Source organism: Echiichthys vipera (genome assembly GCF_963691815.1).
Source record: "Echiichthys vipera genome assembly, chromosome: 7".
Classification (NCBI taxonomy): Eukaryota; Metazoa; Chordata; class Actinopteri; order Perciformes; family Trachinidae; genus Echiichthys; species Echiichthys vipera.
In genome coordinates, this window is record NC_139832.1 from 5,044,175 (window position 1) to 5,162,551 (window position 118,377).

Here is a 118,377-nt window from a genome sequence, read left to right on the forward strand (position 1 = left end):
CTAAACTTCACTGTTGCAGTTCACTTCCTGTTAAATATTATCATCATGCTTCACAAGATCTTACAGGAATCTGTTCCTATCATTTTTATAAGATATGGTATAAATTCTGTGCATAACTTTTCGTAAGATTTAATTCTTCCATAACTAAAAAGCCTTGTTTGTAGCTTGATGTCTATAGATTTATTGGTTAATCAGGTTCGTCCTGAAAAGGTTTCATGTACTGTATTGAAGTTTTTTTTTAATGTAAGTCTTTAAAATACACCTACAACTAGAGATAGAGTGGGTTTCTCCCCCTCAAGTTCCTCTGGATGTAATATACAACATTCAAATCTGTCACATACTGGTAACTTATAATTCATTGGATTTTATGAGTGAATTTCTGTTCGTTTGACTGTCGTGCATGGAAACAGCCTTAGGGGGATGAAACAGAGCATAAAAAGAGCACTTGGCTGACCCAGGTCCTGTGTTAGCACTATGATGTACTCCGTTGGGTCTCATGACTTGTTCTTGGCCTGGTGTCACAGGACAGTTCCTAGTGAGAGAGAGAGAAGCGGCGGCTTTACTGCAGTTAATCCTCTCTTTGAAAAAGCATCTCCACCTCCAGCCAGTGAGGTGGTGAGCCACATTACTGCCATTAAGTTGTTGAAAATGAGCCCAGTGCATGTGTGGTAAATGTGCACTGGGATGGCACTCCTTACTTGGATGGCACTCCTTACTTGGATGGCACTCCTTACTTGGATGGCACTCCTTGGCATATTAAATGCTGGAGTTGCTGGAAGGCTGGGAAACATTTCAAAAACATTGTTTATTGTTCTCTTGTTGTATAATCATGCAAAATACTCATATCAGGATATTGTGGCTCACACTTCTTCTGTATTTAAGCACAGTGGCAAAGTACTTCACACATACTCTAAAATATAATTGAAAAAGAAAACAAAGAAAAGGTTAATCACAATATGCAACACAATGAGCGACAGCCCAAACTAAAACAAACCAAAACACAGGACGCTGATGGAGATCTATAAAAGGTTTGCCTACAAAACTGGGGTTTTTAGGAGTTGCTTAAAAAAGCCCAAAGAGTCAGAAAAGGTTCTGGTTTGGGGATGATGACTCCAGAGAGTTGGGGCTAAAAGAGCAAAATTGTAATTCAGGGCGCACTCACACTGTCCATCGGTACCATGCCCCAGGACGTTTCACGGCTAAAGTCTAGTTCGTTTGACCAGTGTGAGTGCAACTGTACCGTCCACAGCCCGTTTGGGAAAGGTGGGCTTTTGTAAAGCACGCTTGCACATGTACGAGCACGAGCACGAGCACGAGCACGAGGCCTACGGCGGTACTGACGTAATTTTATGTGTGCCTGTTGGGACATAGAAAAAAAAAGACGGACCATTTAAAACAATGGCGGTGAAAGGTTCACGTTGGTGTGATGTGGAGGTGGAGTGTTTACTGCAGATTTGGTCGATGAAAAGATTAAGAAACAGTCGACAAGACGCACAAAAACTCTGAGGTCTAAGGAAAGATTTGGAAACAAAGCGACGCATCGCCATGACGTCAATCAATGTGTGTGACGTGTTATGGCGTGATGACGTATAGGCAGCAAGAAGCATTCGCCGAGGCCCAGGTAGTGTGAGTACAAACGGGCCTGGGCCGCGGGAGGAGAGGGAGGGGGGGACCCTAAAGCACTGGGCACGGTACGGACGGACAGTTAGAGTGCGCCCTAAGTGCTTTATATGTGATCAACAGAGGCGTTTCCAAGGGGGGGCCTCGCCCTGACATTACTGTCTGTAGCAGGCTCTGTTTAAAAGATAGAAGATGAAAATATTAGTAACATATGAAACTAGATATTCTAAGGAATCCATTAGTATCGACCACCTCGGGCTAGCTTGTCGGGGAGCCAAATAATGCTCCAAAAGGTGGCAAGAGAAAACTGACGTGGCCATTTTCAGAGGGGTCCCTTGACCTCTGACCTTGAGATATCTGAATAAAAATGAGAAATGCCCGATCTAGGCCAACCCCATGCAGCCTGGGGCAAAAATCATGCAGTCTCTTGATGTGCATATATAGTGTCTGATTGGAAAGTTGAGATTCTTGTGGATTCAGTGAGCCCATTTATATTCACATGTCCAGTTTCATGAGGCTGTGATTATCCTAGAGGTCAAAACAGATCATTTGAGACAGTGAGGTCAAAAATTGTCGCTACAATAGAATCACAACAGGGCCAAGACTGTTTGGATGCCCCGGTATACAGAAATATTCAAATACGCCATTTTGCCTAACTTTGGAGTGTTCTTTAACTCAGTTCCTGAAAAGACAACATTAAGCTAGAGCCTACGACAGCCTCTTGATCACAATCTTTATTGGTCAATCACATAGGCCACCCTCTGCAAACGCCTCTGACACTACTGAAAGGCAACCAATTTTAATGGACAAAATTTCAGGTCTCTCTGGGTTTGAACATTGTTAGTAATGTTCGGGGTAATTTAAGCACATGACTCAATAAAATATGACATAGGTATAGTTGTTTTTAGACATTTTAACGCAGAAAATTTACATTGGATACATTGGAGTAACAGGCTGATCCGTATAGGGTAATATTGTGATTCAGCCTATATCAAGAAATCTTTGTTTGCTATTGTTTTAAAATTGAAGCGATGCGTTAGGTTATGTGTCCATTTTGTTTGGAATTAAATGGAGAAGCAAGAACAGCAGTAACCACGGATAAGCAGACAAAGATCAACAAAAACTCAAGATAAAACATTGGCACTTTGCTGTGCACAGTGCCTGAACTTGGACTTGTAATCAGAAGCTAATGACGGATCGCAGAATTGCATTAGAGCGTAGTGACATGTAAGTCTTAGCAGCAGTGGAGCCGTCACAAAAGATGAGAGGACCAGAGCACCACCTGTACCAGGACTAGTAACACCTCGTGTATGGTACATGAGGTGGCAGGACATTACAGGGGACAGCTTGGAAGTAAAAGCCACAAAGGTTCCTCTGGGTGAGAGCAAACCCATCCTTGAGCAAGCAACCGTTAAGAACACTTTGACTCAGCGAAGACACAACATGGCGGGCTAGATAACATTTATCACCATGTCGTGTTTCCATTCTTTTTGGCCCATCCAAACTCCAGCCATCAGCACTTCTCATGGCCTCGCAGCCTCGTTCTGAATCTCAAACACAAAACCGAATCAAGGCCGTCAGGGTGAAGGTCACCGTTACCTCACCGCCGACTGTTTGCCTTTGTTTTATCAGAGCAGGTTTGAGCTGAGCACACTGCCTATCATATCACACAGGCTGTTTCTGTTTTTCAAAGCAGCTCCCAGACAGCACATGAAATACACGTTGGGCTCCCAGGGGTGAAAACAGAGCTTTTCAAGACAATAGCACACATTCGAGGTCTGTAAGTTAAAGCATTTACGATGTTATAAATAGTTAATCTAAATATACTTACATCATAGGATTGGATAACAGTTGCAGGATGTTACCTCTGCGTGTGTGGGAATAAATATGGATTTTGGTTGCCAATCTTGAGAGTTCAAAGCTTCTCTTCCACCGTTTACTGCCGTGACCTTTCTTCCACACGTCACTCTTCACTTAATGTCTATATACAGTACATCTATCAAAGTGATGAAACATCCCTACATTACTTATTATTTATCTAGATAGTTGTTTAGTTTGTTGGTAACCTCTGACAATATAGATGATTCTGTTATTGAGCCCACTTTCATTGATATAAAACACAATTCAACAAAAACAACTAAACATTTTAACCTTCAGGAAGGAGTGGCGACACGGTGGGGTGGTGGTTAGCACTGTTGCCTCAAAGCAAGAGGGTTCCTGGTTTGAATCCTGGCTGGGGCCCTTCTGTGTGGAGTTTGCATGTTGTCCCCGTGTCTGCGTGGGTTTTCTCCGGGTTCTCCGGTTTCCTCCCACAGTCCAAAGACGTGCAGGTGTTCGGTTCATTGATGACTCTAAAATTGCCCGTAGGTGTGAATGGTTGTCTGTCTCTGTTCGTCTCTGTGTCCTGTGATAGACTGGCGTCCTGTCCAGGGTGGACCCCGCCTCACGCCCGATGTCAGCTGGGATCGGCTCCAGCGACCCCGATAGAGACAAGCGGTTGAAGATGAATGAATGAAGGAGTGGCAGGAATGTTGTATAAGACTGCATTTGTTTTAGCTAGGTGGACCCAATAAATCAACATATTCTTACTCTCAACTCGGTTGTGACCCCTTGCCATCATGATTTTACCTCTTCAGTGTTATTTTTCAACGTGGGTTGAAGGTTTATGCAACAAAACTGCTTGGTTCAGACCGCTCTCCTCATTCCTGTTTGTACATATAACTATGACATACTAATTTACGTAATCCACATATTTATTACTGGAGAAATTACTTCCAGAGCAAAGAAGGAAATCAAGAGACGCAGTATAGGAACACTAAACTCCACGTCAGGGGGTTGGTTGGGGTGTCCCTGAAGTATTAAGCCAAACCACAACACACACAACACACCCGACCTTTTAACTCATTCTTAAAAAACTGGTTTTGATGCCTTAACTTGACCATCGCGGTCCACTTCCAGTCGCCATTTCACAACGTTTGATAGAAGTTTCATTTGTTTCTGTCACATTTTGTAAGATTTAATACAAATAAGTCATAGCATTAAATAGAAGTGTCATATTTCATAAGATATCAAACCTTTTGAATAGAATACGTTGCTTGTTTAGGTTTAGTAAAAGATCATAGTTTGGGTTAAAATATGTATGTCACGTAACTGACGTATGTGATGTGAGTTAAGTATGTTAGGAACACACTTCACGTAGGTGAGTTAAAATAATCCAGCGTTGACTTTTGGTTTTCACAGGGAAGAGTGTTCTCCTTGGTGAAAGTCCTGTGTCCTACGTGGACTCGTGATCTTTATCCCTGTGGACAGGTGCTCTTTATACCACGTCATCTCACAGCAAAGGTCAAAATAACCAGGGTATTTCGAATAGAGGGGTTTTGTCGCAGGAAGTTCCCTTAAAAGGCATTTCCTGAACAGGAAGTAGGGACGTTTTATGTACATTGCTTCCTTATTTCACAAGCTGGCAACGAGTGACTTCAATAACCATTTATTCAAGGCCAATAATTAGATGACATGAACATATTCTCTCTGTTTGCAGTGAGAAGAATAGGGAGCAGCATCAAATCACTGATTCCCCCATTCATGCCAGCGCCGGGTGATTCCCATTGGCTGACGTGCATCTCTGTCTGTGACGCAGTGAAAACCAGTATGCCTCAACTTTCCATCCGAGGTCTGGCCCGGGTAAACTTGTGACGGCCAGATGGCTTCATGTTACCAAAGTCAGGTGTCACGTCATGAAGAATTCAACAGGTAGGCAAAGTAAGCCGCCATCTGTGACGGGCGCCGTGTTTACCATCGCAAAATCAAAACAGCAGCAGAGAGCGGAGAACACCGGGTGCTCAACAGTGCATATGAATGATTTCATTCAAAATAAACACGTATTTCGCATTTGATGAATAAATGTAGAGAATTAATTCAAGTTCAGGTTAATGTGACACTACAGTTTATAGTGGCTTATGATGCCACAGTACACTATTACGTACATTAGTGCAATACTAACACTATTTCCTCTTTGCCATGCTGTAAATCTTTGAATATTGTATATGCTGTTCCTTCCAATGCTTATATTTTTACAGTATATTGTTCATATCTTGCTATATTTCCTTGTATATATTGCTTGTTATAATTAATTGTTTCTTATTGATGCTTTTCTATGTATTCTATCCACTTGAAATTTGCCATTTGTGGGATTAATAAAGGAATATCTTATCTTACACACTCGCCATCCACGATCTTCCCGACTTTGCACACGTGGCTGAAAGCAGGACACACAGTCTGTCGCATGAGCAAAGTCATCGTATCATCACACTGCACGAAGAAGGGAGGCTTTGTGCCGGCAAGACAGTGACACAGTAGATTCCTTGAAACACGAGCTGATTCCTTTATCGTCATCTATTACTAGAAAGATAAACAGCCTATTACACACACACACACACACACACACACACACACACACACACACCATCATCCATCATCATCACTGTACTCACTCACCAGCAGGAACCTCCCTTACGTAATGCATCCTTGTGGAGTTATGATAAAGGCTCTTATCAATAAGAATTCAACCTTCAGAAAACTAAAACAAGGGACTTTTAAGCTCATCAAGTAAAAGCCCAGCTGTTCAGGAGAGATCAGAAAGTACTGCTGCAAAACAAATCTGTATCCTTCACTCGAGATGATAACGGGATACGATGATTCAACAGAACACGCAGGCACATGTTCTTGTGTTGTCTTATGTTTTCTTGTTGAACAGATTCTCTGAAAATGAGCGTTGAGTACTGCATAAGATGAATACCTACAAGAAGAAGTCCACGAGTGAACTACTGCTCAATCATTTTCGTTCCTTTATGTGTTTCAAGTTACAATATCGACGATTTTTCCCTTCCATTGCCGCTGCGGTCGGATAAATCGTTTGGCTCCATAGCTTGAGCTTTAAACTGTTTTCTGCCTCTGAAGCCGCTCTGCCATCAAGAAATGTTCCTAATCACCTTGAGCTGCTGCTATCCTATTAGCCAAAGCTGCTCTTTTCAGCCGCCGCTTTATGACTTGACAAAATCCCTCCCCACAAAAACCCTGAATCACTCACAATCGCCATAATACATAATGGCATAAATCCACCGCATCCAACTCCCAGTGGGTTAACCCAGGCCTGTCAGCTTTGTTGTTCAGCTTCAGCTGCTCGTTCTGTGTACTCTGTGTGACTCGTCCACTGCGTCTTCAGTGAATATGTCCAGAGGACGGCCTGCCGGGTGTTGAACCAGCAGCAGAGGGACTAGTTATGTTAAGGGCTGGTGCTAACACCGGCTCCAGACCAACATCCTCTTTCATTTCCCATTTCATGAAACCACAATGGTTTGCTTTCACTGAAATGTGTTTTTTTTTCAGACGGAATAGAGTCCTCATGTTTTATCAATTTTCAAGCAAAATGATAATAGATGTGGTCGTTCAGATTCAAGCATATTGACTCTTTTAGCAATCCTAGCTTAGCTGCATGTCTATGCAGGTGGTTAACCTCTTTGACTGTCACGGACATATCTCAACTTTTGAAATGCCTTGAAATTTTGCTCAGACATTCATGCAATTCAGCAGTGAAGGAACACCCCATTGTGATTTCCCAGTTGGGATAATGTGGGCCTGATGTGAGCCACTCTGCACCGTTAATTAACCACTCGAACCCAACCGGACACACAAACTGTGAGAGGGAGAGAGAGGAAGAAAGCGAGAGGTGGAAGAGAAGGTTGACTGGTGCACAATGTTTCTGTAAGTTATCAATAACTTAGACTTCACTAAACTTTGCGTTATCACTATGACCTGCCGGTGGGTTCCACTCGACATCACGACTGTGCCCCCTTCTGCCCTGACTGCTGTCCCCTTCCCACACACTTCGGCTCAGAGGCACCATTACATCTCCATAATAAAGCCTCCACAATGAAACGGCTGTGTCAAAGGGGCTTTTAGAAAACCTGAATGTAAAACGAATGCAGTACAGATATTCTCTCATTCATCTATACGGCTTTCAGATAATAAAACAGCTGTGTTGATGCTGAAAACCTGTCTCGGCTGACTTTTTTGCCCACAGAAAATTGATCAAGGGAATCGATAAGGAATCGGGCCAATAAGCAGAATTGGTAACTGCAAACAAACAAAACAAACAACAATGGTCGAACCTGTGAACCCTTTTACCATCACTTCTATTCATCGAAGGCCGTTCCATCGTAGTTTTTTTTACTCAGATCTGTTCAAACAACAGCTTTAGACACACGTTATCCCTTATAAATCTAATACAGGTTATCCAAACACATCTTTTACCACTGAACACACATATTCCAACCTGGGAGCTGACCCCAGGTGCTTAAACATACTTTGAAAGGACAAAGGAGGAACAACCACAGCTTTTCTGTTGTTCAACAATAATCCACATCCCTACTCTATGAACAGATGGGGATTATGTAATAATATCTCTGTTAGTTGGTGGCATTTACCTAAATAATTAAGTACAGTGTCATCAGCGAAAGAAAACACATGCATGCACTAATAGAAATAACAGGAGCACTGGTTTTGTGTCACTGCTCTCATGGTTTCTGTGCTGATGAGATGGAGGCTATTAGCAGCAATCAATAAGTCCCTTACTTAGGCTGCTCTCGCTGAGAGAGAGAGAGAGAGAGGGAAAAAGTGCAGCGAGCAGGAAATATCCTGGACATTCTGTACAATCGGGATGACGGCCTGTGTTCATGTCAGGAGCAAAGAGATATACAACACAATGTCTGAGATACTCTTCACCCTTCGAGAGGCTTGTAAAAAGCAGTGATAAGGGCTACGAACTGGAAGGAATAGGATTTGTGTGAGATACACACACACAGACACACATACACACATTTTTGGCCTGACAAAGACCTCCTGACGACTACTGTGAGATTTCTGTGATGATGTCCTCGATGCACCTGAAAGTCTGGGGGTAGATATCCTTCCAGACTCTGGGGCAACTCAGGACAAACACAGGGGTGGTGTCAGTGTCTCCTTTCCAACGTCCACCTGCATAAATTCCATCTCAAGGATCCAGCCAGGGGGAAAAACAGTTATATTGTGACTTTAGGTGTGTTGTAAATATTGCACAACAATGAATCAATCCAAGACAATTTGACAATGCAGTGAGATGCATCTGTTTCTCTTTTGACAAGTTAACGCATGGAAACAAAGTGATGTACAGTTTTTATTCCTCTGTCTTTAAATCCACATATTTCACATTGAAGCCTCTCTCCTCACACTGTTAAAAAAAGGACGTAGCATACCCGTCGAGGTCCGTTCTCTCAACTTGATCCAAAGCGTCCTCACCTATGGGAGTCGCCATCTTGTCAGACTTTGACTCCGTCTCATTTCCTCTCACCAAAAAAAGGGCATGTATATGACGTTCGGGGGAGGGAGGTACGTCCATCTGGCTGACGTTTACCTCCTAGGCGAAGTTAGGGTCAGGGGCTAGCTGTCACTCAAGAGGCAGCGCCCCTAATTATTCATAAACTTTAACCTATTAAAAACTAGCCTGGTACAAATAAGTTCACCCCCCTCAGTGTTGTCATGGAGATATGAGCTAAACATACAGACTAGCATGTTTTTTTGTCCCAGGCCTTAAACAGGTTTAATTATGCTGTGAAAACAGCCTGTTTAACATGGGGGTCTATGAGACTCTGCTCTAATGTGCAAACTACTCCTAGTGGACACTCGGAGAACTGCAGTTTTTGGCACTTCCTGATTAGATCAACCAGGAAGTCGCCTTGGGTTGTGTAATGGATGAAGGTGATCAAATTCTCCCATTTCTTGGGAAAGAAACAGAATCAGTTTTACAGATACACAGGTTGCTTCTTATTATTATTACTTCTGTTTTTGAACCAAGATGTAATATGTTAACCTGACTCATCAGAGGCATCATTGGAAACTGTTTGGGAAAGGGCAGGTGCTTTCAAAACATACCTGACAGGTGATTGGGTGAACCATCGGTCAGTCAAACTCTCAAGAGAATTTGTCTGTGTGCAAGGTAAGTAATATGTTGCTGTTTCGATAAATTCAATAAATACATTTTAAAAATGCCAGAAGGGCACAATGACGCACATTAACACTCTAATTTTTTATTTTCAAAAATGGACACAGAGTGATAGCACATGATAGCACAAAAGCGTTATGTGAAAGTAACACAACCTTAATGTGACCTGAAACTGCAAAGTGATGGTGGATGGGTGAACTTACACAGTTCCCTCCAACGAGGCAGTTTCAGCTTGAGTCATAACACCAACACTGTGAGGTTTTTAGCACAAGTTTCCTCGCTTTACCAAACACTGTCTCAGACACTTCCTATACAGTACACTTATGTCTTTTAACTGCATAACAAATAAACTGTTAGGTAGCTTAAAGCGTAATTCCAGTGTAAAATCACCCCAGGGTCCTTTTCAGCAAAGTCGGTCATCAAATAAGCCATCAAGAAAGTTTTTTTTCCACGTAACCGCTATTAACGGAGAAATCCGGGAGAGTCGCTAACAGTCGGACGTGGCTAATGCTGATTAGCCCGGGGCAGTACGGTGAAGGCATTAAAACGTCTTTTTTAACCACTAATACTGCTCAAAATAAAACAAAGCAGCAACAACGTAGTTAGTGAACCTGGAGTTTATTAAAAGTGTGTTTTAAAGACTCACCAACTGGCCCCTGTACCAGCTCCTCTCATAGTAAAGGTCCATTCAAGTTAATTAGCAAAGTTAATCCCAAAGGAAGGAGCCCATTGGTGCTTTGTTTTCTGTGTAGGGACTCTTCTCATGCTGCTGCAGAGGTTTGGTGTTATTTTGAGCAGTTTTAGTGGTTAAAAAAGACGTTTAAATGCCTTCACCGCACTGCCCCGAGCTAATCACTGTTAGCCACATCCGGCTGTTAGCGACTCTACCGGATTTCTCAGTTAATCGTTGCATTGATAGCTTATTTAACGTGTGACTGAACAAGTAGGCTACATGGGAACACACGTAAAGTACAAGTACTGCAAAATGGACTAAGGAAAAATATGTGAGTGACAGTATAGTTACTTTTTGGCTTTGTGATATTCAGGCCTATATCCTTCATAAATCACCCAAAACATCCACAGAAGGATGCTAAACTTCAATATCTGATCGAGAAAATATCTTTATTACAGCCTCATGTGACCTAGCTTTTAACCTTATGCCTTAATTTGTATTTATTAGTTTCAATAAAACCAGTCAGATCAAAAAGTTATGAACAAAGGTTCCATATTGTATTGATGTGCACCTCCTGGGCTCCAGCGTGATCTGATGCTGTTAAAACACTTAAACAGCACTGCGCTCTTTGCTTTATCTAAGTACAGACAGTCTGTGTATAACTTTGAGGCCTATTAGTTTATTTTAGTGCATTTACAGTGTTTTTAATAATGTAGGCTACATTGTTTTATATATGTATGTATGCCAGTTAGTGATATGTGTGTCTTTAAGTAAGTCATTTTATGAAATTGCTCCGGTTGCAAACGCGCCATTTATAAATAATATTCTAATATCATATTATCTGATTGCCCGTTAATGTATGATCATTTTGTTTTTGCACATATTCGAAATAAACTAAACTAAAAACTAAAACTAAACTAATATTCATGAAATTCATTTTTAGACTTTTCATGTACATAATGGACAGGTGCATTACCCAAATAGGTTTGAAATGTACTGTTTTGTCACTGTATTAAGGTGTATTTCTCTGTTTTTTATTTCCTGAATTAGAAAAAAAGAAGATCTCTGTCTCGTCTGGACTGTATGTTAATGTCTTTATCTTTTAAAGGGTGCGCGGCTGAATGACGCGGAAAACACCAACCTCGATCAAAACCTCCGCTTTTTCTGTGTAAAAACCTAAACAAAGTCTGCATTCTGTTATTACAGGACATTATATCAATAAATCCTATATTGTGCGTGTGTATAAATATCCAGTGAAGGAAATGAGCGTTTATAAACAGAGGCACATTGCATTCATCCCGGAGCCAGCCCCTTTCCGTGTAGTATAGTGGAGCGTACCAAGTACAACAACAGGGTGGTTGTAGAAAACAAAAACGCTAATTTCACATTAAATCTGAATTATTCTATAACAACAAATATGCAGTGACACATAGTGAAGGTTTATAACGTGTATGCGGTGGTATTTGTTTTGGATAAAGGGCGTAAAAGTGATCCGTGACAGGTGCGTGGAAGGCGGAGCGCCCCTCTTTACGCGCGCCGTGTTTCTGGCTGAGAGCTAGATGAGTCTCGACATCGGAGTCTGTGGCAGCACACCGGCAGGACTGGTTTATAGAAGCAAGTGATAATGCCTGCGCCGTGCATGTCATCTCACAATTTCATCCCTTGAAACGCATCATTTCAGAAAAGGACGACTGTTATTCCGCACAGGTGAGTACCCGCCGCAGCATCCTCACCGGGCTTTATTACACCGATGATGAAGGCACGGCATGGCATGGTGTGTGTGAGTGCCTGTGTGTGTGTGTGGGAGAGAGTGCGTGTGTGCGTGAGAGGCTGACCGAGGTACCAGTGCGCAGGATGTGGCTGGCTAGTGAATGATGAAACACTTCACATGGGTGTCATGAAGACTGGGCGGGAGGGAGGACATTAATTTATGCGTATTCCTCGGAGAACAAATTGTGCCTGGGGAGAACAACGAGCCACATGGCACCGGTGTGACTTATTGGGCTGATTCATTTGTATTTGCATCCCTTTCTCCATCCGCATTTTTCTTTTTCATTCACTGTAGGAGGCTACCGTCGGCCCGTTTATTGACTCATCAGCCCTGAGTCATGTGCAGAGACAAAAAGCCTTTATGCCTTTGTGCCTTCATTCATCCTCAGCCTAGAGACAGCCTCGTTTCCATGCAATAATTGCGATGCCACTTCCTATTCCAGCCTCCATCATAAAAGAAGTAATAATGATAATAATAATAATAATAATAATAATAATAATAATAATAATGCAGTGAAGGTTATCCAGCATCAGCGCTCCTTTGGGCTGCTATGTTGCGTTCACTGGATTATGAAACGACGGCCTTTGCCTCATAGGCTACAAACCAGGCTAATCTGGAAGCAGTAAAGGAAATCTAGTAATCGGTTAATCCTCTGCTTGGTGAAAGAGGGTGGAGGAGGAGGAGGAGGAGGGGGGGGCATGTTGTGTTTCTGCAACATGGATGCATCGGAATATATCTCCGGGACCGCGCCGGTGATGCGTTTTAATGAAATATAGTGCACGAGTGCGTAAAATTGAAAAGCAAGACGCCCTAGGGTGCTGACATGTAGAAGAGAGGGGATGTTGCGCACCGTTTCCACACCCTTGCATCTCTCCCAGTGTTATTTAGAGTGAAAATCATCATCATGAAATCAAATCATATCAAATAGAAACGTATAATCTTTTTCCTCCACCCTTTTCTTATGGAAAAGGCGCGTGTCTGCTCCCATTCCTGTTTGTATTTTGGAAGTCGATATCATTTCGTGTGTGAGGGCTTTCCCCATGATCCCAGAGAGCCGCGGAGGACAGGAGTGTTTGGGTCCGTATGCAAATAACCTCCTTAGCTTCAATTATTCAGGAGGATGGAAACGTGATCGTCTCCTTACCCCGACCTGTCACTGTCTCATTCACCGTCCACAACCAGGCTCTATTGTTTTTGTTTGTTTTAATAACAGTGGCTTTAAATATAACACGACCCCCATGCATTGATTTTGCTGCCCCAGCCAGTCATGTGATTTCCAGGACAGAAATAACTGCATCTCCCTGATAAAGAAACAGTCCTGTTGGTTCTGTTTCAGCAGCTCCACAACAACAACAATGAAATAGCTTAGAATCAGAGTGCAAGACTATTTGGGTTGCTCAGGTGCTGTCTTCATTCATCCCTCTTAGAGTTTAAAACAGGGTTTACAGAGATCCTTGGCCTTATTTGCAGTTTTCCCTCAGCAGGTTTTGGTTACACAAAGTCAATTTTGAGTAAAAACCAGTCAGACAGCAATTTACGGAGGGGAAGTAGAGGCTGAAAGGAACGACACAAAACTCCAACTCAAGTGAAGACTACTGTAGATTCTTAGCAGCTACTCATCAAATGTGGGTTCTTAGTGACGGAGCAATGAATCGACCTCTTTATTGGCTGTTTACTAACTGTAATATTTTCCTTTTTGTGCACCACAGACATTTGGTAAGGATGACGAAATAAACTCCTTCCTGATCACTCAACCTCCACGAACTGACTCAATCCCCACGGGCCCTTGAACCTTCGAGCTCACAGCTTTTCACAGTCAAAACTCTTTTTTTTTAAAAAGTGACTTTTCCCCAGACGCAAGCCCAGCCCTTCCAGTCTGCCAGCTACAAAGACGTTCCACCCCTCGCCCTTGTTTGCTTTATCAAATGCCCAAAAACAGCAAGGCCGTCAAGAGAGAGCTTGACGACGATGTCACAGAGTCTGTCAAAGACCTGCTTTCCAACGAGGACGCCTGTGACGATTCCTTCAAGAAGACCTCGCTGATCGTCAACAACCATGAAGGAGAAGGGAAAGAGTGCGATGTGGAGGAAGGGGGCTCGGACGGAGAGGAGGAGGAGCGCCCAGCCTGGAACAGCAAGCTCCAGTACATCCTGGCCCAGGTTGGCTTCTCTGTAGGCCTGGGCAACGTCTGGAGGTTCCCCTACCTGTGTCAGAAGAACGGAGGGGGTGAGTAACCATCAGCACTCCTCGCTGCACATTACACAGTAGGACCAGGAACATAGTATAAGTATTCAATACAATGATGGTTACATTATTTACTAACTTTAAAGGGATAGTTTGGATTTTTGGAAGTGTGGTTGTATGAGGTTCTTATCCACAGTCAGTGTGTTACCTGCAGTAGATGACAGTCTGCACGCCCCCAGTTTTAAGCAGCAGACAGAGGGACCAGTACAGAAGCTAAGAAATAAACTGCTGTGGATGGGGGCAGCCGCTAAATGTATTTCAGCCACCTCTAGAATAGTTTCACCACTTTATCTTGCCGTCAGTCAGCCCTGTTTAAGTTTACGCCAGGAGAACAGAAGCCTTTCTATACTCTCGTCAAAGCCTCCAGACTCATTTTACCTCACAGAACACAGGAGTTTGCTGGTCTACCGCTGACTTCGATGGTTAGTTTGTTTGTTATTTAAATTCTTAACCTTTTAAAACACAAAAGTCAAACTATAAGACAAACAATCCAGTCAAGGCAGCAGTAAACAAATAGCTCCCGGGTTCTGTGAGGTAAAATGTGTGTTAATGGAGTCAGGTGACTTTGGAGAGAGTATAGAAAGTCTTCCCCGTTTGTAGACTTAAACATTGCTGTCAGATGACAAGGTAAAGCAATGAAACTTTTCCAAATGTACTGTGCAATTAAACCCCAAAGCAAATTCAGTCAAAAGCAACTGGACTTGGTTATTTGGTTATTTGTATTTCCTAAACAAATAACCGAGTCCAGTTGCTTTTGACTGAAATTGCTTTGCGGATCACGATGACCTGGACAAGTGAGAGCATTCACAGCCGTACAATTAAACATATATTTATTATTTGAGGTGGCTAAACCATGTTTATCGGCTGCTCCCATCCACAACAGTACATTTCTTAGCTTCTGTAACGACCCTTCTGCATGCTTCTCCAAACTTGGGGCGTGCAGACTACTGTAGGTAATACACCGACTATTTAAAGGACCGTTCTGGTTTTTACCACATAGGTCTTATGTTCATAGTTTTGCATTTGTATCAGTTATAACAATTTACTCACCAAAATAGTTGCTGTAATGTGGAAACATTGCTACAACAAATCCCAGCGGTGCAAGAAACACACGCGTTAAGACGACGAGACGGTTTGTAAATAAGTCAACAGAGAACTGAAAGTGAGCACACTCAAAATGTTGGTAGCAATGTCTCGTACAACAGAGTACACACACAGAGTAGGTCAGAGAGAAGAGCGGGTCAAAGTTGCACCAGGCGGTTTATTTATAAACTCTGATGTGAACATTTAAAACTAACAGTTTGAGTAATTATGAGATTTGTCTCAAACTCATGCATTAGTTTTAATAAACCAGCTTCGAAATGAGACTTCAGTTACTAAATCAGCAACATTTGAGTGAACCTGAAGAACAATTCACATGCAGACATACAGACGGTCAGCTGTCAAACGAAGCACAACAGGACACTAGAGCCGGGTGCAAATGTAGATCAAAACAGCATCCGAAAAAGAGTGCCTCATGCGTGGGAGCAGGGCTGAAACTCTTTAAGAAGAAGAAGACGATAAAGTACTGCTATTCTGAGAGTATTAGGGATCTAAGCCTGGGCACGTCTGTGTTGTGTATGCTTTTACAGAGGACAATATGAATAATGGATGTGATTCACTTCTATGGCCATGTCGAGGAATAGAGACGATTTTTTTTGCTTTTTTTTAATTACACAAATGTTCCTGGAAATGGATTTCTATACCCTCAGATACCAGAAGTACAGTCACACTTGTCTGTTGGTCCCAGTTCCAGAAAACTATTTTATTAGCTTTTATTATGATGCTGTTTTAAAATGTGAAAATCACCAGGTTACAAATATTTGATGCAAAAAACTCCTGATTAGTCCTGAGATGCAAATGTAGAATCAACATGCGCCTATGCAATGTGTGTTTGTGTGTGTGTGTGTGTGTGTGTGTTTGTGTGTTTGTCTCTGTGTGTGTGTGTGTGTGTGTGTGTGTGTGTGTGTGTGTGTGTGTGTGTGTGTGTGTGTGTGTGTGTGTGTGTGTGTGTGTGTGTGTGTGTGTGTGTGTGTGTGTGTGTGTGTGTGTGTGTGTGTGTGTGTGTGTGTGTGTGTGTGTGTGTGTGTGTGTGTGTGTGTGTGTGCGCGTGTGCGTGTGCGTGTGCGTGTGTCTGTGAGAGAGAAAGAAAGATGGAGTCCTTTTTATATTCTCGATTGTGAAAACCATGCTGCTCGGTGACCTTCAGGGTCGACATGAGGGTCATCTGTGTCTCTGTCGATGTGCAGTCTGCAACATGTGCCAAACCACGTGTGTGCGTGTGCGTGTGCGTGTGCGTGTGTGTGTGTGTGTGTGTGTGTGTGTGTGTGTATATATATATATATATACTGTATATATAACTCGCAGAGAATTATTCTGTGAGCACTTTATGATTATAATAGTCTTATAACACTGAACCCTTCTGCGATCAAAACCACATTTCCCACAATGGCCTGAAACGAGCCACTTGACTCGTGTTGTTGTTGTGTTCCTCCGTGGACTCTGTTAATACGTTTAATACTCTAATGTGTACATGTGTACGTGTCCCTGTTGGGTAATAAGGTGATGCACTTCCCACCTTGAGATTACGTAAAGCCATTGACTGCCTCAAGAAAGCTGATTAAATCAAACCGTCTCCGACAGGTTTTCCAGACAGGATATAATCTCAATCTAAATCCTGTTTATTTGCACAGCTTGTCATAAAAATAATAATAACAATAACTTATAGCGACTTTGAAGGGTCCCACGGACACTTCACATACATGGAGGCAGAACAAATAACACACAAACAGAAACACAGTGGTAGCATTTACAGTGTGTCTGTGGGCTTTACCGAAACACAACAGTAATGGTTCCTTTAACAATGTAAACTCTCTAAAACGACGAGGAAAAGTCCCGTGAACACCATCAACAAGGAAACAATGGAAGAAACCTCAGTGAAGAAAGGGATTCCCCAACTCTATGAGCAGCCAGGCGCGCAATAAGTTGTTTAAAACATATCTTTCTAATGTGTTTTCTCTTGACTTTTACTTTTACGATCAAAGTATAATCACAAGTCTACGAACATGGACGCGTATGTGATACGCAGTAGTGCTGCACCATAATGATATCATCGTTTATTGACTTTCATTGGTGTTTCGTGATGATACGATCATGTTGTGTCGACATTTCACAAAATTCTTGCAATAACCAGAAGTTTTACATATTTGAACTTGACTTGTGTCTGTTTTAAAGCTTAACAGTGGACAGGATGTGTGTGTGTGCGTGTGTGTGTGTGTGTGTGTGCGCGTGTGTGTGTGTGTGTGTGTGTGCGCGTGTGTGTGTGTGTGTGTGTCTGTGTGTGTGTGTCATGTTTTCAGGCCTGTTTTAAACAGCTCTGGTCACCCCGCTGTGTTCTACTGTAATTAGATTCAAATGGCAGATCTGTGTGTGAGAGATCTGATACGTGTTCGTACGTCATCACCTTTCATCTGCTCACTATACAGTACGTTTCCTTTTATGGCTGCATGGCGAGTACAGCGTTGGAACCAACAACTGCTCTCATTATCGATTCATCTGTCGATAACTTTCTCCAAGTGAAAATCGAACAACTTAAATCTCCCAAAAGCCCAAAGTGGCATCATATTCATACCGTTCCTCCTGAAAAGACTGAAAAAAACACTACCTTCACATTTAAAATCAGCTGCTGAGTATCTTCAAGTAATCAATTAAGTGTCAGGACTAAAAAAGTTGTATTTATATCTATTCAATTTTATTTATAGTGTCAAATCATAACAAAAGTTATCTCAGGACACTTTACAGAGTAGGTATAGACCACACTCTATGACTTATTTATGATTTACATAGACCCAACAATTCCCCCGTAGAGTACGGTGGCAACGAAAACCTTCACTATAACAGACAGGAACGTCGGACAGACCCAGCTCTGTGGAGGACGCACATCTGTCTGCACCGGTTGGGGAGGAAGAAAAGGAGAGAGAAAGAGAGAAAAGACGGACAGATGGACAGAGAGAGACAAAGACAGACACAAATAGAGAGAGACAGACACACTTCCAGAGATGCAAGCAGCCAAAGAATTACAGTAACTATAATAATATCTATAGTAATGTGAATATGACTTATATGTTATGGCTGTTAATACGACAGAATAGTAGAAACAAGCACAGCTAAGGTAGAAGAATATAACAATGATAATAATTATGGCAAACATGATCAACGATGAGTAGCTACAATAGCAGCTATGATACAGCAAGACATACCACTGATGGTGTTTTTATGGCTACAAATGTTATAATTTATAAGACTAGTGAGAGCATATATGACTAATAGTTATAGAAGTAGCAGGAAGCGTCATGCAGGACCACTATTCAAAGCTAGTAGTAGCTAGCATCCCAAGCTTTGTTGTACATTTCAGTGTTAGGACATTTCAAATTATATGTAGTCCTAATCAGGATATCATGTGCCCCTATTTGTCGACTCAATGTCCCTCTGGTTATGTCACATTTTTCTCCGGTGTTACCTCAGGACAACAATAAACTCCCAACTGAAGAAAAGTCCTTCCTTTCATTTTACACCCCTGCCATTTAAAGAGTTTGTTCACACCCGTGGCAGCGTACCCATTATAACCGAATGCCTCGTGCACCTGAGCGTGCATCTGGAATGTCAACACGTTGAAGCCGAAAACCGCTGTCGCAAACATTTTTCAGCAACTCAGATAGTGCAGCTGGATGAGACATCTGGGAGTCAACCTGTGCTTTGTGTCTCCGTTCATTTCTCTTTCTACTCGAGCGTGAAATGAACTTAAGCGATGTTTGAGGTTGTGTCGATGCGGTGAGTCATTCCTCATCGCTCGTGGTACAGGTATGAAAGTCCTCCACGCCTCTTGTCCCTGACATGTGGCACTGCCAACACAGAAATGTCACTCGTCTGGGCAATGCCTCAACAGGATGAACCGGCTATTTACTCTTAGTGATCCATCAGTGTGAAGAGGACTGGGCAACTATTTTAAGAATGAAAGAAAGAAAGATGAAATGCACTCTCATCGGGCTGTTTCTGTAAAGTGCCGTCAGAGTGTTTGAGCGTCCAGGGAGACTGTCAAGGTTTTTTTTTTAAAGACAATGGAAACCAGAGGGGGTTTTAATGCTGATTGATGTTTAAAGCCTCTTCCCGGAACGAACTGTGTACTCAGTGAACCAGAATTAGACATTTTAATATTAGAAACCAACTATACTGTACACACACAAACGCGCACATGCTTAAAACAACACACACACACACACACACACATTTACTTCCCGGTCTGTAACCACTCCTTTCCAAGGCAAACCTGGGAGGGACAGCAGGACTCAGGAAAGGATGTGAATGAACATCCGGCCAGTTGAAACAATAAACGCTGTTAAAACAGGGATTTAACTAATCTTAAACATAATACACCAATGACGGATGTTTTGACTGTGTCATCAGTGACTCACAGCACGTGGCGCATGCTGATGGTAACATCTGATGTTGTGGTTTAGCTTGTGAGAGGGGGGAAAAGGTCACAGAAGGGTATTTTCAGACGATCACTGTAGGTACGACAGAGAGTGGCTGGTGTTTCCATCAGGGGCTACGCAGTTTTGATGAAATGATGCAATAGTTTCTAACAGATTTACTTGGTGTCCGAGTCCCGAAGCCTTCAGCACACACACAGATGAACTTCACGTGCCTCCTCGCTGCATCATGAATACCCTGCTTTGCCGTTTAAAATATAAAGAACACAAAAGGCACATTCTTTTAAAATCCGGTGCCACTGAACATATCTAACCAGCAGGCATTTCTTCCACACAAAGACTTTTAGCTTCTCTTGTCTCTTCCAGGCAGTCCTACGGCTCACAAGTACTCTTGACTGTCACAAGAGATGTGCCCCCTGTATTTGTATGGCACCACGTTATTACAGCCCGTCCTTAATGTTAGTCATTCGCCCTGAAACCTTCCCTCCAGAGAGGAATGCCGTCTTTGAAATGTGCCTCAAAGTAATCCCACTGTAATTTAGGTAATTTTAGACTTGAGTGTATTTCCTGGTTTCCAGAATAATTTGGTTGCACCACACACCACGGGGGATGTATTAGCTGGAGACACACTGATGCAGCTCAGCAGATGTGTGTATAGAAATGTCAGTGTGTGTGTAAATGCTTGTGTGTGTGTGAGGGAGATAATGATAATCAGGCGACATTAGGTGGAAGTGTGTAGTACTGTAGTTAAAGTTGAGATGTGTTTGTGTGTACGAGTCAAAATGTGACAGACACAGAGGTGTGAGAGTGTGTGCGTGCTTGTGTGTGTGCGTGCGTGTCTGTGTGTCTGTGTGTGTGTGTGTGAGTGTTTCAGGAAATGAAACAGTGTCACTTCACTGATATCTGACACAGTTTCCCTTCCTTGCATGTACTTCATTCAACCTGTGCTCTCTGTGTTGTTGTGACTGGCAGGAGCGTACCTGGTGCCCTATCTCATCCTGCTGATATTGATCGGCATCCCGCTGTTCTTCCTGGAGCTCGCCGTGGGACAGAGAATCCGCAGGGGCAGCATCGGGGTTTGGAACTACATCAGCCCTCGGCTGGGCGGCATCGGCTTCGCCAGCTGCGTGGTGAGTCGTACAGGGAAATCAAAAGTTAAAGCAGAAGTACGAAGATTTGACAAGAGCATTGTTGCAACAGGAATAGTAAATAGTCATGCTGTACATTGTGATTAATGAAATATAAGTAACACTGTAAAATAAAAAAAGGTCTCATTTCATAATGTTTTCAGAACATTTGAGACTAAAAACAATGTAATATTTAACAGTAGATGCATAAATACAATTATTCTTCGTGAAAAAAGCAGTAATTAGTCTAAAAAGACTAGTATTTAGATAGATGGATAGATGGATAGATAGATAATTACTTTATATATCCGCGAAGGGAAGTTATTTTGTTGCAGCAATCTGGTAGAACTGAATATGATACAATACAATAGAATAAAAATAAGATAAAATAAAAATATCTTTGTATAAGAAATAAGTAGAAACACAGAAGGGAACATGGGCATTTAGACATAAGCACGAGATAAAGTAAGATAAATAAATAAATAAATAGTAAGGTGCAGTGGCAAGATGATGGTAAACTGAAATACTAATGTATGTGCGTATATACGCATGCAAATATGATATAATACCTATATGATATGGTTATACATACTGATAAAAAATGCTATACTATGAATATGTGGACAGAGAATGTGCAAGAATCTACAGATGTGATTTAGTCCAGGTGGGTGATCGAGGCTCTGACGGAGGTTAATGAATTGAAAAGTCTTATTGCAGTGGGTAGGAACGATTTCCTGTAACGTTCCTTAAAACAGCGGGCTTAGATCAGTCTGTTGCTGAAGCTGCTCTTCAGCTTGTCCAGTGTCTTGTGGAGGGTCTGAGAGGGATTGTCCATGCAAGGAGCATTTTTTGTACCCATGAATGATTTCGACACTTCTATATAAAAACATACATTTACTGTTTTATGTTGCGTGTGTGTTAAGTCCACTCTTCTCACTCTTACCTGCAGGTGTGCTTCTTCGTGGCTCTCTACTACAATGTTATCATCAGCTGGAGTCTCTTCTATTTCTCTCAGTCCTTCCAGCAACCTCTGCCATGGCATGAGTGTCCACTTGTCAAGAACAAGACCAGTACATGTAAGACACCATCAGATGTATTAGGACCAGATACAATGACCAAATCAGTGGTCAACTTTTCACTGTAATAGGAAGACTTTAATAGTGCTTGCTCTGTAAGCTGCAGGCACTAAAGTTAGGTACACGACATACAGACTGTAACTTCTACCCTTTTGTCCATAGATGTGGTGCCGGAGTGTGAGAAGAGCTCGGCCACCACCTACTACTGGTACCGGGAGGCCCTGAACATCTCTGACAGCATCTCTGAGGGTGGAGGACTCAACTGGAAGATGACCCTGTGCCTGTTGGCTGCTTGGTCTATAGTTTGCCTCGCCATGATCAAGGGGATCCAGTCTTCGGGGAAGGTAAGGAGGATTTGGTTCTCTGTAAGCACTGTTTGTTTTGTAGGGAAGATGTTTTAATGCATGCAGATCCCCACAGTGGAAGAAGATGCACTGTTAGGACTGCATTCCTAAAATCTTCATTTTTCAGGTGGATGTTACCGTAACACTGTAACCGGTCTTTTAACCTTATCCTAACCAGTTATAGGGGAGTATAACTATGTTCCCCGGGTCCAATGTTTCCCGCTTTGTATATGACCAGGGAACATAGGACCCTTTATAAGAAAAAAAGCGTCAATGTCCCTGCTTTGTGTATGACCGGGGAACAGTGGACCGTTTTTTAAGAAAAGGATCCGCTGTTCCCCGCATGTCACAGAAAGGGTCCTATGTTCCGGTCTGTTATTTTTGCCACAATCAGCGCCGAATTCCCCAGCAAATACGCCTATGTAGACCCTAACACTACCCCCTAACCCTGACCCTAACCGTAACACCTAACCCTAACAAAATGCTGAATTAAATCAGCAGAGACATAGGCTTATGCGACCGGGGAACATAGGACCCGGGGAACATAGGGATGACCCCAATTATAGCTAGCTAGCAGCTAACGTAAGGGTAGAAATGTGCTCATATGACTGCAGTCCTGAAAATGCAGCTTCCTCTATTGCAGGAACATAGTTATAGAATCCAGACAGCGTGGCCGGTATAACCTCTCAAATCTAACTATTGTACCCTGGAAACTGTGCAACAGTCACACCAAGTGTTTTGGAAAGTCTTCTCACAAAATGAGCTGTGAGGTAAAGACTCGCTGTATTGACACCTGGTGTAAAGACACTGTAATGTGACTTGACAAATGTTTCTAATGATACAGTCTCAGATATGACCCTGAGCACTCATGTGATCTTGTGTGGGATTTCTGGCTTAGCATACTTTAGCTTAGTGAAGCCAAGCTGACAGTGGCGTGACTAGCATCCGGAAGGATTAGCCCACCGGCTAAAGGTTGGCGTTTGCTTGCAAACTCACCCCGCTGCTCCTCTCTTTATACAGGTGATCTTTGTCTTTCCACACTTTCTCATATCATATGACAAGCATTAGCTGGTGCACTTCCAAGGCTACAGTCAAGCTCGCGCTAATTGGAGAAATGGTCACACTTTTTAATCTTCCTAGAATGAGCTTTGATGGGGAAGTCAGTTGATTTTGGTCTTATCCCCACATCTTATGTCGGGTCTGGGTTAAAACAAAGTGTGGGGTCAAAATGAATACAGTATATTTGTCTGCAGTAGAGTAAGGTCTTACAGAAGTTGGATCAACTCAACTCAATGACACGGGTCTTTGTAATCGTGCCAAAATCATGGAGAATTAACACCCTGCACTGCAACTCTACTGGGCTTTTAAGCCTCCTTTAGCTCATTATTTTGGTTTTACAGCACATTTACTGCACAGTTTAGACTCAGCTGCTTTCATCCACTGCTGTATGCAACTATTTCCAATGCAATGGCTCTTACAACCTGCTGTATGCAACCTGCCCAACACCAGACAGTAGAGACATGGAGTTAGCAACTAGCTGGTGAAGAACTTGGAGCAACTAGCAGCTAAATATTTCTCAGTCGGTGGAGACCAACCCAAAGCTGAAAAGAGAATAAATAACCACCAAAATGACTCCAGTGGGATGTTAATACTGCTCTGCGCATTTGCTAATGTAAGCAGTGCCATGCCATTAGTCCGACGTCCCATTATTTCTACAATTTTGGGCATTTTCAAACTATTTGGGTTTTGGAATAATGGGCCTCCGGACCAACGGGCAGTCCCAACATTAGCCAGAACAGCTTTTTTAATCAGTTAAATGTGGCTTAGACTTAGAGAAGTCTAAGTCTAAGTCTAAGTCTGTGTATCTGCCAGGTTGTTTCGATGATTTCTTGTCCCCTACTGGCCGAAATGTGCAGTTTTAAGGATTTGGTCTTCAAGATATTAAACATTTAGCCAAAAAAGTAGTTGAAAAGTATTTCAGCTTTGCAGAAAGTAAGACATTAGACCGTAACTCTATTTTTTGTAATGGTGTGGGGAAACATGGCTGTCACCTGCTAAATGAGTTTTCCCAGACTTTGATCCAGACATTGTCCTTAACTCAGGTCTTATCCCAACAGCTGTCGGCTGTTTGCTCGGCTCCACTGAGCCCTCGTCCTTTTGCGTCACATTCACCACAACAGCCAGAGACAAAACAAGAAAGGTGATTTAATCTTGACCTGTGCCACGATGGTTTGTCGGTACTAGACAGTCTCATTTCCCTTGTCTGCTGCTACTTCCTGCTGCCTTGCAAGAAATGTCACTGATAACCACGATCATTGTCACAGTCACTATCACAACTGCCGCTCTATCGGAGGGGCTGTATTAGCTTAAATGATGTTCAAGTCCTTCCACTGCCATCATCAAAAATAAAGGGAACCACTACTTTTGAAACACCCAGGCCTCTGATTAATTGTACAGTTAGAGACAGATGGTCGTTTTTCGACTACCTGGTGTGTGTGGATGGCCTTTTGAGTTCGCCAGGGAAGGAATGGCCGTGAACTTTCCCTCCGAGGGGCCGGCTCCAAGTGTCTTTGAAGTTTAATCACTGCTGTGTGGTACAAAAGAATATTAATGCCCTCTCTTCGCCCATGTTCACAAAAGCCTTTTCCAAGGAATATCCCTACTGCGTTCTGCATTTCTCTCATTTGTGTGTGTGGGTGGGCGTGAAAGGGATCAGACCGCTCTGGTTGCCATGGTTACACGCGCTCTTTTGGCTTGGCTTGATTGTCAAGAGCATGGCCAAAAAAAGGGGGTTGGGTGTGCGGGCATTATTGGCTTACGATGAGGGAAAGAGGAGGCTTGGCGTAGATTTGGTAAAATAGTGGGGAAGTTTAAAAAGGATTTGAAAGTTGCTGAACGCGGCAGTAAACAATAAATAATGTAATCTCTTTTAGATGTAAAATATTGTATAGATTAGCGACACGTTGTGTATGAAGTATCGCAACAATAGCACTTCTGTCCGTCATCATGGGAAAAGCTATCTTTTAGTATCCGTTTATTCAGATAACGCTGCAGTTCTCAGAACGTGACCTTCGCCAGGAGCACATCCTATCTGCCATGACACATTATCTTTAATAATAAAAGTCTCTTTTTTGATAGAACCTGAGGCCGAGGTTCCAGAGGAGCAGATACCTGCTTATCACACAACATAGCGGCCTTTGTGCTGCTGACCAAGGCCACGGTTGTGTTTTAAAACAAGAGCACGAAGCTGGGAGGTTTTAATCAGTGAAGGGCCGAGAAGAGACGCAGCTGAGAAGAGTAAAGAACTAAGCAAAGAAGTGTATTACTATATTAATATTTAGGGATATATTTCAGCTCTAAGTTACATATGAGGTCCAGTTCAAAAGCATTTCTGCATGTCGACGTGTCCCTGGGCAAGATACTGCTCCTAAAGGCTGTGCCATGGGTGTATGAATGTGCATCTGCGTGATTACATGTATGATGCATGATTTTGTGTGTGAATGTGACAATGGAGATGTAGTTTAACGCACTTTGAGTGGTCAGAAGACTTAAAAAGCACTTTATTAATGCAAGAAACCAAGCTTTAAAAGAGGTCTTTGATAATCAAAAGGAAGAACAACTTTGTTTGATTTCATTTTCTTGTAAGAATCAGTTTAGGTTTCAAAACTGTACACTAACAGGAAACAAAGAGTATTACCAAATACGTCATGTGTAGGAAAATCACAGATTAGAAACCAGTTCAGAGAGAAAATCTAGGGTGTTAGAGAAAAACCATTTAACTTCACAGTCCTCGAATGAACTTTCAAATAACCGAATTAATCCCTCTCCCTTTAAGACGAGACATTACAGTCCCCTTCAGAGCTACACATGGACCACCGTGTAAGAGACGCAATGTCTCCGAATCACTTCAAACTTATGACTCAGCCCTAAAGCATCTCCTAGTCCCTGCACCCACCACACCCCACTGCCAGTCCTGTAAACCCACGTGTCTCAGAGTAGCGGCTGAGTCAGGCCTCTCAGTCTTTAAGTACCCCCTAGTCTAAACAGAGAAGAAGGAAAGAAAGACTACTGTCTTATTAGCACGATAATTGGACGATAGGGTCCAGTACAGGCTCAGCGGGTGCCGGTTGTAGCCTGGGAACCTGCTGGCGTTACAACTTTCTCTGTACTTTAAGTCATCCCTCCTTAAAGATTTGTATCATCAGTGTCACATATGTAAACACATTTAAATAAGCAACAACAGAAAAGAACAAAACCTTACTCTCAGCAGTAATGAAATGCCGTCAGCAGTAGACAGAACGGCTCTTTTCTGCATAGTTTAATATGCAAATTACCACGAACGACACTGCATAGTCAGGCAGTAAGACCAATATACATTTCTACACACACACACACACACACACACATTCTCACGTCTGACAAGTGTTTGTTTTTTAGACAGGAACTGAACAGCAATCATCGTCTCAGAGCCCAGATTTTTGAATGCCACCCTGGGCACTGAACAAGACATAATGCAGATCAAAAGCGGTCTAATTAAGTCAGTGCCAGACTGGGTAAAACATAATCTGACTCATCTCCGAATTAGTTTTCTTTTATGCATTAACAGAAACTGAAATGAAATGCAGCTCGGTATTTTAGCAGCATGTGATCATCGAACATTTTGTCCTTATTGCTAAAAGATTCCCCCCGATTTACTGTTTCAGTTGTGCATCTGTCGCTCCTGACGGCTTCACGACTGACTGCAGACGTTTGATGCCGTTTAACAGGAGGTTTGTGTTTGCTCGCAGGTGATGTACTTCAGCTCCCTGTTCCCGTACGTCGTGTTAATCTGCTTCCTGGTTCGGGCTCTGCTCCTGAAGGGCTCCGTGGACGGGATTCGACACATGTTCACCCCCAAGGTAAAGCATGTTTCCACACAGTTGTTGTTTTTTTGGACGATTTAAGTACAAATTCAGTGCAAAGGGGTGCCGTTTGAGTCAGGAGACATTTTAACCATAGGAGGGATATATCTCGACTGCACAGCTCCAGCTAATTTTCATTATCAGTTAATCAGACAGTTCTTTTGTCTATGAAATGTCAGAGAAGAATGAAAAATGTCAACTGGATTTCGCCAGAGCCCAAGGTGCCTTCAGATATCTTGTTTTGTCCGATCAACAGTCCAAAACTTAAAGATATAAAGTTTACGATCATATATGACACGACCGAAAAAGGATCAGATCAAACATCTGATCGGGGCGGCAGTAGCTCAGTCCATAGGTGACTTGTCTGGGAACCATAGGGTCGCTGGTTCAAGTCCCTGTATGGAGCGTGGACTGGTGGCTGGAGAGGTGCCAGTTCATCTCCTGGGCACTGCAGAGGTGCTGTTGAGCAAGGCACCGAACCCCCAACTGCTCGGGGCGCTGGTCACTGGCAGCCCCCTCGCTCTCACATCTCTCCATTAATTGCATGTATATAGGTCCTGTGTATGCATGTGTGTGTATTTCGGGCCTGTGTGTATGACATGATTATAATAAGAGGGAAATAATTCAATTTCCCAGTTGCAGGATAAATATCTGATCAGGAGTTTGACATTTCTGGTTGAGAAACAACTAGAATTATAACTATTGGTGACACAATAGTGGAGTAACAATGGATCAATCGTCTCAGCTTTACTTAATGAATAATTACTACTGTTATTTCTGGTACTTAATATCCCCACTGATCAGGATTATGCATCAAAGCTTTGCCACGGTTGAACTCAATCCACTCACTGTTTAAAAAAAAAAAGGTGTCTGAACAGAAAAAAAAATGAAATCTGGACGGTAATAGGCCGACTCCTCTGCAGCAACGGGCCAATGGCACCTCAGGCTGTCGGATCAAGTCGCCATGGAAACAGGAGTAACCGAGGCTTTTTTCTGTAACCAACCAGCCACAGACGCTGGTTCACAGCAGAGTCTGTCTGCGCCGTGTCTGCTCAGTGTCCTCGGCTGACTTCAAAACAACGCGTTCTGCCATCTTCCGTGTACCTGCGGACATCAAAGTCCCGCAGTGCGTGCGTTCTGCTCTGTGCTCGGAACAGTTTGAGCTCTTTGTAAGAGAAAACTGCAGCGTGGAAAATGTCAAGATGTCAGCTGTCGTTTGGCAAGATGGTGCATCGAGAGTCTGCAACAATACAAACAGAAAGAAATGTAAATATGGTTATTTACATTTTGATGATGGATATATCTCTTTAAAGCAATCTAGTCGACGTATACTTAACAAACTAACCTTTATTATTCCTTGCAGCCAAGTGACGAACAAAACACACACAGTCTTGGGCATAAAGCATATTAAAATACATGAAGAACATGGTAAAGAATATGATAAGACATACGCTAATCCACCCCTGGCTAGCTCAAATACAACTTACATACAATAACGCTCCATACATGGTCCACACAGGGACTCAAACCGGCTACCCTACGGTTCCCAGCCAAGTCACCTATGGACTGTACTACTGCCGCCCAAAACATCCAGCCGCCATCGCCCGATACAAAAATGAACATAAATTTAATTTATTTAAAATTGTTTGTTTGGTTGTCGTCAATTTAAATTGTTAAATTTCAGAAAATAGCATTAATAATTATTAAGTGAATACGTTTTTGTCCAAGCAAGAGTCTCAGAGCTTAAAGTATTCAATTAAGGATCAATTAAAGGTCCACTTACTTGGTTTTTCTGCACTTGCAGCCACATCTCACGGTCCATCAGTAATTGGAAACTGGCGTACGCGTCATCATACGAGCCTCAAATACAAATGTGTTACCAAACTAAGCCGACTGTGCCCGTGTTGCGTTTTCAGTTGGAGATCATGTTGGAGGCCAAGGTGTGGCGAGAGGCGGCCACACAGGTCTTCTTCGCCCTGGGCCTCGGCTTCGGCGGCGTCATCGCCTTCTCCAGCTACAACAAGCGGGACAACAACTGCCACTTCGACGCCGTCTTGGTGTCGTTTATCAATTTCTTCACCTCAGTGCTGGCCACCCTGGTGGTGTTTGCGGTGCTGGGCTTCAAAGCCAACATAATGAACGGCAAATGTGTCGCACTGTGAGTACAAGCCTCCTCTCCCATTCAGATATTTATTGACACTACACTTCCTGCAGACCGTCAAAGAGCTGATCAAGAAGTTCATGAGTGAATGAAATGGGTGTTTTTTTAAAGGCTAAGAGGCTCCGTTGTATTTTTATTCCTTAGACGTGAAGCAGAGAAGAAAACTGGTCTTGTAGAATCTGATCCTATGATATTTTAGACTGTTAGGCAACTTAAAAGTAGAAGAATGTATAATTTCCATTGTCCAATTTGTTAAAGTCTGTTCTTGTAAACTGCAAATGTGCTGCGCGACTGTGGAATGCTTGACACATGCACAAGCTAACTTTTGTTTTACTATCAATAACTTCTGCCTGTTTGTTTTTTTAGGAACGTCAACAAGATTGTGGGATTGTTGGGGAATGGCATTGAAGAAAGCCTGATCCCCCACCACATCAACCTCACTCAGGTTAGCCAGGTCAGTGCCGAGGACTACCAGCAGATGATCGAGATCATCAGAAAGGTGAAGGAGGACCAGTACGACACGCTGGGACTGGACTCCTGCAGCATCGAGGCCGAGCTCAATAAGGTGTGCAAAATCTCAAGTCTCAACACAAATATTATGTTACCTTTAAACGGAACTTGTGAGCTTGTGGTTATGACACGGAAAGTCATGTACACAATATGCTTTGGCATCAAACCTCCTTATCCAGCGAGGCTAACAATTTAGCGAGCTAGCGAACGGGTAAGATAATGCAGGCTTACGACAGAGGAAAAGGAAATTCAACACTCGTCTCATCTCATCTCATCTTCATTCGCTTTTCCGGGGTCGGGTCGTGGGGGCAGCAGCTTTAGCAGGGGACCCCAAACTTCCCTTTCCCGGGCCACATTAACCAGCTCTAACTGGGGGATCCCGAGGCATTCCCAGGCCAGTGTGGAGATCTAATCTCTCCACCTGGTCCTGGGTCTTCCCCGAGGCCTCCTCCCAGCTGGACGTGCCTGGAACACCTCCCTAGGGAGGCGCCCAGGGTTCATCCTTACCAGATGATCCTGAACCACCTCAACTGGCTCCTTTCAACGCAAAGGAGCAGCAGCTCTACTCTGAGTTCCTCACGGATGGCTGAACTTCTCCCCCTCTCTCTAAGGGAGACTCCAGCCCCCCTCCTGAGGAAACCCATTTCGGCCGCTTGTACCCGCGACCTCGTTCTTTCGGTCATGATCCAGCTTCCATGACCACAGGTGAGGGTAGGAACGAAGATTGACCGGTAGATCGAGAGCTTTGCCTTCCGGCTCAGCTCTCTTTTCGTCACAACGGTGCGGTAGAGCGACTGCAGCTCCGCCCCCGCTGCTCCGATTCTCCGGCCAAACTCACGCTCCATCGTCCCCTCACTCGTGAACATGATCCCAAGGTACTTGAACTCCTTCACTTGGGGTCAGGACTCATTCCCTACCTGGAGTAAGCAATCCACCGGTTTCAACATTCTCCTTAGATATAAAATTATGAAGAAAAACTCTATACAATTAAAATGATATATAAACTTCATTCAGTAACTCTTATTAACTTCCAACAATGTCAGCAAACACAGTAAACACTTCAAGGCAGCAGAAGACTGACCTGGCTCTGCATACAAGCACCTCAATGCCAACTAATGAACATGTTACATCTCATTTGTTGTTCGTACGTGTAAAAACGACATGTTGTGGTTATACAGGGGGGCTTTGTGCTGGACTACATTTTGGCCGGGTGCCATCACTATGTAAGAGTCCCCGTAAACTAAGCTAACTAGCTGCTGCTTCGTATTAGCTGTCCAGACATTCAAGTGACAAAGTCTTGTCATTATCGCTTATCCACTGTTTACATTTTATGATGCTAAGCTGCTATTAAACTCCAACACCTTCGGCTAATGTTTCACAATAAAAGCTTTCCAGGAAAGGGAAGGGATTATGTCGGCTGAACTTCTGAGAGGGTTTTTAACGTGAAACAGATGAGCGGTTGGGTTTGACCTACAAAACAAGGGAATTTGAAATAAAGGTCGATCACTAAAAGTCTCCATCTCAAAAAGAAAAGGCTACATCAGTTAAATAACAGCTTGAGCCACTGATTTTTTTTAACCTCCTCTGTTCTCCCCCCTAACAGGCAGTCCAAGGCACTGGCTTGGCCTTCATTGCCTTCACAGAGGCCATGACCCACTTCCCGGCCTCGCCCTTCTGGTCCGTGATGTTTTTCCTCATGCTGGTCAACCTCGGCCTGGGCAGCATGTTCGGCACCATCGAGGGCATCCTCACTCCGCTGATAGACACTTTCAAAGTCCGCAAGGAATTTCTCACAGGTTAGAGAGACCTCCAAGTACCTTTCCTTTAACTCATGCAAGGATCAGATGACTTCGAAAATGGTGACTGAAGCACTCTATTTTGTCAAACCAGGGTCATTTTACCACTTTTTTATACTTGGATGAAGTCGAACAAAAAGCTTTCTGTGTCCTTGCCTGCCATTGAAGGCATTTTGTAAAAAGGATTTCGATCCTTGTGTCCTAACAAACGTGGTGGGTGCAGGATATATGGAGGTGGCAATGATAGGAAGTCTTGCAAAATTGGGCGGATGCAGGATTGCAGAGAGTGCAGACTTCCTGTATGTTGAATGTTGACGTTAGTTTAGTTTAGCTTCATCCCAGAAGCAACTTAAATAGGACATAGAGTCTTCCCCTTCTTTAAAGATGGAAGGGTTACTATAATAATAATTGGCCCTTCTGTGTGGAGTTTGCATGTTCTCCCCGTGTCTGCGTGGGTTTTCTCCGGGTTCTCCGGTTTCCTCCCACAGTCCAAAGACGTGCAGGTGTTCGGTTCATTGATGACTCTAAAATTGCCCGTAGGTGTGAATGGTTGTCTGTCTCTGTTTGTCGCTATGTGTCCTGTGATAGACTGGCGTCCTGTCCAGGGTGTACCCCGCCTCACGCCCGATGTCAGCTGGGATTGGCACCAGCCCCCCCGCAACCCTGACAGGGACAAGCTTGAAGATGAATGAATGAAGGCTATATTAATTATGATGCCAGTACAAAGTCTCAAACGCTTAGTAATGCCACTTGATTCCACAGCTAAAGTAGAAATAGTTCAGAGAGTCTCTGCACCAGAAGCAACAACATACCAGGTTTGATTAACGCTGCCTCCGTGGCTGCTCCACGCTACAGTGAACAGATGTGGGTCATCACAAATGGATTTAAATGGGTCCTGCTCTACTTAAACGTGCCCCGACATCGCTCAGTTTATGCCATCGCGCCTACTGTAACCAGACATAAAGATGTGTTTATATTGATGTACAGCAATGGCGTTTCCATATGACACTTATATGCATGCATGACGACCTGCTCTTCTCCTACAGTGGGATGCTGCGTGTTGGCCTTCTCCATTGGTCTCCTGTTTGTTCAGCGCTCAGGGAACTACTACGTGACCATGTTCGACGACTACTCGGCCACTCTGCCTCTGCTCATAGTGGTCGTACTGGAGAACGTGGCGGTCGCTTGGGTCTACGGGATTGATAAGTGAGTACAATCTGTCTCAACTATATACTAGGAATACATAAAAGCATCTTCATCGCCCTCTGGCCGGCTGCAGAACAGGCCATAAATCCCGCCCCCTCCATGATAGCGGATGGGAAATGGGTCAAACGAAAAATGTAGACTACACCCCAAGTAAATGTTTTACAAAGATGTTTTTTGCCGATGTAGGTCGTTTTTAATTACGCTGATGTTTGTTTTGGTGCTATAAACACGGAGTGAAACCTCATGATTGACAGCTGTGAAATAAAACTCGGCGGGTGTATGGACAGGACTTTGATGGCGCGTCTCCACCGCCCGATAACTACCGCACAGAGTCTGATTGCGTAATAACAACATGGCAGCGCCCGTGCCCCTGGCTATTTTGGCTTCACTTTTGTACAACGGGAGGAAGTGGAGTTGCTCTCAACTGTTTATGGATAACTCAGATCTTAAAAGTGAATAAGACATTTGCATTTGAAGCCATTTCTGTCCTTTTTCCTTATTACAGTAGCAAAGTGGATAGCAAACATAGAAGCATCAATAAGAAACAATAAATAGAAAGATATGAACAATATAAATAGAGGGAAATATAAAATATAAGAACAACTGGAGCAATATATACAATATTTTAAATGTTATAAATTTACACAAAGGCACAGAGGGGGGAAATTTGTATTGCCCATTGAGATTGAAATTCACCTGAGCTTAGTACTTCACACTGTGAAATGATATCTCCACACTGGCCTGGGAACGCCTCAGGATCCCCCAGTTAGAGCTGGTTAATGTGGCCCGGGAAAGGGAAGTTTGGGGTCCCCTGCTAAAGCTGCTGCCCCCACGACCCGACCCCTGATAAGGGGTTGAAGATGAGATGAAAAAAACAATTATATTACGCATTTTTGGCAGTTTTGGCAACGGTTAAAACTCATATATTTCTATATTTTTTACGAAGTAAGAGCAGTGTTTCCCCCTGGTACTGACCTGCATAGACTTTAAAGGTTACAGTTTGCTCTCGTGAGGTTTTGGCTACTTATTTTTACATGCTGTGAATTCCTGTAAGAAGTGGCTGTTACCGCCAGTCGAGACTTAAAGTGGTTAAGACCCAAACACCGCCACTTCTGCAGAGCGATATTTTTGGAACCGCTGAATGTGTATGTTATGGTTTCAAAAGGAAACATCATATAAACATCATGCAAAGGCCATCAGGTTTATATGGCAGACATATGAAACTATTGTGAATTCTTTACCGCAAACATCTGATCTCACCTCCTGCTGCGCCGCTCTGTTCCCCGCCACTCTCTCAGATTCTTTGAAGACCTGAAGGACATGCTGGGCTTTACGCCGTACCGTTTCTACTACTACATGTGGAAGTACATCACACCCATCCTGCTGCTGGTCCTCCTGTGCGCCAGCTTCATCCAGCTGTCCATGACGCCGCCCAGCTACAGTGCCTGGATACAGGAAGAGGTGAGTCAACGGTCTCCGGCTCGTCTCTCCTGGGACGAGGGATCAAACCTGGAACAAGTAAAAAGCAAATTAAAGGGTTCAAAGTGAATGACGCGGGGGCTAAAAATGCAAAGTTTTCACATGTTCAGGCGTCCTTTTACCCTCAGACAATCAACAGGATGTGTGCTCTACCACAGAGACATTCAAGAAAAAACATTTTAAAAGCTTCGGTAAGTGGAGCAAACGGGACAAAGTGTCCCTGCATGTACGTCCTAATATGTCCAGTGAGACTTACACACCTCAGCTCAACACAGCAGCTAATGAAGTTCACCTGCAGCTGAACTGGGAGATTGGATTTACTTTACCTGAGTGAACAGGGACCGTTTATTTTTCTTCCAGTGCAGACTCTTAATGCATGTTCGGTCCAAGCAACAGTCTTCAATTCAAAAGACATTCAATATATCTAGAGAGCGGCAAAGATTACTCAATACGTTGTCAACTATTAAATGAAACTCCAACTATTTTGATAATCGATTCGTTGGTTTTGAGTCAAAAGGTCAAAATTCCTGATTCCAGCTTCTTAAATGTGAATATCTTTGGGTTTATTTCCTCCTCTGTGACAGGAAACTGAATATATTTGAGTTGTGGACAAAACGATGCGTTCAGGGACTTTATCTTGGGCTTTGGTAAACACGTGCCATTTAATAGACCAAATACAGAAAGTAATTTAATCAACAATGGATGGACTTGTACTTATATAGCGCCTTTCTAATCTTCTGACTACTCAAGGCGCTTACACACTTCTTGTCACCCATTCACACAGACATTCACACTGATGGCAGTGGACATCTACATACGATCTAATTTAACTAGTCACACCACATTTACACACCCATGCGCAGCACGGGAGCAATTCAGGGTTCAGTGTCTTGCCCAAGGACTCTTCGACATTTGGGGGGAGGTGGGGATCGAACCGAACAATCCACTCTTCCACTGAGCCACAGTCGCCCCATGCGCTTACAGCATCTGGTATTCCCAGGCAGTCTCCCATCCAAGTACTAACCAGGCTCGACCCTGCTTAGCTTCCGAGATGGACGAGATTGGGCGTGCTGCGGGTGGAATGACAATCATCATTAGTTGCAGCCTTACAATGATATGAAATGAGAGTAAAGCAACACATCATCATACCTGAGGAGCTGAAACTAGTGAATTTTTGGCATTTCCCCTCCTTAAATTAATTTCCTGTTGACTTATCAGTACCAGCTAATAAAATCATCTTGTGAGCACAATTGTTTCTGACTTATAACGCAATATTTTATAACCAAGCACTGAACTACAGAGCTATTCTGCTAAAATCATTAAAACATTTATAGAAAATAAATCATCACAGATAAAAAAGCAGAGCAGTCATTTGACAGAAAAGGCCAAACAGCTTTCTTCTGAACACATCGCCGTGACACAGACCTGGATTCAAACCAGCAAAATATCTCTGTACCCTAAACTCTACATTTTCATCCAAAAAAAATGACATTTCAACATTTGAAACCAGTTGCCAACTTGCTTGTTTGTTCTCGTGTCTGTCCTCCAGGCCAAAGAGCAGGCCTTGAACTTCCCTCCGTGGGGCATCACAGTGTGCATCTCCCTGGTGGTGATGGCCGTCATGCCCGTGCCCTTGGTCTTTGTCCTGCGCTACTTCAACATCATCGACGAGAACACTAGCGGCCTTTCCAGCGTCTCCTACAAAAAGGGCCGCATCATCAAAGAGACCGCCCGGCCGGGGGAGGATGACGACACCAGCCTGATCCAAGGCAAGTCGCCCAGTGAGGCGCCCTCGCCGATGCCCGGCAACAGCATCTACCGCAAGCAGAGCGGCAGCGGGGCCCCTGATGCAGACACCGCACCCAACGGCCGTTACGGTATTGGTTACTTGATGGCCGACATGCCGGACATGCCCGAGTCGGACTTATAGACTGACTATAGTAAGCCCTGCCCGGCCAAGCCCGGCTGGCCGCTCCTCCCCTCCACCCCTCTGCGTGCGTTTAGTTGGCCGTATCATACATGTATATTTCACTTGTACTGTATATTCTCTGTAGATATCGTAGCTGCTCTTATATTTGTTGTCTCTGAACCTTATATGACTGTCAACAAACAAAAACAAACATACAAACAAACAAAAAAAAGGTGTGGGAATTAATGTCATCTTTGTCTAACCCTTCACACATTTGCTTGGCTGCGTCCCAAGATCCTCTCTAGCTCCTGCGGGGCCTTTGCTCTCGCCTCCTCGTAAATGCTACAGGGGAAGAATTGGTGTGTAAGCAATAAGGTGGACGCTCCACAAGGCCTACTCGAACAAGAATCTGCAAAGAGGAGCTGCAAGGGAGCACGTTAGGGTGTCAGGGGGTCATCTTGGGACTGCACCCGTGTCTGTGGGCAGTGCAAATCGAGCCAGCTTTGAGTCCTGCTGTGAGAAAGGGTTGTGTACATTATGACCCCTAACTGCTGGCCAACAAGTCTCGAGATCAGTAGCAGTTTAGCCGCTCTGGGTGGCGTAACGAAGCAAGACTCAGCCTATTTTTCTTGGTGAAAGTTCAGGTCAATGTAGTTCAAACAGCGACAGGACGGCCTTTGAAAACCACTCCCACGATTGTCTGAGACAGAAAAGTGTGCCTAAGTCATTTATATTTGTTTATAGAATACACGATGGACGTTGTATATTTAAGGTATTCTGTAAATATAATATAAATATTATAAATATATTTATCTCGATAGTTTGGATATCAGAACACCATGTTTTTAAGGTTCAGAAGTGCTTCAAATCCTTAACTCTCGTGTCTTTGTTTTTTACTAATGTGCTGTCGACGTTTGTGAGGACCGAGTCCTCCTTGTACATAATTTTTCCATGAAATGGCTTCAAATGCAAATGTCTTTTTTCCCCCCTGTTAAGATTAAAGATTAAATATGGTCCATACCCTGAAACTAACGCGTTGTTGTGTCTTTTGTCTTTGTGTTAAGGCCTAATTTCAGGTTCAAGTTGGTCACTATTCCTCTGAAATACATAACGTGAATGTTAATGTTCCAATATCCAACCACAAACACAACACGCGTAATGTAGTTTACTCTGAAAAGAAGTAAAAAAATCTGTAAATCAAATAGCAAAACATTTAATTCAAGTACTTGTAAAAGAGTCTCCTGTGTGTGACAAACCAACAGAGAGCAATCACAGTACATAAAATAGCATTTACTGACAGTTCGACACCATCACCGTCAGTGACTTTAGGTAAAAGGACATAAAACTTTGTACAGAGCCTGCAGCATTGGAAAAGTCCTGTTTACTCATGTTGAGTGAACAAGCTCATGGGTAAACACACACACGCACACGTACGCACACACACACACGCGCAAACACACACGGGGATGAGGATAAATAATCAAATATACACTTTTAGAGGCTTTTCTTCCTTTGGCTTTCTGTCCAGTTTCTGTTTCTGTATTAAAACAATACTAGAGTTAAACATCTCTATTGCTAAGGAGCAGGAGGTCTTCCTGCACATCTGCGCTGCTCTGATAACAAACGCACGTTAGCCCTGACCATCTGTGTCCCTTTTAGAAAAAATAAAACGTCTCTCCACAAACGACAAAGATTGTCTCGTAAAACACGGCAAATTATTTCAAAAAGTGTGCAAATTCTCAAGTCAGTTTTGTTGTTGTTGATTGATTCGTTGCAATGTGCCCCCCCCCCCCCTCCTCATTGGTCAGTGCACTGGGAAGTCAGTATGGCCGGTCAGAAAATGAGGTAAAACATCTCCTTCACTGTGCCCTGCTGATGCATCCATCCACCGGAGTGTTGATCCCTTTTCCACGAACATCCTGCAAAAAAATTACAAAAAATAATTGGTACTGTAGTTACTGCCACCACTATTACTACTACTGGTTGGTTATTCATTCATTCATCTTCAGCCGCTTGTCCCTGTCGGGGTCGCGGGGGGCTGGGGCCGATCCCAGCTGACGTCGGGCGTGAGGCGGGGTCCACCCTGGACAGGACGCCAGTCTATCAGGGCAATGTTTGAAATCTTTATCATGACAGAGCTGTACCAAACAACCTGATTTTTTTACATTCTGAGCTTCTGTTGAGGTTTTCCGCTAAAGCTTTAAATGTATGTGGTCATATTTTACATAGGGTAGGAACCAAAAAAGGGCATGTATGTGACGTTGAGGGGAGGGAGATACGTTAATTTGGCTGGAGTATATCTCCGAGGAGAAGTGAGGGCCAGCGACTAGCTGTCACTCAAGAGGCCACGCCCCTAATTATTCATGAACTTTAACCTCCAAAAAAATAAAAACAAGCCTGGTACAAAAATAAAAACACGCCCCGTGCTTTAGGGTACTTGTCCCCCCTCCCTCTCCCCCCGCGCCCCAAACCCGTTTGTACTCACACTACCTGGGCCTCGCGCAAATGCTTCTTGCTGCCTATACGTCATCACGCCGTAACACGTCACACGCATTGATGACAATGTAGAAGTGCGTAGAAATACCAGTTTAAACAAACCGATAAAGTGCAAAAAAATAAAGAAGTTGTCTTGTATTCAAACGTTGATTTAGAACTTATATCAACGTTATTGCTGGGTACAGCTCTATCGTGATAATATAATATAATACAGGCATTTCTTGATGTTGCTTGTGTGAGCCAAATTAAATGAAATATATGCCAATAAAATAAAAACACAGACATGAAAAGAACGGTTACAAAGGTTATAAAATACATACAAACGTGTGGGCTCAGTCATGATGGAGCTGCTCTCTCATTCTGACTGCGATCTGCTCTCTTTTCTCACAGTGTTTTTTCAGGTCCTTGACCTCCATCGGCAGCGTGCTGTTCCACACCATCAGCACCGACTCCTCGGCTGAGAGCAGAGACACAAACTCACACTTCAGGCTGAATGTGCGGAAAGTCACACAGCAGGTCGACTGTTTTTTAGAAAGTGTGGAACAAACAAATGAACCGTCAGACTCACCAAAGTGACTGTTGCCTTGTGGAAGTCTTTGGCCCAAAACCAGGACCACGTTCTTCCAGTTTAGTGTTTCTGTTTGTGAAAAGAATAAGCCGTAATTACTGACGACAAGACACAGCCGCCTCGCAGAAGGATTTGTTCAGATGCTGGGGGCCTCTGAATGTTCTCATGTGTCCAGGTCGTCGTTCTCCTCAAAGCAGTTTCAGTCAAAAGCAACTGGACTTGGTTGTTTGTCTAGGAAGACGTTTCACCTCTCATCCAAGAGGCTTCATCAGTTCATGTACGCATCTGACCAGGCTGGGACTGGACCAGGACCAAGACCAGGGCCAGGACCAGGCTGGGACTGGACCAGGACCAGGACCAGGACCAGGACCAGGCTGGGACTGGACCAACTAACTGGTGTGAGATCCAGGTATTTAACCTCTCACAAGGCGGATGATGTCACTGTGAAAGGTTAAATACCTGGATCTCACACCAGTTAGTTGGACCAGTCCCAGCCTGGTCCTGGTCCTGGTCCTGGTCCTGGTCCTAGTCCAGTCCCAGCCTGGTCAGATGCGTACATGAACTGATGAAGCCTCTTGGATGGGAGGTGAAACGTCTTCCTAGACAAATAACCAAGTCCAGTTGCTTTTTTGAAAGGGAGACATATTGAATTCAATACGCAGGCGAACTGTGAGCGGCATGCTTCACACATTTTCTCACACAACAGACCGTGACTCACTACGAAGACATGAATGAAATTCCTTCCTTCTTATTGTCATTCATGTTGTCAGGTGTTTCTGCTGCAGGGTTATGTATGTCTTTAATGTAATCTAGAGCTCGAACGCTACACAGCTGCTTCTTCATGAACGCACAGAATTACGGCAGAAATCTTGAAGCTGTGGCTGAAGTCTGCAGTTCACTATCTCATACAACACATTAACACTTGTGCTAATTAGGTCAATCATAAGCAAAATCCCTCTATATTAAGATATATTATATAACAGGTGTCAGGATGGACTCCTCACTCGAAGAGGCAGCGGTTATAGTTTCAACAAAATACTTTTTTTCCCTTTTAATATGCAAATTTAAGCAACATGGGGCTCCAACATCCAACGAGATCAAATAGTGTGAGCATGAGGTTTCTCTCACAAAATGGTCGGGTCAAGCACACAGCTGACCGGACTGTCACCCGGGAGACGGGCAGTTTGTGTCCTCTTCGTGTCTGTCCCATTTTAAAGTGAAACTTATTTTGACCCAAACCAGGATCTTTTACTAAACCTAGCCGTGTAGTTTTTTATGCCTAAACCTAAGTTACGTTCGTAGTTTTTGTTTGAATTCTCAACGTTAACCGTGGCTTTAAAACTGCGTCCACTGAGCGTCAATTCAGAGAAGTATGAGAACGATGTGCAGCGTTCAATAAAGTCGGTATTCATCATATCTGTGGTTTGCAGAGACACAATACCAACGTTTTTTTCTGGTGACTGGATTGTAAACGTTTGTGTCTTCTCACAAAAAACACGGACATTATGACAGTACATCGCAAGGAGTTCTGGCACCAAGCTCATAAAAACAACACTAAACACGTAACGAATGCATCAAAGTTAAGCACCCACCTATGAGTGCACAGGCGATGCTGCGGATGGAGTGGCAGCACGGGCCGATGACCTGCAGCACCTGGTGTTTGGAGAGCTCCAGCAGCAGCAGGGAGCCCCCTCTGGTGCCGATCCAGAGCGTTGCGGCGCTCTGCACCAGCAGGGCCTTCACTCTGGCCCAGGAGGGGGCTGCTTCAGTGGGCAGCTCCACCTCGCTGCCCTGCCTGCCTCTGCAGCCGGAGTCATGTCTGCAGGGAGAGGAGATACAGCTGCAGTCGTTAGAACACCTGAATGGATGAAGTCTAACAAGAATACACGTAAATACACTGCTCACTGATGCGCTGGTGTGGTTTCTCTACTATCCAACGACCCCTCATTAGTCAAATGTGCGATGATGTCAACATTTCTCCACATGGTGCTCATTCTCTATTGTTTCTACTCTGCCACAGTGGCCGTTTCTATAACGTTAACTCCTTTAATCTTTTGTTTACTCGGGGCGGGAAACAGCCGTGTCTTATAGCAAAAATGCAAAACAATCACTTCCTTTGGGATATGATGTTATGTGTGCCTGTTTGTTTTTGTAAGAAAAACTAAAAGCAGCAAACAATTAAATACAGCATAAATAGATATGCAACAAACGTCTGTGTGTGTGTGTGTGTGTGTGTGTGTGTGTGTACCTGATGATCTGAGCGCAGTCGATGCAGTCCACCATCCTATCGCTCCTCTTATCCCAAACCTCGACGGTCGGTGTCCCGGCTTTGTTCAGGTAAACATATTTATCCACAACCATTTGAGACACACACGCTTCACCTCCCAACGGCCGCTGCTGCCTGGAGAGCACACGGATACACACAGATTTTGACTAAAAACCAAGGCTTCACTCTTATTTAATCACAACTCTTTTCCTTAATCCTTTATCTTGTCAAACATGCAGAGATCTTTCAGTTCCGTCCAGCTTCACAAACACAAACTGAATTGGATTCAGTCTGAGCCGATTTGAATCCAACACCCTCTTAACTTTTAACTCCGGCTGCCCCCCTCCTACATGACTTGGACTCACTGGAAGATGAGGTTCGGTCTCGTGTCGATGCTCCTGCAGACGTCATAGTCGGCAGTGAAGGAGAGGATCTTGGTCCCGCAGCCGGCCCACACGGCCCTGCTGTCCAGCGAATGCACCGACTGACTCAGACACATGACGGGCGTGCTGACGTTTCCCACAGTGACAGTTTTTACCGGCTGCCCGTTGTCCTGCTGGAGGGACGAGAACAAGAAGAAAATGCGGTACCAAACTGCTGCTGGATACAGTATCGAACATTTCCAGAACGGGAGGAGAAGGTGGGACGAACATAGGGGCAAAATGTCAGAATAGATGAAAGAAGAAACACTGGATCTTTTATTTAATATCTAATATTTACCTTGAGTACAGAGTCCTCATAAACAGTGAGAACTCCATTCGCAGTCCCAACCAGCAAGTAATTCTTTCTTTGGCTGAAAAAAACAACAAAAAACATCAAAAGGAACTCTCCTAAAAAGGTTGTAGACTCAGCGTTATCATCTAAATTGTAAATTTGCACACACTGCAATATGTCATTCAACGGTCTGCTAGAAGATTTATACAAAATGCAAACTTAAGTGGTGACAATTTCATTTCTACACATTCAAATCTGCAAAACTGGAATGCATCGATATGAAAATGCTACAGATTATAAGTTTTATTTAGCAAGAAGCCTGAAACAGACATACACCAGGACGCCACAAATAGTAGCCTGAAAAAAGAAATTAGTTATTTGTTATTTTTGTTTCCATAGCCCTGGATATTCTAGTCAGGCCTTAACTTCTATTATTTGCACAAGAAATCATTGAAATCTTACGTGCGACGAGGGTTTACATGGAAGTACAGTGAGGTGACGGCGTCTGTGACACTCTGCAGGTGGTGCCAAGTCGACATGTCCTGAGTGCTGATGACCACTAAGGAGCCAGATTGGGTGCCCGCCACCAGCCAATCGCAGGCCTCGGTCGGGATTTGGACCGTCACAAGACACAAAACGGGACTGGTGTCGATCTCCTGCAGGAGTGAGAGAGCCAACATGAAGTATGAATGAAGCGTGCTTCATTTATGGAAAAGTCAGAAGACCCACGATAGAAACGTATTCAAAGAGCTGAAGAGCCGGTGATGGTGGCACCTGTGTAGTGACTGTGCTGGTGTCCAGGTCCACGGCTGTGATGGAGCCGTGTCTCTGGGTGCTGCTGCCTCCACCCAGCCAGGCTCTGTGGCTGTTCGAGGGGCCGTCCTCGCTGCCAGAGCTCACTGTGAAGCACTCGGCGTTGAACGCCCGGGGAACCACCAGCTCCCTCATCAGGCACAGCATCTCCCCTGAATTCAGCCTATCAAACACCTGCACACAAATACATAATTGTGTATTGTGTACGCGCTCTTAAATCATCATCATCATCATCATCATGAAACCACTAGGGGGCGTTGCACCACAGCTTCTCTCTACAGTGCTCTGCCTTCTTTGTAGCTCTCTGACTTTTTCAGTAAAATGGCGTTCAGGTCCTAACCTGAGCAGCAGTGGGTCGACCCTGAGGGGTTTCCTTCAAACAGTCCTTCATCAGCGCCTGGAAGCCCGGCCAAGGTGAGCACCCGTAGTGTTTTACTGGATCTGTGTACAAGACAGTGAATGTTGTGACTTACCTTAGGCAGAAATGTATGAAAAATAAGATAGTGAAACAACAATTGTTATTTCCGGCATAAAACAGTGGCGGCGAAAGGTTCACGTTGGTGTGATGCGGAGGTGGAGTGTTTACTGCAGATTTGGTCGATGAAAATATTCAAAAACAGTCGACAAGACGCACAAAAACTCAGAGGTCTATGGAAAGATTTGTAAACAAAGCAAAACATCGCGATGACGTCAATCAATGCGTGTGACGTGTTACGGCGTGATGGCGTAAGACAGGCAAGAAGCATTCGCAGAGGCCCAGGTAGTGTGAGTACAAACGGGCCTGGCCTTCAGGGAGAGAGGGGGCAAGTACCCTAAAGCCCGTAGCAGGGTACGGACGGACAGTGTTAGTGTTAAAATATTTTTGCCTCTTGCCCAGTTGCATCCACAGCAGTAGATTGTTTAACTTCCAAGTCGGGAACTGTCCAAACTACTGTCTCTGTGCCAATCTACAGTAGGTAACACCCTGACTATGGATAAGTACCTCATACAACCGCACTTCAAAACATCAGCACTATCCCTTTAAACAACAAACAACAGAGCTCTTTAATGATTACCTGGCAGTTTCCCCTGCACTGCAACCTCGTCAAACTCACTGGGGAACTTCATGCCGTCCGAGATGCGCTCACCGCAGGTCAGGAGGTCGTAGAGCAGCAGGCCAAACGAGAACACATCAGCCTGCTGGTTGTAGATCACATTACCTCGGGCGACCTCTGGTGCTCGGAAACCTGCCGGATATGCAGCAATCCATTTTAAAAGCTACACAAAATGTATTGCAATGGAAAGGTTTTAATAAATGACGTTAAATATAATAGAGACGTGTAAAGTTTGAGCAGGCGTCTGACCTGGCGTGCCCTCGGAGCTCCTCACTCCCATGCTGCAGCAGTACTGAGCGATGCCGTAGTCGGTAATCTTGGCGATGATCTCAGAGTCGGTCTTCAGGTTGAACAGCAGGACGTTGTGGGGCTTGAGATCCCGATAGATGATCATGGCTGAGTGAAGGTACCTGATCACACGGGTTAAAACAATAACCTGAGGAACTAACTTTCCAACATCTTATTTTATTCTAAAGAAAAACACAACTGCAGGCTGAAGAAGGCGAGGCGTGTTAATGCCATCATCGCTCACTCTGTACCTGAGTCCGTCGGACACCTGCAGGGCGATTCTGTGCTGGAGCTTTCGGTTGAGGCTGCCATTCTCACGTTCAAACAGGGAGTCCAGTGAGCCTCGCAGGGCCAGCTCCATCACCAGGACCTGAGGAGCTGCGCCGGCTGCCAGCAGACCCACCAGACTGGGGTGACGGAGGCGACCCAACACGGCCAACTCCTGGAGAAACCCAGGACAAGGCACTGTGTCAATGTACATGAACACAGCAACCGTAGGGGCCTTTTAGCGTCTCATTTTAATCCTCTGTGGTACCTGTCTGAGGAGTCTGTAGATGTAAATCTCAGATGCATGCTTGTTGAATATTTTCACGGCGACGTCTTCATTTTTGTAGACACTTCGATAGACAGTCCCAAAGCCTCCGTCCCCTGTAGACAAATTATATATATTTAAGTGTTTCAGTTGAAAAATCGCTACTTTTTTTGCCCAAGAAAGACAAAGACAGGTTCACAACTTTGCAAAAGTAAAGCCAAAACATCTCAATCGCCCCCCGGTGGCTGGCTGCAGTATTGCTCATAAACGTCCTCAATGTTAGTAAAACTAAAAAAATCTATGAACACCTGAAATACATTTTTCCCAAAAGTGTTTTCTGCCTTTAACATAAATTGTATCCGGCTGATGTTTCTTTAAGTGTTCATTTTTCTGATAAGTTTGGTTTTAACCAGTTATTTATTTTTATTTTTAGTATTTTTATGATTACTATTGTATTGTTTTGTTGCTATAGCAGTTAGATAATTTACGTTGTGTCACTTACCACTTTACTAATTGTGTCTTGTCCTTGTCTTGTCTAGTCTACGCATGGGAGAGGGAGAAACGTAATTTCGATTCCTTGTACGTCTTGTTCATGTGAAGAATTGACAATAAACCAATAAGACTTTGACTTGAATTTGACTTTGACTATTTGATGCTATAAAAACTCACTTAATATTTTTGTAGGGGAATGGTCCCTAAGAATGGTCTAATGGAGTAATATGTAAAGGGTTGTGAATATGAAAAGTGACTGAATAAGCACAGGAAATATTGAATTGTGCATTGCTACTGCTATTCGTATTTTACTTTATTTATTTTATTTGTATGTGACTGTGTCTGTCTTATGGTTCTTTGTATTGTCTCATATTAAAATAAAATCATTAAAAAAAACAAAAAAAACACGGTGTATGGAGAGGACTTCAATATGGCCTGATTCGCACCGTTACGCTGGTTGCAAAATTACAACATGGCGGCATCCGCATCTGATATTTTGGCTTCACTTTTGTACAGTTTTACGATTTTTGAAGAAAAACAAAACAAAAGAAACAATACAAAGATGCGTTTTTTCATTATAGTAAAAATGTTTTCTGTCTTTTACGTAAATTTTATCCGGCTGATGTTTCTTTAAGTGTTGATTTTCCTGATAAGTTTGGTTTTAACCAGTTATTTGATGCTATAAAAACTTGATATTTTTGCAGGGGTATGGTCCCTAAGAATGGTCTAATGGAGTAATATGTATAGGGGTGTGAATATGAAAAGTGACTGAATAAGCACAGGAAATATTGAATTGTGCATTGCTACTGCTATTCTTATTTTACTTTATTTATTTACTTATTTTATTATTATTTTATCTTTATGTGACTGTCTGTTTGTATCTGTTTTTATGTGTTTATGTCTTGTGGTTCTTTGTACTGTCTCATATTATATAAAATCTTAAAAACAAAAAAAATATGGCCTGATGTGCAGACGCTGGTTGCAAAATTACAACATGGCGGCATCCGTATCTGATATTTTGGCTTCACTTTTGTTCAATGGAAGGAGAAGAAGAAACTTTTTTTTACGGTCTTTGAAGAAAAGATCATAAACAGAAATAGAAATTTTAAGTTTTAATTAAGTGTAAAAGAAGTATTTCAATTATTATGTGTGTAAATGAGATGGGGGTACCCAGTCGGTTCTCTTTAGACATGTCTACATGCAGCTCTTCACTGTCCAGTATTGTTGCTGCAGGCTGGTCACTCAGCACCAAGTCAGGAGCGATCTGAGAGATGGGAAGTGTGCAGCGGCGGTCCTCCGGGTTCGGCATCAGGAAATCTATGAGTGATAAGGTAATCGACGTTATAACATTTAGATGACTGAACCGTGCGCGTGGGATGATGAAGTGAAGTGAGGTTGTTTTAGGTTTTTAGTGTGATTTATGTACCATTGTCAAAATATTGGAAGAGGTCCTCGAGGAGAATCCTGCTCCACTCCTGGCCGTCCTCAAAGCTGTAGAGAGCCCACTTCTTCAGCAGAGCCTCGCCGCTGCCGTGCATGTCCGTGTTCAGCAGGCCAGGAAACCATTCCTCCAGCAGGGAGTCGATGTGATCCACCACCTGACCCAGCAGCACCCGGCCTGAGGTAGATGAGAGACAACGGTTAACTCTTTTCACGTCGTAGGTATTAAGTGTGTTGAATCTTTTTTAAACAGCCGCACCTTTGCGTGAAGAGGGAACGGTTATCCTGACGAAGCTGGAAGGGTTCTCCACTGAGGCAGCCTCCACCAGACAGTAGGCCTCCGGGGACCAGCTCAGGTACACGCCTCTCCTCCAGTAGATCCGGTTGGGTCGCACCGCTTTTCCTGGATACCACACAGCGAGAGTTCCTTTTTATACAACATCTTTCTTTGAATTTGTATCTGCAGAGGAGCACCACTGATGAAAGAGTGTCTTCTTACCTCTTCCACAAAGCAAGTAAGAAGAGACCTCCAGTAGACGGCTGATCTGGCGAGACCAGTAGTCCATGGGGAAGTACGGCATCTCGTACAGACGCACAATCACCTCTGAGTTCTCACAGTGAGGCAGCTCGATCACCGGTCTGTGTTTGGACAAACTGGAACAGAAAAGATGAGTGGTTACAGGCAAAAATATTGTAACGATGATGTATTTGGCCCCTCTACAATGGTTTAATCCAGACACAACACACGAACACTGACAACTGACATCTGTAGCTGCAGATATAAAACACACCTGCTGGGTACCAACAGCTGGTCCTCGCCGAAGGGCAGAGCGATCTGAAACTTCTCCAGCAGTTTGAAGAACTGCGTCAGGTGGCTCTTGGGGAAACATTTGGTCTCAAAGAGAAACTTTTCCACCACCGAGCGCTGGACAACCCCTTTAGGATGCTCCCAGAAGCCACAGCTCTTTAATGTCAGCTTCTACACAGAGAGCAAAAGGAGATTTTAGTCGGTTGCTTTGTTTGTTTGTTTGTTTGTCAGCTTGAAGCATGTGTGATTGCTTCTGGGTGTTTAGATGAAGCTACCTGAGAGATGATGTTGCACAGCCACTGCGGGTCGATGAAGTAGAGCTCTTGGAGCTGAAGTGCAGGGTCATCAAAGTGCAATAAAACCCCTGCAGTGGCAAAGAGGAGGAAAAGAAACAACCAGTTATATTGAGGCAATATTTGAAACATATAATCAGGACATTTCAGTGCGTAGAAAAGCTGCATCTCTGTAAAAACGCTACTATTTCTCCTCCCATCTGTATCTGAGAAAGGAACTGCCAATGTTTGCAAAGGGGAGACACAGTAAGATTTAAATCATACAATCACTCTCTGTTTTCTGCCTGCTACACAATTCACTTGAGTGGAGAGCTGAAGGATGTTAATGAATTAGGACGCTCTATTTGATTAAAGGTATATCAAGGTAATGTGAAGGCCTGTGTGATGTTGAATGCAGCAGCCCTGGATTGACTCACCGGCTTCACTGAGGAAGTGGACAGCGTGAGGCAGCTCAGCTTCTTCCAGCTGCAGCTGACTCTCCTGGATGAGCTGCAGCAGCTCCTGGAGCCTGAGGACGGGAAACTCCGGGGGAACCCTGGTCCTCTCCTGCAGAACCCGGCGCTCCAGCTCCACGTAGCTGTCTGGAACCAGCTGGCCCATCACAGGCTGACCCTGGATCTGTGGAAGGGAGAGGAGGTGAGGACAGGGGAGAGCTAGAGAAGGAATAAGGTTGAGTCTGTTGTTTTTGTCCTTTTACCTTGAAATTGGTGACTTCCCTGGCGATGGCCTTGCGGAGCTTGGCCATGGCGTCGGAGTCTTCGTAGACAGAGACCATGTGGTAGTCCCTGATGGCAGGGAAGCCCTGGTGGCTCAGCAGCTCCTCTTTGGTCTTGGTCAGACAGGCCTGAAGCTGCAGCTCATCACTCACGTCTGTGTGGGTTCCCACCAGGATGACCGGGGACAGAGGGGCCACGGCCTGAAGTGCACAAATATAAACATAATATAATATAATATATATATACACATGATGTACATATAATAATGTACATCATGTGTTAATAAGTGAGTTGTGGTTTTGTATCTTTAAAAATTTCAGGGTTTTTTTTGTTTTAAAATAAGTGAAATCTGTCAATGATGTGACAATGTTTCCAATTTTTAACATTTATTATTATTATATATAATTAGATTTCAATTACATGATGATATTTTCAAATTAAACAGTTCCCACAACTATATTGATTCAGAAAAATGTAAACAATAAATATGATTAGATTTCTCAATTTCTTTTTAAAATAAAATGAAATGCATCTATGAATACATTTAAAATATAATTAAAATATGAATTTCTTTATTTATTTGAATTACTACTCTTAAAATAAATAATGCAAAATATAATTATTATATATTATATAAATGTAACAATTAATAACAAAGATGAATGAATAAATACAAAAACGCAAATGAATAAAGAAGCAAATTATAACATAAATCATTTATGTCACATTTTTTCAGTTTTAATAATATTTTTGGTACATTTAATTGCATATTAATTCATTTATAGAGTCATTTATTTATTTTATTTTTACAGTGGCAGCTTTTGTCCTCTATACCTCCTGTTTCATCTTGGTGTATTCAATGTAAAGTACATTGTTAATAGTAAACAGGCTTTAGGACAGTTAACAAAGCCTCAACACATATGAAGCTGCAGCTGACTTAATACTATAACAAATGCACATCAGGAGTGCACATCCGTTTGTCACGCTCTTTGCCATATCCGATCTTTTGTGCTCTCTGTAGCGTTCATCAGTAACGTACAGGACATATTAGAACAATGGCGTAGTAAATAATCAAAGAGAGAACAAACATGGATCTCTGGTTTGAGACTCACTTTGATGTTGAAGAGCCAGGGCTTGAGGGCGTCCACCTCGCTGGCTCCTTTGCTGAGGTTGTACACCACAAGGTAGAGCGCTCTGGAAGTCAGGAAGTGAGGGTGAGAGCCGCTGAACTCCTCTCCACCTGTGTGATAAAGAAGCAGCTGAAGAAATGACCCATACACCTCTCTAAGGGCGCACACACACTGTCCTTCCGCACCAGGCCAAAACCGTTTTTTCGGGTCAAGCCTAGTGCGTTTGACCAGTGTGAGTGCAACCGCTCGGCGCATAACTACAGCCAGCTCGCTGTCCACGGCTCGTCTTAGAGAGGTGGGCTTTTGTAGCCAAGCACGAGAGTGCGCACGTGTACGAGCACGAGGCCTACGGCGGTTCTGACGTTATTTATGTGCGCCTGTTCGGACATAGAAAATAGAAGAAGGGACCATGCGCGGACATTTAACAACAATGGCGGCGAAAGGTTCACGTTGATGTGATGGAGGTGGAGTGTTTACTGCAGATTTGGTCGATGAAAAGATTCAAAAACAGTCGACAAGACGCACAAAAACTCTGAGGTCTACGAAAAGATTTGTAAACAAAGCGACGCATCGCGATGACGTCAATCAATGCGTGTGACGTGTTACGGCGTGATGATGTATAGGCAGCAAGAAGCTTTTGCGCGAGGCTCAGGTAGTGTGAGTACAAACGGGCCTGGGGCGCGGGGGGAGAGGGAGGGGGGGGCAAGTACCCTAAAGCCCAGGGCGCGGTTCAGAAGGACAGTGTAAGTGCGCCCTAAAATGTGTGATATATTTGAATCGGTGTCTTAAAACAATTTTTCTAGAGGTTCATGGTACCTAACATTTTTCGTACTGTGTGCTTTTAACGTTGGCCAACCTGAGAAGTCCCAGACGTTCAGCTCCATCTTCTTCTTGTCCCGCTCCCTGATGGTCCAGTCCCGGACGTCGATGCCGACAGGGTTCCGCTTCGAGTTCACCTGCGAGCGCTTCAGCTTCATCAGCTGCTGGATCAGGGTGGTCTTTCCGCTGCCGGCGTTCCCCACCACAATTAGCTTCATCCGGTAGTACGGCACTGCCTTCTTCAACCGCTGCTGCAGGAACCTGAGAGAGGAGGACAGGGATTCATTTATTATGAGATTTAGTTCATTCTTTGCACAAATTCAAGACAGAGAATTTTAGATTATAATGAAGTGGTATTCAAAGAGCGTTTAACATTAATATATTAACAGACCTGACAATGTCTTTGGTCTTGCTGCCGATGAGTTTGAAGTCCAGCTGGAGACGAAGGCCGTCCAGCGGGAGGTCCCACAGCCTGCCAAGTTTCCCCATCTCATCAGGGAAGGACCGCAGGTTGGTGTTACGACTCACGTCCAAGGAGGTCAGGGCTTCCAACAGGCCGATCTGTGGGGGGATCTGAACAGAGACCGCACAGTCATCGTTTACACCAGGATGTGCTGGACCTTCCCAACAAATAATGGTGTTAAAACAATGAAATAAAGGCTCGTGGAAGCTAGAAGATCATGTCAATGTTACCTCAGTGAGCTTGTTGTCACTCAGGTGGAGCTTCTCCAGTCTGGTCCATTTGTGGATCGGCCCGCTCAGATCCAGAACTTTGATGCAGTTCTGACTGAACATCAGCTCTCTGAGATTGCTGGACTCCCAGAGTCCTGGACCAGGCAGAGCAGAGATGTTGTTGGTTCTCATGTCCACGGACCGCAAACTGGAAAATTAAGAGAGTGAACTGTTATGGAGGCATTTGGAAAAAGAAAAATGTCACGTCACAACAACATTTTCATTTCTCCTTACATTTGCATCAACTGGTGAAAGGTCTGACTTACTTTGGGAGATTAAGGATAGCCTCGGGGACACACGTGAAGCTGTTGTTTGCTAGTTTGAGAGTTGTGATCTTGTTCGGGAGATGTGTCAGGGAGCCTGGAGAGGACAGGAAAGATGCGTCCGTGTCGTCACATAATATGAATGTAGCGCAACAGTTCATTGCATTTTGGAGACATTTTTGAGTGGAATTATATTCAAAGTTAAAGAAATGTTGATGTTTTGAAGTCAGAGTCATTATGTTAAATATCTGTGCTGTCTCGATTAAGATTTTTGCAATAAGGGAGCAGCCTTAGAGGATTGCACTCACAGATTTTGTTCATGGAGGCACTGAAAGTTTCCAGTTTGGGGCAGCCGGTCAGGAAGTCTGCAGAAATGTTCTCCACGCTGTTCTTGCTCGCATCGAGCAGCTTGATCTCCGGCAGACACACAGGCATCCGCAGCTCAGTTACACTGTTACTGAAAAGAGAAAGAAGACGAATAACAGTTCGTTCTGCAATTACACACACGGATGCATGATGCTGCCATGAAATAACACTGTTGAAGTTCTTTGCTGAGGAATCTGATTTGACATGAAGAATACAGCGAAGAATATAGTGAGTGAGATTATTAACTGTTATTCAGAACGTTAAAAACGGCGAGTATGACTGTGTAGAGCATGGATGTCAAACTCCAATTCATAGTGGACCAAATTTGAAAGCTGGGACAAAGTTTCAGGCCAAACTCAATATTAACTCAAATAAAAAAAGACTGCAAACGTGCATGTGTTCCCTTCTCTCCAGATGTGTAACGTTGAACCTTTTCAGTGCAGGTCCTTGTTCTTGTCGTGGTGTTTCTTATGTTTGATTCTTTGGTTACAGCCACGGTGGCTCTGCAGACGAGACCAACAGCTCTTTACCTTCATAAACACATAATCTGCCTCCCACCGGTGCTGAAGGCTCCTGTTTTACATCTTTCTTTTGTCACGTTTTTGTGGTGTTTTGCGTCAATTTTAGTTATTTCATCACTTTTTTGTGGTGTTTTCATCTTTCTTTACTAAAAAAAAAAGACTGCAAATGTGCATGTTTCCCTTCTCTCCAGATGTGTAACGTTGAACCTTTCCAGTGCAGCTCCTTGTTCTTGTCGTGGTGTTTCTTATGTTTTATTCTTTGGTTACAGCCACGGTGGCTCTGCAGACGAGACCAACAGCTCTTTACCTTCAGACACAGATCATCTGCCTCCCACCGCTGCTGAAAGCTCCTGTTCTCCATCTTTGTTTTGGTCGTTTTTTGGGGAGGGGTGGATTAAGTGTGTCTGCAGAGACTGGTAGCATGGATGCTCATGTGTGCTAACAGAAAAGTAGACTTGTATTTGCTTTATACTCGCGGGCCAGCTCTCAGAGAACCTTGATATGATCTTGCGGGCCAAATAAAATTATATCGCGGACCAGATTTGGCCCACGGGCCTGAGTTTGACACCCCTGGTGTAGAGGGAGATGAGATGCAAATTACTGGTTTTGGAGCATCACAAAAACATGTTTTCTGTCTTCAACAAAAATGTGTTGGAAAGTCCGGCCAGGACTTTGTTCCTGATCCAGGACATTTTTCAGAAATCTGACCCATAAAGAAAATGCAATAGTATTTAATATGATTTGGATCTACAACACTACAACAGGCGATAATCTAATTATACTTCTGTACCGATACAGACGTTTATATCAGAAGGCGCCATTTCAAAACCCTTTTACACACAATAGAAGTCTTTATAAAGCCCATTAATATGCTGGACCATCTCGGGAAATACTATATAATGACTGGAGCAGCGCCCAGCTTCCTGCTACGCAATAAACAGTTTGAATCAAATTTCATAATTTCTAAATGTCCATATTTCCTTTTCTTGGAAAAGGGAAAGTCTAGAGAAACTCATGTGGCGTTGTAGTTGGGAATGCATCAAAACCATAAAAGTGGCATAAATGTGAGTGCATTCACTTGATAACTGCCACACTAACGACACTTTAAGTGCCAGAAATATAAAAAACACTTCACTTGAGTGTCGTATTCTCATGTCGACATGTGAAAAAACACCCGCAGCCTACCCTTCCATAAACAGCTCCTCCAGGCGATCCATGGCGCGGCCCAGCTCGTGAGGGAACGTGGTGATTTTGTTGAAGGACAGATTGAGCTGCCGCAGCGACGGGCAGGTGACGGCGGGGTCGAAGGTCAGCAGGGGACCCACGCAGTTACGAGAGACGTTGAGCATGCTCAGCGACAGCAGAGACAGCAGCTCCACGGGCAGCGACTGCAGCTGGTTGCCCTGCAGGTCCAGTCGAGTCAAACTGTTCAAACTCTGTCAGATCAGAAACAAACAAACCTTCAGCGTGGGTTTCCTTTTTTATCTTTTGATACGTTGATGATTGGGCACAGATTGGACGCTACCTGGCAAAGAGCTGAGGGAAACTCCAGCAGACTGTTGTGGCTGAGGTCCAGGCGGAGGAGATGTCCCAGCTGCTGCTGGACGAAGCCGTCATCCATCAGACAGGACAGAGACGCCAGCTCGTTCCCGGACAGGTCCAGCAGACGGATCCTCTCCCTCTCTTTGGACAGAGCCGAAGAAGGGCTCTCACTAGATCCAAACACTGAGGAGACAACAAATCATCAGCTACGTCAGCATAAATGATGTCTAGAGGATGTTTTGAGCCTCTGTTGAAAGATGCACTAAACTTTCATCAGCCAACTTAAACAGATGTGACTTTATGGAGACCAAAAACAGCAGCGTGTAGACGTAGTTGTAGCTGTTGTTTTATTAATACTGTAAATTTAAAAGACCAAGGAAGAAGTGACATCATTTTGTTTGTTCTTACTACTTTAATTAACTTAAACGTGTGTCCTATCGTTGTCTATCACCATGTGTGTTTCAAGAAGATGCAGCTCCAGATGCGATTAAATAATATCTGAACAAGTGGATTTCTATGTATTAAGTTTCATAATATTCAAGAACACATCGTAAACATGTTTGAGGAAGAAGAGCATTTCATTACTATCTAAAAGTATTGTAATATTAGTAAATAGTTAGCATTTTATCTGTTAATGGACTAAAAATAAGAATAAAGGTAAAAATAAGGTGTATATTGCACCTTTCGAAAACAAAACCACAAAGTGCTTTACAACAAAAAGTCAAAATTGTCAACATTTGTATGTCGTTTCAGAAGCAAACATTTTTCGTGCATTGAAGGAAACAGAGTCTGATGGAAATACCTTTGTGCCGTGAGCCGGTCCTTCCATATCTCCTATGTGCATGCTCGTTGTGCTCGGTTTGAACACTCTGGAAAAGAAGAAGCAACAGTGAGGGAACAGGCGAATATTCACCAAGAGACGGACTGCAGGAAAAGTAAATCTTTCGCTTAGGAGTAATAAAAACTTTGCTTTATTTTTATTTTAACGCAGCTCGAAGGAAAACAATTCAAGATCCAAGATTCAAGAAGCAAATGATTGTGAAACAGTTTCAATACAAAGATGGGAAAGGATCAGAGTGACAATAAGCATAAAAACATAAATCAAATAAAAGTAAAGCTAACATCAAATAAATCAACAATAACTAAATGTGACAGAGTGCAACAGACATTGTGGTTAAACGTAGGTTTATACAATATACAACAATATGCAGCGTGCAGTTTAGCAGCAGATTAAATAAAATAAGTACAAACTAAATAAGTGAGAAGGAGCAATAAGTGATAACAGTGTTTAAAACGTAGCAGCATTTCCTACAGAACTAAGTTACAGTACGACTAAATAAAGTGATGTAGTGATGATATAAAGTGATGTAGTGATGATATAAAGTGAGATAAGTGATATAAAGTGACATTTACTCAGGACACAGTGGGCCTCATTTATCAATCTTGCGTGGGAACGGGTGCAGATCTGAGCGCAGAATTGGTCGTAGGAAAGGACCCACGTGTGATTTATGAAACATTCGTATCTGACTAATCTCAGGGTATGAATGAGCGGACCTTGATAAATGCGGCGGCTGAATTTGATCGTGATTAACATGTTACTTAAATAGTCCTGGTTCGGAGGCCTCGCCCACTGAGGTCAAACTTGGATTTGGATTTGGATTGGAGACTTGGTTTTTCTGCCGTACGTTCGTTTGATAAATGAGGGCCAGTGTCTCCACTGTTCCTTACCTGACTGGGGGGGAGATGAATTACAGAGTTTGATGGCCACCGGAAGAAAAGACTTGCTCGGGCGTTCAGTGTTACACCGGGGGAAAACAATGTTCTGCATCAAACACCAGCTGTTCATGATTAGGTTTTACCTCGGCACTGGCGTGTCTCCGGCGCCCCTGCTTCCGTCTAAAGGACCCTCCGCTCAACTCTTCTGTTGAATTATTATGCGGCTTCGGAGACAGAACCCCTGACAGTGAATCACTCCCTACAAAATAACAAGAACCTGAGTGAGGTGAGGACGTTATTATCACAGGAAAGGAAAACAACGTTTCACTATCAGAAACCAGCCCATATGCTGTACTTTCACTGCCGCAGAGCAGTTTGTGTTTCCTCTCAGTTTGAGGTTGGAACAATATTTGTTACCGCTCGGATCCATGTACCGTATTTTCCGCACTATACGGCGCACCACATTATAAGGCGCACCTTCAATGAACGTCTTATTTTGAAACTTTTGTCATATATAAGGCGCACCACATTATAAGGCGCATAGAACAGACGCTACAGTCGAGGCTGGGGTTACGTTCTGCATCCATTAGATGGAGCTGCGCTAAAGGGAATGTCAACAAAACAGTCAGGGGAGGTCGTCTTGTTGCTTCCTCCACTTCCGCACCATTGATTGGTTCATGTTAAACTCTCTGGCTGCTGCTCTATTCCCGTGTTCTACTGTGTGACTAATGGCCTTGAGTGTAAACTCTGCGTCGTAAGCGTGTCTCTTAACAGGAGCCATTTTGGGCTCTTTACACAAACACACAAATGGAACTGAAATGTCGTATATCTCAACATGCACCGTGCGTTACTTCTTCTACGGGGGAAAATAGAGTCGGCGGCTGCTTACCGTAGTTGCGAGACCTGTTGTGGCTCAATATTGGTCCATATAGCCTTATAGTGCGGAAAATACGGTTGTTTAATTTTCGAAGGGTACTGTTTATTATTTGTAATTAGAAAATTGTTTGTGCCAAGGAGTTGCAGTTTATAATAAACTAGCTGGCTAACTGCCACATTTACAGAAATCCTTATAAACAAATCAATTCAATTAAATATAGGTCAAATAATGCACATCTTAATCTAACTCCTGGTTGTGCGTTGTGGCGTAAATGTCCGATGTCTGAACTTTACCGTCGCTCTCCATGTCGTCGTTTAGAAACAGGCTGTCGTCCATGGAGACAAAGCTGAAGCTTGAGTCGTCGCTCTCGTCAGAGATGTAGCCGGAGGTCAGACAGGGGTCGCCCAGAGATCCACGAGGACCGCTGACACTCTTAGTCTTCTGGAAAGAGTGAATGTACTTCGCCAAACTCATACCTTTACCTTAAACACAGAGCACAGTTTATAGAGATTAAGACGGAGCTATTCAGTCTAGAAAATGTCAGAAACGTTGCCTTCAAATGACTTGTTTAGGCCAGAACTCAAATATAATAAGTTTACAGTGTTGTAAAACAGAGAATCAACTCTTCCTCACTGTTGCTGCAACGAAGACTGTGTGTCCTGCTTCTCTCAGCCAGCAGGGGGCTGAGCCAGGCGGCGTCCAGGCGGCCCAGCCTGAAGCCCCCGAGGCAGAGGGCGCTGTTGTTGAGGTCCAGACCCAGACGGCCAAGCAGCTGAATGACTGTGGGTCCGTCGCCCCGTTTCACACTCACAGCCAGAGCCCTGCGGAGGTGCTGCTCTCGGGCGCCTCGACTGAGCAAGAGCTCCACCAGATCCAGAGGTCCGCCTCTCGCACACACCTGAAACGGACGGCAGAGAGGAGCTGATTGAGATTATTCTAATTGTAATTATTGATTCATCTATCTATGAGTAGGGCAGAGTATTGGAACTGAATATGTTTTTGGTACAGTTTAAAATGTGTCATTAGTGCCGAGTATCGACAAATGTCAAGTACCAAAAGCATGAAGTGTCTGGTCACAGTCATAGTTTTGTTAATTCTGCACAATAGCAACCATTATCAGCTTTACCTGTTAGTGCATACGATATCTAAAAACACTGATATTTGCATGGTACCAGTTCTGAATTAAATGTTAATTAAATCTGCACAAAACACTATTTTGTCTCATGAAGGGCAGAAAAAAACATTAAGCAATTTATATTCTTAAAATCTACAATTCAACCTGTTAAATAACAAGCAACCAAATTCTGCTGATTGACTGAATAATGAACTAATTAATATTTTAACAGTTTCAGAATTGTCCTGAAATTTTTTTTCCAGGTTTTTAGTCCAAAAAGTGTCCAAACAAGAAGTGTCTACAACCGTGCATCCATGTGAGGTTGTGCTTAGGCACAGTGGGGGTTTGAGCTAAATGCTAACATGACAATGCTAACGTTATGGCTTTGAGTTATAGAGCGTCTTTCTCAGAGCTCAAGGCGCTTTACAGAGTCCAGACTCGATTAATTCACACAGACACACACGGTGGTGGTAAATTACATAGTAGTCACAGCTGCCCTGGGGCAGACTGACGGACGCGTGGCAGCTAATCAGCGCCTACGGCCCCTCTCCGACCACCTCCTCAAACATACAGCAGTCATACACATTCACATGGGTATCGAACCCGATCGAACCGCCGACCCTTCGGACATTAGCCGACTCGCTCTACCAACTGAGCCACAGTCGCCATGCTGATGTTTAGCAGGTCTAATGTTAAGCGCGCTAACATTTGCAAGTAATAGACAATCCACCAAATAGTTTCAGAAATTTCTGTCTGAACCGTAGCCGCCCCCAGTGACTGGCTGCGGTAAAGGTCATAGGTCAAATCTAAGTTAACCTGTACGTTTCTGTCCTTTATGGTAGTTACCGATCACATGGATATAAAATAATTTTTTAACAATATGCCTAAAGAACAGACAGTGACAGGAGTGAACAGAAAATCAACATGATGGGATTTGACATATGAACTTGCTTCCATGAGGTTTTGTGACCTCTGACCTGGTAAATGAGAGATTCCGTTTTGGTCTTCTTGTTGATGTCGGCGCCCATTTCTATCAGACACTCGGCCAACGTGGCGTCTTCTTCCTCGCACGCCTTTTCCAGCATGCTGTAGTGTAGCTGCGGGTCGCACCACATCTTAGACAGAGCCAGGCACACCGACCTACGCAGCTGAGAGCAGAGAGGGAGGAGAGAACGTTAAGAGCTCCGGCACAAATCTGGTTATTAAATTACTGTGCAGGCTCACTATTCTTTCTAGGAAAGGCATTTTTTTTCACGAGACAAGTGGTCTACCCGCTTAATCTGAACATTATTCAAGCATGTCTGGAATTTCCTGCACAGCCCTTTTGTAGTGTATGTTCCTGTGTGTGTACAGTACAGCCTGTGTCAACATGGCTGCCTGCTGATACAGTTGTACTTTTCATTTCCATGCAGTAAAATTAATTATAGACAAATATTCATCAAAGGTTATTAAGGGCTTTTTTTCAAACTTGATCACTTTATAAGGGTGCAGTGGATCTCTGGCTACAGTCTGTGATGAGAAGAGAGACAAACAGTGGGAGAAGGAAGGAAATTGTGTTTTTTTTTGCGTGTAACCGTCTAACTCACAGCATTGTTGTTCTGGTCAAGAGTCTCTTCTCTGAGGTGTTGGAAGATCTGCCTGTCAAAGTCTTCTCTCTGCAGTTCAGCAGCTGCTCCTGAACAGGCGTCCAGCATCCTCAAAGCCACCTGAAAAGACTGCAGAACACACACCCACCCACAGAGCATGACTTTACAGGCACAGCAGTATAAACAGAAACGGTCGAGAAAAGTCAAGCCCATTTTACTCACAGTATATAGCCCACAGATTACAATCTGTGCGGCCTACAGAACGGCAGCCTCTATTCTAACACCTCTTCCTAACTTCACCCAATGCTAATGAGCGAGCATCAGATTGTTTCAGGTAAAAGGCTCAATAAAGCTCGGCCTAGCCTTATTTTTGTGAGTTTTTGTGCACTTATTGCACCTGGCAATGCTCTGTTGAGCCATCCCCACACATCTCCCTCCTGCAGCTGAATGCCAACCACACACACACACACCTCCACACCCTCCAGTCAACAGTCAACATGAATGAGCAGAGACTCATCTATGAGGTTGAGAAGAAAGCAGCTTACTGATTACCTCTACAGAGTCATATCGATGCACAATTCACTTAGAAAAGGTCCCATTATCAGAAACAAAATCACTATATTGGCTGCCATATATCCGTTATCAGTGCATTTTTTCCCCTTTGAAATCCACGGTGGAGTAGTGGTTAGCACTGTCACCTCACAGCGAGAATGTTCCCGGTTCGCACCCCAGCTTGGGCCCTTCTGTGTGACGTTTGCATGTTCTCCCCGTGTCTGCCTGGGTTTTCTCCGGGTTCTCCGGTTTCCTCCCACAATCCAAAAGACTGTCTCTATGTGCCCTGTGATAGACTGGCGTTCTGTCTAGGGTCTACCCCGCCTCACGCCCGCAACCCCGACAGGGACAAGCGGTTGAAGATGAATGAATGTGTCGGTCACCTTCAGAAGCATCTCGGAGTCTTCTCTGTACTGGATGAGCGAGGCGACAACAACGGAGGCCAGAACAGGTACAATCATCCTGGACAGCTTCTTCTTGGACACGAGGTAGTTGAGCAGGGTGAGACCCCAGTAGTGTATCTCTGGAAGACGTTGGGAAGGAAGTTAGCGAAAGAGTGAAGTAGCCTTTAATATGGAAATACTTTAAATGTAGAATAGATTTGGGGATGTTTCTAATTCCATTATCCAACAACTGTACATTCAAGCTTTTAGAAAGATGCACCAATCCAGTTTTTAACAATCCAATCTGAGACCTGGGCTGACCTCGGCCGATACCCGATACGATCCTACTGTTGAATGAATGAACCGTACACTTTGCCATGTGAGTGAAGGCATCAGGCTTGACATAAGCATTTAGCCTTTATCACACATATATAATTGTACTTAATATAACTTATTAACAAATAACAAAGTGTCCATTAGCAGCAAAAATAAATAAATTACCCTTCCATGTAAAGTGCACTGCAAACATATTTTTAAACAGTAATAAAAAACCCTAACCGGTGTTGCAAACGCAGAATTGAAGTGACTAAATCGCTGTAACTGTACTGCTGTGTATGATATTAATAAGAAAGACAGTACTGGAGCTAATTAGTCACTATTGGGGCCGATATCCGATCCAGGTATCAGATCAGTGCATCTCTGACATTTTTAGAAACACAGATTTAACTTCTTGAGCTCTTCCCGGATCTCAATATATATCATTATCATTCTCTACATTCACTACAACTAAAGTTCCTCCTAACCTGCTTTTATGGACACAACATCAAGGGGATAATGACGGACATATTACTGTAGTGTCAGTTTGTATTAGTCATCTTTCCTCAGACTATGTCCTTTTGTTAATCCTGTTGACATTTAACTGACTTTTCCTCTCAAATTCAACATTCAAACAGACACAAATCTAATATGGATTCATTCACGCTATGGACTATTAATGACATTTGTTTAGTGTACCTCGCTCCTGTGGGAACATCTGTAGTGTGTGCAGGACTGTATCTATCGCCCCCTGCTGGCAGAGCAGGTCCACTGCACCGGAGCAGTCGGCCAGAGCAGACAGCACCTTCAGACCGCACTTCTGTATGCTCGAGCTGCTGATGAACTGCACACAGACACATACACCGTTCAGTGACGAGCAGTGGAATAAAACTGTATTTTCTGGTTGTTTAATGGTGGTTATGTTCAAAGTACAAATAACTCCGTCTCTGTTTGTGTGTGTGTTGGTCGGTATGTGACACAGGGGGGGAGGGGCAAGACAAAGCCTGGGCTGGGAATGAGAGGTTTGGCCATCCTACATGCTGTTATTGGCTGTGCATCAAAACCCCAATGTGGGATCGCAGACACCCAGAAACGTCCCTGTCCACCTCAAAATAATAAGAAAAGACAAAACCTCGACATGGGGCAGGGGACAGACACCACCACACACTTCTAGTGGGTCATAAGTGATTACTGAGAGTTCTTTTCGGCTAATACTAGTGGTGCAACGGATCATCATGGATCCGTGATACGTTCGGATCAATATCTTCGGTTTGGCACGTATGTGATCCCTGGATTGATTAATGAAAAAAGTTGTGCGCATGATCAGTCCACACACTTGTTAAGAGCAGCGTAGTCATGGCGAGCGGAGGAGCTTGAATACCCTGCGCCATTTGTATCCCCTGTACGGGAGCATTTTGGCTTCCCTGTCAAGTATAATGATGAAGGAAAGAGGTTAGTGGGTAAAACCGTGACGGTGTGTAGGCACTGTGGCACAAGAAAGCCATGTGACAGTGGAAACACATCAAACAGGGCCACGCGTCCAGGGGAACGCAGAGCTGTGTGACGATAACCGCTCACTTCATCACAGCAGACTGGGAGATGAGAAGTCCGGTGCTCCAGACACGCCCCCCTCATGCGCAGGTACTGACACAAGCAGTCGACTGGACTGGACCAACTAACTGGTGTGAGATCCAGGTATTTAACCTCTCATAAGGCCGATGATGACACTGAAACCCTTTGTGCTCCAAGTGCCAACGACCGTTGTTAGAGTGGCAGTCGTTGAGAATATTCACAGGCTTATTAATAATAAACAAAAGACAAACTTGTGTTTAGCCGTCTTGTCTTCTTTTGTTTGTTCTTTTGCTGATCCGATAAAATGATCCGATCCGTGACTCTGATCCGAGAAATGATCCAAACTGTGAAGTTTTTTTTAACCGTTGCACCCCTAGCTAATACTTAAAATTATACCTTTAAGCAACGAAGCAGCTTTGGAAAAACAACCTCAAGTTTAAGATTCAGCCTGTGTCATATTGTTACTTTGTCAACCAATCATATACTGTAAACCACATACACCAGATAAATTGTCTTTATACAGGAACAAAACGCAAACTATGCAACGCTACATAACGACTTGCGGTCTATAATTTACTGTATTGTTCCTGTTGTTACTTGTGACATAAAGAAAAGAGAAAGAAATAAAGAATAAGTATGTAAAAGAGATGTACCTGGTGTACAAAAAAGGCAGTTAAAAGTACATATCAGTTTGTTTTGACTTCCCCACAACCCTTTTATTCAGAAGCTGTTTGTCCCAGTGTTTACCACCCTGCTCACAGGGCTACCAAACAACCACATGGGAACAACAAGACATGCTCAAGCTGGGAAATTCTTTTTGGAAATGTAATTACACCCTCCCAATGTTCTGGTCGGGGGACAAACCTACTGTAAAATGCCTACAATGAATGGGTGAACTGTTGTTTAGTTTATTTAATGATTGAGAACTATATGTGCCGTCTGTGTTTCTGTACAGAACTTCTCTTTATGTGCACAACTGAACAATTTCTGTACCATTTTATTCATTACATCAAGTCAGATTTAAAAAAATAAGCATGCAAGGACAGAAAAGGCGTGGAAAGACTAAGAAAATGTATATATATGCATATCAGAGAGATATGTTGGGGTCGCCAGTGTGTTCGTACCCTGTTGAGAACCTCCAGGTAGAGGGTGTGAGCTCCTTCCACCACGCACTGGTTTTTAAGGACCCTCAGCGACACGTCGGCCATGTCGGGATCTGCGACGGAGACTCCATGCTCCCTTAAACTTCTGTCTGGGGATTCCCCGAGGGAACAAGCGAAGACAAAGAGGGAAACAAAAGTGCTCTGTTATCAATCACTAATCCGATTAGGAGTGTATAAATGCAGGACTGTGGGCAGCAGAAGAGTATGCGCTAGAAGTTCATTTAAAAACAAACAAAACAAGCTGCTCCACTGACACAGCTTTGTACCATTTTGGTCCATTAGCTGGAACAATCTGATCCCAGGACATGCATATCTGACTGCCTGATTTGCAATTTAGTGCCTGTTAATACAGCTGCACCAAACTATGATTTGGCCAGTGGGTTTGAAATACACCAGGGATGTCAAAGTCAAACACATCAGAGGGCCAACAAGCCGAGGGCCGGACTGGTTCAATGTTAATTAAAACATATTAAAATGATTGCATATAACCTATTGAACCAAGAACAAACACAATGTACGTATTTTAGTTAATGATTAAATGAATAATCCAATATTTTTGTATGGCTCTGTCAATAATTTGAAAAACAGTCTCACAGACAAAAACAAACTTCCTTCAAAGAGAAAACACATCTGTATCCTGTACATTAAATGAATAAAGCAAGATTTTCTTATGACTTTAGTTATTTCAAGGAAACATTTTCAACAGGCAAACAGCAAGAAAGAAAATAAAATATGTTCCTTAATATCAAGATAAAGACGCACAGCTTTGTGAACATGTGCTCTGCCTCCCACCGAGCTTCAAACACCCTGTTCTCATCGTCCACCTTTAGTTTAGCCATTATTGGGTGGGGCTGAAAGTTGACATCTGCCCTGAATGCTGATGAATAATGAAGCCGAGGCGGCCCACTTGCGGCGCTGCAGTGAGTTTGCGGGCTACCGTTGCATTGTGGGTAATGTAGTTTTGGTGCGTGAAAAACACCAGCAGGCGGCTGTGGGGTGTGGGCCGGTTCTAATACTAATCACATATCAACCCGGGGGCCGAGATCATTCATTCGCGGGCCGGATCTGGCCCCCGGGCCTTGACTTTGACACCTATGTAATACACTATTAAACAAGTTACAAAGACACATAATCTAACATATACAGTAATTGTAGCATTAGCATTCATTTGGACTTTTCCTTCTTTCCACCTGTTGATTCCAAGTCCAATATTTACTTTCCTTTTGGTTCTGTTTTGGTCTCCACCGAGCCCCAACCACAGCCATTTCCTGGTTGATCCAATCAGAAAGTGCCAAAAACTGCAGTTCTCTGAGTGTAGGTTTCATAATAGAGCAGTTTCTCATTGACCCCCATGTTAAACAGGCAGCTTTCACAGCATAATTAAATCTATTTATTGCCTGGTTCAAAAAAACACTCTAGTCTGTATGTTTAGGTCATATCTCCATGACAACACTGAGGGGGGTGATTTTTTTTGTACCAGGCTAGTTTTTATTTAATAATTAGGGGTGTGGCCTCTTGAGTGACAGCTAGCCGCTGGCCCTAGCTTCTCCTCAGAGGTAAACGTCAGATGGACATATCTCCCTCCCCCTAACGTCACATACATGCCCTTTTTTGGTAAGATGAAATGAGGCGGAGTCAAAGTTTGACAAGATGGCGGCTCCCGTAGGCGAGGACGATTGGATCAAGTTGAGAGAACGGGCCTTGACGTGGAGGTTACCTCCATTTTTTATACAGTCTATGGTCTCCACCAAAATCCAGATAAAAATATCAGTTTCTTTTCCAGGTTTTTCACTTTCTTGCTAGTCACTAATTTTGTCTGTCTGATGTTTGGACCTGCGGTGGACAGCAAGTTTGTCAGAGACGTTTTAATGAAAATAGCTGCATGCTGCTGTTTTCGCATTTTGTTTTATGTTCGAAATAAAAATATGAATTAAAGTCTGTCTGCACTCCTACCAAATAGCATACTAAGGATGGCCAACAACATTTCTATAGACCCCAACCTTATGAACAGTGAGTACAATTTGTTATCATCAAACCAGAGGTATAAGGTTCCATAATGTAATAAGGTCAGACTGAAACACTCTTTTAGTGCACCAGTCAATCCACAAACTAAATACAGTGCGTAATCCCGGATCAATTGCAAGCTCATGGGCCTTAAATGTTGTCTTGTGATATTATAATGTTATGTTTGGGTCCTGTCTCGATGTCTTAATGCTTGCCTTGTCTCGTCTCTTTTGTCTTTTCCTCTGATGCTGTAAATGGAGCTGCTGCGATGTAAAACGAATTGCTCTAACAATAGACTTGCTCTGACAATAAAGTATTGCATGCATCTCATCTCAACTCATCTCATCTTCAACTGCTTATCTGGGGTCGGGTCTCAGGGGCAGCAGCTTTAGCAGGGGACCCCAAACTTTCCTTTCCCGGGCCACATTAACCAGCTCTAACTGGGGGATCCCGAGGCGTTCCCAGACCAGTGTGGAGATCTAATCTCTCCACCTGGTCCTGGGTCTTCAAAATCATCTTGGCCGGCAATAAGCCCCACATGCAGCAGTGTACATGAAAAACAGATAACGGAGATAGTGGAAAGGGAGGAGAATGCGGGCTGAAATAAGCGGCCAATGGCGGGCTTTATCCCAACAGTCTGGTGAGTCAGACTACCTGGGCAGAGGAAGACCAGACTGGCCTGCAGAGCCTCCATCTGAACCTCTGGCTGGAAGTTGTGGACCTTCATGGTGCAGAGGATCTGACTCAAGGCCATGTTCAACTCATCTAGACTGGCTGTCCTAAAGACACACAGAGACAGGAGGCACTCAATTAAAAGACAAGATACTATATGAACGTCTACTTAATCTAATTCTGACTTTTTGTTCGTTATATTTATGTGATTTTATGAAACAAGGACATCATAGAATATAAACTATGTGTTTGTGCTCACCTTCCCTGGAAGAGCAGGTTGAGCAGTTTACAGGCACTGATGGAAACTTCTGCTGAGGTTGAATGTCTCTTCATCATCTCCACTAGGTTGACGTGGAGGCCGCTGGACAGCAGCAGAGAACGCATTTTACCTGCAAACAGAGCGGACGTTCACTGTACGAGCCAACTAAACAATTGCTGAAATTTAGATGTTAAATGTGCAGTCACTCTTTGAAAACAACATCTGTCACCTTTTAAGTTGAAATGGTGACCTTGTTAGCAAACAGAGACTCACCGTTGTGTGTGAGGAGTGTGGCGATGGCGCTGGTAGCAGCTTGAAACACACTGGGAGAGGAGGAGTGGACCAGCATGGCTGCCATTAACTGTCTGTGAACAGGAGTCCTGAAAACAACAAACAGCAAATAACATGGCATTCTCTCATCAGACGTTATTATATATCTACTTTTCGGTTTGAAACATCCTTGGTAGACGTGTCTACCTCTCATTGCGCTCCTCTTCTGAATGGTTCCCTCCAGCTCCGTGCAGTAACAGATTGTGAATGGCCCAGCTTGCAGCTTCCTGAGGCAGTGGAAGTTAAAGACTTACATTTTTTAAAAGATGTTAATCTTTAATATTGTCAGTAGCTCGAGGGCCAGAAGAACTTGGGACTGACCTGAACATCTGGCTCTGCAGCGTGGAGATCCAGCGCCGTACAGCAGACCTCCATCCAGCCCAGGCCCATGTCCTCCACCTCCTCCCTGCCCCTGTTCTCCTCCTCCTCCCCTTCCTCCAGACCCTGCTCGGCCACCGCTTTGTTCTTCACGATGGTCGCAGCTAACAGACGGAGACAGTAATCACTGTACGAGATCGAAGATTTTTATCAAGAGCTGACTTTTGACATTTTCCAATTAGTCACAATCGCATCATAGCTAATAAAGCTTTGGTTAGAAAATGAAAGACTGGTTTGTTTAGTTTGATTAGGGTCAATCTTCAGAATACAAGAGTTTGGGGTTAGACACAATACGCTACAGACTACTTGTTTTTATAATGAGTCGATGAGCTTCCTGGCTTTACTACGGTCTGATGGTGCTGACGGGAACGCCACTAAAAAGGATTAAACAGTCTTCTACACAACCACTCCACTGTATCGAGTCTCACTTGTTTATAGATAACATCCACAGACAGCCCAAAACTACGGACAAGGTATAACTACAGTCTGGGTTAATACACTCATCAAATAAGCCATCTATTTTTTTAGTGTAACAACTATTAACAGGGAGATCCCGGACAGTCGCTCACAGCAGTTATTGTAATGTAGTGTAGCTAACACTGATTAGCTCGGGGCAGTGCGGTGAAGGCATTAAAACAGCTTTTTTAACCACTAATTCTGCTCAAAATAACACCAAACCGCCGCAGTAGCATGAGATGAGTCACTCCACATAAGACAAAGCAACAACAACGTAGTTAGTGTACCAAGAGTTTATTAATAGAGTGGCAGCTGTGGATCAGTGGGGGAGTGGGTTGTCCTCCATTTGAGAGATCGGCGGGTCGATCCCCAGCTCCCCCAGTCCACATGTCGAAGTGTCCTTGGGCAAAACACTGAACCCCATTTAATATGGTGTGAATGGTTGGATTAGATGGTATGTAGATGTCCACTGCCATCAGTGTGAATGGGTGAATGTGACAGATAGTGTGAAAGTGCCTTGAGTAGTCAGAAGACTAGAAAGGCGCTATAGAAGTACAAGTCCATTCACCAAAAGATTGACCTGCCATTCAAGTCAATTACCAAATGCAAAAGGAAGGAGCCCAGTGATGCTTTGTATTGTGATGTATTCTGTGTAGTGACTCTTATCAGGCTACTGCAGAGGTTTGGTGTTATTTTGAGCAGTATAAGTGGTTAAAAACGCTTTAATGCATTCACCATGCTGCCCCGAGCTAATCACTGTTAGCCACATTCGGCTGTTAGCGACTCTACCAGATTTCTCCGTTAATAGTTGATACACGAAAATAATTGTCTCAATGGATTATTTGATGAGTGGATGTTTTTGCCGAAAAAGACCATGGGAAGATTTCACGCCGGAATTTCACTTTAAGTAAAAAACACAAAGAATGCATCGCTTTGACTTTTTGTTGTTTTCATATTTTATCAAATCTTTGGATTGAACAAAATCGTATTCTTGCAAAAGACAGAATGCAGCGAGAACACTGGAAATGGTTGTTCAGAGCTGGTTACACGGCCGGCGACTTGAGGAAATCAATCAGGACACTGTGGTCACAACATATAGAGAACAGGCTGTTCTTGTACCCTACTACGATTTATATTCTTCTGGTGTACGGCAGTGTTTGTGTCGAGGCATTGTTCTGTTGTCTCTGTCTTTAATCCATCTGTGTGGATATAAATAAACGAGTTTAATATAGCATGTGTGCGTGTGCGTGCTCACTGAGGTCGGCCAGGCAGGAGAGAGCGGCAGCTTGCAGAGTGGCGTTGTTGGGGAAAGCCTGACAGGCTCTCACTGCGACCCTCTGGACGCCGTTTAGCACCAGGATGTTGTAGTAACTCTCTGTGAAAAGACACAAAACACACCGGATTAAACTGATGCCTCTACTGACCCCTGCAATCTTAAGTCTGTCAATGAGCAAACACATTCGTTTATCAGGGTAGTAAAATCCAAACACCGCCATACTGATAGTGAGGATTCATTGATTTCTCAAACAGTGTTATCACCGACTGTCAACAAGGTGAAGAGATACTCCAAAGTTATTCACTGAAAGAGCATCTGAGAGCTTACTAATGTTTACTGCGACACGTTTTTTCACTTATTTCTTTTCATTTAACCAGATAAAACCTGTTGAGATCTCTTTTACAAGGGAAACCTGACCAAGAACGCAGCATAAAAAGTTACAGAAAACGAAAATAACCATAAGAAAACAAAGAAGAAACACATTAAAAGGGTCGAAATAATAGAAAACCTACGCACACAAGGACAAGTACCAACCAATTCATTCACTATAGTACTTATAAGAGCTTTAATGTCAGGCAGACCTTTGTTTCAAGTTGGGCTTGGGGATTAATGATGGTTGTGTTGCATTCAGGTGTCCCAGTAAACCAGGATGCAGAGCCCTGAAACTATGACGTATATATATACATTATGCTTGAAGTCATGGTTATTCGAAGTGAGGGGGAGCAGAGCACAGCAGCAGCTTTCTTTCCCAGTTCAGTCTGTGCACTTGGAACAGACGACATGACCATATCTTGTGATCTCAGACATGCCGATGATGATGATGATGACAAGAACTCATTGACAGCCAAGGGGGGCCTTTAACAAGCCATAACCATAACAGGAAGGCCCTCGGACAAATCCACTTAGAAAACAAAATGTTGACACAAATCTTTGGTTCAAGTTAGGTAAGCTACAGAAATCTCATCTCATCTCATCTTCAACCTCTTATCCGGGGTCGGATAGGGGGCAGCAGCTCTAGCAGGGGACCCCAAACTTCCCTTTCCCGGGCCACATTAACCAGCTCTAACTGGGGGATCCTGAGGCACAATTGTATCCATTGTATGTATAGATAATAACTGTGTATGTACCAGTTAATTTCTGACATTTTGAAATAAGAAGCTCTTACACAACTTGGAGTAAAACAACAATAAAACACAATAAATCCATCTTTTCAAGCTCCAAGAAATGCGTTTGCGTGACTGCGTTTGGAACCGGCCAATCGGCGTCCTGTGAAGAGCTACTGGCAGTTGACCGGGGAGCATGGGGTGACATATGACACGCGACTGCTCGTTCCAAACAACAACAAAGCGGTTTGCTGCCTAAATGCTGCAATAACAACAACATAAACAATCAACCCCTGGGTCTGACCTGATGTAAACCTCCTGAACAGGCAGCAGGCCGTCTCCTGCAACTCCTCCACCTCGGGGAAGGCGTCCATGGCGGCAATGATCATGCTGTAGCACCGTGCGCCTCCCGACATCAACATCTCCACGTTACTGCCTGCAAGAGAAAAGATCGTTGCTGTATTTCTGATTATAACCTTCATGTTAGAACGTGCAACTAAAAACGTGTGTGTCTGTGTCACAATATACAGGTGTGTCACTATTTTAGATTCCTAAAACTTCACAATGGACAAGAAAAGAAAAGAAAAACAGGAAATGAATAATGAAAAACAGCCAGAGGTTCAGAAAAAGTCCCTGACAAATGACAGAGTGGTCCCTTTCTGGAATCCCCCCTTGACCGTGATAAATCGTACATCTGTGGGAAAAAAAAATGATTAAAGGGGAAAAAATGTTCACGACTGAAACGTTGTCACGCCCGGCTCCACTTTTCAGGTATTTAGGGCGCACTCACACTGTCCTTCCGTCCCGCCTAGTGCCTTTGAGCAGTGTGAGTGCACCCGCTCCGCGCATAACTGCGGACAGCGGGCCGTGGAGAGGTGGGCTTTTGTAGAGCCCGTTTGCACATGTACGAGCACGAGCGTGTGAACGTGTACGAGCACGAGCCCTACGGCGGTAGCGGTATGTGCGCCTGTTCTGACATAGAAAATAGAAGGAGGGACCATGCACGGACATTTAACAACAACAATGGCGGTGAAAGGTTCATGTTTGTGTGATGCGGAGGTGGAGTGTTTACTGCAGATTTGGTCGAATGAAAATATTCAAAAACAGTCGACAAGACGCACAAAAACTCTGAGGTCTACGGAAAGATTTGGAAACAAAGCCACACACACACGCGATCAATGCGTGTGACGTGTTACGGCGTGATGACGTATGGACGGCAAGAAGCATTTGCGTGAGGTCCAGGCAGTGTGAGTACAAACGGGCCTGGGGCGCGGGGGGAGAGGGAGGGGGGACAAGTACCCTAAAGCATGGGGCGCGGTGTGGAAGGACAGTGTGAGTGCGCCCTTAACCTCTCACAAGGCCGATGATGTCACTGGAACCCTTTGTGCTCCAAGTGACGGCCGTCGTTAGAGTGACAGTCGTTGGTGGGAAGTTGGTTTCGACTTTGTTAGTGCTCTATTGAGTCTGAACGACAGTCGTTGGAGTTGGACCAGTCACAGCCTGGTCCTGGTCCTGGTCCAGTCCCAGCCTGGTCCTGGTCCTGGTCCAGTCCCAGCCTGGTCCTGGTCCTGGTCCTGGTCCAGTCCCAGCCTGGTCAGATGCGTACATGAACTGATGAAGCCTCTTGGATGAGAGGTGAAACGTCTTCCTAGACAAACAACCAAGTCCAGTTGCTTTTGACTGAAATTGCTTTGGGGAGAACGACGACCTGGACGAATGAGAATATTCACAGACCTCTTTTAATGTCTTTAGTTAATGTTTTAGCTTTGGGTTTGTTTTTCATTTTAAATAAAGGGTTAAAAAAGTACACATGTTGATCTTTAATAACCAAATGAAAGGGTTAGGGTTAGCTATCTTTATGAGTTTGATATGGGCTAAAATGCCGTTATTTGATCGATCTCAAATGCTCAAATATTAATTATTAATTAAGTTTAACAGAACAGGAGAAAGTTCAGTGGGAAGAAATCTACAGTAAATCTTCAGCATATGTCCGAGCCTTTTAACTTTTACCACTTCAAATGAAAACTAGTTTGCGCCGTGGGACAAAACGCTTTTATTCTTCTAAAAATATCATAATCAAGGATTCGCAATTACACTCTGATAATTGCATTTGCTGACCCAAAAAACTAAAAATATACTTGTAAACCACCGAACCAATCATCTGTTAAATGATGATTTGTCCGGATAGAATTCAGAGTTTCACTAAATGGACTTCTGTGTTTCTCGCCCGTGGGGGGATTTCCATGATGTTTCAACTGCATTGTATACTTGCTGTGTTTTCAACAAACACAGTCCTCCTGTCCCATAAACAGCTGTAAAACTGTTGTTAAGTGGCATTTCAGATACTATCTAATTAACAGCAAGCCTGTTTAAAAAGCATGGGAGGTTAGAAATAGCCCATGTATAATAAAGAAGGAAAAGGGATGATGTTTGATGTGCTTCATGATTAATAAGTGGTGTAACACATCGTGCACTAGAGCACACATTCCTGAACGTCTCCACATAAAAACAACTACACTGAATCTATCCGTTCACCCTCACCGGGCAGATGTTCACACCACACCTAGATCAACTGATCAATTAATCTGAGATCAATGTATGGTAGGATCCGGGTCTTACCGGGACGAGCCAATGGGAGCAACACCTTCATGGCCTGCAGGAGCAGCTCGGGGCTGTCCGGGAACCTCTGCAGGGCCGCCAGAACCACAACGTGATCCTGGTTCTCCACGAACTCGACCAGGTGTTCATCACTTACTGGAAACACACACACACACAAGAGAGATATTCAGCTATCTGAGAGATACAGACTCGGGTCAGAGAGTGGAGCACTGAGTTCAAACTCGACATGGTGAAGCAGCATTTAGCGGTCATGCTGCACACAACTGGAACAAACGACCGGCAGATCTGAAATCAGCCCCAACTGTGAGCGCTTTTACGTCCGGGTTAAAAACATTTCTCTTCTCATGTGCTTTTAGATCAGGGGTGTCAAAGTGATCCAGTAAAGGGCCGTGTGGCTGCAGGTTTTCATTCCAACCAATCAAAAACACACCTGGTCCAACAAATCAACCGTGTGAAGACAGTTCAGGTGATAGAGTAAGTCGAGTCAGGTGTGTTTTTGCTTGGTTGGAATGAAAACCTGCAGCCACAGCGACTCTTTACTGGATCACTTTGACACATGTGTTTTAGATGAGCCCTTTTTAATAACTTTAACCTTGATCTATTTTATTTATTTATTTTTTATTCATATTTTCTACTGCTTTTAACTGCGTTTTTTGTTTTTAAAAAATGTTTTGTCTTTATGTAAAGCACATTGAGTTGAAATGCGCTATCTGTCTGTTCACCTGTCTGTATAGATGCCTGCCTGTCTCTCAGTCTGAGGGCCTGTCTGGCATTGCTCTGTTGCCTATATGTTCTGAAGGGAAGAGGGGGGTGTAGAAGCAGAAAAAGTTTCGGCCTGTCTGTCTGTCTGTCTGTCTGTCTGTTTATATGTCTGTTTTGTTTGTCATGTATGTCTGTTTGTGTCACTACAATATATTGTATTGTTATATTATGTTATTTTGGGTGGGGTGGTGCTGGGTGAGGGGTTTGAAATGTATAAGTGTTGCTTTTTTCCATCCCCTTTTCAGACTGTATGTGTAAATTGTTAATTTTTCTTTCTTTTTTTTCTTTCTACATCTTTTTAAGTTTCAATTTGTTTTTTTTTTCATCTTTGGATTACAAGTCTGAAATAAATGAATAAATAAAAATAAAAATAATAAATAAATAAAGATGCCTTGCCTATCAACGCAAATGCAAAGCTAGCTAAAATCCTAACTGTTATGTACAGTACAAACTCTAGCTATCTCAATTACAAGTAAGACCTGAGTTCAGAGAATAGATGAATAAATAACAATAATAACAATAATGATGACAGAAATATAACAGTAAAATAGAAAACATTTAAACATACATTGGTGTTGACAGCAGCATGACAGATTATAAATAAATGCTTTCTGATATATCCTTGGTCTAGGTATAAAAAGGATTACAAAAAAATATGTAAAAAAAAATACATTCATACAGAATGTCAACATGCTAACTGCCGAACTGTTAGTTTTAGCATTAGCAGGTTAGTATGCTGATCCCATCTTCAGCCTCTTATCCGGGGTCGGGTCGCGGGGGCAGCAGCTTTAGCAGGGGACCCCAAACTTCCCTTTCCCGGGCCACATTAACCAGCTCTAACTGGGGGATCCTGAGGCGTTCCCAGGCCAGTGTGGAGATCTAATCTCTCCACCTGGTCCTGGGTCTTCCCCGAGGCCTCCTCCCAGCTGGACGTGCCTGGAACACCTCCCTAGGGAGGCGCCCAGGGTTCATCCTTACCAGATGATCCTGAACCACCTCAACTGGCTCCTTTCAACGCAAAGGAGCAGCGGCTCTACTCCGAGTTCCTCACGGATGCTGAACTTCTCCCCCTCTCTCTAAGGGAGACTCCAGCCCCCCTCCTGAGAAAAACCCATTTCGGCCGCTTGTACCCGCGACCTCGTTCTTTGGGTCCTGACCCAGCTTTCATGACCACAGGTGAGGGTAGGAACGAAGATCGACCGGTAGATCGAGAGCTTTGCCTTCCGGCTCAGCTCTCTTTTCGTCACAACGGTGCGGTAGAGCGACTGCAGCACCGCCCCCGCTGCAGGTTAGTATGCTAACAGTTGCAAATGCTAGCCTTAGCATAGCTGCAAATGTGAGAACATAAGGTCGCCTAAGGTAAATGAAGCCAAAGACAAATAAAAGATTATTTAAATCTGATCTGATGGAGCAGAACCTGTCCCTAAATGACCAGCTTACAGATGAATACACTTTTTTATTTAGGCAACAACACCGCTGCCTTTTCTCTGGAACCACCCACAGGCCAAACTTTAGTGGTAAGACACAAATATTAGCAACACTTTACTGCACGCAATGAACATTAAAGCCTCACAGGACTCCAAGCATAGCTTTTACACTGTTAGGTAGTTCTAACACATGACACAGAGCCCGAAACATCTGAAACACACAAGATGGATACCTCTCATATTGGAGGTTAGAGTGTGTGTGTGTGTGTGTGTGTGTGTGTGTGTGTGTGTGTGTGTGTGTGTGTGTGTGTGTGTGTGTGTGTGACTGCTCACCTCTCTCCAGGAGGAACTGCAGAGCTCCACAGCCTTGGAGCTGCACCTCTTCACTGGTAGGGAACGTCTTCATCGCCTGCACCACCAGACCAAACACATCCTCCTCCTCTTCCAGCACCAGCAGAGGAACCATGTCTACAAAATCGTGGATCACACAAGCATAAAGAAAAAGGCCTTAATGAGAGCAGGAGTTTGGGGAAAGATGAAGCAACGAGAGCTAAGAACAAACATTTTGTCACCTGTGGATTAACTATAATGTTATCTCCACAGCTAAGTTACAGAGTCAGAAGCAGGAAGTCTTTGGCTCGCTTGATTATTATCCTTGCCAGTGCAGCCACTGACTTCGCCCTGTCACGGCCGGCTGCAGACCATAGTGATGCATGTCTTAATTTAACCTCTGCCCTTCTCAGAAGCTTTTCATGGCGTCATTGCACAGTAGATTAGAAATTAGCACAACCACATAAAAAATAAACTAGACAACAAGCTTTATCGAAGTAGCTTTTGAAAGGGGAATCTCACACACCGGATGTAGAATCACTATGAAAATCACATCCTGTGAGGTGCGTTTTAGCTATTTTAAGTCACAGAAAAGCCATTACACCGACTTTCAGTCTTCAGGAGTGATGCCCTGATGTGTTGGAGCATATCTCCTGTGTGTCATGTACCTGATCTGAGCAGGAGAGCCAGGGCCCTGAGTCCGACCATGGTCACTCTGCAGTCTGTGCTGTACCGAGAGAGCACCTTCAGGATGTGCCTGGAAAAACACAACAGAACGGGGTAAAAAATAAACCGGGGCTGTAGCCAACGCAAAGGCTAACTAGACGAGATGCTGATTTACAGAAGTGCATATAATGAGGTCAAAAATTGTCTTATTGTCTGAGCACACCCGTGTACTGCATAGTTTTTGAACAGCTTGGTTGAAAACAATGTGAAAAACAAAGGAAATGAAAAAGGTTACTTGGGCAAAAACCTGTCTGATAGTGCGTGATACGGGAATATGAGCTACACCAGTTAGGAATAATGAACAGGAACTGAAAACTCATAATGACGCCTAACTAATAAAGCAGTAAATCTCTGTCTGTCCGTCCGTCTGTCCTTCACATACCTCAAGAGCCATTCATCTGATCTACTTCACACTTAGGCTGGATTGCTCGGGACCCAACGACGTGCATTGTCGAATTTGGTGCAGTGCATCTCAACACCATGCTTATGATTAATGTAACTGCGATACGAAATGTAAGGCTGAACGCTGTTGACTTGCTTTCACTTCTTTAATCATTTTCACTTCTTTGTGGGACAATTACCTTGTGCATCAGGATGTGAAACCAACAGATTACAGCGCTGCTTTAAGCCAGAAAATGTGAATTCACAACTAACAGCAGTGCATCAAAAGCCACATCATCACCCAATAGGTATATACAGGGTTCGAACACCTTGTCCGAGGTCAAAGTCAAGTACTTTCAAGGTTTTCAAGCACCTTAAAGTTATAGTAAGTTACATATTTCTACAAATACATACAATTATTAAAAAATATTATTTCACTTTACCTTAAAATACATGGTATTATGTTACAAACAACTAAAATGATGTGTTCATAATACCAGAAGGAGCTATTATATAGCTGTTTGTTGTGAAATAAATGTGGCTAGCAAGCATTTATCCAATGTTCAAGCATTTTAAGACCTTGAAAACATTAAAATTCAAGCATTTTCAAGGATTTCAAGCACCCGTACGAGTATATCTTTACTTACTGGTGCACTCCCACCACCTCCCAGTCCTTGGCTGCCTGCAGCGGTCTGGTCAGCTGGTCCAGCGTATCGGGGCATATTTCGATCAGCCGACACAACAACGACCAACCCACCTGTAGCAACAAGATCACACCGTCACACACGTTGGCCAAGAGGTGAACAAGCAAGTCAGACGATCGAAATAAGAAGAATGACGACGTGCTTGTGAAAGTGCACCTTAATTATACAGCTGAGGACCTAAAAATACATCAAAACCTGTTTGACTCCACTGCACTGGAGCAGGAGCGTTGTTTTTAGTGCAGCGTGTGGAGCAAACGGCTACACAAAAACATACTCCAGAGACAAACTCGTAGGGCTTTTAGTGATTTACGGTCTCTGACAAGATACGTCACACAATTCCCTACAGCTCCTAAAGAAAACGACCATTTTATCCTTCAAATGAAAGTCCGTACACGACTCTCACAGTCTGACTTTCAGATGCGTAATGCCGCAATCTCACCTCTGATAAGCTGCATTCTCGGGACGCCATATACGCGCTAGCTAAGGCGCAGGCCCAACAGCTGTGGATGACTTTCAGGCTAAGCAGGTGAAGCTGTTTTACACACTTGCTTTAACATCTGTGTGTCTATTTAAAGAGGGCACACATCCTGTTTCGTCTTTAGCACCTTAAAGATTAACGCTTGGACATTTCACATTAAAAAAGTGGTGTTTAAGAGTCAACACATGAAGTTTCTTGTCTCTGTTTAGGCAGAAAAAGTTAAATACAAATGAAATAATCAATGAAAAGACCTGCTGGACTCCTTTGCTGCTGATGTGGGAGGACAGCACCACCATGAGGGGGGCGTGGACATCTTTGTCTTCAAACAGTTCAGCAGCTGCAACAGAGTTTGAGAACACACGATGTGACAACTCAGCTTTGAATGAAAGGACGCGGCGTTTTTTACACTCATTTCTATTTGTTGTCAGTGTTTAGCGCAGAGAACAGACAGGCGATGACAAGGACTCCATTATTAGAGGGTGAGGTCAGTTAAACACTGTTTTATCAGTCTGTTGTCGCGTGCACCATCTTCTTCGCTGTGGTGTCCTGGGGTGCAGGCATCAAAGCAAAAGACGCAAACAGTCTAAACACACTTATAACGAAGGCCGGTGTTGTGCCGTATTCAGCACCCCTGCCGTGAAATGCGCCCCCTCGCATTATAGGTGATATATTGTTACAGGTTAAGCTACACAGCAGCTGATGAAGCAAATAAAATGCACCCCACCTACATCACCTGCGACGTGATATTTATATTAATCTTTCGAAAATTATAATTTCACAATAGAATATTCTGAAATTCTGCATTTTTTATCTTAAGTAAATTTAGATGCTAATACTTTTCTACTTTTACTTAAGTAACATATTAAATTAATGACTTTTACTTGTTACAGAGTATTTTTACAGGTTGATATCACTACTTTCACTTAAGTAACATATTAAATTAATGACTTTTACTTGTTACAGAGTATTTTTACAGTGTGATATTTCTACTTTTACTTAAATAACATTTTAAATATTTGACTTTTACTTGTACTAAAGTAATTTTACAGTGTGATATCACTACTTTTACCTCAGTAACATTATAAATGCATGACTTTTACTTGTAACAGAGTATATTTACACTGTGATATTTCTAATTTTACTTAAATAACATTTTAAATATTTGACTTTTACTTGTACTAAAGGATTTTTACAGTGTGATATCACTAATTTTACTTAAGTAACATATTTAATTATTGACTTTTACTTATAACAGCGGGTTTTTACAGTGTGATAATACTAATTATACTTAAATAACATTTTAAATATATGACTTTTACTTGTTGCAGAGTATTTTTACAGTGTGATATCACTACTTTCACTTAAGTAACATATTTAATTATTGACTTTTACTTATAACAGCATATTTACAGTGTGATAATACAAATTTTACTTAAGTAACATTTTAAATATATGAATTTACTTGTAACAGAGAATTTTTACAGTGTGATATCACTAATTTTACTTAAATAAAATATTAAATATTTGACTTTTACTAGTACTAAAGTATTTCTACAGTGTGATATCACTACTTTTACTTAATTAACATTTTAAATTTATGACTTTTACTTGTTGCAGAGTTTTCTACAGTGTGATATCACTACTCTGACTAAAGTAAAAGCTCTGAGTATTTATTCCTCCACTGCCTTAATGAGGTATTTTACACTGTGATATTACTCATTTTACTTAAGTAACATTATAAACGCATGACTTTTACTTGTTGCAGAGTATATTTACAGTGTGATATCACTAATTTTACCTAAGTAACATTATAAATGCATGACTTTTACTTGTAACAGAGCATATTTACAGTGTGATAATTCTTCTTTTACTTAAGTAACATTATAAATGCATGACTTTTACTTGTAACAGAGTATTTTTACAGTGTGATAATAAAATAAAAGCTCTGAGTATTCCTTCCACCACTGCTTGTAATGGAGTATTTTACACTGTTAAACTACTCCCACCACTAAGTGAAACAACATGGCCAGAGGATATCGTGCATGTTTATGATCAGCAGCATGATGATGACGAAGATGATGGTGATGATGATGCACACGCACACGCACATGCAGGGACAGTGTGTTTCCTACCATTGTCGGCGTGCGCCAGAAAAAGCAGATCCTGGAGGATCTGGATGAGCGTGCACAGCTGTCTGTCCTCCTGAGAGATTTTCAGCCTCACCACAAGTTTCTTCAGCCTTTCTTCCAACTCCTCTTTGTTCACCATGGTCCTTTGATGTCGCCACTCATATCATAACTCTACATTGATACATTTCCTTTACATTGTGTTCACATGAGCTGCGGCTACAGTGGCTGTCCCGACCGGAGTTGGTAGTTTCGGTTCGGGCTTTGACATCACCGTCGTCGGGTCACTCTCCTCGGGCGCAGAGACATGTTCCTCTTTGGACACTTTCTGTTTCTTCTGTGGGGGGAAAAAAGACAGATACAGTCGTGTTCCTCCTTCCTTACAATCACGTCATATGACTGTGACTTCCCGTTTGTTGGAGAGGAAGCTGGAAGTTGACACCGCGCCACAAAGCTTCCTCCCACCCTGTGTTTACTGTCAGACGTAAATCACAGAGGGAGAGTCGGCGCCGTATTACATTTAAAAAACACCGATTTTAATGTTTGTTTGAGAATATGCGAATATGCTAAGCCCTTAGAGCAAGTATTAAAACGTTTTACAACCTTTTAGAAGGTGTTTCTAAGTTCGGCATACATCACTTTGCACAAAACTCTAATTAAAATCTAATAAAATCATTTATTTATGTTTGTTGTCAGTTGGTCACAAGCGGGTTGGTTTTGTAGTGCGCGCCTAGCAGGGTAACTACGGTATTTGCACTTAAAGCACTGAGGGTCGTTTTTTTTGTTGTTATTTGATTTTTTATGTATTTATTCATCATGATAGTTACATGACAACGTGTTAAGTGTGGTAAATATATGCACTTAATCCACAGCAGTACATTAGAGATAAAATAAACAGCAACATTAGAATGATGTTAATGCATCAGAGAAGAAATAATCCTATAATATATAATAATATAGCTGCTCATAATGAGTACTACTTTATTTTAAGTAGCTACATTTTGCTGATCCTTATGACACTTTTATGACACTGTGCTGTGGATTAAACTTTGCTGCGGGACATAAAGTAGTAAATCAAATGTGCTGTACCTGCAACAGCTGCAACATTAAGATGCTGTGTGCATGTTAATTATATCAATATAAGTAAATAGTATTTGTTTATTGTTTATGTTGTTTTTGTACAGGGAGAAATCTTTAATGTAGTAAATATGAGCTCTTCATCCACAGCAGTACATTAGAGATAAAATAAACAGCAACATTAGAATGATGTTAATGCAGCAGAGAAGAAATAATCCTATAATAATAATAATAATAAAATAATATAATAATATAGCTGCATAATGAGTACTACTTTATTTTAAGTAGCTACATTTTGATGATCCTTTTGACTTGTAGTCAGTGGTGGAAAGTAACTTAGTACATTTACTTAAATTCAATTTTGAGGTACTCGAGTAATTACATACTTAGGAAATGTTGCACTTTTTACCCCACTGCATTTATTATTGAACTTTAGTTAATGATCACTTTACAGATTATGATTCTTAATACAAAATATTTAAATTATACTTTAAAAAGTATAATTAACATCATATATTGTTACAGATTAAGCTGATAAAGCAGCTGATAAAGTAAATAAAATGCACCTATAACTAGCAGGTCAACTACGGTATTGACACTTTAAGCATGAACGGTCGTTTTATTATTATTATTATTTGATTATTTTATGTATTTATTTATCATGATAGTTACATGACAACGTGTCCAACTTGATAACTGTGACCTGTTTCTGTATCTGATCATTTCTTTGCAAAAAAAAGAGAAGAAGAAGAAAAATAGGAGCTGTAAACGTTTTAAAATATACTTAAATTTCACTTTATTTAACCCCAGGGGCAATTCAAGGGTACACAGGATAGTATGACCAAGGAACCATTTGTTTTTCTGGATAAATGTCAAAGGCAAAAACCAGAAAAGGGTGGATTTCACCTGTTAAAGACCTTTTTAATGGATTTCCATTGCTAGGCAACGGCCTTCCTTGTTTACTTTTGTTTATGTTTACAACTTTGAAAACCTACGTCACCTAGAATATTATAGGGATTGTGTTATTTGTACTATTACATTGTACTGAAGCACAATAAAAGTCCCATCACACAAATAAAAACATACAATAGACATTTAAGAAGTTGATTAAACTTTCTAAAAGTTCGTGTTTTTTTCGTTTAACAAACTTTTCAGAAGATTATAAAGTATGTGATTCATTTGCATTTGACAGATCTCCTTCTAAATCATTAAATGTATTCATTTGAAAAAATATTTCTTCCTGAAATCCTGTGAAAAATACCTGAAATGTGAATAAATAAGCAACCTGATTAGTCCCCGTAATGTGCTCTACTTTGTGGAAACATAACATAAAAACACGAAATGATTGTCACAGTTTTTAGATCTTGGACTTAACATAGACGGCAACAACACAAACAAGTCCAAAGTGTTATTTTAACTTGTTACAGGTAATATTTTCTCCCACTGAACATGTATCTCCTCTTCCTGTCGTTCTCCTTCCTCCTCCTGCTGAGCCACCGGTGGCGAGCTCGGTCCGTTCGGCTCTGGCTGGCGAATGAAAACGTCCGGTCGGGAAAGATCTCCTTCAGTTTGCTCAAGAAAAACACCTCCAGGCTTCGACCGGCCTGGGCCACCTCCGAGTCTGGCTGCACGGTGAAGGGACATAAAGAAAAATCACAGATACCAGATGCTACACTTATAGTTTAAAGTTGTACTCCGTGAGATTTAAGATGTCTTGTTTCTAGCGGCCTCTATGGCAGTGAGATGTAACTGCATCGCTTGACTGTATCACAGTACATTGACTTTGTATGTAATCCAGTCGTTTTGTCGCATACTGTATGTCGCGGCGCAGTGTGAACGCACCTTTACGGAGTACAACTTTAAGGCTTAATTCATCCAGGAGTAGTTGATTTATGTCACAGGCTGCACACTTGGGTCAAAAAGGACATTTAAAATACTACTAACGTCGTATAGAAGTGATGGAGTTTTAAATCACTCACCAAAGAATGAACTGCATCTGAACTGTTATTTTATAAAATGTGCTTTCTCGATCGCTAAAAAGCCGATCTTGCGTGTGTGGAAAATGGACTCTGTGCCTACCTATAACTTATGGTTGGGAGAATTATCAAACACATTACACCTGGAGACACTGAGATTCTACAATGAAGACAGAGGGGATATGTTTGATAGAACATGGGACCCAGTACTGAACTACCTTAAAAATGTGAGCTCATGGACCCTGGCTATTGTTCAAGGCCTCACGGTGCTAACGAGAATAGGATCTTGTATAAGTCTACCGACCTACAGTGTTTAACTATTGTTTTCTGTGCTCTTACATTCTGTCCTGTTTGAGCCAATTGTATGACCATGACCTATTGCTGTAATGATTGATGTGCTGTGTTCTTTACGTTTTTTTTTTGTTTAGTTTTTTCACCTTTTTTCTCTTCTTTACAGAAAACCAATAAACATATGTTTGTAAGTGCTTTCTCTCATTACAAAATATATCATTTTCATTGCACGGCTGATTGGCAGCTGCTTCATAAAGAAATCAAAAGTGGAAAAGTTGGGGTGACCAGTGGCTCAGTGGTTGGATGTAAAGAGGCTGAAGGTCCTCGAGGCAGCGGCCGCGAGCTTGACTCCGGCCTGCGGCCCTTTACTGCATGTCTCCCCCACTCCCTCTCACCCCATTTCCTGTCTGTCCTCTACAATAAAGGCTTGAAAAACTCCAAAAACAAATAATCTTTAAGAAAATTGTCGTAGTTTTCTGCTACATGTGGAACTTATTCCCACAGGTCCCCACATAGAAATAATTAAAATGACTCTAGACATGAGATGAAAGCGGGGGAGACCACTCACGTAATTGAACGTAGCGCAGTTCTTGAACATCAGCAGGACGTCATCGACAAACTGCTCCGCTGTGAAGTAGTGGAGAGTGTTGCTCTCGTCCAGTTTCCTGCGGATCACTGACAGGTCGATGGGCCTCTTGATGATCTGGTAGTAGTTTCGAGCCTGGAGGACATTCACAGAGAGAGATCATGTAGTGGGAGAGATTGGTTTCAGTTTAACATCGAGGCTTGTTATGCAAACATTTTACATGTAGAGTACGCCAGTGTTTTCTCTGCTTTGGCAGGTCGTTTTAACCGTTACACACTGCCATCACACCGTACCTCAGAGTTTGTTATTGCTAAATGATTCCTTATAGGTTGATTTGTTCGGTTTGATTCATCGTAGTTGGAAAAAGCCTTTATCAAGATAAGAAAGAAAGGCTTAATTTGATGTCTGCAGCTGAATGGTTTAGGTTTATCAAACTAAAATCGAAGGAGCCTGTCATGATTGACGACGGAGAATTCACGGAGGAGACCCAAATGCAGACACAGAACTCAGGAGACGGTATTAACAAATTTCATAAAACTTATTTTACAAAAAGGTGGACTAAACACAAAGGAAAAACACAAAGAACTAGATATAAACTCACACGATGAATGGACACAAGAGGAACAGGTACACAGGGAGACATCAGGGTATGAAGAAGGTATGATCCGGCACTGAGTGAGGCTCAGTACCGGATTATATACAGGAAAACAAACTCAAAACGAGAAAACAGAAAGAAAGCACATACAGAAAAACACCGACAGAGGGAGACAAAAACAACGATTGAAGAGGAGAGCGAGAGACTGTCCAGAATCACAACAGAGTCTCTGTCCTTCGATTTCCTAAACAAATTTTGGATGTAATACTGATGTGTTATTCAAAGTTTTTCATTTGATTTTTAAATTTAAACAATAATAATACCGTGCAGGATGGATAAAACCTTTAGCTTTGCACTGATGCATGCTATTCAGTGGTGTTAGGGTGATTTATTTGATGTGATGTCTATTTACGGTGAATCTGTTGGACTGACCAGGATGCTGACGGGTTCATGGAACGGAGCGCTGAGTGTGTGACAGCACAACAGCAGAGTCAGCTTCTCACACCTCTGCACAGGAAACACACACACATATCAGTCACTAAAAAACATCTGGTCATCACGGGCTGATACCATATCAGAGTCTGAGATGCTGTTACGTGAAACTGATTGCACCCTGCGGCTCACCCTCTGGTCCTGGTTGGACAGTGTGTACGGGGCTTTGACTCCCCCGCAGGAGTGCTTGTTCTCACAGTCGTAGGTCTCCACAGGCTCCTGGTCGGGTCTGCACAGCGTACACAGCCAGTCACCTCTGTAGGACGCACAGGACCTCCATTACTTCACAATTTAGAGATTGAAATGATAACAACACATTAGAAAACAGTCATCCGTTCATTAAAAAATGGCGTTATTTAACCTTTTTTTTCAGTTTTCTTAAAATCCAGTAAAAAGACCCCAGAACTCCACTGTCTCCAAAAAGTAATAAAACTCAAGGAACCATGTGTTGCGGTTTTAGTTGCAAGTCAATTTGATGCCTCACTCTAACTGACACCTTTTGTAGGCTAAGACTGGTCACGTAACCGTAGTTTTAGGGCCTAAACCTAACCAACAAAAGTTACCGTCCCCACTCCACTTACGGTCCGTCGCCATCTCGCAGTCAACTTCCGTTCCCGTTTTTTGTAAGATATCGTACGTATTCTTGTGCATAACTTTTCGTACGATATCCTGCGAACGCGTTGATTAGAATACGATGAGGTGATATGTAAACAAGTACCAGGTACTATCCACAGCTTTTGCTAATGGAAAACCCCAAAAAGAGCAAGTTAAGCTGAGCCGTGCAGTGGAAATGCAGCAATAGTGCGCAAGTACCAAGTGTCTGTACAGCACTTACAGGGGGAAGCTGATGAGCGGAGGTATGTGACAGGCCAAGTGGAAAACTTTAGGGCAGCAGTCGCAGCAGAGCAGATCTCCTCCGTTCAGACAAACGGCACAGAAATCTTCACTCTCCATCTCCTCTGTCCCTGGTCCAGGTCCAGGTCCAGGTCCAGGTTTCTGGATACATGGGTCCGTCTCCTCCTGTGAGCTGCAAAGATCCGGTGTTTGATCTTCACGGCCGTCTATTTGAACCACTTCACATTTAGCTTCAGCTTCATCCTCCGGCTCCAGGGATCGATCGGCTGATCCATCCGGCTCTGGATCCAGTTCGATCACCATGGTCTGCTCCGGATCCGGATCCAAATAAAATGTTTCTGAATCAGTTTTCCCATCCGGGTCCCATTCGTCGGATCCAGAATCGAACAGGATGTACAGCTGATCTGGATTAGAGTCACAGTCAAAGCCGGAGTCCTGCTCTGGTTCTTCGGAGGGGGAGCTGTCGGGACAGTACGGTTCGGTCCAGGAGGTCGGTGTTGTTTCTAGCGACTCTTCTCTTACCTCCAAAATGTTTGCCTCAGGTTGACTGAATGCATCCTGCAGACAGACACAAAAGTGATATACGTGATCATAATATGGAGCTCATGTAAAGTGACAGTTAAAGTGTAATTACGACACTTACAGATAAGCCATAAAGACAGTTTCTTGTAACAATTACTCTGGTCGCTAACAGCCGGACGTGGCTAACTATGATTAGCGCGGGGCATTACAGTGAAGGCATTAAAACGTCTTTTTTAACCCCTTAAACTGCTCAAAATAACACCAAACCTCTGCAGTAGCATGAGAAGAAAACACAGAAAACAAAGCACCAATGGGCTCCTTCCTTTGGGATTGACTTTGCTAATCCCCTTGAATGGACTTTACTATGAGAGGAGCTGGTACAGGGGCCAGTAGGTAAGTCTTTCAAAACACTCTTTTAATAAACTCCGGGTTCACTAACTACGTTGTTGGTGCTTTGTTTTCTGTGTAGGGACTCTTCTCATGCTGCTGCAGAGGTTTGGTGTTATTTTGAGCAGAATTAATGGTTAAAAAAGACGTTGGTTTAATGCCTTTACCGCTCTGCCCCGAGTTAATCAGTGTTAGCCACGTCTGTTAGCGACTGTACTGGATTTCTCCGGTCTCAATGGCTTATTTGATGCATGTAAGTGCCGAAAAAGACCCTGCGATGAGTTTGAATGACACTTTAAGTATGAAGACCTTCATCTCTGTACCTGTTGAGGTAGATCCACACAGGAAGCGTCGTTCTGGAGCTTGGCTTGTGTTTGGCACGGCAGTCGCACCAGAGAAACCACCGGCTGCAGAAACGAGAAAGACACGGACTGGAAGTTCAGACGCTCCAAGCTCACAACGGGTACACAGGAGTTACCCAGAATCCTTTGGGCCTCAGGGTGAATCCTGTGGAAATAAGGGAAGGCTTGTTGAGCGGGGGGAAACAAATGTCATTAGATCCCAGATTTCCAAATCAGGAGTATTATCCAACATGGAATATCAATAAAGGTTTGGACAATTTGTGAAATACACTTAGAGTTAATTGAAAAATGTTAAACGACTCCTTAAATACATCTGTGTCCTTTGTGTTTACCTGATTCTCTTTAATAAAGCTGTTACATCAGGAGACGCTGCTCCGGTCTTTCCGTTGCAGGACCAATTCGACTCTAATTCCATCTCACAGGATCCAGGACTGTAAAGCTATTTAAAAGAATAGAAAGATTAAGTCATCGAACCAAAAATGAAATATCAGTAACCCTTTGACACTTTCCTCCCTCGACCTCGTCCAGCTGTTGCGATAACCCCCTTGCTCACTCATTAAACCCTGTTAGACTTGAACACAGTGTCTGTATTACATGTTCAGCTGGGAGGCTTGGCTTCTCTGCTGCGGCCGTGGGATTTGGACTGGTCTCGGTTGACACGGCCTCCTGTGCCAGCTGCACAGTACGCTTGGCTGCCCGTGGCAACAGGGTGGCTCGCCTTTGGGGGAAGTTGCCATGGCGTCTGTGAGGCCAGTGTGCCATCTCCAGATAGACAGGACCTCTTGGGGTAAAAAAGGAACAGCGAGAGTAAACACAGAAGAAGCTGCTGGTTTGGAAATCTCCCGTGTGCTCGGTGTTTGACGGCAAAATATAGAAATCAAAACAAACAAAAAAGCACCAAAGAAGAAGAAGCAGAAGTATCACTTTAAGATTCATTTAACTGCTCATTTGCAAAAGAAAAACAATTTCTCTACATGTCAAATGAATGACGATAACACATTGAAACAGTTCATAACAGAACATCAGGGATCAGATTTAAGTTGCGTCATAATTGCTCCTTACCTGAGTTTGAATATAAGCAATAAAAAAACAAGATGTCTGCTTCAGAAAGCCGCGTGAATGTGAGCTGATGATGAGACGGATGGCACGGTTGTCCGGCGCCAAGGGGGACATGAATGATGTGATTGGCGGAGAGCTGATCCAGCCTCAGGGCCCCCCTGAGTGACTGCAAACAACTGTTTCCTTATTAACTACTGAACTAATCATGTGATGCTATTATTTGTCCCTCAGCATCACCGGGGGGTTTCAGGTTTAAACTGCAGCAATGAAGCATCAAACATGAAAGGAAGTGCACGTATTGGTGAAAAATTACAGGAAAAAACTATGAACTTGACTAAAGTCGAGGCACAGAAGTGGACAAACAGTTCATTTAACCATTTGAATAACTGACCAATATGTAAATCAACTTTACAGCCTGTCTGGTGTCTGATTTCCTGATAACCTGACGATACAAAAGTAGATTCAACTCATTCATGTTTCTATTTTTATAAGCTTCTAGTTAGACTATTAAGACCTAGGTTTACTCACCATAATCCTAAAGATAGCTTCCAAACATGTTGTTATATATTCTACTATGTGCATTTCCAATGATGGAAGAATGGGATTCAGATACTTAGGTGAAAGTACTAAAATCACTCTGCATTTAAGTCAAATTATGTACACAAAAATGTACTTAAAGTATTAAAAGTAAAAGTAGGCTTCTCAATGCAGACAAATTTCCACTTATCATTAGATAAGTATGACTGATTTTACAGGGGGGGGGGGGGGGGGGGGGTCCAACACCGCCATCCACCCCCCAAGCTTTTTAAAGTCCAAAAATTGTCCAAAAGTGTCGTTTAAACATTGTAAGAAGAGATACATTAGGAAATCTTGAGCTCCATGGGTTTTTTTAGGGTAAGAATTGTATGTTTTATATATAACTTCAAACATATAAGAGATAAAACTGTTTGTTTTTGCATACTTTGTTACATACTTACATGAAAAAAGAAGCATTTTGCTCCTCCTGCACTAACTTTGTTCTCCTGCTCCAAATGCCTGCTGTCAAATGACATTTGCTCTTTATCTCCGTCCTCCGTCTGTGTCAACAGATTAATGATTGATAAATTAATAAATACATTAATAAAAAAGAAATAAATGTAGGTGAACAAAAATGTATAAATAAATGTAAAGCATTTATTTATTCTTTTAAACATTTATTCATGCATTAATTTTTTATTCATTTATTTTGACTTGTTTTTGTTTATTCCTGCCTTTCTTTATTAATTCATGTATTTATTTATATTTTTATTTATTTCAACATTTATTGAGTTATTTCTGCATTTATTTATTCATTAATTTATTTATTTATGATTTTTTACATTTATTCATGCATGTAGGTATTTATTTAAACATGAATTTATTTCTGCATTTATTTATTTATTCATGTATTTATTTATATATTTATACATTTATTAATGCATTTATCTATTCATTTATTTCGAAATGTATATTTATTTATTTCTGCATCTCACTTATTTATTAATGTATTATTTATATATTTATTTAATTCAAAATTTAATGATTTATTTCTGTATTAATTAATGTATTTCTTCATGTATTTATTTATATATTTATACATGTATTTTTTTATTCTTTTATACATTTATTAATGCATTTCTTTATTTCAACATGTATTCATTGATTTCTACATTTATTTATTCATGTATTTATTTATATACTTATTTATTTTAACATGTATTGACTTGTATCTGCATTTATTTATTTATTCATGTATTTATTTACTTATTTATACATGTATTTATTTATTCATTAATTTCAAGATGTATTAATGCATGTTTTAATTCAATTAAAAAAACTTTATTTGTCCCTGGGGGGCAATTTATTTATTCATGTATTGATTTATACATTTACTTATTTATTTATTTATTTATTTATTGAGACTTATGTCATGTTTAGTCCTCTATAGTAAACACATTTTAAATTGTAAAATACCTTCATTTTAATACATACAGGTCAAAATACAGAGGTATTTCTGTCGGCCATCACTGGGCGTCGCTGTGGGTTTCTTTTGCACTCTGTTGCTAGGGAGCCAAGTCTCGCACAAAACCGCGTGGTTTACAAATCCCGTTCCTCTTTCAACGTAGCCTCCAAGATGGTAGGTGTTATTAAGTATCCCTGTGCTTTGAAATGTCGTTAAATCTATGCCCATCCTTGTTCAGTCGTGCACCAAACTATCATCTAATGGCGGCTTATCGTACAGACATCTCTTGCGGTCATTTACTGGGTGTTTTTGTTACGATTTATTTGACATTACTTGTGTTTTGTGAGCGGTTTACCATCCGAGATCTGGGCCCTCGGCTGTAGCCGTCAGACAGCAGCTTCTGTCGGTGCTCACATGTGTTAACCGTGCACACAAAACCTCCGTAGTCTTCTTAAATGTGACCGAGGTAGTCCAGGTTTAAAGTGCAATAGTAACCGAGAGCTATGGGCTAACTGTGTAATCTGCAATAAGTGTGTAAACGTTAATAAATAAACCGGTAAATGTATCTGAGTTAGCATTAGCTTCCTAGCATGCTAACCAGCATGAAAGCAGTCAGAGCTGGGTTCAACTTTTGTAGTACTTCTGTTTTAAAATGAAATAACAGTCTCTAAATATCTGCTTTGGTGTGCAATACTTGCTGTTATTTGTTTAAAAAAAATAACTGACTTCAAATGGATGTTACTTCAGTTCAGTTTTATTTGTAGTGCCAATTCCTAGCAATATATCTTAAGCCACTTAACATATAAAGGTTTTTATTGTAGTGTGGTGTGAGAGAAGTGCTTGGACTTCTGATTAAAGTTCTCGAAATGTATGTTGTATGGGACTGCATATATTATATACACTACAGAAAAGATTTGCATATTCAAGGTGTGGAATACGACTTTTTCTGGCTAAAAATCACTTAAAATTACCTTATTTTGGTGATTTACATGCTCAAAATAGTTGATTACATTTATGTCGCTCTGTTTTCCTTTATTGTTCTGAAGAGAGCTGTTTCAAAACATTGTGTTGGTTGTCTACAAAACAATAACATTTAATTTAATGTGAACAAGTGGAATGATCACTAATGAATATGAGTTTATGTACTGTATACAAATGTCGTTGACCACAGCTGTAAGGTGCTGGAAAATCATGAAATGCACCTTGACATGCATGAAAAGTGCTTGAATTTGACTTGAAAAAAATCTAGGAACCTTTAAAGTTGACAAGCATAAAAGGTTGTTAATGCATCCAAGTAACGTGAGGTTTTTCGGTTAATTAAGCAAGCAAGCCAGCTCCACAGGCTATGATAGTTGAATTTACTTGTTGTTCTAATCAATATTAAATCTTAACTTGACAGCCGACCAAGAAGACCAAGACCAGGAAGCTCCGAGGACACGTCAGTCACGGACATGGTCGCATTGGTGAGTGACCCGGTCTTCAGTAGTTCTGTCACTGCGTGGTCTATACGTGACACGGGTTAACTTTTAACTTGTCCACAGGCAAACACAGAAAGCATCCTGGAGGTCGTGGTAATGCTGGTGGTATGCATCACCACAGAATCAACTTCGACAAATAGTAAGTTCAGCATGCCAGTGAGATTATCACAATGTTTTTTACACTGACACAGCCAGTGCTGAGTTTCTGGTTTACGGGAAATTGCCCTAAGAGCAATACGTGTATTGAAAACTTGCAATGTTTTCTGACATGTTACTCGTGAGTGTTTGTCAGTAGATGATATTAATGTTGTTGTAGAGACTAGAGTCTCATCTTGACATAAATCATTGTCTTGATGTGCTAGAGTCCTCTTAGAGTGAAGACTGGTCCTATTCACCGACTGGCTCTTTGTAAGCCAGTCAGCCACATGGGCAGTTACAAGCTGTTGTACCTTGAATTCACTGGTTACTGATGCTCGGTATTTGGTTTACAGTGTAATTGTAACCATAACATATAGAATATTGGAAATTAAGTTATGCTTGCATATTAGTGTGTCTTGATACCAGTGTGTAATGTACAAAATTCACTCTTGATAGACAGCAGTTGACCTTTTGTCTGTCCTCCATGTCCTCAGCCATCCGGGGTACTTTGGTAAGGTGGGTATGAGACATTACCATCTCAAGAGGAACACAACCCACTGCCCCACTATCAACCTGGACAAGCTGTGGACGCTGGTGAGCGAGCAGACCAGGCTCAACTATGCCAAGAAGCCCGACGGACCCGCACCCATCATCGATGCTGTGCGCTCTGTAAGTATTGATAATTCATGAACTAAGTGTTTTGTCTCCAGCCCTCATCTCTAGTGGAGGGACTTTGGGTCAGTTGGAGCCTGAATGTTTGATATACTTTGCATGTATTTACATAAGAATAACAAGCTAATGTATCAGCCTACTCTAGACTTTTAATGTTTTCTAAAGACTGAAAGTGTGGGCCTAGCTCCCAGTCCCAAAATCAGTCAAAGTAGAGTGAGGTGTAATTGTGAAAAGTGTGGTGGATAAAAGAATTATATGTATTAAGACACATTCGGGGTTATTGAAGCTGTTTTCCCACTTGTATGGATGCAGACATTTCCCTGCTACTAGTCCCTAAGCAGAGCTAAACTACACATCTCACTTCTCTCTGTACTGGATGCACTGTTCTTGTCACCAACATGTGGTGTGTATTTCACAAGTGAGCTTTGTTCAACATGAAGTCTCAATTTCCTTTACACACAGGAAAGCCTGACAAAGCAAAAGTTGTGCTAAATTTAATGTTAAAATTAACCCTGCACAGACTTTTTGCATGGATACTTTTGTGATCAAGCTGTAATTTCCTTTCGCTGTCTGTGATCATTTTTATATTTCAGTCCTTACTGAATCTAACCAATATATTCAGGTGTCTGTAAAGGAAGTTCTGAATTTTGCATTGCAGCATTTAGATAATGAACACAATGTGCTACGCTAAAAAAAAAAAACTACGGGGTCGGAAACCAATGTGTACATACAATTTTAGCAGCCCTGAGCAAAAACGGGCAAGGACCAACTGGATATTCAGATCTCAGTCATCTAAAATGCATGTTTGATGTCAGTTCATGTTAGGTTGAAGTCTGAATTTACCTGTTGAGCCGCAAACAAGACAACTCCCCCAAACGAGTCCAACTGTAGGGTAGTTTTGATTTTATCAGACGCAAATTAACACAATACATGAAATAAACCCAGAAGGTCTGATCACCTTGTTTGACTATATATATTTTTTGAAATGTTTGGTGTGTTGTAAAATTATAAAAGGAATAAACAAGTTTGCAGATCTCCCATGTAAATCAACCATGAACCGGTTGTTGGTGCAACATCAGTGATTAGATCTACAGAATAATGTACATAACTGTGCACGTCCTTTTCATTTTCTAACACCACTGTTAATGTGCTGCTCGACTTAATTTAATGCATTTTGTTGAAGACTGTAGTTGACACTTTGTTTCCAGTTGAGGAAATAGTTTAGCAGAACATTAACAGATAAAAGGGTCTTTGTTCCCGTGGGGGTTATCTGGTTGCACATATAATTGTTTTTAATTTCGCAGGGCTACTACAAAGTTCTGGGCAAAGGCAAACTGCCCAAGCAGCCTGTGATCGTCAAGGCCAAGTTCTTCAGCCGACGGGCCGAGGAGAAGATCAAGGCAGCTGGGGGAGCCTGCGTGCTGATGGCATAATGTTCCTGTCAGTGTGTTTTTGCAAAAATAAACTGTATAAATGGAAACTACATGTTTGTCATGTCGGGTTTTTAAATGCCTTCGTCTATGGCAGTTATGTTGTGTGCTACATTTTAAGCTTGTCCCCTGTCTTGTTGGTTCCACTTGAGCTAAAATATGCACTGCAGCTATTGATTAAGGCATCAAGCTCATTAACGTATTGTCATCATGGGCCGATGAGTTACTCAACAGACTTGACATTTGAGACCTGCTTTGTAGAGATGTGTTCATTCAGCAACAAGTTGAACATCCTCAGGTTGACATTGTAGTGGATACGGGAACACCAATAATGATGGAAATGCATATTTGTTTGAACACATTTCACATTTCTGTCTTTCTTCAGTAAGCAAATGTTTATATGGTGCTGGTCTTCAGTATCCTTTTGGCTTGTCATCTGTTAAAAAAAAAGTTGTCTTCCTGTGACCTCATCAGGTTGTCTTTGTGAGCAGTCAACCAGTAAATGCAGACTAACCTCTCCCCCCTTGTTGCCTAATTGTTGGATAATGTGCGTTAAAGTGCCTTCTTGGAAGCTAAAAATGTGCTAAAGTGCCCTCTAGGAGCAAAATGCGTGCTACAGTACCCTCTTGGAAGCCACAATGTGTATTAAAGTGCCCTCCAGGAGCCAAACCATGTGCAAAGTGGCCTCCAGGAGCCAGAACGTGTGCTAAGGTGCCCTCTAGGAGCCAAAATGTGTGCTAAAGTGACCCCTAGGAGCCAAAATGTGTAAATATACTCACTTTAAAACACAAACAAATGTCCCTTGATCCCATTTGAGATCAATCGGTAAAATATTTTATTGTTATAACTACACATAAAGTACCTGCCATTTTTTTACCTGTAGCTGTACATCAACCTCATAACTTTGACTAAGACTTTACTGTATTTATACTTTCTGTATCTATTTAGCTAAGAGTTTATTGGTTCTTAGGCCTATAGTGTATTTTTGTTATACCTCCCTGTGTTTAACTGCTGGATATTCAATTTTTAATTACTAGGGTCAATGTCACCCCAAGGATAAACGTTGTTTGTAAAAATTGAGGGTAACAGGAGGGTTTTTGGAAAGTGATTTCTGCCATTTTAATAAAAAATAAGGCAAAGTGAAACATCCCCACGTGGCTGGACCCCACATAGGGGGCGGGGCTTAACGCGCCGGATTTCCTGTCCTGTCACTTGTAAACAGGAGTAACACGGAGGGCGGAAGCTGCGGTTAGCGCCAAAATGGGAGGACTACCGAAGGAAACAGCACCGGTTCCTCTGAAACGTGTATCTGTGTGTGTGTTTACTCGCTGACCCCGCCCGGTTCTCCGTGTTTTGAACAGGTAAACGCGTAAATAACCCCTTCACTCGGTTTGTTGACGGCGTGAAACGTCGACGTCAACGGCTGTTTGGTTTCAGTTGAGTGAGTTAACGGTCGGCTGACAGAACGTAACTGATACAAAGTAACGAACAGGCGGGTTTCCAACGGCTCAGCCAGCCGTTAATCCACGCATGCGCGGTTAGGCGACTGCACAACACATACAACGTATACTTGTTTTTTTTTTTTAACGTTTAATCTCGATAAAACTGCCAAAACCTTTCCTTTTTGCCCCTTTTTAACAGATTAAAAAAACCGTGAAAACATTTTACTCAACCAATAGCTTAATATTTCTTTATTTTTGTTGTGATTAATTGTCCTTTTCTTCCACAGTTCATTTACTCGCCTTATTTGTTTGTCCTTTATTATAGAAGTTATTTTTTTTAATTATATTTTTGTAGGAGACCCAGAAAACCTACAAGGGGCTTGGCATGTTGGGTTTCCTACAAAAAAATATAATAAAAAAAAAAACTTCTATAATAAAGGACAAACAAATAAGGCGAGTAAATTAATTGCAAGTAATTTTTTTACTTAAAGGTTGAATATGTTGAATCTTTATCAAAAACTTTATATTTTAAAAAAATAATACACCTACGGGGCGTTTCGAGGGGTACAGAATAAAAGTATTGCCTATCCATAAAAAATATATTTAGTCTTAATATCTACATTTTTTATTTATTTTTTGACGGGTTTGACAATGACTTTCAGTCACGTTCTGTTTACATTGTAGCATTGCTGGTTGCCATGGTTGTCTGTTGTTGCTACAGAAACGAGGAATTGTTTTGAGTTGAGAGCTAGCTAGCTAATCGATTACACACCACTCAAAGAAACGTTTAATACTGGTGTAAACTTAATTGATTCGGCCAAATTAGTCGTATGATTCATCACTTGGCATGGCGCTTGACACACTCGGCAACCAATCTGGCAACCCGAGTGCCTGACTTACTATTTGTTGTTCTGCTCATTCTCCATATTCAACCTTTAATGTCTCTTAAATATAATCTTCCTGTTGTTTTTTATTTTTTTACTAAATAAATAAAAAATCATTAAATCATCAAGCGTAGACCATTACGTTCTCAGGAGGTTTTCATTCATATTTCACGTTTTATTTGTGTTGATGTAAATTAGATTTGAAATATCAGTTTGTCTGCCCATACTGTCTCAATTAAATTATTAATTTGGACTTTAAAATGTCCGTAAATAGTAAAAAAATGTGCATGTCACTCCCCACATGTATTTTATAGACAAATTTAACTATTTATGGTCGTGTTTTCTTCTTCCTAGGATGGGCGTAACAGAAAATAATTGAGAAGCACTGGTTTACTGCGTGTGCTGTGACGCAAAGGAAAGTGACTGAGGTCTCTGCGTGTTCCCCCGCTCAGGTGAGTTGCACCCGAGTTAAAATCGACCCCTTCATGGCGAACCAAGCCTGGCTGGAGTCTTCTCTGCAGCGCTCTGCCAGTCTGGGCCTGGAGGTGCTGGAGCGGGCCTCCAGGCGGAGCGTAGACTGGACAAGCACAAGAGCATCCCAGACCTCGACTACTACAGATGAAGACACACAAATCCCTTTAAAGGTGCCTGCATGTTTTCTGTAGTTTTAACCCCATCAGCAATGAAATCTGGGTCTTGACTCGACTTCCTGTGTCTCACTTCTCTTGCTCTTGACATTTTGCAGAGGACACGCACAGAGCTGGATGATGTCTTTGCAACCATCGCAGAGCTCATGGCACAGACGACCTATCAGTGCAGGGTCAGTGATGGTTCACCTGCACCTGTGTGCTTTTCAGCTACAGACCCGGAAACTAAAGTGTGAATATTCTCTGTGCTGCAGAGGTTTTATGAGTCCGGCTGTTGCACTGAGCCCACTGACACTGAGAGGAGCCACGTGTCCAGGTTCCACTCACGGCCGACTGTTTGGACGACAACCTCTGAACATTCAGCCGGGAAACACGTAAGGGCTGCTCACGACAAAGTAACAAGAATCTGCAGTTTTTTCTCTGATTCATATAAAGTTTTTATCGGTCAAATGTGAAATTCGATCATTAGAAGGCGGAAAAGATCTTAAAAACAAACTCAGAGGAACAAAGCCATGTCAATTTAACAAGTTACTGTGGTTAATGTGTTTACAGACAACCTACAGGTGACAGTGAAATTGATATCTTATTGAACTAGTTTTAAAATTTCAATATTCACTGGCATTTCAGACATTTTCTGACTATTTAAACTCGTCCTGAGAAAAATATCTGGATCTTTAGCTTGTTAAATAGTCAACAGTCTTCACCAGACATAGAAACACAGGAGACCGGTGTTCATGTCGCGCACGAAACCAAAAGTCAACATTTACCTCCATAACAAATTACATCCATAACAAACGTACTCATTTTAAGTCAATCCTTAGTTTTGTTGCCTAAACTTAACCAAGCAGTTCCTTTTCACAGCGTTAAAGTGCATGGTCGTTTTTGGTATTTGCATACATCAAATAAGCCATCGAGACAGTTTTATTTTTTTTCCGTTTATAAACTATTAACCGAGCAATCTGGGAGAGTCGCTAACAGCCGGACGTGGGTAACAGTGATTAGCTCGGGGCAGTACGGTGAAGGCAATAATCTTTTTTAACCACTTATACTGCTGAAAATAACAGCAAACCTCTGCAGTAGCATGAGAAGAGTCATTACACATAAAACAAAGCACCAACAACGTAGTTAGTGAACCCAGAGTTTATTAAAAGAGTGTTTTAAAGACTTACCTACTGGCCCCTGTACCAGCTCCTCTCATAGTAAAGTCCATTCAAGTCGATTACTAAAGTTAATCCCAAAGGAAGGAGCCCATTGGTGCTTTGTTTTATGTGTAGGGACTCTTCTCATGCTGCTGCAGAGGTTTGCTGTTATTTTCAGCAGTATTAGTGGTTAAAAAAGACGTTTTAATGCCTTCATCGTGCTGCCCCGAGCTAATCAGTGTTAGCCACGTTCGGCTGTTAGCGACTTTATGGGATTTCTCCGTTAATAGTTGTAACACGAAGAAAACTGTCTCGATGGCTTATTTGATGCATGTAAGTGCCCAAAAAGACCATGGGATGATTCAGTGCCGAAATTACACTTTAATGTTTTAAAATGCAACTGTTTAACAGTGTTTAAAAGAAGATACAGTAACGTCCCGCATTCGCCGTGACTCAAAGTGAAAACACAGGTGTCCCTCCTACTCCTAAGACCAGCTGGGAGTGCTTGAAAGCGCTTTGGAGGTGCAGCATTTCTGCCGCAGAGATGTTTTGGTTGTGTGGTTGCTAATGACGAGAACTGGTTTTACCCAAAATTGGACATTTTACAGATTAGACAGATTCGACGCTCACCCCTCATCAGACCTACCGCTGCAGCCGCCCCTTCACTCATCAGCTGTCTTGGTTTCTGCTTGGAACAAAAAGCGAAAGTTACAATTAAAACGCCTTTATTAAAAAAAGGTTTTGTTCTCTTCAGGGTCGTGTGTCGGCAGCAGGTGAAGATTTCTCCGTTGAGGTTTCTCCGGGGACGTACGCCGTCACTGCCAGCATGCCGGAGTTACAGCAGCAGACTCAGCTGGTCAGCATCAAAGATGGAGAGAGTGTCGACCTCACCTTCAATCTCTGACCCCTCACCTTCAATCTCTGACCCCTCACCTGACAGAACCGTTAACCTTCAATACAAAAACTGACCAGTGCTTATACTGTGTGTGTGTTTGCGTGTGTGTGTGTTTATTGCCTGCTTTTACACTGATTTTACCTTTAATTTTGCTACCAAAATGTTTTATTTGCTGCACATTGAGAAGCCATATTTTATTGTATTACATTATGTAGATTGAGAACATCATGTAATGCTCTTTACAGTATTTTTACCTGCACTAATGCCGCATCATTGTATTAAAAGTGTAGTTTAAATCACTTTCTTGTTTGTTTAGCTGTTTATATTATGTGTAAACGGTGGTGGCATTGTTAACAGAGAGAGGCCGCAGTCCCGCTGCTGGCGGTCGAGGTTTAAAGCCGGTCGTTCCAAAAACATCCCTAATGTTCGCTCTTCTTCCTTTAGCACCAGGAAGTGACTGGAACAGAGAGCTGTGATTGGACGAGGCGCTGAACTGAGGGACCGGGAACCTGAAGCACACAGGTTGTGACGTCTTCTTTGGTACCACGCTCCCTGCAGACAAATACAGAACCATATAAACATCTGGAAACCATGTCTAGCGTGTAGTGGCGGTCTGTGTTTCCCACCTGGCTGTCTGTGTTGTGGCTCTGGCCCAGTTCTGCTCCAATACCTCCAGGGAGGACGCTGCTGTTTACTCCTCAGCTTCACTGCTCTGCTCTCAAATGATGAAGAGGAGGAGGAGGAGGAGGGCGGCGCCTCAGGTTCACTACTCACGTCTGTATCTTTGTCCAGCTCTTTTTCTTGCTCTGCCCGTTTAAATCCATCCATTCTTCCAAAGCTGGACCTACAGCGGAGTGGAAATAAGCCCAACCCGTGGTTTGAGACCGAACAGCAGCACGATGTAGACTGACAGCAGTCGGTGCAGAACAGCTGGGGAGCGCAGGTGGAGCTGCGAGCACAACGCCAGCTGCAACAACGACCGGAGGGCGAGAGCTCCCTGACTATTCTGTCATGTTGAGGAGAGGAAACGGGTGAAACCAGGCTGATGGGAACCACAGAGACACAGCTGTTCCACATCAGCACCCGCAGGTGCCGCACACCTTCAACTGCAAAGTCAAACAAGAGTTTACTGAGAGATAGATACTCAATCAGAAGTGCTTTCTGTGTGAATAATAATCTAATAATAAGTGTCTCCTTACTCGGCAGCAATTAAAATGATGTTTCATATCAAAAGTAATGAGGAAAAAACATGAAACCAAACAAAAATGAATTAATTAGTTAAAGTAAGGTGAGAAATCGAAGTAACCCAAAAAATAACTGATGAATAAACGGTTTAAAAATTCAATGGATGCATTCAAATGTAGATAGACATTTTTAAAAAGTGTATTATGCAACAAAATTAAGTTTAATATTAAGGCAAATGTGAAATCAACAGGAAATAAAGTTCAAATAAACAAACAAAAGTATGAAAACTAATTAAATATGGTAATTTGTAAACAGTAAATTGATTTAAACTTCAGCATCAAATACATACATCAAAACATCAAAAATGTAAATAAAATAACATTTTAAAAATCTAATATACTGTAATCTAATTAGTCAAGTACTGTACCAAAGAATAATTTATATATAGATATATACATATGTAAATCTCTGAAAGTGACATTCTGTTACAGGTGTTGGACTTTAAGCTTTTACTTAAGTAAAATCTTGAATGCAGGACTTTTACAGAGCAGTCTTTCTACTCTTACTTAAATCAAAGATGTTGCGTATTTCTATGTCTCCACATTTTCTAAGTCGACCCCACAGAAGCAAATTCATTCATTAAATCAAAACTCTCTCACAGGACTTTGACGTTTCCTGAACTTTGGACCTTAACGACTGAACACGGCTGTAAAAAATAAACACAAACAGAATTTAAGTCCGTACCTCCGAAACCATCTGTGCGGTCGGTTGCGGACATCACTCTGCCCGGCCCGTATCTCCTCAGATCTGGTTCCCATGGCGACAGGACGGCATCACCAGGTACCAGACCGTGTGTGTGAGCTGTGCTGAGGTCCACCATGTCCTGGGAGCAAACCAGCTGCCTCTGGGAAGAGACCAGCCCCAAACTGGAGCTTCCTCTTGGGTGATCGAACTCCACAACCCAAACTCCTCTGCGGCCCTGGGTTTGGACACGCGGGAAGAAGATGTCAACACACTGTGGCTCCTCTGTCGTCTCGGTATGATTTGGATTTGTGACACGTCTTTTGATCCAAGTCTCAATATCACAAGTCATCTGTTCTTGGTCAAGTCAAGTCAAGTTTACGGTACCTGCAGTATCTGGTCTTTATAAAGAAATAAGACATGGTATTAGCACCTCTCTGATAATATTAATTAGATTTATCTAACACGTTCACAAAGTATGGCAGTTAATTTAATCTACATTACAATTATTGACATTCAGTGAAGTAAATCACATCATAAAAGCTTATTTATTTCTTTATTTATTCTCAATTTAATATTGTTTTATTTTGGTGAACCGGGTGATGAGTGAAATCAATCATTATCAGGCTAACGTTAGCTAACATCAGCTCTCACAGCACATCTAACGTCTTATTATTACACTTTTCATCAGGTCTCAAGTCAAGTCACAAGTCTTTAAATTACACGTCGAGTCTTATTTTCTGTCAAGTGAAGTTGCAAGTCATCAAAACGGTAACTTAAGTCACCAGGTGTCAAGTACACATCTCTGATTTTGACACAATGTCACTCCAGCACACTGGGATCTGACAGTGAATATTGAAATAGCATTGAAGCGATGATTTGAGGAAGATAACTTGAATTAAATTGAGTCATTATACTGAATATTTGGTGTCAATTCCTTTGTGGTAACGTATTAAACAAAAATATTCTACTTCTTACCACCCAAGATACTTGCTTTGGTGTATCATGTTGCGTTGCATTGCCTAAAATTGGGTCACTGTATAAAAAAAGTCTATATTTTGTTGGTTAATTGACTTAATGAGGATCTAAACCTCGTGGTAATTCATTGACTTTAAAGCCACTGCTGTCTCCAAATTCCTCCCTCAAATAATATAACCATGCGTTATGTTTTCACCTGTATCTGCTGTATCACAGTGCCCGAATAGTAGAAGCCATCCACCTCCCTCCTGGCCAGCACTCGGCATCCTGGGAAGAACTCTGGACCGCTCAGTGTTTGACCAGACAGCATGCATGGATTACCCAGACTGCACCGGGGTGACCACAGCGAAGCCAAAACAAACCCAACAACAACACGATGTAGGTATTTTATCCACAGCACTCTTTACAGTATTTTAAATGTGAAGTGTGTTTTCTTTGTCACAGGCTCAATGCGTTAATGTTGGTAACATTGTTTGTACTGCAAAAAGAAAAGAGAACAGTGTGACTGTGAAAACGCACCTGAGCAGAGGTGAAGTGTTGTGTGGGATGAAGGCAGAAGTGGATGAACAGCAGCACTTCACTGGAGAGATCGTTGACACTGATGATTGCTTTTCCACAACATGCAGAGGAACCATCTGACAACAGGCATGGAAACAGACACACACACACACACACACACACACACACACACACACACACACACACACACACGGTCACAACGATGTCCTTGTGGCTCGTTTTCATGACGTAAATCTTTGACAGGGAAGACATTTTGATTTTTTTCATACACATTCTATAGTCTATGGTGTCTATCCAGTGACACCGCAAGCTTAAAGCTCCCTAGCTCCCAAAAGGTTCGGCCTTGGAAGGCTTTTTATCCAGATATGGTTGACAAGATGTAGAAGTTATGTGGTGATATGCATAATTGTGGAATAAAGCATGTCTTATTATAGTTATTGTTACTCAGATATGACTTATTTCAGATGAGGACCAAAGAAAAACGGTTTGAACCATCTTTGAACTGATGTATTTTAGGTTGTGTGTTAGTGACATGCTAAACAATCATCACATCATCACAATCACATTTTCAGAAACTAGAAGATGTCACCTTTCAAATGAAGCCTCATACATGTATTTTGGCCGAACAGATCCTGTCTTTTGGGTTCAATAAAGTGTTTTGATATTTAAACAAGCCACCCTTTTTATTTCCCATTCCTTCCAAGTTCTCCAGAAAGTTCGTCAAACCTTAACCTCAAAGCATTTTCAGTCAAAAGCAACTGGGCTTGGTTATTTCCTAGACAAATAACCAAGTCCAGTTGCTTTTGACTGAAATTGCTTTGAGGATAACGATGACCTGGACAAATGAACCCATTCACAGGCTTCATCATACCTTCTCCAGCACGCCATTCAAACCGACTGAGATCACATAACAGCTCCCTCTTGTGGCCTGGCTCAAACACTGCAGGTAGTCTCGAGTGTTGCTGTCCAGCTGCACACCTGAGTACTGCAGGTAGAAGACATTCACAGGCCTCCCTGCAGCCAGGACGGGCAGGGCTGCCAGCACGGCCTCCGGCTGCTCGGGGAGGGCCGTGCAAAGCAGATGAATGGCGTGACAGGAGGGGTCACCGAGGGCCACGCTCAGGGTGGCCAGGAGGTCCCCGCTGCCGGAGCTGCAGCTGATGGAGTGGATCCAGGACAGAGCCATGTACACTGTGTCAGGGGCACAGGGAAGCATGCGGTGGGACCAGCAGGTCAACTGCAAAGAAAGAGAGAGAGAGTGAAACTGTATCTTCACAGGTGGAAAACAAAAAAGGTAAGATTAGATTGAGATTAGTTCTTATTTTAATGCTTATATTTATTATCAGAGATTGCAAAGCCGCTGTCATTCCCGCCTCACCTTGTCTGAGACTGTCATGATGTTGAACAGAGAGTCCCTGAGTGAAGCCTTTGTCAGCAGAGTCTGGATCAGCAGGCGTTTCACTGACCCCAGAGCAGCCCTCATGCCCTCTGAGCTGTCCACGACAAAAGTGACGTTGCATCTCAGTTTCCCCAGAAACAGAGGAATCAGTGCAGCCTCAGGGGCCGCCGTCTGCCGGGATGTCATCACTGCACTGCAATAACGTCAGGAAGTTTTCATTTATTCTCACTTTTTACAGTGCATACTTTCATAGTTGAGAGAAACTGGGATAAACAATGAAACAAAAGCAAGTTGCCAATAATTCGTGTAGTATTTGTAGTTTTTCCGGCACTTTTGGTCCTTGATTGCAACATAATTGATATTTTTGAGGGAATTAACCCACAAAGGCACTATGCAAAATTCAAACATCTAATATGCTATGCCAAGAAAACACATGGTGTTCAATTGTACATTATTTTTTAGCAAAAGAAAAACAGGCACAGGATATAATTTAAAATAAAGGACTGCACGTAATTGCAGGGTGAGGAGACAAACAGCTACTTTAGTGACTGTTAAATGCTCTGAAATGTTTAGGGGCTTGTTTAGACCACTGCCAAATGAAATACTGAAATGCTACAAACATCAAATACATTGGAAAATATCTGTTTTGTCCAAAAAACAATCAAAACTCAATTAAATTGCACATTAATTTGACTGTTTGACAGAAATGTTTCTTTCAGAGAGTCGATAAACAAATGAAAATACAGAAGAACCCTCTGAAAAGGGGACATTCAGCCCAATAATTACTCTAAAACTTTAAGTTCATGTTGCTGTTAATACTTTTGTACTTTAACTTAAGTGAAATCTTGAATATATGACTTTTACAGAGAGATATTGCTACGATGCTCTGGTCAATTTTAACATTTTGGGTTGTTTTACTTCCATAACATGTCAACAGTGTGAAGATAACATCCAAAATACACATTAAGGTGTTTATTTTACCACACTTTATGCATTTAAATCTGTAGATTTATCCTAAATTCACCAAAGTTAGGATTAGTTAATGCCTCATTTGCATAAAACTTGTAATTCAAACAACAATCGCCTTAATGTGAAGTGTCATGGTGAAATCTAGCCTATGAGTTAATGTTTTTATCCTTTTCACCTGTAGCGTCTCCCTTTAATTACAAGATTAGGGATCTTTGTCCACCCCTGATTAGATCTTATCCTCCTTTGTTTAATGACACACAAGAAAACACAATTATCATGTTAATGTTCTGTAACAGAAGCAGCTTAGTACATATGTTATTGTTCTTTTCTCTGAAAGTGAAAACACAGATAAACTGAGTGTGTACGTTACCAACGTCGTTCACAGTCAGCTGCAGACGACGGACTCGCCTCCCTGTTGACGTCTGTTTCCATGGAGAGATGTTCAAGACCCACGGTCGGTCCTCTTTACGGCCACTGGAGGGGCTGTTCACCTGCCAGTCAGCTGACCGGGGAGCGTTACCAAACACACACTGCTGTCATGTTACGGTTGCTATGGCACCGTCATAGGTCAGCTGGGTGATCTCCATAACTTCCTGAACAGGCAGGGGTGAGAAATGATCCCTGCTGGTGTGTCAGGACGTTTTCTTCTGCTTTAGGTCTTATTAAGAGCTTAAACGTGTCAGACTACCTTTGGATGGCTCAGTTTCATAAATGGCTCTCGATCAAATTGCAGTGGTTACGTAAGAGTTTCCAAAAGTGCTGAACTTCCTGTGCAAAATGATGCACAAACACAGCAAAGCTTTCACATCATTTAGGATTTTTAATTGATATTCAGCGCTGTTGTCTGCTACAGTCGCGTGATAAAACATATCACAAGTGTCACTGTCATTTTGCAAACATTAAAAGACATGTTTTGGACTGGAAAATACATTTACAACATTATAAAACTCAGTAGAACAAACAGTCATATGCAACATTGTGATAAATTCATCAGCGACACTTCACAAGAAATAACATCTCCCAAGATTTGCAGCTATAAATGTAGAATACTACTGTTTATCTGGCCCAATTATATTTATTTATAAGATACAAGAGCTATAAATCACAATTCTATCAGGATCTTAAAGTCTACAGCGCTACAAGTTCTGTTAATCATTTATTTTGCAGCTGCACAACACGTGTAGAGACAGCTAAAACATGATCATACGCTACATCATCTCTATATATTGCTACACGAGGAACTCTTTGCCTAAACTTCTGCCTTATTGTAAAAAAACAAATGACGTCCGAGTGGATTATCTGACTCCTGAATGCATCAAACAAAGGGCAGTAATATGAAGTTCCCAAAGAGGCGTCTAGTTGTTTAGTCTGTAGATACTTGTATTGCTTCTGGTCACTCTGAGAGTTGGTGTTGTTGTTGTTGTTGTTTTCACAGGTCTCTGAAGTCCGAAGAACTGTTGGGAAAAAAGATGTGAGATTTAATAATATAATTTGTAGAACATTGGAGGATGTACTGACTCTGCAAACGCCCTGTAAAAGCTCGTAAAATATTACCTTTCATTCAGCGGCTTTTTGGCAAACTGCAGTTGCTCCCTCACAGTCGTCCCCAACACCAACATCTGCTTTTCAGTGTCAATTACACACTGCAAAAAAAGACAAAAACAAAAAAAAAGCATTCTTTATAATGTCCAGCAGGGGGCGACTCCACGGGCTCCAAAAAGAAGTCAGATTTTATAGAAGTCAATGAGAAAATAAACCTACTTCTTACTTGATTTATTGCCTCGGTAAACGTTTTCATAATGGTTTTATGGTCTCAGTCTCTAGTTTCAAGTCTTCTTCAGTGCAGCAGGATGTTCATTTAGTACATTATGGTCCCTTTTAGAGGAAAGTAGATGATAAAGTAGGCGATGCTTTAGGGCGGGGCTACACAGCGTCCTGTCAATTAGGATAGAGGCTTAGCGATACCTAGCCATGACACTGTACATTGAAATAAGCGTGAACTTGTTTTGGTTGTTATCTGTGTTATCGTTTTAGGACTTTGACCCTCTCACCGAGTTGAGGCTATTGTAACGTTTTGGTCGCCTGAAATATCTTGTTCAGCGTTCGGTGGTTGCACCTTGCTGACTAAGCTAGCTAGTGCTAGCAATAGCTGATGACTTTAAGGAGCAGTGTGTAGGATTAAGCGTCATCTGGTGGTGAGTTAGAGAATAGAACGAGACTACGCTGGAGTGAAGGAGTGGGTCGTCCTCCATTCGAGAGATTGGCAGTTCGATCCCCACCTCCCCCAGTCCACATGTCGAAGTGTCCTTGGGCAAGACACTGAACCCTGAATTGCTCCCTGTGCTGTGCATGGGTGTGTAAATGTGGTGTGAATGGTTACATTAGATTAGATGGTCTGTAGATGTCCACTGCCATCAGTGTGAATGTCTGTGTGAATGGGTGAATGTGACAAACACTGTGAAAGCGCCTTGAGTAGTCAGAAGACTAGAAAGGTGCTTTATAAGTACAAGTCCATTTACCATTCAGGCACGGTCATGTTGCCTTTTGACTTCTCTTTTTCACTTCAGGTGAGAGGAAGTAGATGATTTACCTTGAGTGACTTTAATGTCTTGACGCCCAGAGACATCAGCGGTCTGTTGCTTTCTGCGACCAAATAAATGCAATTTGCGTCAATAATATTATAAAAATGTCTTTAAATCACTGGCTTAACTCACAAAAATCTATATTCTCTTTAATCATACTCTTCTTTTCTTACCTACAATAACAAAGGAGCACATTACTCTGAGTTGCCCGACGGTCAGGCTGAGTTCTCTGATGCATCCGTCGACACAAAGCTTCCTTTGAAACGCAAAGCCATCCGCCTCCATTTTGTTTTCTTCAACCAGATCTTTCACACTTTGGGAGAAACACAAACAAATGACTCATCGAACGCTTCGGGTTGGAGTGACCCGCAGCCCGTCAAACGGACAGATGACGAACGCCTCACCCTGATCTCTCCACAGTTAGTGAGGACATCAGGTTCAGTCTGCAGCCTGTGTCGATCAGCACATTCACCTCCTGTCCTAAACACTGTAAACAGGAAATCGAATAATAACACAACAAAATACGCAGCACCAGAAAAGAACAGTTTGTGCAAAAGATTCAGAGCAGTTCTTTGTGTGAAGGGAATGAGTCCTGACCCCAGGTGAAGGAGTTCAAGTACCTCGGGATCATGTTCACGAGTGAGGGGACGATGGAGCGTGAGTTTGGCCGGAGAATTGGAGCAGCGGGGGCGGTGTTGCAGTCGCTCTACTGCACCGTTGTGACGAAAAGAGAGCTGAGCCGGAAATCATAGCTCTCGATATACTGGTCAATCTTGGTTCCTACCCTCACCTGTGGTCATGGAAGCTGGGTCATGACCGAAAGAACGAGGTCGCGGGTACAAGCGGCCGAAATGTGTTTCCTCAGGAGGGGGTCTGGAGTCTCCCTTAGAGAGAGGGGGAGAAGTTCAGCATCCGTGAGGAACTCGGAGTAGAGCTGCTGCTCCTTTGCGTTGAAAGGAGCCAGTTGAGGTGGTTCAGGATCATCTAGGAAGGATGAACCCTGGGCGCCTCCCTAGGGAGGTGTTCCAGGCACGTCCAGCTGGGAGGAGGCCTCAGGGAAGACCCAGGACCAGGTGGAGAGATTAGATCTCCACACTGGCCTGGGAACGCCTCGGGATCCCCCAGTTACAGCTGCTTAATGTGGCCCGGGAAAGGGAAGTTTGGGGTCCCCTGCTAAAGCTGTTGCCCCCGCGATCCGACCCCGTATGAAGATGAGATGAGATGAGATGAGATATAAAACCTACACTGCTGATGAGGAAGTAAGTGTAATATAATCTACTTTATCGTGTGTTTTCACTCACTCACCTTGCAGGGCACATAGATGAGATCTTCCTCCTCTTCTTCTTCATCCTTGTGTGAATTGAACGGACCATGGCTCAGAAGGACCCCTCTGTTGTTTGGTGTCACTCCGCACATGTTCATCCTTCCGCGGGACAAGTTGGCCTCCAGCAGGCGCTTCTGGAGAATATGATGCGGCTGCTACAATAAAAAAATAATAAAAATACAGTTAGAAAACGCCTTATGATGCATGTAGATTTACTAAAAATAAGTTGAATGTTAATACAATATAAATGCATTCACATAAATAGGCCTTTTTAAATATTCAAGATTTAATTTCTAGAAACATTTAGACTCACGCAAACAAAAAGGGAGATTAAGTTCATATGTTCACAGGTTATGATTAGTTTTCTTTCTTATTTTAAATGTCATGAGGGTCATGGGCACTTTAGCACACGTTTTGGCTCCTAGAGAGTCACTTAAGCACACATTTTGGCTCCTAGAGGGCACTTTAGCACACGTTTTGGCTCCTAGAGAGTCACTTAAGCACATATTTTGGCTCCTAGAGGGCACTTTAGTACACGTTCTGGCTCCTAGAGAGTCACTTAAGCACACGCTTTGGCTCCTAGAAGACACTTAAACATGCGTTTTGACTCCTAGAAAGCACTTTAGCGCACATTTTGACTCCTAGAGGGCACTTTAGCACACGTTTTGACTTCTAGAGGGCACTTTAGCACACGTTTAGACTCCTATAGGACACTTGAGCATGTGTTCTGGCTCCTAGATGGCACTTTAGCACACGTTTAGGCTCCTATAGGACACTTGAGCATGTGTTCTGGCTCCTAGATGGCACTTTAGCACACGTTTTGGCTCCTAAAGGGCACTTTAGCATGCATTTTGGCTCCTAGAGGGGACTTAGCACACATTTTGGCTCCTAGAGGGCTCTTTAGCACACATTTTCCTCAAATAGTACACTTTAGCACACATTTTGGCTTCCAAGAGAGCACTTTAGCACACATTTTGGCTCCTAGAGAGGAATTAAGCACACATTTTGGCTCATAGAGGGCACTTTAGCACACATTTGTCTTCTAGAGGGCACTTTAGCACACATTTTGGCTTCCAAGAGAGCACTTTAGCACAGGTTTTGGCTCCTATGGGACACTTTAGCATGCGCTCTGGCTCCTAGAGGGACTAATTTAATGTTCATGTTTCTAATGTTTTCTCCCCAATAGAAGTTTTTTATTTCCCAGTGTAGTAAATAAAAAATAAAAAATTAAAACAGTCTGGCCAATCTTGGGCCCCTAGGCTGCAACCTAGGCCCACCTGTGCATGAATCCGCCTCTGATTATAGCCCATTATATTATATTATATTACATTATATTATATATGATATCAGGCCTGTTACAGAAGAGGCTCACCCCCTGTTTAGACGTCCCCAGCTTCTTGAGTCCATCCAGAGGCAGCAGATCAGCGGAGTCTTTATGGAGGAACCGGATCGCCTGTTTCAGCCTCCTCTGCTTCCTCAGAGCCGCAGCATCCAGGACCCCCGAGTCCCCCCGCTCCTCCGGCCGCATCCCGGTGATCATGACGGCGGGTACCAGAGTGTGTGTGTGTGTGTGTGTTTAAGTGTGTGTGTGTGATGTAAGAGCAGGAATCCCCGCTGATGAGTGAGTGATGAGGAGGTGACACCCCCATCATTGATCAGGTGAATCAAGTCACATAGGTAAAAAATACGACTTCTGGTCTAAACCTTCAAAATAAAAGTCGAATTTAACACACGTGGCAGAGAGGAGGTTACTGAATGAGAGCTTTTACTTTGACAGTTTCATCCTGTCTGTGTATGTGTCTCGTGGCAGCTTCATCCTCAGCAAATACGTCACTTTATTGAATCGTGACTCAACAATGTTGGCAACAAACTGTTTGTTGTTAAAGGTGATTATAAATATACTTTTATTTGGGAATAACGCACTATTTCCCTTACTGCAAATATAAATATTCTTTTCAACCTAAAATATTTGTATGAATTTGTTCTTAAATGAGCTTTGTGTTGTTATTTTTACACTATTATAATACAAATTTATTCAGTTAACAGAGATGCAGAATACTCTAATACAAAATAGGCCTATAATAAATAATATAAAGCCTATTGGAGGTAAAGATACTCAGCAGTATATTGAGTAATTAATTAAACAATAGTAATATATACAACAAAATATGCAAAATATACTACAACAATAATAATATATACAAAACAAAAACAAACAGTAGAGAGAGCAGAGTTCTCTGTCAGGCAGAGGTGAGAGAGTTATTATAAAAAGTGATGGATTGTGGCAGGAAAGATTTCCTGTATCTGTTGCTATGACAGCGAAGCTGAAGCAGCCTGCTGGAGAAGGTGCTCCGCTGTCTGACCAGTGTGGGTTGGAGAGGGTGGAGAGGATGATCCATGATGGAGAACAGTTTTTTCAGTGTCCTCCTCTCCACCACAGCCTCCAGAGCGTCTTCCTCTCCACCAATGCCTCCAGAGTGTCCTCCTCTCCACCACAGTCTCCAGAGTGTCCACCTCTCCACCACAGCCTCCAGAGCGTCCTCCTCTCCACCACAGCCTCCAGAGTGTCCTCCTCTCCACCACAGCCTCCAGAGTGTCCTCCTCTCCACCACAGCCTCCAGAGCGTCCTCCTCTCCACCACAGCCTCCAGAGCGTCCTCCTCTCCACCACAGCCTCCAGAGCGTCCTCCTCTCCACCACAGCCTCCAGAGCGTCCTCCTCTCCACCACAGCCTCCAGAGTGTCCTCCTCTCCACCTCAGCCTCCAGAGCGTCCTCCTCTCCACCACAGCCCCCAGAGCGTCCTCCTCTCCACCACAGCCTCCAGAGCGTCCTCCTCTCCACCACAGCCTCCAGAGTGTCCTCCTCTCCACCACAGCCTCCAGAGCGTCCTCCTCTCCACCACAGCCTCCAGAGCGTCCTCCTCTCCACCACAGCCTCCAGAGTGTCCTCCTCTCCACCACGGCCTCCAGATTGTCCTCGTCTCCACCACAGCCTCCAGAGTGTCTTCCTCTCCACCACAGCCTCCAGAGTGTCCTCCTCTCCACCACAGCCTCCAGAGTGTCCTCCTCTCCACCACAGCCTCCAGAGCGTCCTCCTCTCCACCACAGCCTCCAGAGTGTCCTCCTCTCTACCACGGCCTCCAGATTGTCCTCGTCTCCACCACAGCCTCCAGAGTGTCTTCCTCTCCACCACAGCCTCCAGAGTGTCCTCCTCTCCACCACAGCCTCCAGAGTGTCCTCCTCTCCACCACAGCCTCCAGAGCGTCCTCCTCTCCACCACAGCCTCCAGAGTGTCCTCCTCTCTACCACGGCCTCCAGATTGTCCTTGTCTCCACCACAGCCTCCAGAGCGTCCTCCTCTCCACCACAGCCTCCAGAGTGTCCTCCTCTCCACCTCAGCCTCCAGAGTGTCTTCCTCTCCACCACAGCCTCCAGAGTGTCCTCCTCTCCACCACAGTCTCCAGAGTGTCCACCTCTCCACCACAGCCTCCAGAGCGTCCTCCTCTCCACCACAGCCTCCAGAGTGTCCTCCTCTCCACCACAGCCTCCAGAGTGTCCTCCTCTCCACCACAGCCTCCAGAGCGTCCTCCTCTCCACCACAGCCTCCAGAGTGTCCTCCTCTCCACCTCAGCCTCCAGAGCGTCCTCCTCTCCACCACAGCCTCCAGAGCGTCCTCCTCTCCACCACAGCCTCCAGAGCGTCCTCCTCTCCACCACAGCCTCCGGAGCGTCCTCCTCTCCACCACAGCCTCCGGAGTGTCCTCCTCTCCACCACAGCCTCCGGAGCGTCCTCCTCTCCACCACAGCCTCTGGAGTGTCCTCCTCTCCACCACAGCCTCCAGAGCGTCCTCCTCTCCACCATAGCCTCCGGAGTGTCCTGTTTGCAGCCAATCACTGAGCCAGCCTTCCTGATCACTTTGTTGAGTCTGTTGGTGTCGCTGGCTCCGATGCTGCTTCCCCAACAAACCACAGCAAAGAAAAGTACACTGGCCACCACAGACTGATAAAAGATCTCCAACATCTTGCTGCACACGTTGAAGGATCTCAGCTTCCTCTCAGCAGAAGTAAAGTCTGCTCATCCCCTTCTTGTAAACAGCTTCAGTGTTAGATCTCCAGTCCAGTCTGTGGTTGATGGTAACACCCAGGTACTTGTAACCCTCCACCGCCTCCACATCCTTTCCCAGAATGCACAGATGTTGGAAAGCCGTGTTCCTCTTCTTCCGGAAATCGATCACCATCTCTCTGGTCTTGCTGATGTTCAACTGCAGGTGATTCTGTCCAGTCCACTTCACAAAGTTGTCTACCAGTGCCCTGTACTCCTCCTCCTGTCCCTCACTGATACACTCAACAACAGCTAAGTCGTCAGAAAACTTTTGCAGATGTTGTACAGAAAGTCAGTGCTGTATAAGGAGAACAGGAAAGGAGACAGTACAGTCCCCTGTGGAGCTCCTGTATCACTAACCACCACAACAGACAGAACACTGCCCATACGGACAAACTGCGGCCTGCCTGTCAGGTAGTCAGTAATCCAGGAGATCATTGTGTCGTCTACTCCCACCACCCGCAGCTTCTCCCCCAGTAGCAGTGGCTGAATGGTGTTAAAAGCACTAGAGAAATCAAAGAATGTGATTCTCACAGTACCTCCTCCACCATCTAAGTGCAAAAGGGCCCGTTACAGCAGGTAGATGACAGCGTCATCAACTCCCAAGTGGGGCTGGTAAGCAAATTGCAGAGGGTCTAGCAGGGCTCTCACCTGCGGCCTCAGGTTGGCCAAAACTAGTCTCTCCAGCACCTTCATGACGTAAGATGTGAGGGCCACTGGTCGATAGTCATTGAGGTCTGATGGTGTCGACTTCTTTGGAACAGGAATCAGGCAGGAAGTCTTCCAGAGCATTGGTATTCTCTCCTGACCAAGGCTCAGGTTGTAGATTAGGGTTAGGGTGGGGTTAGGGTTAGTGTTAGGGTCAGGGACTAGGGTTAGGGTTGGGGTTAGGGTTAGGGGTTAGGGTCAGGGACTAGGGTTAGGGTCAGGGGGGTTAGGGTTAGGGTTAGGGTTGGGGTTAGGGTTGGGGCTAGGGTTAGGGTTAGGGTTGGGGTTGGGGTTGGGGTTGGGGTTAGGGTTAGGGTTGGGGCTAGGGATAGGGTTGGGGCTAGGGTTAGGGTTGGGGTTAGGGTCAGGGACTAGGGTTAGGGTTGGGGTTAGGGTTAGGGTTGGGGTTGGGGCTAGGGTTAGGGTTAGGGTTAGGGTTAGGGTTGGGGTTAGGGTTAGGGTTGGGGTTAGGGTTAGGGTTAGGGTTGGGGTTGGGGTTAGGGTTAGGGTTAGGGTTAGGGTTGGGGTTAGGGTTAGGGTTAGGGCTAGGGTTAGGGCTAGGGTTAGGGTTAGGGTTGGGGTTAGGGTTAGGGTTAGGGTTGGGGCTAGGGTTAGGGTTAGGGTTAGGGTTGGGGTTAGAGTTAGGGTTAGGGTTGGGGTTAGGGTTAGGGTTGGGGTTAGGGTTAGGGTTAGGGTTAGGGTTAGGGTTGGGGTTAGGGTTAGGGTTGGGGTTAGGGTTAAGGTTGGGGTTAGGGTTAGGGTTAGGGTTGGGGTTGGGGTTAGGGTTGGGGTTAGGGTTAGGGTTAGGGTTGGGGTTAGGGTTGGGGTTAGGGTTAGGGTTGGGGTTAGGGTTAGGGTTAGGGTTAGGGTTAGGGTTGGGGTTAGGGTTAGGGTTAGGGTTAGGGTTAAGGTTGGGGTTAGGGTTAGGGTTGGGGTTAGGGTTGGGGTTAGGGTTAGGGTTGGGGTTAGGGTTAGGGTTAGGGTTAGGGTTAGGGTTGGGGTTAGGGTTAGGGTTAGGGTTAGGGTTAAGGTTGGGGTTAGGGTTAGGGTTGGGGTTAGGGTTGGGGTTGGGGTTAGGGTTGGGGTTAGGGTTAGGGTTGGGGTTAGGGTTAGGGTTGGGGTTAGGGTTAGGGTTAGGGTTAGGGTTAGGGTTAGGGTTAGGGTTAGGGTTAGGGTTGGGGTTGGGGTTAGGGTTGGGGTTAGGGTTAGGGTTAGGGTTGGGGTTAGGGTTAGGGTTAGGGTTAGGGCTAGGGTTAGGGTTAGGGTTAGGGTTGGGGTTGGGGTTGGGGTTAGGGTTAGGGTTAGGGTTGGGGTTAGGGTTAGGGTTGGGGTTAGGGTTAGGGTTAGGGTTGGGGTTAGGGTTAGGGGTTAGGGTTGGGGTTAAGGTTAGGGTTGGGGTTAGGGTTAGGGTTAGGGTTGGGGTTAGGGTTGGGGTTAGGGTTGGGGTTAGGGTTAGGGTTGGGGTTAGGGTTAGGGTTAGGGTTAGGGTTGGGGCTGGGGTTAGGGTTAGGGTTGGGGTTAGGGTTAGGGTTAGGGTTGGGGCTAGGCTTAGGGTTAGGGTTAGGCTTAGGGTTGGGGTTGGGGTTAGGGTTAGGGTTGGGGTTAGGGTTAGGGTTAGGGTTAAGGTTGGGGTTAGGGTTAGGGTTGGGGTTAGGGTTAGGGTTAGGGTTGGGGTTAGGGTTAGGGTTAGGGCTAGGGTTAGGGTTAGGATTGGGGTTGGGGTTAGGGTTAGGGTTGGGGCTAGGGTTAGGGTTAGGGTTGGGGTTAGGGTTAGGGTTGGGGCTAGGGTTAGGGTTAGGGTTGGGGTTAGGGTTAGGGTTAGGGTTGGGGCTAGGGTTAGGGTTAGGGTTAGGGTTGGGGTTAGGGTTAGGGTTGGGGTTAGGGTTAGGGTTGGGGTTAGGGTTAGGGTTAGGGTTAGGGTTAGGGTTGGGGTTAGGGTTAGGGTTGGGGTTAGGGTTAGGGTTGGGGTTAGGGTTAGGGTTGGGGTTAGGGTTAGGGTTGGGGTTGGGGTTAGGGTTGGGGTTAGGGTTAGGGTTAGGGTTGGGGTTAGGGTTAGGGTTGGGGTTAGGGTTAGGGTTAGGGTTGGGGTTAGGGTTAGGGTTAGGGTTGGGGTTAGGGTTAGGGTTAGGGTTAGGGTTAGGGTTAAGGTTGGGGTTAGGGTTAGGGTTGGGGTTAGGGTTGGGGTTGGGGTTAGGGTTGGGGTTAGGGTTAGGGTTGGGGTTAGGGTTAGGGTTGGGGTTAGGGTTAGGGTTAGGGTTGGGGTTAGGGTTAGGGTTAGGGCTAGGGTTAGGGTTAGGATTGGGGTTGGGGTTAGGGTTAGGGTTGGGGCTAGGGTTAGGGTTAGGGTTGGGGTTAGGGTTGGGGCTAGGGTTAGGGTTAGGGTTGGGGTTAGGGTTAGGGTTAGGGTTGGGGCTAGGGTTAGGGTTAGGGTTAGGGTTGGGGTTAGGGTTAGGGTTAGGGTTGGGGTTAGGGTTAGGGTTAGGGTTGGGGTTAGGGTTAGGGTTGGGGTTAGGGTTAGGGTTGGGGTTAGGGTTAGGGTTGGGGTTAGGGTTAGGGTTGGGGTTAGGGTTAGGGTTAGGGTTGGGGTTGGGGTTAGGGTTGGGGTTAGGGTTAGGGTTAGGGTTGGGGTTAGGGTTAGGGTTGGGGTTAGGGTTAGGGTTGGGGTTAGGGTTAGGGTTAGGGTTGGGGTTAGGGTTGGGGTTAGGGTTAGGGTTAGGGTTAGGGTTAGGGTTAGGGTTGGGGTTAGGGTTAGGGTTAGGGTTGGGGTTAGGGTTGGGGTTAGGGTTAGGGTTAGGGTTAGGGTTAGGGTTGGGGTTAGGGTTAGGGTTAGGGTTGGGGTTAGGGTTAGGGTTGGGGTTAGGGTTAGGGTTGGGGTTAGGGTTAGGGTTAGGGTTGGGGTTGGGGTTAGGGTTGGGGTTAGGGTTAGGGTTAGGGTTGGGGTTAGGGTTAGGGTTAGGGCTAGGGTTAGGGTTAGGGTTGGGGTTAGGGTTGGGGTTAGGGTTACGGTTGGGGTTAGGGTTAGGGTTGGGGTTGGGGTTAGGGTTAGGGTTGGGGTTAGGGTTAGGGTTGGGGTTAGGGTTAGGGTTGGGGTTAGGGTTAGGGTTAGGGTTGGGGTTAGGGTTAGGGTTAGGGTTAGGGTTAGGGTTAGGGTTGGGGTTAGGGTTAGGGTTAGGGTTAGGGTTAGGGCTAGGGTTAGGGTTAGGGTTAGGGTTAGGGTTAGGGTTGGGGTTGGGGTTGGGGTTAGGGTTAGGGTTAGGGTTAGGGGGTTAGGGTTATGGTTAGGGTTGGGGTTAGGGTTAGGGTTAGGGTTGGGGTTGGGGTTAGGGTTAGGGTTAGGGTTGGGGTTGGGGTTGGGGTTGGGGTTAGGGTTAGGGTTAGGGTTAGGGTTGGGGTTAGGGTTAGGGTTAGGGTTAGGGTTGGGGTTGGGGTTGGGGTTAGGGTTAGGGTTAGGGTTAGGGTTAGGGTTGGGGTTGGGGTTGGGGTTAGGGTTAGGGTTAGGGTTAGGGGTTAGGGTTAGGGTTAGGGTTGGGGTTAGGGTTAGTGTTAGGGTTAGGGTTGGGGCTAGGGTTAGGGTTAGGGTTGGGGTTAGGGTTAGGGTTGGGGTTGGGGTTAGGGTTAGGGTTAGGGTTAGGGTTAGGGTTGGGGTTGGGGTTGGGGTTAGGGTTAGGGTTAGGGTTAGGGTTGGGGTTGGGGTTAGGGTTAGGGTTAGGGTTGGGGTTGGGGTTAGGGTTAGGGTTAGGGTTAGGGTTGGGGTTGGGGTTGGGGTTGGGGTTAGGGTTAGGGTTAGGGTTAGGGTTGGGGTTAGGGTTAGGGTTAGGGTTAGGGTTAGGGTTGGGGTTAGGGTTAGGGTTGGGGTTAGGGTTAGGGTTAGGGTTAGGGTTAGGGTTGGGGTTAGGGTTAGGGTTAGGGTTGGGGTTAGGGTTAGGGTTAGGGTTGGGGTTAGGGTTAGGGTTGGGGTTAGGGTTAGGGTTGGGGTTAGGGTTAGGGTTAGGGTTGGGGTTGGGGTTAGGGTTGGGGTTAGGGTTAGGGTTAGGGTTGGGGTTAGGGTTAGGGTTAGGGTTAGGGCTAGGGTTAGGGTTAGGGTTGGGGTTAGGGTTGGGGTTAGGGTTACGGTTGGGGTTAGGGTTAGGGTTGGGGTTGGGGTTAGGGTTAGGGTTGGGGTTAGGGTTAGGGTTGGGGTTAGGGTTAGGGTTGGGGTTAGGGTTAGGGTTAGGGTTGGGGTTAGGGTTAGGGTTAGGGTTAGGGTTAGGGTTGGGGTTAGGGTTAGGGTTAGGGTTAGGGTTAGGGCTAGGGTTAGGGTTGGGGTTGGGGTTGGGGTTAGGGTTAGGGTTAGGGTTAGGGGGTTAGGGTTATGGTTAGGGTTGGGGTTAGGGTTAGGGTTAGGGTTAGGGTTGGGGTTGGGGTTAGGGTTAGGGTTAGGGTTGGGGTTGGGGTTGGGGTTGGGGTTAGGGTTAGGGTTAGGGTTGGGGTTAGGGTTAGGGTTAGGGTTAGGGTTGGGGTTGGGGTTGGGGTTAGGGTTAGGGTTAGGGTTAGGGTTAGGGTTGGGGTTGGGGTTAGGGTTAGGGTTAGGGTTAGGGGTTAGGGTTAGGGTTAGGGTTGGGGTTAGGGTTAGTGTTAGGGTTAGGGTTGGGGCTAGGGTTAGGGTTAGGGTTGGGGTTAGGGTTAGGGTTGGGGTTGGGGTTAGGGTTAGGGTTAGGGTTAGGGTTAGGGTTGGGGTTGGGGTTGGGGTTAGGGTTAGGGTTAGGGTTAGGGTTGGGGTTGGGGTTAGGGTTAGGGTTAGGGTTGGGGTTGGGGTTAGGGTTAGGGTTAGGGTTAGGGTTGGGGTTGGGGTTGGGGTTAGGGTTAGGGTTAGGGTTAGGGTTGGGGTTAGGGTTAGGGTTAGGGTTAGGGTTAGGGTTGGGGTTGGGGTTAGGGTTAGGGTTAGGGTTGGGGTTGGGGTTAGGGTTAGGGTTAGGGTTAGGGTTGTGGTTAGGGTTAGGGTTGTGGTTAGGGTTAGGGTTGGCAGGACTTTTACTTTTATTTCAACACTATAATTCTGGAGGACTTCTCTCGACTAAAGTCTTAATACATAAATAAATAAATAAATAAATGTATAAATAAATAAATAAATCAATAAATGTATACTTACAGGAGTTAATAAATACATTGATCATTTGTATTCATGCTTTTATTCATTTATACATGTATTCATGCATTAATATATAAATTTCAGCATTTATTTATTATTTTATATATTTATATAAACATGTTTTCATGCATTAATGTATTTATGTATTTATTTAAACATTTAGTTATATCTGTATTGATTCCTGTATTCATGCACTTATTTCTAATTGTATTTATTTATTTATATATACATGTATTCATGCATGTATTCATTTAT

General features: G+C 43.3%; 5 protein-coding genes across 7 annotated transcripts; 3 read left to right on the forward strand and 2 right to left on the reverse strand.

Annotated features, from left to right (window-relative positions):
* The first annotated feature begins 11,913 nt into the window (after positions 1-11,913).
* On the forward strand, positions 11,914-37,361 carry slc6a15 (solute carrier family 6 member 15). The gene is made up of 12 exons (XM_083917227.1): positions 11,914-12,035; positions 13,809-14,325; positions 20,844-21,001; positions 21,948-22,074; positions 22,237-22,418; positions 27,206-27,316; positions 29,236-29,477; positions 29,847-30,045; positions 31,594-31,786; positions 32,833-32,992; positions 34,291-34,453; positions 36,021-37,361. The coding sequence occupies exons 2-12, from the start codon at positions 14,025-14,027 to the stop codon at positions 36,399-36,401; spliced, it is 2,217 nt and encodes a 738-aa protein (XP_083773353.1). The 5' UTR covers positions 11,914-12,035; positions 13,809-14,024; the 3' UTR covers positions 36,402-37,361.
* A 210-nt stretch (positions 37,362-37,571) lies between these two features.
* lrrk2 (leucine-rich repeat kinase 2) lies at positions 37,572-79,944 on the reverse strand. 2 transcript variants are annotated; one of them, XM_083916193.1, is made up of 52 exons: positions 79,589-79,944; positions 77,708-77,793; positions 76,922-77,031; positions 75,836-75,924; positions 75,171-75,305; positions 72,649-72,783; positions 70,334-70,465; positions 68,906-69,025; positions 67,138-67,298; positions 66,964-67,043; positions 66,760-66,866; positions 66,487-66,616; positions 66,210-66,334; positions 63,513-63,640; positions 61,516-61,660; positions 60,502-60,641; positions 59,567-59,695; positions 58,958-59,128; positions 57,500-57,764; positions 57,160-57,348; positions 56,133-56,248; positions 55,076-55,142; positions 54,257-54,456; positions 53,917-54,167; positions 52,153-52,301; positions 51,848-51,941; positions 51,543-51,729; positions 51,241-51,422; positions 50,887-51,110; positions 50,013-50,140; positions 48,882-49,100; positions 48,601-48,802; positions 48,167-48,255; positions 47,875-48,062; positions 47,583-47,737; positions 47,343-47,486; positions 47,070-47,261; positions 46,814-46,960; positions 45,155-45,267; positions 44,871-45,061; positions 44,581-44,741; positions 44,293-44,463; positions 43,578-43,678; positions 43,199-43,411; positions 42,887-43,080; positions 42,431-42,503; positions 42,076-42,266; positions 41,693-41,845; positions 41,037-41,263; positions 39,445-39,513; positions 39,197-39,333; positions 37,572-38,299 (listed from the first exon to the last, which is right to left on the reverse strand). In XM_083916193.1, exons 1-51 carry the CDS (start codon positions 79,722-79,724, stop codon positions 39,209-39,211), a joined length of 7,629 nt encoding a protein of 2,542 aa, XP_083772319.1. In that variant the 5' UTR covers positions 79,725-79,944; the 3' UTR covers positions 37,572-38,299; positions 39,197-39,208. The 2 variants fall into 2 exon arrangements, 1 of the variants encoding a protein (XP_083772319.1); XR_014593261.1 differs by lacking the exons at positions 37,572-38,299; positions 39,197-39,333; positions 39,445-39,513 and having other exon boundaries at positions 41,126-41,263; positions 41,693-41,841.
* Positions 79,945-89,911: 9,967 nt separating this feature from the next.
* Positions 89,912-93,536, forward strand: rpl27a (ribosomal protein L27a). Its single transcript, XM_083917150.1, has 5 exons — positions 89,912-89,939; positions 91,165-91,228; positions 91,307-91,382; positions 91,876-92,050; positions 93,358-93,536. The coding sequence occupies exons 1-5, from the start codon at positions 89,937-89,939 to the stop codon at positions 93,484-93,486; spliced, it is 447 nt and encodes a 148-aa protein (XP_083773276.1). The 5' UTR covers positions 89,912-89,936; the 3' UTR covers positions 93,487-93,536.
* A 1,203-nt stretch (positions 93,537-94,739) lies between these two features.
* akip1 (A kinase (PRKA) interacting protein 1) lies at positions 94,740-98,752 on the forward strand. Of its 2 annotated transcripts, none has more exons than XM_083916007.1 (5): positions 94,740-94,844; positions 96,164-96,453; positions 96,555-96,629; positions 96,711-96,830; positions 98,350-98,752. In XM_083916007.1, the coding sequence occupies exons 2-5, from the start codon at positions 96,295-96,297 to the stop codon at positions 98,497-98,499; spliced, it is 504 nt and encodes a 167-aa protein (XP_083772133.1). In that variant the 5' UTR covers positions 94,740-94,844; positions 96,164-96,294; the 3' UTR covers positions 98,500-98,752. The 2 variants fall into 2 exon arrangements, with proteins under 2 accessions (XP_083772133.1, XP_083772134.1); XM_083916008.1 differs by having other exon boundaries at positions 94,756-94,844; positions 96,262-96,453.
* Positions 98,753-105,710: 6,958 nt separating this feature from the next.
* LOC310949533 (nuclear receptor-interacting protein 3-like) lies at positions 105,711-109,748 on the reverse strand (the record flags this gene model as incomplete). Its single annotated transcript, XM_083917010.1, has 7 exons — positions 109,560-109,748; positions 108,169-108,342; positions 107,268-107,350; positions 107,037-107,176; positions 106,872-106,924; positions 105,836-105,924; positions 105,711-105,735 (listed from the first exon to the last, which is right to left on the reverse strand). The coding sequence occupies exons 1-7, from the start codon at positions 109,725-109,727 to the stop codon at positions 105,711-105,713; spliced, it is 732 nt and encodes a 243-aa protein (XP_083773136.1). The 5' UTR covers positions 109,728-109,748.
* Positions 109,749-118,377: the final 8,629 nt, after the last annotated feature.

What these genes read in the sequence shown, in the direction of transcription:
- slc6a15 (XM_083917227.1), top strand. Translation starts at nt 14,025, where the DNA reads ATGCCCAAAAACAGCAAGGCCGTCAAGAGAGAGCTTGACGACGATGTC. An exon ending in GACACATGTTCACCCCCAAG is followed by an intron (nt 27,317 to 29,235) that starts GTAAAGCATGTT and finishes TTGCGTTTTCAG; the next exon opens with TTGGAGATCATGTTGGAGGC. An exon ending in GTGCCTGGATACAGGAAGAG is followed by an intron (nt 34,454 to 36,020) that starts GTGAGTCAACGG and finishes TCTGTCCTCCAG; the next exon opens with GCCAAAGAGCAGGCCTTGAA.
- lrrk2 (XM_083916193.1), bottom strand. Translation starts at nt 79,724, where the DNA reads ATGGTGAACAAAGAGGAGTTGGAAGAAAGGCTGAAGAAACTTGTGGTG. An exon ending in TCTGGCGCACGCCGACAATG is followed by an intron (nt 77,794 to 79,588) that starts GTAGGAAACACA and finishes ACTCTGTTGCAG; the next exon opens with CTGCTGAACTGTTTGAAGAC. An exon ending in GATGTTCCCACAGGAGCGAG is followed by an intron (nt 60,642 to 61,515) that starts GTACACTAAACA and finishes AACGTCTTCCAG; the next exon opens with AGATACACTACTGGGGTCTC.
- rpl27a (XM_083917150.1), top strand. An exon ending in TCACGGACATGGTCGCATTG is followed by an intron (nt 91,229 to 91,306) that starts GTGAGTGACCCG and finishes ACTTGTCCACAG; the next exon opens with GCAAACACAGAAAGCATCCT. An exon ending in AGAATCAACTTCGACAAATA is followed by an intron (nt 91,383 to 91,875) that starts GTAAGTTCAGCA and finishes CCATGTCCTCAG; the next exon opens with CCATCCGGGGTACTTTGGTA.
- akip1 (XM_083916007.1), top strand. Translation starts at nt 96,295, where the DNA reads ATGGCGAACCAAGCCTGGCTGGAGTCTTCTCTGCAGCGCTCTGCCAGT. An exon ending in ACACACAAATCCCTTTAAAG is followed by an intron (nt 96,454 to 96,554) that starts GTGCCTGCATGT and finishes GACATTTTGCAG; the next exon opens with AGGACACGCACAGAGCTGGA. An exon ending in AGACGACCTATCAGTGCAGG is followed by an intron (nt 96,630 to 96,710) that starts GTCAGTGATGGT and finishes TCTGTGCTGCAG; the next exon opens with AGGTTTTATGAGTCCGGCTG.